We start from the raw sequence: 144,179 nt of genomic DNA on the forward strand, positions 1-144,179 counted from the left end.
AACTGGTTTTAAAACTGGCTGATCATCTAATTCCTCGTAGTTAGTTTTATCGTATTCATAATCAAAATCGCAGATATTAATTTTCCGAGCATTATGGAGATGTGCGGAATGTTGCTCACTTAAAAACTTGGGTGTATATATATATATATATATATATATATATATATATATATATATATATATATATATATGGATGGATAAACATAAGCTAATTTAAGATGGTATTTTAGAAAATTTAGATGACCAACTTTAACGTGTAAGTAATATATACTGTACAGGTTTCCTAGCAATATTGCGGTTCAAGATTATTCCTAGTTTAATACCATTGTATCATTTGAGATTAATCTTCAAGGTACAACGAGATAGCGGAAGTAAACCGTAAAGTAACATAGTAGAACACGTGACCACCAGTGGTTTACCTTAATCACCGGTAGTTGTTGCGTGTCAGTTTACATTGACGGTAGCAGTTTACCAGTTTCCTAATCTGTCATTTTTATAATCAAAGTACTTTTCTGCTTTTTATGTCAAGCGGTTATCCTTAAACTTTACTCTGTTTCATACACTATTCTCAAACTGCAGGGAAATCTATTACCGTTTTCTTTGATTATTTTGGTTATAACCATTTTCTTCAATGGAAGGGTGTGGTAATGCAGCAGGCCAAAGTTTTGTGGCGGGATAACACACATTCACCCACGTGTGGATAGGAAAATAATATAGAATTTAACATCCATTCCTGAAATACCTATACTTATTATTGATAAATTATAGGTAAATATTACAAATTGTTAAGCACATAGAAAAAGTTGTATGGGGGAATGGGTTTGTAGTAAGATAAGTATTAAAAATGTTTCCAGTTTGTGTTCTCGATACAGTAATGTGAAGCCGAGAGACGCCGAGCGCGGGCGACCCCGTCCGAGTGTGTGACGTCATCATTCCGCCACGGGGACTCCTCTACTGTGTGCACGGGCTGTACCCCACCTTTGCAAAATCATAATTAGAAAAGACAATATTCCTCAAAATTACAACTCAAATTCCACCGTGGAAAGCACAGAAACTTTGGATATATGTGTCCCTGACTAGTGTTGCACCCTGTGGATTTTCCTAGCGTAAGTAAAGTGAGATTGGTGGGTAAAATAAGAGCGTCTCCCCTCGGCTGGCACGAAGATCGATCGAAAACACAGGAGTGGTTTGGTGGAGTTGATGTTTTGATAGTGGTGGTGTGTTCGGCTGAGATCGTGGGCCGTATTAGAGTAGGTATGCTCGTAGATTCTGTCTCGTGTAAGCTTGTAGTCCAGTAATGTCCGTAGAAGGGTGTGAGGGTGTGTAGAAGGGCGACAGTGTTAGGTGAGGCGGGGGATGGCTGCCAGCAGAGGTTTGTTGTGTTGGTGGCGGGTGATCCAGCGGCCATGTTTCTACCCCAACTAGTGTCAAGTACCGCTGTAATTAAGGGTTTTGCGGCTTCCCGAGGCGCCCTAGTTCTCTCTCTCTCCTCGTAGAGGATATATATTGTGGCAGGTGTGTGTGTGGAAACGGCATTACAGTGCTGGAGAGTGATAGAAGGTGAAAAAATCTTGGTTGATGTGTGGCAGGTAGTGTGGGAGGGGCGGAGGTGAGCCTTCCACCTCATATACCTACTAAATACACTAATTACCCGTGACCTGTACATCAGGACACACTCCCAGCAGGGTCACCACGTTTATATCCTCATATTGTGCATATATAGTGATAGTTAGGTTGTGTACAACTGTGATTGACATTGATAGAAGCACTTCCCACAATTTAATAGATTTTTTTCTTCAATTTTGCAGTGTCAGTAATGTGGGCCTTGGTATACATATATTGGACATGTTATAATATTTAGGATATTTTTTAGTAAACTGAGAGTAAGTAATGTTGTTACACTTGCCTGGAATATTGATTTGAGTACATTGAAATGGGTCATATGCAAGTGTGGTTAGGCAAGTGACGATGAAAATAACTCAAATACTTGGACTTTCTGAATTATGAAGGAATATCTATGAAGTGAGACTAATATTTAAGTATATAAAGAGTAATAATGGTGGTGTGAGTATCCAGACAAATGTTAATTGAGGATGTTGGTCAAGAATTTGGTATCATCAGCCCTACTGACATATGCTTTTGAAACTGGACTGTATTTTGTCCTTGTTTTTGTGTTGATGTATTTTATGCCAAACAAGAGTTATTGTTTCATAAGAACAACATAGTGCGGCCTGAGAACAAAGTGCTTGCCTATGCTGTTGTGGACGGGGCTTATCGTAAGGCGTTGTATCACAGTTTTGGTCAAGACAACGGAATTGATTCATGATGTACACGATAATCAGATATACCGGCGGGATTAGGAAATGTTATGATACAGTACATGGGGTGTTGAGTCATTTGTTGTTACATGATAGTGTCAAAGGCTAATGAAGTGTCCTGCATTTAGGATTATTTTCAGCTTAAATTATAGTTTCAGGATGCCTCGATACCCAAAATCTTCATGGACTCTTTTCAAGGCTGACCTGGCTGGATCCAATCTAACTCGGCCAATGCTTTGCCTTTTGATTGGCCGTGTTAACAACAATTTTGAAATGTCTGTTAAACAAAAACCTAAAATGGGACAGAGTCTGGCATTATTCATTCCATAAAGTATTAGAAAAGTACCGGTATTTAGAACTGACCATTGGCTCTCGGTGTACTTTTATTAGGAGTCGGGTATGTATAGCCTGTGTGTAAATGAACCAAATGGTCTGAGTAATAATTTACCATACATTGACATGCAAACATGTGATTTAGAATATTAATTGTGCGATTATTAGGTTAATATGATTGTTATATATGATTGTGTTAGTAGTATTTATTGTCATTAAAGTTTTGTACAGATGCTGTATGGGTTGAGTATCAAATTAATTTACATAGGAACAGCCAGAAATTTTTTGTCAAAATTTGAAAGGTTAGGCTCTCAAAGGGTGCAATTAAATACTGTACTGTATCTGAGTTAGGAATACTGTAATCATCTTCCCTTTGATAACTTTAGTCTAACTTAACTTAAATATCTTGTAGACTGCATGCTATAGTAGCACTGTTAATTTAATATTTTGAGATCTGGCCTTTTTCCAAGTTTACGTTCGTTTCTCCGTATTTTTCATTAAAACGTCAAGGTGCACAGTCTCCTCCAAAAGTATAGTTAGATTTTCCGTCGCTACAATTTAAAACGTGAGACGAAATGCTTCGCTATGATCCCCAGTGCATCAATATAAGTTGTTATTCCTGCTTGCTAAATTTATGTGTACTGCACTGTTCGAAAACGTATACTGTATACTCGTTCAAGCTCACAGGTCGTGGATATAGAACTACCAGCCATTCAGAAACCGGTCGAGTAACATTGCCTCGAGTCACATTGACCCTATGGCTAACAATACTTTTTGGGGGACTGTACACATACTAGATACCACTAAAGAAAAACCCCTTGTGTCTGGACATGAACAAATAACCATTCCAACTTAAGCATCATTTGTCTTATGTTCTTTGTTTTTGTATTAAAACGTGTGTAACTTATATCAGCTGTCATTTTCTGCTAGATAGAAGAAATAGGGTGTATTATTTTACTTAAACTTATTATTAACTATTAGTTGGTCTTTTTATGAATATAAGGGTAAGGATGTAGTTGCTGGATGCACCATTAATGATGGCAGACAGGATGAACCACTCAAACCTAACCAAAGGATTTGATGGCAATTTGGTATGGTTGGTTAATTGTTTTTGTATTTATTGTTGCATCCAAAAACTACTGTCTTGTCTAAAACAGGACTAATATCAGAAATATCAATATCTTTAATCCTAGTTTTGAAGAAGGTAAAAATTAAGGAAATTTATTCTGCCAACACCAGCATACAACATTTGTAATGCAGTTCTTCATGCTGAATACAGTGATGATACTGAAAGTTTGGAGAAATGTATAATTATTGAGGTATGACCCTTTTCTACCTTGTCAATCTTGACTCCACCAAAGGTGGCCTAGAAGCAGAGGAAAAATGAGATTAAGAATAGACCTAAAATAACCTAATCTGGTCGTTGTACTAGAAAATCACTGTCCTAGTTATGGGCTCGTAAATTGGTGTTTGCGAAATAATTGCTAAATTAAATTTATATTTATAACGACCACATAAATTCTTTTAACGGGAATTTTTCATTTAGGCATATGTTTATTATTTTCATGAATTTTGAGTGGTTTAATTTCTCTTATGTTTTGGGGAAAAAATTTTCTTTGCTGTACTTTTGAATGTTTGGACACTTACCAGAGTGGGCCTTGTTTTTAAAAATAGAAAATTAGTTATTTAAAGTAAAAAAAAAAAAACAAGGAAAGGACAGATTGGACAGTGTTAGGTAACGAATGTGTTTTGGATTAGACAATAATGTGAATGCTGCTTGTGATACTAAATAAGATAAAACTTACCCAGTTAATACAGGTATGTATAGTACAATATACAGCAGCTCGATTACGATAGGGTTATGTTCCTGAAAACCATATCGTAAATTGATTTGTTTTTATCCAGTCTTTATCATTATAAATTGGGAGCTCTGTACCTCAGCAAAAAAAAACAGCACCGCTCCAGGACATTATAATGACACTTTGCAACACAACCTAGATATTTACTGTACTTGCATAAAAAGTGAAAATGCAGATTGTATATATGCAGACGACAAAAATTATTAACAAATGAAATTGCAATTTGTTTTTAATAATTGTCAAGTCTGTTGAGGTTGTCTTAAAACCATACTTGATGGCTGTTGTCTTTTCACCAGCCTCAGTTCACGTTAATATCTGAGGTGATGGCTTTGCGGAATCTTTAACCACTAGGGGCACAGTACAGTATTGCTACTGCTCATTTCACATGCTGGTTGCTTTCTTCACATCTCTCAATAGAATAAATTGCTTGGAGAATGGAAGAGATTGCCGGGATTGTTCTGTTGAAATGTGGAACCGGATTTCAAAGATGAGGTAGAGTTATAAAATATTTTGTTACAATATGCTGTAGCTGCTATAGCTAGTTAAACTGCTTGGAGCATAAGGTAACTTATCATATCTATATGTAAGGGGTAATTACATCCTTCGCTCCTCCTGTATAGTTTACCTACTGTAAACTACGTATTTCTTATTTATTTATTTATTTATTTATTTTTTATTTTTTTTTGCTTTTACTGTACTTCAGTATATACTGTACATTCCTATTGTCTTTGTCTTTGAAAGGGTTTGAATTATATGGAAACAAGAAGATATTAGTGTTCTAGAAAAGGATTTTGGGCGTTTTGAAACTGTACAAATTAATCTAGTGGTAAAAAGGTACAGTTTCGTTCAAGATTCTTCGAACACTGCTGGAGACAGCTGGCATCTCGAGGCCGTTTGTTTACTGTAGTACGTAGTATAATATACGAAACAACGAAGCCCAACCATTAATTAAGCAACGGGGAACTAAGTGTAACCAATCACCGATCACTTTACATTCATTCATAATTTTTTTTATACAACGGACTATAGTAAACAAATGGCCTTGAGTTGCCAGCTGTCTCCAGCAGTGTTCAAAGAATCTTGAACAAGACTTCCTTTAGCTAAAAATTATACTTTAATTTCAGTGTATTGTTTGTAAAAGGGGATATAGGTGACGGTCTTTTTGTTTTGAGGTACCATGTTGTTCAATGAGGAAAGTGACTTGTAACTTTAAAATATTTATCTTAAATGTATGGGTAGTAAAAAGTTATTGTACAAACTATTCGGTGCTTGGGACTACATCCCTAAGTGTGCGGGCTACATGTTGCTTTTAGTCAGTCAGAGATCACTTACTCAAGCTTTGATAATCCTTTTCTTCTTTTATCATTTTGATAAGGTTAACAAGATAAAGTAGATTACTCTGTGGGCGGGCAGCCAGGATAGCTAGCAGTTAGCGAGGGAAAGCCACCAAACCTCACACCCGCCTCCTCAACCTTCTTTCCTTCCCACACTCCTCTGCTCTCCCTCCATCTATGTAAGAAATAATTATGGAAGAAGGAATTAAATAGATAATAAAGTGATAAAACAACCTTATTTGTTAGAGGGAGGAGGATGGCTACATCTGCCTTTGTGTTTACATTGACCGCTGTAATGATGCATTACTTAACTGTTATCAGAAGGTAATTGTTATAGAGGAAAGAGTAAAGGAATAAAAGATAGAGCACAATGGGGAAATTTGGGGATTACGAGATGGCAAGTAACTGGGACAGGATTTGGCAGCCATATGTCTGAGACGCACTGTAGGAAAAAAGGAGTATATTATTAATGTTGTTTAAAAATGATATTCCTGAAATTGAAAATGGAATCATTTTTGTGCACGATTACTTCATATTATTGTTGGGGTATAGAGGGTGTTTTAGCTGTGAGTGTTCATTATATCTTGATATGGAGTGATAAGAAAAGATAACTTGGCACAGCTGTCACCGGTGTTGATAAGACAACTTTGTTCAGAACCAAATATAACATAAACTAACTCTAGTGAAAGTTGTTTAGTGAGTGGGCAGCCTTCAATATATCCTGTGTGTTGGGACTTTGTTTTTAGTGAAATTATTAATTTATGATGTACTTGTTTGATTTGTACTGACAGTCTTATCTTTCTCTTTCAGGTGAGTATAATTGTGGAGAGTCGAGGAACACGTGTGTTAGATAACTTGAGTCTGGTCTGTTTTCTCCTGGATGCCACCCTTGTTCCGGGAACCAGTCACCAGTGTTAAGTAATGTACAAGGATTCACTAAGTTTGTATTGGTACCTGGTAGTACTGTGTATAGTACTTATGTCTCAAGTTTGATTTTTTCTTCAAGAGTTCTCACATGTTGTATAAGGTATTAAATGGCCTTAAAAGAGGTGCATACTTGAAGAAAATATTTCCTAGATGCTTTGTAGTTAAAATATTGCAACTACAGTACTTGATGGTTTTGTAGGTGATGGGATTTGAATTTTATTTTTATTTTATTTTATTTTCTTTCCTTTCTTTAAACCATTGTACTATGCGGCTAACCCACGCTAGTGTGGAACGTGGCCAGAAAATGTTGTTGATGATTGAACCTTTATTCATGTTATTCTGACAGAAGGACAAGCTGCATTCACCATTTAAAAATCAACGTATTTGACCTACAAGTAGATGCTACACGTTGCCAATTACTATAGAGGGAATTTCAGCTGCTACTGTACTGTATAGCACCTCGTACGCTCTGCAGAAAATTTATTTCCTCATCTGATTTTGCTGTTGTCTTTTATTTCTTTAATCGGTTTCCATAACCTGAAATGAGATACAGAAAATTCTACTCCTACAACTTAAGGAAGCTTAATGATAATTTTAGGTGCCTTACATCTCGTGTGTTTTGGCATCCAGTTTATTATTTATCTTTAGAAAGTCACTGTTTTATCACCAGTCAAGACACACTTGGGGTGAGTATTAAAATTAGTAATAAATCAACATTACCTGCATAACTGATGCTGATTTTTATCATAAACATTGAAGATTTTACCAATACCTGTACCAGTGTTATGGGATTATGCTGTTTGTATAATTTGACAAGCTGTTTGCAAGTAATTATTTTACCCACAGCATATTTTCCTTGCTTTAACCTTTTCGCTGTGAGAGCCCAGTAGAGTGGTTCACAGTTGTGGCTGCTGTAATCCAGCAGACAGCCAAGGTTTTGGCATAAACTTTGAAAATTGTGAGACAAGTGATGCGGTTATTGACTGTGTCCCATAGGCTTCTAGGACCCCCACATCACCCCCATACTCCTAGCTGGAGGAAGTAATGTATGTTTGTGTTCATCTCCTAGTAACCCAGGACCATCCCCTTTGTGTGGTACAGGAGCTCTTTACCACATCTAAACCAAACTAGATACTGTACCTGTACATAATTTATTCTTTCATTTCCTTAAGCCTGCATGCTTACCTGTACTTCTGTAAGATGAAAATATGTTTTTTAAAAACTTTAATTTATTGTGAAAATTGTGCATTCGGTGCACAACAAATTTAGCACAATAAAAGCTGAGGGTTAGGAACATTCTCTGACTGTGAGTACAGTACAATATTGTGTACAGCTTAGTAAACCCAGTGATTCGAGGAATGAAAATTTTGAATGCTAGAACATTTAAGAAAAAACTTCGGGGAACTGTGTATGTAGTTATAATATTCCTAATTTTAAAATTTGTACATTAAACCTTTATGGTAATATTATTACTGTATTGTGATTACATAATGTTTTGACAGTTGTTAAAATGCTAGTACAAGTCCTGTATTTGGCTCATTTTTTCCCAATAACATTGCATATACGTAATGTATTACAGTACTGTTGCTGTAGTTGTCTTCAATAATTTTATTAGTGCCAGAATTTGTATTGACAACAGCATCTGCATCAACACCTAGGGTCAGTTTTACATCATGGAGGAGGTCCCTTTTGCTTGGTTATTACTTATATACTGTACCGTGTTCTTTGTCTGTCAATTTTTATAATACTGGTATCTGTATTAAATTGCAGTCTATATCATCATAAAAGAACTGAGTAGTATGTTAAAGAGGTATTAAGTGCTTATCTATGATACTGAAATTGGTATGATCTTGAAAAATTTCAGTACAGGTATGTAATTATCTGACTGTGTAGACCTTTATGGTCCAGTAATCTCAGACATTGTACAGTAATTCTTCATCAACTGTGGGTTTACCAACCACGGGTTTTGATTCCACGTTTTGTGTTTTATGCCATTTTACCAACTGAAGTATATCTTGTTTAAATAATTAGCGAGTTTTCACAGCCACCGCAGGAGATATCTAGGTGGCTCAAGTGACACCTTATCGCACTACTACATCCACGTTATCGTCCCTCTAACATTTTGAAATCAATTTGAATTTTTTTTTTCATCCTTCATATTATCCTGGCAATTATTATCACTTAACCCCTTCACTAAGGGGAAACCACTTTTGGTATTTTATTTGGCTAACACCTGACAGTTTTGTTCAGCAGAGAGGGGGCCTGTATGCACAAATCATTTGTACTCGGGTAGAAGCAACACCCCTTGTCACCATTACTCAAGGTATTATACCTATGCTGTGTATTATACCTATGCTGTATTGATAGAATACATTTTATATACCGTAAGTTGTGGCGTATGAGTCGACATTTTAAGCTTGAAAAAATCTCTCCAAAACCAGAGGTCGACTTATATGCCGAGTATACAATGTGAAGCTTTACCAGAGTGGTAAACAGGTGGAACAGCATTGCCTAACACTTTCTGTGCATCACTTAGCGTAACTCCCGTGGCCTGCCGCTAATATTTCCTACTGAAATTCATGTTTGGTAAACTTATTTAACATTGAGATTATAATAAAATGGTAAATTCCAGTATAATTAAACGAACACAACGCCACACGCCATTTCCAACAGCTGATGCACAGTAAACAATCGATCAGAACGTCACTAAACCCAGGCGGCCGGCCAGACAACTACCCAGTACTACGATATGGTGCCATCTGCACAATTTTATGATAATGCTATAGATTGTGAATTCACATACACTACAGGGGTAATGACAGTTTAATGATACATAATGGCAGTTTATTGAATATACACAATGAAATTATTACTGTATCTATATGGTTTAGTAAATTGCCATGTAGGCTTGTTCAGTATATGGGGGGGGTCAATGAGCGGATGACAGTCTAAGTCTAAGCTGTGTGCCGACAGTGTAACGGACCCATAGTTTCGCAACTGGCTGCGGCACCACTGGCAGTTTGTTTACACCAGCTGATGCAAATGGCGGATCGTAAGCCAGGTGTACCATAATGTTTTACTATCATACCGTATATAGCGGTACTTTCAAGGTACTATACTGGTATGCTGTGCAAACAATTAATGTTTTATTGGAGGTGCTGATTTTGGCTTGGTGTTTACCAGAGTTCTTATGAAGATAATTTACTGAAGATTTTTAGCTGTTGCTTGCTGTCCTATGTAGATCCTGTTGCCCACTTCCCTTTTTGTATGAACTATATAATAAATATACAGTACTGTATATCAAATATTGAAAGGTATTACGGTAAGTGTCGATGAAAGTGGCGTGGCCTTATTGCACACTTTTGCCAATGTTGGGGACGGGGGTTAATTTATACGACGAGTATAGGCCTAAACCTGAATTTTGAACTAAAAATCTTGAGGTCGACTTATACGACGCAATTTAAGGTAATATAAATACTTGTATAATAATAAATTGAAGAAAATTAATTCATTTGTGATGTTATAATGGTTTTGTATATGATGAATTATTTAAACATATTTGATGAGTAATGACTGTGTTGTACAGTACATATTCTGTGTTCTGAAGATTTTACATTTACTGGGGTATTTATTTTAATATAAAGTTAGATTAAAGTATGAGAAGAAATCAGTAATGAAAAAAAAAACTAAGACTAGAGTTACAACCACACGTGCACGTGTTTTCAGATAAATGAGGATAAAATTTTTTATGCATATTTGCATTGCTGGGAGGACCCCCAAGCTCTTTACAGTAATTGCCGTTAGACCTGCTCTTGCAAACTTTGGGAGAATTCTAGAACACATCAGTAATCTTCCAGTTAGTGAGATTGCTGTACTGTACAGTACTACAGCACTTGCAATTATATCAACTTCCTCCAGTGCTCATTAACCCTCTCACACACAAAAAAAGTTTTTAAGTTTCCATGACTGCTACAAGAGTCAAAGGGTCACTCGTGTGAGGTTTGGTCATCTTGTTCTGCGGCCAGTTTATCATGCAAGATGTAGTTTTTTGCACGATTTATTCATCCTTGGCTTCTTTATTCTATTGGCTTTAAGAAGGCATGTAACATTTAATAATATATATAAAAAATTATAGTGATACACTGTACAGTATTGTATTGTGCAAGAATTACCGGCTGAATTTAAAATACGCTGTACTAGTGGGATATACGGTAGTTCCTCCAAGTTGAGCTATACCCCACAAATAAGATTATCATTATACCTGTACAGTATCTGTATAACTACTGATTGCCATCAGTGAAATTGTATTCAAGGATAGTGGACAGAGAACACTAGGCAAATACTTTGCTATTTGTTGTTTCCTTTATGTAGTCACTGTATACAATAGACATAGTATTGTAATACTGTAGTGACTAAAAAGTTATGATGTTTTTTACGTAATTATATTTACATTTAAATATTTTCTTACTGGAAGGTGTGTTCTCAATAATATAAATCCCCTCCAGTCTCAAGCAGCTCAGCTTCTCAATGTTCTAGTGTATACTGTAGTATACTATATGAAATACTGTACCCTGTATAATATAGAGGTGTGTTTGGTCTCACTCTCATTGTTTGATAACATCTAATTTTACCTTGAGCATGACACTCCTTTGCTGTTTCTTGATACAGTGTGTTTGGCAAAGCATTGGAGAATCTTTTTGCACTCATTTTACATGATTTGGGGATTTTACGAAAAAATAACTACAGTACATACCCTGTTCAAAGTGTGTGCCAATAACAGTCTGCCATCTTACACACTGTACAGTATAGCACATAAAGAAGGTTCTTGTTGTTTCCTGCTCTACTGGAAGTAAATCACACGGTGGTTTAAATATTTACTTACAGTAGCATTGTGGTAAGATGGATCACTTTCCGATAATGGAATATTTTGGTCATAAAAATGATTTCTGGTACAGTAAATTAAAAATGTGGTTTTCAAATTTATATTATATGAGGACTACTGTAATATACTGTATTCATATTATCCCTTTCTGTGACTCCTTTAATTTGTCTTTTTCTGTATTAGTTGTATCACCTTAATCAGCTTTCCATTATGGTACTTTTTTTATTATTATTATTCATTTATTTCTCATTCAGTTCACTCTCATAATTCTCATTTACCCAATAAGAAATCCATCACATACATTGTCAGATATTTATAGACAGTTGCCTGACTTTAGGGCGTTATCGTTACTCGCCAGAGAGCTCGTCCCAGGCTTAGTGGCTCCTTATTGTTAGCTGAACTATATTTAAAGGGAAACAAATACGTAGCTACTGTACTGTCAACGCCCGGTTATTGTTGTCTGGTTATGTTGTTGTGCGTCACTCGGCAACCTTAACAGACTCGCCTTTCCGTCTTGTCAATTCAATCTGCGAGCTGTTGTTGTTGCCAGCCATTTGATGTTTGGTAACGTAGCCGGGGCGGGGACCTTTCTTGATGCTGTACATCTTAAGGTCAGTCCCCATCATTTTCCCCTCCTGATAATTTGCACACACACTCACACATTTTTATTTATTTTATGTAATAATTGTTTGAATATATTTGGGCCCGGGGCAAAGGTTATACTGATTGTAATGGTGACTAAGAATGACGGGTACAGTTGTAACAGTATCCCATCTTCACATAGTCCTGTGTTATCCATGATTTAGCTGCTATATTTCAAGAGGTGAATGTAAAATGTATAATTTAGGTGGGGGAAACTAGAGTCCTTATGAAATTGGTCAGATGTTTACTAACACAGACTGTACAGTATATTGAGATTGGTGGATGGAACAATGTTTTCAAAGTACTGTACTGTAGAATGGCAATACAAGGGTGTGCAGACCTCTAGATTCCCTCAGCAAAATGAAGAATGCACTTAAAAGTCTAGTAAATATGATAGGCATTGGGTATTTTATTAGTTCATCTGCTTTGGAAGAAAACAAAGAGCTATTGTCATCACCCTGGCTAGTATTGGTATCATTGTTGTCCCGTTAAGTTTTTGCATTTTACTCAATGGCCTTAAACAGACAAACCATTGCATCTACTTGTGTTGCCCCTGTACTGTACTTGCTCTCACACTGATCAACATAGAAATGGACTTAAAGAAGATTGATATATTCTTCACATTCATGGTTCAATTAATAATTAATTTGAAAGTGAGTATATTTTGGGGTGATTGGAATACTGGATGTATATGGCTCAGAAAAGTTAGAAATATTAGGGTGTTTGATACATTATAGTTTTATAAATCTTTGCTTGGCTTTCTTAGATCTAAATCTGTAAATATTTGTGTTCATTTTACTCGTATAGATTCACTTTATTTGTATTGTAGTTTCACTTTACTCGTATTATAGATTCACTTTACTCGTATAATTGATTCACTTTACTCGTATAATAGATTCACTTTATTTGTATTATAGTTTCACTTTACTCGTATTGTAGATTCACTTTACCCGTATAGATTCACTTTACTCGTATTATAAATTCACTTAACTCGTATAGATTCACTTTATTAGTATTATAGATTCACTTTATTTGTATTATAGTTTCACTTTACTCGTATTGTAGATTCACTTTACCCGTATAGATTCACTTTACTCGTATTATAAATTCACTTAACTCGTATAGATTCACTTTATTAGTATTATAGATTCACTTTATTTGTATTATAGTTTCACTTTACTCGTATTGTAGATTCACTTTACTTATATAGATTCACTTTACTCGTATTATAAATTCACTTAACTCGTATAGATTCACTTTATTAGTATTATAGATTCACTTTATTTGTATTATAGATTCACTTTACCCGTATTATAGATTCACTTTACCCGTATAGATTCACTTTACTTGTATTATAAATTCACTTAACTCGTATAGATTCACTTTATTCATATAGATTCACTTTACTCGTATTATAGATTCACTTTATTCATATAGATTCACTTTATTCATATAGATTCACTTTACTCGTATTATTGATTCACTTTACTCGTATAGATTCACTTTATTCATGTAGATTCACTTTACTCGTATTATAGATTCACTTTACTCGTATAGATTCACTTTATTAGTATTATAGATTCACTTTACTCATATAGATTCACTTTATTCATATTATAGATTCACTTTACTCGTATTATAAATTCACTTTACTCGTATAGATTCACTTTATTTGTATTATAGATTCACTTTACTCGTATAGATTCACTTTATTCTGTACATAATAACTGTCTTGGGTGTTCATAATTACACAAGTTAGGTTGAGAAGTCATCAGTGTGTGTGTGTACTGTGTGATGCCTGTAGCTGCTGCTGTTTTGTATTTATTATTGAATTGTGTCTCATAAGAATAACTACAGGGCTAAGATTCATCAGTAATGTTTAACTGTTTTAGAAGTGGTTTTTAGGTACAGTACTTTCATCTTATGTAGCATTGTTCCCTACTCATTGGGTTAGCATTAATTATTTGCCATGAAAATTTGTGTTTTGTGTGCTTGAATGACTGAAGAGCTTATTATTGATTTGTTTTTGAGAGAGGGTGTGTTACAAATAGAAAATTTTGACATGTGAAGTTATGTGTGAACCAGATTAGGGGCATTTTGCAAAGGGATGATCATAGGTGAATATACTTGGTAAAGTAACAAGAATGACTGAAGAGAGAGTGCACAGTACTATGTTAGCTCTTGGATTAAGGCCACCCAGCATTTAGTGAAAGTGTTGAATAAATTATCCCGTGTTCTGTTACAAAATATACCTCTGTCATAGCCTGTGGCAGAGCTACATAGGGTTACCTCCCATGTATGTGTGGTGGTACCATACAGTGGTGATACTCTGTGTGATAAAATGAACTTCAACTTACTATTTTGTGTGAGTATAGTTTTCAACCTAACCTAACGGCTGTGACTTGTGGTAAATTCGTTGTGCATCGTATACGCAAATATGAAAAAGGTTCTTAGACATATTTTCATCTTACAGAAGTACAGGTAAGCATGCAGGCTAAAGGTAAATGAAAATAAATTATATACAGGTACAGTATCTAGTTTGGTTTAGATGTGGTAAAGAGCTCCTGTACCACACAAAGGGGATGGTCCTGGGTTACTAGGAGATGAACACAAACATACATTACTTCCTCCATGACGTGTGTGTGCTAGGCCTATGGGACACAGTCTACAAATGTATTAATTATGCAAAAAATTAAAAATTGACACCAAAGTCATGGCAGTCTGCTGGTGTGATTATAACAGACTAGATGGTGCACCACTGTATTGGCTTTATGTAGTTATAGGGATACAGCACCATCAGAGGTGTCAACCTTGTACACCTCTTCCCTGTACTGCTCACTAGGTGTACTCCCTACTGGGTGTTGGGTTAGGTTAGGGAAAGATAAGATGTGTAATGACTCCCCACAATGGATTGATTTATGTGGCTGTATGCAATGATAGCTGTAGCAGGTAATGTATGGGTAGGAGGGGCTGTAAGCAGGTAATGTATGGGTAGGGGTGATGTATGAGGAAGTGGTAGGGGCAGTGTATGAGGCAGCAGGTTAAATATGGGTCTCACAAGGTAAACAAAAACACCCAGGGTCAAATTAGTCTCCCAGGCTGGAAATGGGGAAAGTTATGCTATGTTCTACCTATTGCTTTCACATTTGTTTTTACTTGGTTTTCCTTAGGCCATTATTATTCTTGAGCCCGAGGTCGAAATTCCGCGCCAGGGAGAGGTGTTGTGGGGGGCTGGTATGTAGGTAGTTACGACGTGAGCGCTACCGTGGAGAGGGAGGATTGGGGTGGCCGTCACTAGTATCCCTAGATCCTGAGGGCTGGCTTGTTAACCGCATTCCAGGAGGTAGAGGTGGTGGAGGTACCTGCCTTTCCTCCACCAGCCCAAACCCTCTATTGTTGAGACTGCTTGGTCTTCCTGCTGGCGTAAAGGCGTCAGCTGTTCACCTGTTATCTTGATTAATCAGGATTTAAGGTGGGTATTGATGGTCGCCGTTATGTGGTCAGGTTACACCCGTGAGCGTCATTATTATAGCAGGAGGGAGAAAGCTTGGGATATGGTGGTTGGTAGTGGCAACACTGGCAAGTCCCCCGGGCGGTGCCAAGCCCCGAAAATGGTGTAATTGGTCTATCTCTGAGAGAATGCTACTCTTCTCCTGTCAGTCCTGTCTACTCTCTTCATTCATACCGCGACTTTTGTTTAGAAACTGTATTTGGCTAACCAGACCTCGTCACACTACTTGGAGACAACAATGGCTGACAATATAATCATATACTTCTACATAGAACAACCTGTAGTGAGTGGATAAGTCTGTAGTTGAGGTCAGCTGGAGACCAGGTACAGCTGGTCAGGAAGTGAACACATTCTTGCCATGCTTCATACACTTGGGAGTCTCAAGTTTGTTGTGTATAATACTTCACCTTGAACCTCATGATGCCCAATACATTACTGTGGGTGATATTATAATGGTGTAAGCGTCGTGTGACAACTGTAAGTCAATATTTACCCTCCGTTTCTCGGGACCTTAGCTGACACTCGCCTTCCTTGTGGTGTCTGTCCCTCCCTCATACACCTGTTCCTGCAGCTCCTGGTCATTCACCGTTTCTAACCATCTTCCATTCTCTCACAAACTTCCCTACGGTACACATTTAGTTCCTTTAGGCGTCTTCCTCACCCTGCCATAGCACTGATAGACTCATGAACCGAGGTGAGGCGAGAAAGTGAGGGTGGCTAATTATGAAACAGGTAGTTGCTGAGGAATGTTGACCAACAGGTTGACTGCTTCAGTTAATTCATACCTTCTTCAGTGTGAGGGGAAAGCTTGTTGACGCGGGTGTGTTTTTGTTACTACCTCAGCCGTCTTCACCGTGGCTGAATTATGTTTCTCGGAAGCTTGATACATCATTGTGACACCCCTCTGTGCTCTCTGCTAACTTTAGGTTCGCTATCATTCTTCTGGTTAAACTATCCTCAAATGTCCACTCACTCAGTTTTCGAGGAATAACAACAGTATATTGTAAAACCGATTTATAGTGATTTTTTTATATATAAATACTGTAGTTAAATGTGATTTTTTTGCCATATATAAAACAGTTAATGCTATTCGTCATTGAAGGTCATTACGTCAGTGTGCTCTTAAGTTTCGTAGTGAGGGAGGCTGGCTGAATCTGGTAAGGGGATACTGAAATAGAAATGCTTCAAAAACTTCAATATTGACTTTTGAAGTGTTGAACATTTGTTGACTGCGACGCTGTGGGTATGACACTCTTTTCTACTCGGTGCCAGCAACCTAAAAATGATAGCATGGTTTCTCTGGATTCTCTGGCATACATTCCTGTTTTCCGGGAACAATGGTCGTTTTGATTCTCGCTGGAATGTTGAGAAGCGTCTCGCCCTTCACCCCCCACAGTGAAGGGGCTCTCATGCCTTGACACATCCCCCCTCCCCACCCTATCCTACCTATCCTTAGAGGACTACCCCCTACCCTATCCTGTTTTATCTCGCCCATCATGCCGCTCCTCAGTTCCTCACTCCTTTTAAGGTGATAAAAACATTGGTGATTGTTATTTTTTTGGGGTGGGTGGTTCACTATGCGGAAGTTGGATATTAGGGACCCCTGGGGGTGTCTGTCCATGATGTTCTTGGTTTGGTTTTTGTGAACAAACCCGAATTACTGGCAAGATGGAGGCTGTGTTAAGAGTATGGTATTGTCTGCTTCATTGGAATGTTTTCTTTTCACGTGGTTAATGTGAATAATTGGTTTTCTCTCCTCCTTCCTCCCTCTCGCTTATGTGTACATTGTTCACAGCTTGTTATACGTGTTTTAACTGTACAAGTGATGTGTAACGTGTCACTTTGGTCAGTATTATTGTAGTTTCCTGCTTGAAGGAGGAAGGTGTTTTTGTCTCGACGTGAAACAATGAAACCACGCGGCGGGAATGTGTCCGGCGTCGTTCTTGTGGGCCTGGGTGTGTTCTTGAAGCAGAATAAGGCCTCTTTTAAATTCAATTATAATGAAACTTATCTGGAATGTTCTTAGAAGGTCTCGGGTATATTAGATTGCCCACGAGGGGGCTAGTTCGTTTGTACGTACGTCATTACGTGTGTCAGTCAGTCGCGGAGGTGAGATGAGAGGTGAAAAATTTGCCTCAAGATAGCACACACATGATGTTCCTTTGTTTTAATAATCATGATATTTGGTGTAATATAAGTTATGGTGGAGACTTCTAAGCTGCACTGTAGTATTTAAAGTGATGCTTTCTTTATAAACTGGCACAACATGTACAGTATTGTTATCTCCGCCCTGTTACATAACGGGAAGTCGCCCTTCACCCTAAAACGTTGTACAGTACAGTACACTTGGCTCGCTCTCACGGTGTGTACTTCCTCCCGTTAGGATGTTTTCTAATTATAAAACGTCTAGTCCCCTCCCCCCGTTTAGGATAGTATCATAGGATAAGACCTGGGGTTTCTTCTCTGTGGAAGGATGGTGTCATAAGGTGGGGCGTCGTCAGCTCCACTGTGCTCACCCCAGGTGCTCTCGAGTATCCAGCGTAAGTAGTGACCCTTCCCCTCCATAAATACCAGCTCCTTCACCGCCCTCCTCTTGCTGCCCGCCACCACCCTCATGCACTACGGCTGCCACTGCCACACCAACAAGGCCGCATCCTTTTACCTTTAAGATATCCCCAGATCGACGCCATGATCGTAGCTAGTAACTCATGCTGAAACGAGATGCGTCACACGGCACCGGAGACGCTCCCTCAACACACTTGTTTCACACTTGAGTGATAAAGGTGTATCATGTTGCCCCCCCCCCCTTCCTCCTCGGTTACACCTCCTCCTTGACCCGTCCATCACGTGTTACTCCCTCCCTTCCACCCATCCTTAGCTCTCCCTCACACCCTTGATTTACCGTTAGTTTGTTCTCAGTTTTATAATATGTATTAAAAAAATGTTTGCGGCGCTTGGCTGACGTCGTAATGTAAAACACGAACAATTAAATGAGGAAGGAAAACACCCAGCGCGTGTTTAGTGCCCGTGTGGCAAACTGTAGGGGGGTGGGGGATATGCAGGCAGGGTAAGGTGATGTTTTGGGTGGGAAAGAATGCACACTGCAACACAACACTGAATTCGCGCAAGAGACCACACCCCGCGTTTGGTGTTAGACATCTTGTTAACGTGGGCAAGGACACCGAACACCAAGGAAACTAGATAAAGGTCAGCTAAGGTCAAGGGGGTACGGAATTGGTCTTACAGGGGAAGGGTGGGTAGAAGGTCACGCGGGACTATGACCTTTTTTTGTAGGATGTAGCGTGTGGGGGCAGATCTCGGTATACCGGGGGTCGTTATCTGTTTTTAGTCATATCCTACCCAGCATCTCGCCGAGTTTTAACATAATACGCCATGCATTTTAAAGTCTGTTGTCCCTCCTCTAACCTAACCCGACTTAAAACACAACTCTGCTAATATTATTTTTTGATGCGTAATCTATCTGTTTCCTAACTTAACTTTACTTAATGTATTCAATCTTTAGCTTCCTTTACTTCACCTACTCTAACCACACTAGACTTTACCCTACCTAACCTAGCCATCTGTTATCATAGTAGAACCTAACCTTACATCTGACCTCTTCATAGTAGTTAAAGTGCCTTGTGTCTTGTGCTTAACAGTTGTTCATTACTGTATTTAAAACTGGTGTGGATACATAAACGTTTTAAACACACACACACAGACAACCATCATTAGACCATTATAACTTGGAACACCTTTGGCCGGAGTGGATTGAAACTTAACATGTGGACGAACACCAGATCTCTCGAGTCTAATATCAAGTCGTCTTATTTCTCATCATATGTTAAGGAGTTAGAGGAAGTTTATGTCACCTGTAGGGAGACTGGGGGGACTCTTGTGGCTAGTTTCTTAATGCCTTGGTGGGGGTTTGTGTATGTTTGTGGTCTAGTCGACGTATGTGTTTGGTTTTTCCTTGTGATTTTTTTAATGGTGTTTGCTTGGGTTTTTGCGGCGCTAAAAGTGTGTATGGGGAATGTTTTTTTTTGTTTTGTATGTGTGTTTTTGTATGTTATGCATGTGTATTTCTGTACGTGTGTGATTTAAGTGTATTTGTGTACTTGCATGCGTTTGTACGGGTTTTGTATTTTAAGTGCATTTGTGTGTGCGCGCTCTCACTTGCATTTTGTATGTGTGTCCTTTGTAAGTGTGTGTGTGTGTATGTATGTATACTGTACTATACGCTTGCATTTGTGGGTATAGCACTGTATATCTGTTTATGTACAGTATTTTATTTTATTAAGCTCATTTGTATGTGTTTGTATCTTGTATTTAAGTACACATATCTGCGTTTGAGAGAGAGAGATTGAGATTCTCCAGAGTGAGAAGGGTGAGTGGTCCACCATGATGGGTGTGTGTGAGGTACCAGCAGGAGGGAGGGAGGGCCGGGCAGGAGTAGGGTGGTTGTGGTGCCACAGGCTGTCGTGGCCTGCCTACTGTGTCTGGCGTTTTCTCGTGTGATCTCTTGGTGAGGATGGGCGTGCGGGCGGGCGTGAGTGCGTGTGGTGGCTGTGGCAGGTGTGTATGGGTCGATGCGTGCGTGGTGTTGCGTGCGTTTGTGCGTGGTGCGGGCGTGGCGGGGAAGTGCGGCTGCGCGAGGGGTAGCTGCGCGACGGGCCACGCGCCTCACTCAGTCGCTTTCTGGACTTGGTGCTGAGTGGGTGGTCTGCGCCGCACTACCTGCCAGGTCAAGTCGGGACCGGAGCGCGCAGTGCTAGTGTTGGTGCCGCAGTGCACAGTGTCAGTGCTTGCACGCCCACAACGCCTTCTTGCCTTCTACCCCAGCCCTCACACTCGCCACGCAGCAGCAGAAGCAGCCGCAGGAGCGCAGCCGCCGCCCCTCAAACAAGCCGCCCTGCACCATCGCCATCTTGAGCCGCCGCACACCCCTCCACCACCATCACCTCCCTCGCTGCTGCTGCTACTGCTGCTGCTGCTGCTGCCAGTGTGGGCACCGTGCCTTGCTGCTGCAGCCCTGCCTGCTGTGGCCACCTAGAATCGCTGTTGATCTGCTGGTTGTTTAGGTGGTGGCCCAATATGGCCCTGCAGTAGGTGGGTGGTTGGCCACAGTGTGCCCGTGGTGTCGCGCCCCCAGCACGGCTCACGCCCGCCCCCGAGTGTGTGTGCCGCCCGCGGCCGCCCGCGCCCCGGGATCCTGGGGGACCAGCATGAGAGCGCCTCCCCTGCTGCCCCTGTGACCTCACTCATCAGCTACCACTGCCTTCACTCCCTTGGGTAAGCCTCAGCTGCAACACCCGCCACCTCGCCCCGGTACCCTGTCATCACCCACCCATCCACCCACCGCCCGCCGCTCCTGCCGCCGCCCTCATGTTGTCTGCTACACAGACCCTCCCCGCCCTCCCTCACTCCCGCCAGCCCTGTCTGGGTCCCTGGCTGGCTACCTGTCTTCTTCCTACTCCTCTCGCCTCATTATATATGGCTGCCTCCTTGGCTGCTCTACAGTACTATAAATCAAGTATTTGGCTATACCTGTACAGTAGCAGACATTATTGACTGGCTGGCTGTCTGTCTGTCTGTCTGGTATTCAACTGACTGGCTGTTTCATAATTGATTGGCCTGTTTTTTGGTACTTGACAGTTTGGTACTTTTGTCAGATGATTGACGGGGTTGATAATGAAATGTTTGTCTGATAATGGACTGGTTGACTCTCTAGTGATTGATTCACTGGCATGACTGGTAATAGATTGGTTGGTTGTTTTGTGATGGACTGACTGGCTGTCTAATGGTGATATTTCCGGGTATCTAACAGTACAGTTGACTGGATATAACTAAGTTGACTGTACGGTAGCTATCTGTTTTATTAGTTGACAGGAAGCTTGACCATACTACTTACTGTCAGATCTTTGTGACTGTCTGTCTGTCTGGTTGGCTTCCTGACAGGTTGATTAACTGGTTCTTGGCTGGCTAATGAGTGACTGTTGGATTGATGGACCGTGTCTTGACTGGTTGGATAATTGATTGGATACCTGCCTGTCTAGGTGGTAATCTGACTGGTTGACTACTATACATTGATTGATTGTCTATTTGGTCGAAATAACTGGTTGCCTATCTGTTCTGATTCTCAACAAGTCAACATGATTGGTTGGCTACCTGGCTGTCTGGGTTGGCTACCTGGCTGTCTGGTTTGGCTACCTGGCATATCTGAGCTTTTGGTTAAATGGTTGTTTGGTTGATTGCAATAAGCTTCATTAACTGGTTGCTTGAGTGTTAAAGAAGTGGCTTGTTTTGCTTATTTTAGGTTGATTGGGAGTTTGTAGGATTTGTGGTCCGCTTGATTGGATTTCTTTGTTTACCTCTTCGTTGTCAGGTTGATTGATGTCTGGTTGCTGGCCATTCCGTCTATGGTTGCTTCTGGGATCACCCGAAAATCCCCTCCCCGGTCTTATTTCACCTTAAGGTTAACCCCTCCTAACCTTACCTAGGGAGGGGCTTAGGTTTGGGTGGTTAATTTTAAGGTGAAATAAGCTGGGAATGACTCTTGGGGTGAAGTAAGCTTGGGTGAATTTTAAGCTGAGTTGTTAATTGGCTCCGTATAGACGGTTTCTGGGTTGATTGGGAGGTACCTGCGTAAATCCGATTGGTTGATTGGTTGCTGGGATACATGGGACAGGTGATTGGGTTGTGTAATACTTTTTTGTTTGGGGGGATTGGTTGACTGGCATCGTTTATCTGGTAGTCGAGGTTGTTTTCTGTATTTTTGGGGTGGGGGTATGGGGGGGAGGGGGCAGCAGCACGTAATTCATAGAGATTTGGAATCCATATATGGGTGTGGAGTTGTTTGTCTTTGTGTGTCCCTCCCTGTGGCAGTCGAGGTCATCAATACGGCCCCAAGTACTCCACATCTCCTTCCTTCCACTCCCTTCCTCACTCGTTCCTCTCCCTCCCTCACACAAAGGTCAGAGAGAGAGAGAGACCAGTAATACAGTCATCTTCTGGCTGTGTGTGTCAGTCATATCAGTCTTAAGTCAACTCGGTCTTACCATTTTTTTTAACATAATGTCACTCACGGCTGTTCCTCGGTACAGTACGGTGACGCTGCGCATGTGCCAAGGGTTACGCCACACTGAGAGCACTTGGCGTGGCCCACCTTACGGAGACCAGGAGGGGTAGGGTGGGGGGTACTCTACATAACTTGACACCTATCCTCACTTAATGGGTGTTTAGCAAGATGTAATTAAGGAAGATTTGACCATACTTGGGTGGGGGGGGGGTATCTAAATGTCTATTGGTTTTTGTTTTGACTAGTAATTTATAACCTTACACTCAGGAATATGATGGTGATAATTGATTGCTAGTTTAACCCTAAATTTGTGAAGGATGATCAAACTAACTCCTTTTTTCTTCTCTTTTCAGATTTTTTAGTTTTGTAATTTTTAGAAATGAATGATTTGGATAGTTTACGACAAGAAGCAGAAAGACTTAAGAACACAATACGAGTAAGTACCCAGTCTTGTTTTGTTGTTTAGTGAGTGTGTGTGTGTGTGTGTCTGTGGGCGGGCGTGGCAGGTGTCGGGAGAGCATCCACCGGCGCGTGTGTACTGTACGGTTGTCATGTGTGAACTAAAGTGTAGGTATAGTTGACACTTCCTTATACATAGATTTTAATATGTATGTATCCTTTGATCACTTATGTGTATGTATCATTATTTACCGTTTCTTTTATTCTTTTGTCATCATGTCCTTTGTAGACATTATTTACTGCGTATGGTTTCGTTAGGGAGAACTATGTGTAACTCTCATCTCCTTATGTCTTCCTCTGAGGTTATCAGTGTGTGTGTGTGTGTCGGGGTTATTGTCTCGTCGGATGTGTATTGGTGTTATCGGTGTGTGTGTGTGGAGCCCAAGTGGTTTATAGCGAGAGGCTGGTGTGTACGCGCGTGTGTAGCAGCATCACTAGACGGAAGTGAACAGCTCTACCCAGCATCGAGGGTTGTGGTGAAGCTCAAGGTCTCAGATGAAGGTCAGAGGTCTAGGGTCAAATGGTCGTATTTCTGTGAAGTATGTGATACAGTTTGGTGTGGTGACGTGGGTGTTGCCTGTTAGTCCCATTTTCTAGTGTTTTTTTTATTATTAGAAAATGATGAAAAAAAAATTAATGATTACTTAAGGATTAATCTGTGGCTGTATTTTTTAGGGTCTTTGAGAAAACCTCTGTACTTCAAGAGCGAATCCATTATTAGTTAGGTCAGTTGATGCGGACTTCGATGCGATGGCTTGTGTAATTTTTTTTTAGTGATGTTTACATGTTGTGTTTAGCGAACCTCTGTAAAGAAAACAAGATATACATTGTAAATTAAGGGAATAGATCTGGATGTACTGTAGGTTCATCGTAAAATAAATGTCAGCTGGTGTTGACAGTGTGGGGTAGTAGACAGGTCATTGTGGATCAGATTGAAGTTTATCCTCAAGTTGTGTGACGTGGATGGTAAGAGATTAGGTTAGGCTGGGCGTCCATATACTACCCGGGCTCTGTGTTCTTTCACCTCAGGTTATGTTGAGACTGTACAGAATAATACACGATCTAGTACCAATATTACTAATGTCAAAAAATGGTTAGGTTAGTGTTGACGTGATTTCATGGTAGTCTGGACGCAGTCATTGTAATCATAGCTGAAGTGAAGGTGTGGTTGATACAGTCCTTGGGAGAAACACTGAATGGTCTGGGTGTGGTCAGTGGGAGTGTAGTCCTCATAGTTTACTTTCCTCTTACACGTGTCTCCTTAAGTGCAGTTGGTTTGTGTTGCTATCTGTGTACTTCCTGCCTCTCACACACACACACAAAAGAAAAAATCTTATCGCCTACACCGAGGTATTTCCTTCTCCTGACGTCACTTTTCTCTTCATATCAACAAACTCATTGATATGGTTATCTTGAGCCACGACTTCACTATATTTAAAAGTCGTAACCACTTGGAGAACCTTTGTCAGAATCACGCGAGTAACCAGAAGCTTTGGCAGAGGGAGAGAATCGTGTGTGTGGGGGTAGGTCTCGAGAAGCGGTTTGGTGGTTGTGCTGTTGGCCAAGTGTTGTCGGTGGGCTGAACTGATTTGTCTGATTTGTTGTTTCTGATGAGCAGATTAGGTATGTAAAGCTGGTAAGTTGGTGGTGTGTGGGTTTTATTGTCTGCCTGTCTGGTGGTCTTAACTAACTTGTAAATATTCGTTATTCTCTCGTCTTTATCTTCCTTCTCATGTTCTTACTTTTATTCTTACCCTTTTCTATTGTTTCTTTAATCCTATTCCTCCTCGCTTCACATTTCCCCACTTCTTTACTTCATCTTTGTTCCCTTCCTCCTTATCCACCCGTGTAAGAGAGTCGTAGGATAAACACTTAAACCTAACCTACCAAACTTAACACTCGTGGCCGTTGCTGCACCTGTCGTGGTCACATTTAGCTTGAGGCATATCACGTATCATTGGCGTGCATGTGAGCGGCGGTGACATGCTGGTAACACAACTCCCTGGGGTGGTGACGTCTCTCTCTCTCTCTCGTGTAATATAAACAGTCGCTACACAGGCTTCGTTGGGTTTTGTTATCGTGTGTGTTTTTCTGTAGTCATGTCTGTCTGTAATCTTAAAAGTTATAAATTAACTTGTCCCTCTCCCTCCCTCCCCAGGCTTTGAAGGATGACCACTGACTCGTTCATACTTCCTTGTGTTCCCCCAGTTAGCGATCTTTAATTTGACTTCCACTATCCTTTAATCCCCTTCCACCTCCCCCCACCTTTTAATCTCCAGTCCCAGCCTAAATTCTTCTCTAATCCCCCCCCTTCACTGGACCTCTTAATTATGCCCCCAATTACAGGTAGTAGTTCCCGTCTTGTTGGTCTGTTTGTCTGACTGTTGACGTTTTACTAGGTGGAGTGTTGTGGTTTTCTTGGGAGTTGTGGTTTTGAAGTTATTATTTTCCCTCGCCTTCATGTGTTGTTGGCTAGCGAGACCTCCACAATCTTCCAAGCAATATGATACTTTCACTTACTCCTTGTGTGTTGTGGCTCCGGTTGTGATTTGTTTTTCGTGGAGGTCATGTATCGTGGTGCGTGGAAGTGAGGTATGTGGGGATGGGAGGGGGTTTGAGTGGTGTAGACGTGTCAGGGAAGTAGGAGAGGGGCGATTGTGGTGGTGGTATGTTGTAGGTTTAGAGGTGCAGTGCTAAAGTTGGGTATTTGTGTGGGTATGTAGTATGGTGGGTTTGTGGAGGTGGTATGAGGATTGGTATGTTGTAGTTATTTGGGATAGTTGAAACTGATTTACGAGGTGGGGAGGGGAGGTGGGCCGGCGAGTTTACGTAAACAAGCGGTAACTGGATCCTTGGCAGTTGGATGATTCATCACTTCCACTAGGAATTAGAAACTTGGACTCAAATATCGTCATGTCAGAGTTACCGTGACTTCAAGAGGTGATTCCCGTGCACGTGACGTTGGTGGCTGCCTCGTGACGTTCGCACCCTGTCAGAAGATCCTAATGTTTCCCTCTTTTCTCTGTCACCTTTACTTACAAGTGACTATACCCGGCAGGTGACGTGACGAGGTCCCCATAATCGCCGTCACCAGCCCTTGTAGTGTAGTGTGTGGCTCCAGAGTACAGTAATGGGAATAGGAAGCTGGTGATGCCCTCAGTTCAGGCTTACAACCAGCTGCCGAGCCCTCACACCCTGAACGTTTGACGGCTGTTACTGTGTCATCATTGTACACAACGGATCATTATTTTTATGTACTTTTAATGTCTTGACTGAAGTACTATTTTGATTTGTAAATGAATATTGTTTACTGTTAACATTCGGTGAGACACCTCTCTAACTATCATGGTTTTGTGTAAGAAATAGTTATATGTAGGCAGGGGCATAACTAAGTCACTTGGCATAGTGTTTTTAGGTTAGGTTAGTTTCTTGATTTGGAATTCTGGGTTGGTGGAAGTTCTCGTGTTGGGAGTGACGAGGTCGAAGGCGAGGAAATTTTATGGGTAGTGATTTAGACGCACGCTGGCTCAGTTTATGGGGAGTCGTGTTTTATTTATGTTTTGACCTCCATTTGTAAGTAACTGGTAATCTTTTGTAGCGTCGGTGGTTATGGTGGTAAAGACACGAGGGTTTTGTTTTATGTTGACTATTATACCAGGTATGTTTTACTTCTGTTGAGGGTGTTGTGTTGTCACTAATGAAGTAATAATACCCTTATGTGGATTACTGTACTGCTGCCACTGGGGGTGATAAGGCCACCTTTTAATATGTGATGTAGTAGATTAAAAAATTAGATATTAGAAATTAGGTCACGTTAATTATACTTATTGTGAGTGTTATTGTTTTTATTAGGTGAGATGTGGTAACCGGGTGGTGGTGTGGTCGGGTGGGGGTGTGGTCACGTTATAGAGTATGGTATTAGTGTTGTCTTGGCTGGCATTTGAGTGTCCTGATTTCATCCTTCGTCTTCCCTTGCTGACATCCTACTGTATCCCTTCACCCCCCTTCCTCCTCCCCCCATACCTCTGCCTGGGTGTATGAACCTCGTAATTCGAAGTGAAGAGCTCTAAAACACCAGGGACCAACACCCCCCAGTCCCCACCTCTTGAAAAAAAAAATTAGTTTCCAGGAACAGTGTGTGATGGGGGAGAACACATCGTGGCTAGTTGACCCGGCGCGGCGTACACCCTAAACTGCACCTGGAGTTGTTCCAAATCCGCAGTGGGTATCATGTGGCGGATGCGGTAGTGGATGATGATAAAAAAAATGGTTGGGTTGAGTAAAATGGCGTTCCTTAGAAAAGTAGGATTTCCAGGAACAGGTGTGGTGTGGGAGAGGGGTGGGGGGGTGGGTCGTGGCGTGTTGACCCAGCGCACACCAGAAACCACAATAATACCTAAAAAAAAAAAAAACTTTCGATCATAACATCTCACGTCTGCTGTTGCCGTAGTGGAGAGCTGGTCTGGGTAACTAGTATAGTCTTTACCTCAGACGACAACTTCTGTACGTATGGGCGATTGGTCATTTAAGCTGGACGTTCACACACCCTCCTAGAGTCGGACACACCACGCATAGATACATCTTATTCGCCCTTGTGTACCTTTTTCTTAGGCATATTGTGATAACCCGTGTGTGTCTCCTCCCCCGCGGGTTTATTGTGGTGATCGATGAGTTAATTATGGAAACTCCGTCGTGCGACATCCCCCCCCCTCCCCCCTCTGGTATTGATTCATTCCCAGAACACTCAGCAGCCTGGCTTCATCCCCCTACCCCCCTTCCCTTTCTCCTCCCCACCACCACCACCACCACTCCCGTTCGCCTCCCCACCACCACTCCCTTCCCCCCTCCAACACTCCCTTTCTTCCCCTCTACTCCCCATTATTTCAACAAGAGCAACTCCCCTTTTCATTTTATTCTTGTTTCTTTTCCTCTCGTTTATCTTCCACCTTTATTTTTGTTTACATCTGCTCTTGTTGGTTCCTCTTTACGCTTCTTTCATCCCCCTTGTTATCTTATGTTTGTAGTTCTGTCGTTTTCCATATCTCTCTCTCTCGGTTCCTTCTGAGAACACCCCCCTTACCTTAATATCTCCTGTCGCTACCTGGAGCCGTCTCCGTCTGTGTTTTGCCTTTCCTTGGAGTGAGAGTTTTTGTTCGTCAAAGTTTTTTTTTTTTTACCAGTCGTAGTCTGGATTTGAGGCATTGATATCTCATCTCTTTCATGGGCATTGTATTATCTCCACTATTGCTTGTTAATACAGTCACGTTGTGTGTGTGTCAGTCAGTCAGTCAGTCAAGCGATTTAAGGAGACTGTTTAGACTTTAGAGGTTCAAAGTTGGCACGACACTTATTGAAGTGTGTGTGTGTGTGTTTGTTTGTCTATGGGTCCCCTCAAGAAATCAATTCTCTGTGAGGCCAACTTTGTGTGGTTTTTGAAATGGCGGCACAAACACCACCTCCTCCACTACACCTGTTCTTTAATAGTTTGTCACACCTGTCCCCACCTGTTGACCATCTGGCTTGCACCTGCTTCTACTCGTTACATATGCTGTCATAGTTACCAGATTCCGGGTTCAAGTCTTGTACGTTAAGTCCCTTTCATTTTGTTTTGAAAGTCTTTGTACAAATCCAATGCCAGCGTGCACGCGCGTGTGTTTGTTTGTGTCTGTCTGTATCTTAATTGAGCCAGTTATCCTTTTTCACATTACCAATAAGGGAAGTATTTATAAGGCCAGCTTTCGAGAAGGGTGATGGTAGGAGGGAGGTGAGTGGTGGACGCAAGTAAACATCCAGCAGCCAGGTAGAACACAGGCGCCAGGGTTTCCCATAATTTGGTTAAATATATCACTCCGGTATAAGGGTTGCTTGTCACCTTGTGCGTCATTCATTGCCTATGGTTTTATCTTGCTTCCACTTATTAATCTATGTTATAGTTTTTCTTGACTATATCTACCCCTTTAGTTTATTTTGCTGGTTTGTGTTCTCTCGCTATTTTTACTGCAGGAGGAAGGGTCGTTTATAGTGCTGAACGTGTTGGTGAGTGTGAGGCAGGATTAGTGTTATGGAAGTGCATTAACCTTGTCAGAAAACATGATTCGCTGACTGAACGAGAGAGACCCTCACTTACCTGAAGCATCGTCTTCCATACCAAACTATCCCTCAACCTCCTCCTGACGGGTCACTCATCCCCACGTCTTAACCTCTACCTTTCACACATTAAACTCATAATTTATAAATCTTCCAGGATAAATAGGGAATTTATGAACCGTTTTTATCGATACTTAATATTCATAATTCCGTGTTTGGTGTCTGGATGCCACAGTGACTTCGGGTCAGAGTGTGGGAGGAGAGGAGCACCAGGCATGATGAACGTGCCTGTGCGTCTTCTACAGTGTTGGTGTGATGTTCCCGCATTAAGCAGAGGTTTTATTGGATCGGTTTTCAATTCAAAGTCACCCCAGTCCTCACGTTATACCTCGTACCCTTTACTAAACTGCTGTAATTCTGAACCTCGCTGTACTGTTAGGTTGTAATTTTTTGTCTGTTTTCCTCACTCGCGGGTTCATCTCTGGTCTGTTTATAAGCTATGGTACCGTATGATTTTGTGCTGGCCTGTGCACTAGACTGTACTATCTTTTCTGCTGAACCCTACGAGAATAAAACGTCTTATTGCTTGTGTTTTATCATAATACTTCAGGTTTCTATTGATATATGCTAACAGCTGTGTTGGAGGCTGTTCATGGCTCGTCCTTGTGATGGTCGTGTGTAGTGGCCCTGGGTGTCTTGTCCTTGTGATGGTCGTGTGTAGTGGCCCTGGGTGTCTTGTCATTACGGGTTCTCTTACATTGGTGGGATGCCCCGACGCCTACCATGTGACACTTGTGGATACTGACACTACTCCACCCTCCCGTCCCATCCCTTCCCATCTTCGTCTCGTCACCATTTGGCAGTAATTACCTCCGTTGATATTAATGCTGCATAAGTTGGTGCTGGATTTAGCTATAGAGTGGTTGTTTACAGCATTACTTCCCTAGTCTGGACAGTAGTTGGGTGAGGCTCGACAATGGCTTGATTTTGGACAATATATTTCCTGGCAAGATCATAAACCGTCTTTAGTTATCCTTGTCAAAATCTCCTTGGCTTTGATTATTTTCAACTGGTTACTCCACTATTTAATTAATCTGTAAACATAATCCCTACGACAGGCTATTTATTATTAGCTTTTTATTTACGACCAGCAGCAGAAATTCGCCCCAGGGATATTTATTTATTCAGTGCTTAATTCTGGGTGTGTCTCTCGGGTTGGGAAAGACCAAGAGCGGCTCGTAGCTGGACGGTGATGAAAGGTTGAGGAGTGTAGCGTCTCCACCAAAATATTTACGACTGGAAGTTTGGGGGGTCACCGATGCCCTAGCCGGAAATACTGGGTGACGCGTGAGGCCAGGTAATGGTGAGAGTCGCCTCATGCAGCACGTCGTTTTTTGGAAACGTGTAAACTAACAGCTGACGATTTTTTTTTTGCTTTCTCAAGTAAATATCCGCTGACAGCTCCTGGAGAAATTGGCTGATAGGTATGTATGAACAGCTCATGTGTGAGTGTACTCAGACGTACGTGTGAGCGCGCGCGCCCCCTCGCTTGCGTGGCGTGAGAGGGAAGGTGGAGGTTCACGAAGACTTTTGTCAGTGGCTATTTTTATCCTGATGACATTAAGTTTAGGAGTGAAGGAGCAGCAACGCTGGCCCATTTTAGCCTAAAGTTAGTGAGACAGAGAGAGAAAGAGTTTTACCAGTGACTTCCTCCATGCAGTGCAGTGACTGGGAAGATGTGATCATACCAGCCGCCTCTTGTTATTGTAGGTGTTGTAAGGTAATGGTCAGTAATTCAGGAAAGGTTATTGTGAGAATGTTAACGACTACCACGGTACACACTTCCACCAACACCCGCTCGCAGGTGAACAAGAAAGGTTGTAAATTGTATCTTTTAAGTCATGAGCATCCCGGTGATGCTATCTATAAAGGCATCGTGTAAGAGCAGCAGGTATAGTTGTGGTGGGCGACACGTGGGGCTGTCACCGTGTGCCAGGAGACGTCACGGAGTTGACTTTTCGTGACGTCATGGCGTCAGTCAGGCGAGTATAACGGGATAGAGCTTGTTGACCTTGACGCTAGAAAGGCAGAGACAAGCTTGGGGTCGGTGTCTCTGTGTTCGTCGGTCGGTACGGTGAATCATCCTGTTAACGAGATAAAGAGTGCACTTAACTGGTTGACTTAAGAACTAAAACAAGTCCCAGCGTTATCATCAAACATAGGCCGAGTTTCTACCATTAGATACATTCACTTTTAACACCGATGTGGAGGTCATTGTGAGTCGAGAAACTGTGTAGTGTGTTAAAGGTTGGTGTTATTTTAGGCGTTATCTTGGTTCAGCCAGTTCGGTGTAGTCTTAGTTCTTCAGTTATGAGAAAGCTTTAACGTCACGAACTTCTGGGGTTCTTGGAGTGATAAGCTTAATGTCGTAAAAAGCTTAGTTGGTGTGGTGGGAAGGCAGCTGTACTCGCTCGCTATTATCATATCGCTTGTCGTATTTTTCTGTCTGAAGAAGCTCTCCCTTTGCCCAAGGTCTGAGAAACCTCGCAACTTGCACTGTGGTTAAACTCGATACCCCAAGTCTTGTGTGTGTGTCCGTCCCCGTCCCCCCTGAAACACGGCTTATATTAACTCAGATCTGTGACTGACTTTGTAGATAATAATGTATTGAAACAAAATTGTGCCATACATTTCGATGCGCCTTTTGTGGAGGAAATAATAAGTAATGTTGCTAAGTTGTTGCACTATCCGTATCAAAGTTTCGACGTTCAGCGAAAGTTTATAGTGTGGTGGTAACTGGAATATATTGAGGAAGCTACTTGAAACCTGCACGTAGTTCATTGTAAAATTTTCCCAGTTGACTAAATTACAGAAAACAGTAGAACACGTTTACCAATTTATTATATTTGAGTTGTCACAATAGTGTAATGGTGGTTTGTGTGTGAGAGGTTAGGTTAGGGTTCTCGTCTATCGTTACTCTCGTGTTGGTGGTGGGCGACACAGGCCTACCGGGCACCGGGAAAGAGAAATCGATACTCAGTCATTTGTCACGGTCATGTGTGGGATTTGCCCAAGGATTTGCTGGCCTATATTCACTCTGGGTCACATGAACAGTCATGAGTGGTCCTCGCCACAACCATTACCACAAAATTCGTCTGGATTTTTTTTGGTCGAGATGTCGGGAAATTATAATTGTTGTTGAAATGCTCGAATCATTCATGCCAAAAGTTTGTGTTCTGGCAGCGGTTGTACTTAGGACATCTAGGTGATGGTGACCTTATTCTAGGCAAACGTACGTACGTGTGGGTGGGTGTGTGCGCGCGGGTCTATATCGGCTGCTTTGCTGACGTCAGTGCTAAACCTCTGTGCTCTGAGATACAACCCGAATTTCTCTGTTGTTTAACGGCGCTCCATCATTGAACTTTTCAGGCCCTGGAATGGATTACATGAGCCCTTAATAAACCTGAAGGAGCGGAGTTGTTGATAAGGATGTGGGCGAGGCACCAAGGCCAGGGTGAAGGGTTGGCGAGGCACTAGGGCCAGGGTGAAGGGTTGGCGAGGCGCTAGGGCCAGGGCGAGGCAGCCAGGTTTGGAAGAAGTATCAGGGGTTGTGTGAACCAGCTAGGGAGGGGGGAGGTGTCTGGGTGTGTGTTGTGGGCGGGTGGGGAGGAGGACCGGTGGGCCGGTATTTGCCTGGGTTAGGAAAGCCGTTATCGATCGTGGGTTGTGGCCGCCAGACGGTGGGTGGATGGCCGGCCGGCCGGCTGGCTGGTTGGTCGGGGCCCTGGTTGGTGCCGGTAATGGTCGGGGAGGGGACGGGGGGTGACATAGCCGCCGTCTTGACTAATAACTGCTTAGAGTAAGCTGGTGGATAGATTATGTGAATTTGTTATTTAGAAAGTTGTAGGTCGTGTTTCGTGAGAACGTCGTGAAACTCAGTCTCGTGGTCTGGGAAGAAGCTCTATAGTTGGGCTTTTTGAACTGGTGTGGAGAGGTTGTAAACTGCTCCAGGTAGAGGCGCTTTAGTGAGTTTAACTTGCTAATAAACGGCAATGATGACAAATTGTTCATTTTCACGCGTCCCTGGCCTGGAGAGCGAGTCTTACTATATTATGTCCTATGTAAGGTGAAGCTACACGCGATATTCTAACATTACAAAATTAATCCTCCTCTCGTGCATGGTGGTGGATTATTTTGTAGTGTTAAAATCTTGTGTTCATCATAATGGTTACGTGTATGACTGCTTAGAAATATGATAGGTGGTCCTGTAGTAAATGACAGATAACGTTGGTTGACTTCTTGGTTATGTTGCGAAGAGCCTCAGACGTGGGTGTTGGTGTCCGGACGTATTGACCAGGAGTGGGGTAGGTCAGGGAACGTGTCAAGCTTCCCCTAGATCGCTCAGGCTCACACGGTTGCAGGGTCAAGTTAGCCACAGGTATTAGGCTCCAACTGTAATCAGTAATTTTAGTTTGAGGGCTACTGAGGACTGGGACTAGTTACGAGGCCCTTTACCGTTCTGCCCAGCAATAACTGTTCCTTTGTCTTCAATGCGTGTGTGGATGATCACTAAATATTGGTGTCGGTATTAGCCCCCCTCCGCCCACACACCTGTCTGGTATACTTGTTCGTTCTTCCCTTGATCATCCCAACGTGTTCAGACAAGAAGTTGATGAGTGTAATTATGCTTTATGTTGTATTGGTTATGGGGTGATGGTCTATGAGAGGCTTGGAGTAATATAGTGAGTCAGTGATATTCTCTCGTATGGGTTTTGAGACTCGACCAGTATTCATGACGATCGACCAATATTCCATGACTCGACCCTCTCATGGTATTGAACAGTTCCGTGACTCAGGGAGGGAGTTATCGGGTGGGTTTACATCACACGCACTCCACCGGATTTTTCTGCGACTGTAAGGCACTTGGGTGGAGTATCAGTCCAGCTCCCACGCTATTTTGGGCATTATGAGTGTCGTAAGAAGTCAATAAAGTACGTATTTATGTAACACTCAGAAGAGGGGAATAAATAATAGTGCGTTTTTTTACATTATCTCTTCACTTTTCCATCCCAAGGTAGAAACAAGATTCTCTTTGTATTATGACAGGTGAAAATATCGTCAGTAGTTACAATTTGTTATGTTTTCTTCTGTTACAAGCGTTAATGTGTGTTTCTGTCTCGAGCTTCACAACATGTCTGATGGTGACGATGTTATACTGTGAGCGACAAGTGTTGTACTGATAGGAATAACTGTTTGGTAGGTAAACTTGTCGTGTATTTAGAGAAAAACCTTACCTTACCTAATGTATACTTAAACAACCCCCCCTCTCTCCCCAGTTAATGATAGGGTGGTTAAAATTCAGGTGAAATAAACAGACTGTGATGATACAGTAAACCTTATGCATTCGTATAGTTATGAAAAGTTAATCTACTTTTAGTTGTAAATTCCTTATTTTAAATGTTAGTTGATATTTAGGTGTGTAAAAAAATATTGAAAAAATGCATTAATATAAGCTTTTAAACATTAATGATGTTAGGGCACTTGTGAAGGTTATAACTGTGGATGTTGCTTTTGGTACGAGTATAAGCCTGTAATGGCCAGCATTTTGTGATATACTGTAGTATAGTGACACGGCCTATACGTCTGTAGTCTTGTAAGGAGCAACCTCTTGTTTTTGTATCTAGTACTTCCTGTAGAGCTGGGTAGATAGAGTACCGGGCAGCCTTGTAGCAGAGACTGGGTGTTGGAGAAGGGGGGGGGGGTGGAGCGTGGAACACCTTGCCGGCAGCAGTGGTGGTGCAACATGTGTGTCTGGCGTATATGGTAGAGGGCGTGTTGTGTGGTGGGCAGTGGCTTCCTCGGCTCGAAAACAGTGTTGAGATTTAGCTTCTCTTGGTATAGTTGTGGTGTGTTTACTGGGTTGACTGTAGGTAAGTGTTGAGGGTGTGGAGAGAGGAACAAGTGGAGGATGTTGGCTGGTGTGAGTGAGGTTTAGGGCGGGGTGGAGCACCACACTGACTCACGGGAGCCCAACAAATGGCGAATGCCGCTTGGGCAACACCAGCGCGCAGTATCGATCCACTTGGACCTTCATCAGGAGCAGCTGTGTCCTCGCTCGCTAGAACCACCACCAGCACCACCAAAAGCAGTGCCCATAACACTACCAGTACCTGCAAGAACAGTGCTAGCAGCATCGAACCGATCACAACAGCAATGGCAACAACACTTATAAGAATAGTGCCAGCATCAACTGCACCCACACTATCCTGAGCCACCACGGCAGCAGGGGGACATCGACACCGGGGTATGGGCTCTCGCACCACTTGGGCACTTAAAATAAATGTTGAGAGGCCTCAGCTGGTGATGGTGTGCGTGGTGGTAGTGTGGGTAGGTGGGCAGCCTGGTGACAAGTGGTGGGCCACTGTCAGCTGACTGTCACACTAGGTTGGGAGACACTCACCTGCAATTCAGCCGGGAGATTCTGCTGGTGCACCACCCTAGACATACGCAAGGACACTGAAAGTCTCCAAATCTGTCTCGTATACATCCTTTCAGATTGGGAAAAGAACCATTTTTGTTCACTACACGACTGGGTGTGGCTGTTACGGTAACGACAAGTTGAAGCTGCGGCACGGATGGATGGGGCGAGTAGTTAAGGGGGAAGGGATTATGAGGGGGTGGTGGTGTTTGGGGCAGTAAGCCACACTGTTGTGAAGTGACCACCTGTCGCTTGTCTTAGTCATCATGCACCACCACCAGTCATGGCGAGGTTGACCACATCTGTGGCCAGCTGTTACGTCTAGGTTTGTGGCGGATGTTGATGTTGGGGAAAGACTAATATTGTCTGGCTGGGTCTTGTTCACAATACTCCATTACTGCTAAAGTACATATTGGAAGTTCTTTAAGACAGCCAAAACAGTAGAAAGTCAGTTGTTTCGCGGTAACATTAGTTGTGGTTCTGTAAGATTCTGAATGGTCTAAACCAGCCAACATTTACACTAGAACGGTGCAGTGTAAGCATTGTGAATTTTTATTAATTTTAGTGTCGCTCTGGATGATTTCGTGGTGATAAATCTATTTAAATCCTGCACTTAAAAGGGTAGATTTATCTACCAAGAAATAGAAATCCTCCCTGGAGATGTTTTCGTGAGATTGGTTGTGAAAGATGAGATGTGGCGCACACACACACACACAGACAGACTGCTGATGAAGTAAGGTATTGCCCCTTGGAGATTTACTAAAGGGATTCACGAGGCATGACAGATACAATAACATGGTAACAGTGTCACAGTAGTGGCTTGTTGAGTATTAAGTGTCATGTAGGGTGTAGGGAAGGGGACGAGAAGGTCCAGGAGGGGGAAGAACTACATGGCGCTCCCAACCCTCACACCCACTTCCTCTCCCATACCCCCCCCCCCCTACACTCTGCTCCCAGTTATATTTTCTCACTCCCTGGCTTATCACCACTATTTCTCTTGTTTCATCAATTCTTGCACCGGGTAGTGTGGTGTTTGATGGTGGGAGGGGTGTTGTAGAGCGGTGATAAAGAGGGAGAGGAGGAGGGTGGGGCACACCACACTGCCACCACCATTTCCGCCGCCCAGGGGGAGGATACGTACCCAATTGTGGCTCCTCGGCCCTACACCGCAGACCCACACTCCTCCACCTCCCTCACACACCACAGTCACCGTCAGCCTCCTGCCTAACAAATATTAGGAGCAGTAACATAGGTTGTATCAGTAGACATAACTGGCATAAAGGACAATAAATTCGTTACATCGAGGGCAATAACAAGTATCAGGAGCAATAACTCGGCTTTTTCAAGAGTCGTAATAAGTATTAGTAGTAACTTTGTATTAGGAACCGTAACAACAGTGAAGGATCTGTAATGTCCTGGAGTATATGTACTGGAGTCGTACTTTAGGATGATGACAGGTTACTGGAGGATCATTAAGATTGGTTTATGTAGGTTGGCCTGCCTGCCACCCTCAACTGTGTTTCAGGGAAGACTACCCTGGTGTGGGGTACACGGGGGAATACTACCCTGGTGGGGGCTACATGACTTCAATTCAATCGGTCACGTACTGGGTCATGTGTGAGTGGACAGCTTTCATCGCCAGGGTCTTAGCAGCCTCCTGCCTCGCAGGCCTCATCCATTTAACCACATTTGTATTTATATATTGTACCAAGATGATGTCACTATAACCAAGATGGAAGAGACTTTAGATTTGCAAGATGGTGTATGTGAATACCTTAACCTCGGTACAGTATTTGGTTACCTTCCGCAATGCTATACAAGACAGCTGGAGTACTCACAGTAAGCTCTAGGCGACATGAGTTCCTTTGGTACCGAATGAATGAAGTATGTTTTGTGGACACTGTTGCCATGTACACACCATCTTGGTGCTTTGACACACGTACCGGTAAAGGTGTTGTGAGAACCAAGCCTGATGTAAGCTGCTTCACTCGCCAATGGCTGATGTGCAAAGTTGGCATAGACTTGGCCCCGACATCCGCTTCATTGTACGTGGTGATTGTTTTTATCGGCTCCTACTATTCACCTTATATACTGTAGTCAGTGTGTTAAAAAGTGAAGCTCAGTGTTGCATCTGCTGTTGGTACGAAAGGTTGTTACTGGTGAGGGGATTTGATCTGTCTGTTGGCTTAACCTCAGTCCCTTTAATACTTCAACAGTTTGATTTAGAGGAGATTTTTAATCCTTATAGACATTCTGACTGGAACTGATGTGTTCACGAGGAAATCCAATAAGGAACTACATGTTATTGCTGCGTAATATTAAAAACGCTTCAAGATTTGTTTAAGAGGGAAAGAAAAACCTACTGGGTGGCCATTTCGACATAGAAGTTACTGATGGTTATTATTAATCTGGTGTAATGGTTCCTCTCAGTTCTGGGTAAATTGATATCTTGCGGAAAGAGGCTACTAGGCAAGGAATTCAAAGATGACAATCGTTAACTGTTGCGGCCAGAAATTAGCCCTCGAGTTACGCCCCTGTGTTGTGTTTGCTAGTTAAGCGAATGTCAACAAGTTCAGCTGGGGTAAGAGGAAGCTGGGAAGGGATAAGATGAGGTTCCCACTTCTGATAACAACACAGTACTGTAACCTGACTCATGGCGTCTTTTAGCTTGCATTAATATTGTCTTCTCGTGACTGTACTGGGTTAAGGTTGTTATCATCAAACCACTTCTAGTAACGAAGTACGAAACTGGTTCATTGTAACTCCAGCTTAGTCATGGATTAGTTTAGTAAACAAAGGAAGTACACACATTAGTGACCAGCGTACATATGTGCCTGAGTTTGTTTACCGCGAAGTGTAATGGTTGGTTGTGCATAACTAAGTTGGTTTGCTGGCGTCATCTGCTTCACTTGCGCTAAACCTACTGTAGTTCAGTTTGGCGCTCAGGAGTTTTATACAACCTCGTGTAGGAATATTATAAAACAATATGGCGCTGATATTGGTGTTTTTCGCCTATCTTTGAACACGTTATATCCGCTTCGTTTGTGGGTAAATGCTGAGGTGAGCGTCCACTCTTCTTAAACACCGCAAGGGTGAAAGATTACCACCAAATTAGTGTCCTCAACACCTGGCTAACCGTGTTCACCCGAGTCCCGTGTTATCATTTTAGATCTTAATGACGTGTGAAGTCCTGGATCATGGCTCTTAACATACAGATGATGTTATTTTTATATATATGTGTGGATATTATTTTCGAGTAGTGACGACTTGTGGGTTAAGTGGCACTTAGTGGTGTGATCATATGGTGTGCCGGGCGGGCGGGTTTGTGGCTCACTGCCTCATATTCGCCCTCTGCTCATCTTTCTGGCCGAACAAAGATTAAGATTCTTTCAAGTGGTTGGTCCAGCAGCAGCGTTGTCCCTCCCTCCTTTACCCCACATCCTTCCGCACCCCATTCTTCTCCACCCCCCCATCCTTCTCTCCCTTCCCCCCATCCTTCTCTCCCTTCTCCTCATCCTTCTCTCCCTTCCCCCATCCTTCTCTCCCTTCCCCCATCCTTCTCTCCCTTCCCCCTCCCTCCTTCCCACCATCAGTGATACACAGACCTAACCCGTCAACCTCCGTACCTTACTCTTGATAATATTTGTATATACAGATTCCTCTAACCATTCCGTCACCCATTACTCCGTTGGTTAGTTTGACTTCACTTTTACCTCATTTGATAATATATTAGGTTAAATGTTCTCTCACTTAGTGACTTAACTTTTAGGGGTGTTTACAATCAAGGGCGGTAATTAGACCTTTGGATACTTGGCTGCCAAACAAACCACTTGTGGGTCACACACTCGGTGGATGATTAATAGCGTCTCGTGTTTAAGGTCGAGTTGTGGATCTTGTAGGATTAATTCACATCATTAGAGTACTGTAGAAACTGTTGTATTTGGGGCAGTACTGTAGAACTCTTGTATCTGGGTTATGACACCATGTTAAGTGGAAGTGGTTGCGGACGTGGTCAACCAGTGGAGAAAGGGTGTGGTAGATCACATAGTGTGTGTATCGCTGTTGCGGTGCGTGTTGTTACAGCTGCTCTCCCCAGTGTACGATACGTGATGCTTCTCTAACTGGTCTTGTATTGATAACTATAGTAAACTCGCCCACCACCTCCCCATCACCGAGTGAACTAATTAATTTTTTTACTACAATTTACACATGGTTTTAAACTGCTTTGAACCACACCGCCTGCATCATAACACAGTATGTGGTAAGGGTGATTGGAATATATACTGCTATGGCCTGTGAATCTCACACACACACACACACACACACACACACACACACACACACACACCATGTACGTATGTTCCTCTTCCAGTCAGTCAGTCAGTAGTTAGTTGGTTAGTGTCGGGTGGTTCAATATCCCTGCAGTAGAGTTTATTGGTGGACATTATCGGGGTGTAGTCTTTATTGTCGGGTCACAGAGATAGATATAGAGACTTGTATATTGTTAGGCACCTCATGAAGCACAGACTCGCCTCACACTAGCTGCTCCGTAAATGGATGTGGTGTGTGTGCTGTTTGATAGCGTGTAATCGTTAAGACATGAGGTGGTTATGTCTTAACTCTTGTGTCAGACATATTTTAGATAGTGTTCAGACATTCGGTTCTTGTACAGTTGTTTTAAATTCCCCAAGATGAGGCTTTGAATACGATCAGATTAGTGTGTTTGTCGCACCTTTTCTCAATACTATACAGTAGTTACCGTGCATCACCTTGGACTGTTTGTGACTCAGTGCAGGTTAGATTTGTGTGCGTATGTGGGTGTGTACGTGCCTCGTGTGTGTATAGGGGTTGGGAGTGATTTGTGTGCGTATATGCGTGTATACGTGCCTCGTGTGTGTGTGGGGGGGGGCATCTGCGTGACGTGATTTTCGACAGCCGACATTGGGGTTTGGATATGCGAGGAGCGGTGTTAGCAAGAGGTGACCTTAGCCGAACTTCCTAAATACCCTCTCTGTATAGACTGTACACGAGACACGCCCTTTATTGTTGACGTACATGTGTGCGTGCTTTATGGCTCGAGAGACACTGGTAGGGAAGTGCAGTACCAGGAAAATATTAAGAGATATTGGTCCTGGTAAAGCATTTCGGTGAGGGTTAATATAATTTTTTTAGGTGGTGTGGCTGGTTGGAGTGGACATATGCAGGTTGTGTTGGCTGGGTGTAGTGTATAAGGAGGAGGGTGTAGCGTGTGGAGTGGGTGGAGGGTCTAGTAGTGGTGTAGAGAGGGTGTCGCGTGCATATCGACCCGGGCAAGGCAGAGACCGGCTGGCTGGCTGGCTGCTGGCTAGTAGTGGCTGCCACGCCCGTCATGACCGTAATCTCTCCTTCACTTCTCTTCCTCCCTTATCTCTACCTTACCTCACTCACTCAACAGTGGGAGGTGGATTAGTGTGCGTGGGAGAGAGGGAGGAGGATGATTACACTCGCCCCAGGCAGACTGTCACCCACACTACTCCTGAAGGTTCTTGTTGGACTGGGTGTAAAGGAAGGGTTTGGGGGGAATATTTGTGACGTCAGCCGTGTGTGTGTGTGTGTAACCTGCAGTATGACACGAACTGGCGGCCGTTTTACCTCCCTCCTGCCCGTTGTGTACGAAGGAGGACGAGAAGGAGGAGGACAACGAAGTTGAGTCATACCAACAAAAGGCCGAGATGTGGATTTCCCCACCGATTAATCGTCATGTTTCTAAGTGCAGCACGTGTGAGGTACGGCCGGGGCTTTCTCTTCCCCCCTCCTTCACCCCCCTTTCCTGGCCATATCCTCTCGTCTTCTCTACCATTTCCCTCACCATCTCGCTTCTCTCCCTTCTCTTGACGAGTCTTCTACTTAGGGATCCTGTGTACACACACTTGTCGACACGCCCACACTTGTCGACACGCCCACACGAGTCGACACGCCCAACATGGAACTAAAATTTATTACTCTTGTTGACATACTCTCATACACCAAAAATAGTTATAATACCGCTTATCGTCTTAACAAAAGAGAGGGAGTTGGGTGTCGCCTTAAAGTTTATCAAGAGTGAAGGGTAGGGGACTGAGCCCACCCACCCTACACACACGTCCATAAAAGTTTCAAGAACTTCATCCATATATACGCAGCATATGATTTTGTCAATTATATGTCAAGGTTTCGTGTGTGTGATGGTTGAGTAGGGTGACTGATTACTGTGTTGGGATCTGGGGAGTGAGTTAGGTCTTCTCCACGCGGTCTCTCTCATCTCAGCCACCCACCCAGGTCTTGCAGGGTGGTGACCAACCTACTCCTGTGTGGTCATTCATCAGCTGGCGGGTCCACTTGGGTCACATTTTTATCACAACCATCTCAGTGGCCCTTGAGTCGTCCTCCTCCCGCCGCCGCCACAATTTTCTCTTATTTATCAATATTCCATCTCTGACTTTCTCCTCTGTTCCTTAATCTATTTTACATATCTATCTATTTCAATCTCCATCTCTCCCGTCTCTGCCTTGCCCATCCCCCACCGGGTGCGACAGTGGCTGGTTGTGCGTTAATATGTAGGGATTCATTATGTGACGATCCTGTATCCCTTGAAGGATGCCGCCGTCCCTTGTGATGGATTTTGAAAGAGTTTGTTGTACTCTGTATCCTCCTCCTCTAGTTTACTCTTGTCAGGCATATTCTTGACAGTTTTGTGTATTCTTCATATGACAGGAGTGTATATCGTTGACAGATACGAGATATATTCTTTTATTTCCACTAGTGTTGTATGGAGACAATACATAAAGTAGTCGCATATCAAATGAAAGAAAGAACTCAAGGTACTTTTACCATGTAGTGCCAACTGGTGGAGAGAAGCGAGCAGAACAGTTTAAGAGAACAGTAATGTTGCCAGAAAGATGAAATTGTCATGGACTTGTAGTGGAGCTTCAGGCATAAGAATGGGACCAGGGTCAGGATGCACAAACATTCTGTAGGTCAAATTTCTCCCCCAAACTGGCGCGCGCGCACACACACACACACACACACACACACACACACACACACACACACACACAGACAGACAGAGCATCAAGTCAAGGTAAAATCTCTAATTTTTATGAAATTTTATTTGTGATTTTGGTGTTGTAGGTCAACTCTGACAGTTAGGTGCGGCCTCCCGTCTCTGGTTACCAAGAAAATTCCATTGCCACGAAGCTTTGATAATCTGAGAAGTGATCATGATGAGATGATTCAGGATAATGTTTGGTAGTGGCAGGTGAGGTGTGAAGGATGTCTCACTCCTCTGGGGGATACAAATAGGTTTAGAGAAGTGATTATGGAATGTGAAGCAACATAACCTTGGGTGTGGGAGACATACAACCCTCACCTCTAGTCAGGTTAAGGATAGTTGGTAGTGTTTTGCTGTGAGACGTTATTAGCTGAGCATAACACACACACACACACACGACTCCTCTTTACTCGTAGTTTTGTCCGTCCTTCAGTTCATTCCGCGTTTCGTGTCACCATCTTGAGGGTGAAGGTCACGCCACTGGCAAGCTTCCACATTTCATGAAAACAAATCGTCAGTTTTTATCAGATTTCAACACCTTTTAATGGGTTTAGATTAAATCCCGCAAAATCCCACGTGAATGTGTATTGAATCTCCCTTAACTAAAGGTTTTTGAGGCCCCTAGACTCAAGGTTGAATCATAAAGTTACTATATACCCAGTCCCGAGTCCGGCTTGAGGTGGTCTTACATACCAGACCAAGGTTGACTCAAGTGTGTGTGTGTGTGTGTCTCAGTCACTGATGATTAGTGGTATTTTTAATCACACCTCAAGGCCTGACTCGGGTCGTAGACGATAAATCTGTGCAAACGTTCAACGTCTTCATGAAAGTCAACCCAGAGCTCAGTGGAAATGGCGCCTCTCGTCTCTAGTTCCCGGAAGAATCATATCCTGGAACTTATGAAGGACAATCTAGTTGTTGTGTGCAATAAAAACAGATTGTGTAATAGGTGTAGATAAGTGTCACTAACTTTTTGCCAACAAGACATGATCTCTGCAGCTCAAAATTATTTACCAAAGCGGATGGAGAGTTGTGAAAGCCTATCATCCGAACTGGTGAGGTGTCAACAGCGTCCTGGAGGCTGGGAAAAGTGTCTAACTAGACCAAGAAATTTCGATGATGACTCACACCAACACTACCAAACTAACCCAGGATATTCTTAACTAAACCAACTTACCTAATCAGACCAGTCTTGCCTAATCGAACCTAATAAGAACACCTGAGCTTACATGGGCCGAGTGTATGTTGCGCTCACCTTCTGTCCAAAGTGTCGTTGCCTCAATCCCAGGTCACTCCCAGTCGAATCAGCTGTAAATGGGTACCTAACCTAACCCACGTTGTCTCTGCGTACTGAAGGCCTTGGCATACTGTACAGTGTGATGTATCTAACGGGTCAATCAGGTCTGTGTGCCCAACTTTCACTTTCCTGGCTTACTCACCAACTACCTTTGCTTGTTCTCAGACCCATTGTTTATCTTTAAATCGGAGAGTAGTAGTTCTCTTTTGACGAAGGTTTTTGAGAGTTATATGAAGATCCCTGTTGAAAGTCTTCAATATTGTTCCTGTTTTGGCAGCAACCATCGAACAAACTTGATTTCTGTATTGTACTGTACTTCATTATGCTGTAGATCTTATTTACTGTAAGACGTAAATTAGTGAGGCGACAGCAGCACTTGTTTGGCGTTTTAGGACACCTGTTTGTGGAGTGCACATGGGGGTCGACATCTCCACCGTCTTGCTGCATCCTGCCTAGAATCCTGCAGTTTTTCTATGTCAGTTGAATCTGCTTGCTCTGTACACGTAAATCGACGAACACACACATCTGCGAGAGAAAAATAGTGAGGTTGAGAGAGATAAGAGTGGATTTAAGGACCACCTATAAGTTGTAAATTAGCGTAACGTGAGAGTATTGCTTTGTGTTACACTTGGGGGGTGTTGAATAGTGGGCGTTGTGTGTGGGCGGGGAGGGAGGGGGCGGGGGTTGCCTGGTGTGGGCGTACGTCTTGTGGTCTGGTGAAACTCAGTCTTGGAGGATTAGCACGCACGCACGCCCACAATGTCAAAAGTGTTGTTGGCATTGCTGTGACGACTCCCTACACCCGTGAGTACTTCAACACCAGTATATAAAGTGAGTGTTAGTTTTTGTCTGGGTAACGGGAGAATGATTCACACTGTTTCGACTCCCTTGATTTTCGTTACCAGTGTCAAGGGGTTTAAAATGTTATTGTTAATCTGGAAGTTGTAAATATAAATTGCTTAAGATACGGGGTTAGTGTGGGCGCCTAATATCGTTGATAGCTCTCAGGACAGCATTAATGGGATCAAAGATAGTTTAGACTCGTAAACTTGACCTTAGACTGACGTGGGTGAAGCAACTTAAAAATTTTGCTGTGTCCCTTGTTATGGGTGAAAGATATGATGATGGATTGCTGAAAATAACTACGTAGAAATAAGAGAACATACATTTTTATATTTTTTTATTTTTTACTACACGAGGTATGTGAATGTTGTGCACGTAAGCCCATGCATAAAGGCGCGCGCGCGCGCGCGCACACACACACACACACACACACACACACACACTCTTATCACCCCTAATATGATCATGAGTGGTGTTGGTCTTCTCTCTCATTATCGTGAATATTTGTTTTAGCTGCCTCACTGATAATAAACCATCGTGGCTGAGAGTAAGGCAGCCGTGTCCAGTCGTGCGTGTAGGAGAATCACCAACACGTAGTGGTCAAGTTTTGACCAGAGCAACTTCATCGGGTCTTGCTGCTTCCGTAAACTTTTGACTTCAAGCAAGCAACTCTTATATGCACAGGTTATAGTACTGCGTTGGTTATATTGGAGGCTGTTACTACTGGGTGATGTCTATTTTACTACTGTTATGGTTATCATCTATTAAGGGCAGGTGTTGATGAATACTCGTTCGGTTGGATGAAGCGCCCGTTGTTTGGAAGATGAATTCTGCTTTGATGATCAGGTGTGGTTTGCTTGTGTGGCGCTTATTTTCCTTGTGTTGTGGCGTTATGGTTCTTGGCTTACCTTACGGTAACGCCCTGCTGCTTTTTCTGTTCTAAACGTTGCTTACTATGGGAGAATTATCAATCCACGCTCACAAACTTTGTATATAGGCACATACTTGAATACTTTTGCAATCACAACCAACGTAGATGTAAGTGTGTTTGTGTGTGTGTTAGGCCGCCATCTCAGGGATTGATATATTGGTATAGTGGGAGCATTAGTATGTATCATGATGTAGGCTAAGTGGTTGTGTTTGTCGAGGCTCAGGTGTTGGATGCACTGGCCTGGCACACTGGGTAACACTCACCTCAGCCCCTGCATCGCTCCCCTATTAAATACTCCCTCTTATACATGCAACAGTGCTACTGCCGCAGGGTTAAGCATCTACACCGCACCTAGTTAAAGGAACACCAAAAAAATATCTACATTTCTTCATGGCACACAAGAAGCTAGTCATCAGCACTTGTATTACTGAAATGTATGAGCAGGGTGAATATTAGTTACACTGTATAGACTCGGCCTAATGTTACCACACACTCCTCGAGAATAATGGTTTGATCTGCCAACTTGGGTGACAACCTTGATGAAGTGAGTTTTATGTATAGTTTCTTACCAGAGGGCTGTGATGACGGGTTTCTTCCTCGGCGTTACTTTAATGGGTGGGCAGAGTGGTTATGTGGGTGAGTGAGCAGATGAGGCGGGTTAGTTTTAAGTGTGGTGGTGGAAGGGAGAAGAATCCAGTGGTGGAGCAGCAGCATGATAAACATAGAGCGTTTCCTGCCTGCCACACCCCGCTCTGCGCACTGGTTTTGTTTACCCCAGGGCTGCCCCGTCTCCAGGTGCCGCCGCTACCCACCACCCCTCGCCTCGCTTCACCTTCCTCACCTCGCTTCACCTTCCTCACCTCACTCACTCCCTACCCAAGGCTTCCTCCCCCCATTCCTCCTTTCTTACCAACAAAAAGAAACCTTTAAACACTTACAAGTAGCGAGTAGCAACAGTGGAGTGGATCATATTTGCAAACTTAAAGTAGAATGTTTAGTGTGGATGGGATGGAAGTATGATGAGTGGGAGAAGGAAAATAATATTGCGGTGAGGGAGGAGGAGAGCGGTGAGGGGAGGCGAGCACCGCCATCCTGCAGGTCGTGACGTAAGTGTGACGTCATTGAGCCATCCTCCCCCCTCTCCCTCTCTCCGGCCTCCCTGCGAGCGGGTCGAGCTAAGCATCAGCAGACCACTGCTGTTGCCACTACAGCCGCTTCCTCTGTTCCTTGTTCCTTCCTGTTGTTTCTGATCTTAATATACAGTATATGGTTATTTGAACGTGGTGCTTTTGCCTCTGACGGTGATGCCAATACTGGGGATAGTGGTGCAGTGGTGTATTGAGGCCAGGCCACTGCAACAGCCCTCATCATCATCCTCGCCCTATACCTCTCCGTAAATTATTAAAACATCTTATCACTCTACCGTCCTGGCTACACTCACTAAACTTACTCTCGTCTTGATTATACAGTACTGTACAGTACTTTACTCACAATGAAGACTGTTAACAGGAGGAAGTGTGTTAGGTGTTCAGTGGGAGGTAAATCGTTATAACAAATCCATATTATCGTTTGGTATTCTTTGTCCAAGGAGAAAATCGTCAGTTGAAGAAGTGCAGGGATAGGTAGTTGTGTAGAGAGAGAGAGAGAGAGAGAGACCCTGCTGATACCTTAACCTTTGACCTCTGAGACGCCCAGCACACACACACACTGACTCGTGTGGTAGTGAGTAGTGTTGTATTAGGGAAGTACTGTACTAGAATATTGAGGAAAATTAAGATTACAGTACAGCATAGGAGGTAGTGGTGACGGTGGTAGTTAGTGAGGTTAGTAGCACTGTGGGTGGGTTAGTGGTGCCGTAGTTCTGGCATGGTTAAGTGGCTATTGGGGTGGGTGTTAGTGGTCCACTGTGGTAGGGATGGTGGTGACGGTTTGTGGAGAGAGTGAAGATGATAAACAGTAGACATGGACAAAAAATGAGGATAAATAAAAAGTTAAAAATAGCAAAGGTGCAGACAGAAAGAAATTAGGAGAACAAAGAATTAAATTATAATGAATTGAAATGGAGAGATGGCATGGCTGAAGAAAATGTAGATGATAAAAGTGGATAATCACAAAAAGGTTAATGTTGTATTATTTTGTATTTATTCTTCTTGTATTATTTTATTATAGATAGTGAACGGTGTGTGGATGGCCTTGGAAATTGTACGGTGTAGTTTGGTTTAGGTGTTTTTTTTATGGAGTGTTCATGTAGGTCAGCAAGTTGTGTCTGGACCTTAATGTACAATACGTGATAAACTGTGAAATGTGTGCAAAAATGAGATGTCCTTGACAGTCGTGATTGTGCTTGGCAAGGTCGTGTTGGTATTTTTGGGGTGCGAGTGATGGCACGAGTCTTTACATCAAGTTTATTATTACCTCATAATGATCATGGTGATAGTTGTTGATGATAATGATGGATCACAGTTGTGGCTACCTGTGTGAGGTCAGTCGCCAGGTTGGTTGGAGGAGTGGGTAATAGTACGAGGTTTGTTACCATGGGTCTTGGTGGGGCATGGTAACTAATAATTCGGCACACAGCAGGTATAAGAGATATGTGGTGTTGGGACAGGTGTGTGGGGAGTTAATCTAAGGGAAAACAAGTGAAGTTAGGAAGTGCCATAATGATGATATGCTTGTTTCTGATACCCTGTAACTGCACGTACACAATCACTGCTAAGCTCAACATACTGTACTGTACTTCATGTCACCCATGTATACACTCCACTCATGTTTGCTTGTCATTTAATCCATTTGTACACACCACATCAAGATATTTTGTGCTCATGTTCATACAAAAATGTATACTGTACACACAGCTACACTTATGGTAATGCGTGCATAAATGTACACGTACATGTGTACTGACATGCTCATTTTTATAACAATATTTTAACCTCCGACTGGATTTATGACCTTTTGATTTATCATAATGGTTACACTGATTAATACTGTACAGTATTCAGAATATGTACTTACAAGTCAACCAGCCGATCAATGTATGCTATCCTTCTCTTGTATTGAATTGTTCGGGTTAAAATGTTTGTCAGTTTCTTGAGTGTTCAGGGCTTAGGTTGGTTCTACAAGTACTGTAATGTTAATTGTTGTGTAACCTGGTGAAGATCTCGGGCATCTTGCTATATACTGTATAGTGATGTGCTGGTTAAGGAGTGGTAATGACAGAATAATTATTAATATATTTTCTTAATATCCAAAAGTAAATATGTTAGATGCCTCATAAGTAATGTTGTAATTTAGTGTCTTGTGTGTATTGTCATGTTCCTGGCACAGAACATGGAGGTGTTGAGCCAGAATGGCAATTTATGTATCTCACTGAGCATGGGCAATGCACTCCCAGTATGCAGACATAACGCTTGGTGCCTTTCAATACATCTTGTTCCTTGGTTACCCAACTCTCATCATAATAATCATAAATATAGACTTAGCGACTGTCCTAAAAGGTGGAAATTCCAATCCTCCGTAAGTGTCTTTAGTCCCAGGATTATGGACTCCTTTTAAGTACTGTATCTTTACATTGAGGGACATGACCACCTAGTAAGTGCTCTTAGACACTACAACATGGCATACAGTACAGTAAGCTCTCAGTCCAGGAAACATATATTCCAAGTACAGTACACAGTAGGTATTGTACTGTACTCCTGAGCATGCTTATTCTGAATCTATGGTCAACGATTCGATTGTGGGGTAATTAGTGGTCATAATGACCCTTGGAAAATTTTTTGAAAATTTTTCAGTGTCAATTGCTCACCATCTATGGGTTTTTGAGGGACAATTTTTGTATTTTTGTTATTCTTGAAATATTTAATTGGTTACACCCCTTAGAAAAGAAAAATTCGGTCAGAAAATTACCAAAGCTTACATTTAAGGCAGTTTTGGCCCAAAATTTGATTTTTGTTTTGTTTTTTTAATCTCTGCACTACTGTACCTGTGAAAGGGATTCCCAGCAAATGTCAGAGGACATAGGGTACAGTACTGGGGATTCCCAGTGGCTGTGTGTGAGGCCTAGGGACAAGTATTTCCAGCTACTGTCACAGAGGCCCACAGGTTTTACAGGGTATGTGATTCTTATCATGTAGTGAGTGGGAATTTTGTGGTGAATTAACAGCAGCAGATTACTAGTGTGAAAGCTTGAGGTACAGGTAGTGTCATTACTGCATGTACATCTTCATATACGTTCTTATTGCCATAAGGGTTGACCTAAGCAGCGTCATGCCTTGATTTTAAATTGCTTCTTGATGGAACATTGCCAATGGTGTTTATATTTTAATTCCTTTTAGTTTTAATACCACTACTATATTGTTTATGTATAAATGTTAATCTGGCCGGTGAGAGGGTAGCTTCTTGGCCAGGAATTAGTTGTTTTATGTTCCACCTGGATATCATGGACAGGAGAAGCTTGTATCATAGTTCCTCCTAGATCTCATGGCCAGGAAGTGTCTGTCATTGTTTATCTTGGATCTCCATGGTCAGGAGTTTCTTGTCATTGTTCACTTTGGGGTCTTCATGACAAGGAAATACAGTACAGTACAGTACTGTATATATGTACAGTAGTTCTTCCTGCATCTTGATGGCCAAGATGTGTTTGTGTCATTCTTCCTCCTTCATATCTATGGCTGGGAGGTGTTTGTGTCATGGAGTCAGATGAGTGGAGGGGGGGGGTAATAACTGTTTTGACTTGAACATGTGCTGGAGTTAAACTTATTTTTAGTATGCTCTACATGTGTTGGTTATTATATGAATAAGTACTTAAAACATTTTATAAGTTGAATGAATGTGAGTCATGGGTATGGCTTTGCTATACAGCCTGTACAGTACTTTATTCACCTGTAATGTTGTATTTGTACAAAATTGTCTTATTAGTGTGAATATTTGAATATTATCCGTGTTGTGATATTAATGAAATGTTTCTCGTCTTTACAGGATGCACGTAAAAATGCACTTGACACGACACTGGTCCAGGCCACAGCCGGCATGGACCCTATTGGCCGAATTCAGATGCGAACCCGGAGAACGCTTAGGGGACACTTAGCCAAAATATACGCCATGCACTGGGGGTCCGACTCTAGGTGAGTGCTGTTGTCTCCACTACCCTTACCTCTACAGCCACTTAACACTCCTATCTCTGTCTTCTCTTCATCACCTGTCTTTGGGTTTACATGTGTTACATTACACTGGGGCGGGAGGTGTGGGAAGGTATGTGACAGCAGTAGTGACCAGCTAAATGAAATGCTGATGATCATTGTGCATGCAAGGAACTGCTTCCCTGGTGGTGGGTGTTTACAGTAGTCAGGTGGTGAGACTATAAATAAGCCAGGTTATCTTGGCTCTTCTTGCACCATAAGCACCAGCAGGTGAGTGACAAGGGGGCAGACTGCATGTGCCCCCTACCCTTCACTCATCTCCTGAAGTGTGCACTGCAGAATGAGTTATACCTAAATTGGGGATACAGTTTTTAAGAGATTGGTTGCCCTTGTAAACAAGTCGATTGGGCAAGCCCAGTGTTCATTGAAGCCTTGATAGTGGATGGCTAAATGGGGATTGAGTTATTTTCAGCAGTCATAACCACAAGGGATGCATGCTTGGGTTTTCCTTGACAACCCATAACTTCTTTACTGTTCCATTAAAAAAGTATCCACAGTTATTAACTGCAGACAGCAGTTGTGACAACACCTTAATATCCCATATACCTGGACTATGTCTGCCTTCCTTCCTCACTGGTTGTCAAGGTGTTTATGACATGACCTTGACAGACCTGGTAAAGTTTTCATGAATTGTTTTCAGTGTTGTTACATCCTTTTAAAAATGCCTGTACTGTATGTATCAGGTTATACTATGTCAGTTGAATTGCCAAATTTTTAAGCTTTCCGCTTTTGCCAATGGATATGTGTAATAGGGGTTGGGTGTAAATGGGACTGCTCAGTATGGACCAATATGCCCATTGCAGTCACCTCCATTCTTATGTTATTAAATGTGTAACTGGAAATGAGTATACAGTATTTTTTATTTCTTTTTATGCAAAATTTATTTTTCGTTCATTTTTCCTTCGTCTTTTTCTTGTCTTATCATCTTCGTGCTTTGTACCTTTGATGACTTTGGGTTATTAGTCAACCTATATCCCTTTTCAGCATTGTTTTGTAATTCTTTAATTCAAGTACAGCAACTTTGTCTCTTACTACCTTTTTCAAGTTTGCTGTCTTGCCTCCTTGTTCTTCTCTCACTATTTTTCCTTTTACTCGGCTCTCATTTCATCTATTCTGTTCTTATTGTTCCTTCACATCTCCTGATGTCTGATCTTTCCTATGCTGTCAATTTCCCAGTTTTCTAACCATTGCTTCCATTCTTGTTCCTTGATGTGTATAAAGATTAATGCCTTAGAACTTTGAATTACATGATCTAGGAATAGGTGATTGAATTCAAGTTAAATGTGGCTGGTGATTGTAATTTATATTGTATGTGTGTGTGTGTGTGTGTTCATGTATACAAATTTGTTAATGTTATATCTATAAGTGGAAAAAATTTACATAAATATTTTCACCTTTACATCTCAGTAAATTACCAGTGTGATCAGTCAGCAGCCACAAATAATGAAAATACAGTTATCAGGAAATTGACTTTGATATTATGTCTTTGCAAAGATTACTTCATGAAATGAGCAGATTGATGATAGTGAAACTTGGCTGGAGGGTAGGATGTTAACCAAGGAAAAGCCAATGTTAATTGGAGAAAGTAGATCAAAGATCACATTCACAGTTCATAGTCAGTCAGACGAACCCATTTTAATGAAACTTAGCCAGTGATTCAGATGAGCAACACCCAAGTCATTTCTTGTATTTGATGAAAATTTGTATTAAAACCTTTACATGTGCCTAGGACATTTGACAGATTTACTCTTTAAAACATAAACCAGTTTGTTGGTTGCCACTTAACCCATCAGCTGTCCTCCATCAAAATAGGAAAAATATCTTAAGATGTTTTTAAGAAACTTTAAGGCACAGACAGTGAATGCTGTACCAGGGTAAATAAAATAGTAATAATAAGAATACTGTAAATTGACACGAGAATGGCTATTAAAAAATATATATATACAGGGAATATACAATACTGTATATGGTGCACGATGCTGTCAGATAAAAGGGTTTTGCTCAATCCAAACCTGTAATCTTTCTCCTTAGTTGAGATCCATACTGTTTATTTGGTCATTTGAATTCTTATGGAGAGTTCTCTGAGGAAGTGAAGCATCAGACTTTATAAATAAATGTTTTATAGGAAGAGTACAGTACCAGCACTTAACAGCCAAAAGACGATGTTCCTAAGGCATAATTAGGTTCAGTGAAAGACTTAATAGACTCTGGTATATAGGGTATGTCCTTTGATCTAATGAGAATTTTATAGCCTTACTTTAGTTATAAACACACGATGTTCGTTGTGATTTAAACTTAAATATTTCATATTCAGAAATCCTTCTTTTGGGACAGGAGGACAATTGGCTTAATGTCTACCTGCTTTTTTTCATAATGAAACACTGGCAGGTATCTGAATACAGTGTACAGTAATGAGGTGCCTGTAAAATTTAATTTATTTGAGGTAATACTTAACAGTTTTTGCTTTTCTTTTACCTGTTGACTGTTTTTAACAAGTGTACATGCTAAAAAAAATGATTTGACTCATTATAATGCCTGTCCAATGATTATTAGTTTGATATTATAACTACTTGGTATGGTAATATCAGGTCTCTGGCCAGTGAGAGTAAATTTTGTGTTGTCAAATCGTGTATCTGTGTGCATGTGTTTGCAAAAATTGTAATGTTAGGGAAGGGGGGTATTATTTAGTTAACAGGCTTTATAGACTAAATGTAGTGTGTGTGCGTGCAGTATTTAGTACACAGGTGTCAAAAAGCAAGTGGGGGAGAATAACTTAATAAAGATGTCATAATTTGTTGTGAAAGGGGAGGATTTTTAAGTACCGGGTATTTTAGAGTGGGTAAAGAAGGATATGCTCTGGCATGAGAAACCAAAAGCACATGTGTGGGAGAGGGTTGGTAAACTGAGGTTTGGCTTCATTACCAATTGGGGAGGTGTGACTAATACCCAGGTGCCAATAACTGAGTGTGTGTGTATGTGTTTGGGGATTATTGCTATAGTAAAAGGTGTTAGAAGCTTTGTGTGTGTGTGCAGAATGGGATTATAAAGGTTGAGCTGTAGAGAACTTGAAAAAAAGATGTGCTCAAGTAAATCGAGATGTGTTTGAGGGATATATACTGTACTTGGGTGTTAAGAGTTGTATGTGGGTTTTGTGAGTTAGATTTTTCAATATTAAAGTGTTTGGTTAACTGTTTGGGGATTTCTAAATATTAAGGTGTAATTGAGTGTTTGGGACAGATTTGTAAATTCTTAGGTTGGTGTGTGGAAGGGAGATTATGTACTAATACTGAGTGTTGTAGTGTTTGTTTAAAAACCAATTGTGTGTGTGTGTGTGGGTGGGTGGAAGGTCTATTAATTCTAAATTCTTAAACCCCAGAATTTTGTAAATAGTGTGATGCTATAAAGTAAAAAGTGTATAATGGGATTGTTTGACCTTGTTCATCATGTAGTTGAGGTTTTGTTTATTTATATGTTTATTCATTTTTGTTTTTTTTTGTTTCATGTGGACCAAAAGGCAGAGGTAATATACTGAAATAATTGATATATTTTTATTTATTCAGTAATTTGTGTAATTCTGGACTAAAATTTTTTTTGTGTTTGCTTGTGCTAGCTGTGTAAATTAGCATTTATTTGTTTTTATTTTTGCACCCATAGACCATCAGTTTACAAATCATCTGCAAAGCTAATTGAATGTACAGTACCTAGTCAGTTGTTCTATTTGAAGTTCTTTCTCTTTGTTGACTGTACTGTATACACCAGTTGTGTTGGACGTACTCAAGGGTTTCATTGTGGTTTCAGGAATTTGGTGTCGGCATCTCAAGACGGCAAGCTTATAGTTTGGGACAGTTACACAACAAACAAGGTGCATGCCATCCCCCTCCGGTCCAGTTGGGTCATGACCTGTGCCTATGCTCCCTCGGGCAGTTATGTTGCCTGTGGTGGCCTTGATAATATCTGTTCCATATACAGGTGAGCTCATTATCAACCATGTGTTATTGCTTTGCCACTAGAATTTGCTAAAGGGTTTAGAAGAGGCTCTACAGGAGTATTAATCTTTACCTTAATTACTTTTTGACCTTTAGTTTAAAGAGATTATTAACAATGACTGTGTAATTAGAAAGGCCATTAAAAAGACTACATCTGCGGGTTAGAAATATCATCAGTATTACAGGTACTGTACTGTATTGTTCACCTTGATCCAAGTTAGAAGGAAGTCACCTTAAATATTTTATTCTTAAGTTTAGATAAAAGATTAGTCCTACATTGATCTATTGTTATCGAAAGAATCATTTACATCTCAATCCAATGTTTTGTAGGTGTAAATGGTTTTCTTATATTTTCAGGGTAGAACATTGAAGTAAGTATTCAGAAAAGTGCTCTTGCTTCACCGCCTTTAGGTTGGAAAAATTTTCATATAATACTGTATACAAGCTAGGAAGAGCAGTTGGAGCTTTGTGATTTCTAGATGTACATAAGTTTCATAATTTTTTTCTCCTTAAATCAGGAAACGCAACAGTACTTGGTGATATCTAGGTACAAGAAGTTGTCGTTTACTGACTTAATTCTGAAGGAAGGACACTTGTTTTATTTTGTCCCTAGGTTTGTAAAGGTGTCATTTATTACTGCAATCTCTAGATTGGGATACCGTAGTCATTACTGTACTCTACATAGTATTGGTAGCTGACATTGATAAAGGTATCATCTTGACGTCTTAAGTAAATAAAAAACATGAGCCATAGTTCTGTAAGTTGTAATAGTTGTTGTATATTTGTTACTGAAACTTCTTGGTCTCGCAGTATATTTAGAATGCAGTGTATGCCCGAGTATCTAGAGTAGGAAAGGTATTGTACGGAGTAAAAATCCCTGTTTTGAAAGGGAGAACAGCTCTTTATGTTGGGAAGGGCACCATGTTGCAGCTTAAGATCTAGTTTTTTGAAGCATACAAAGATGCCAGTAATAGAATCCTCTAAAATTACTGTATATTGTATTATGCTGTAATAGCTATGGTTGTGCAAGACATTAAGGATACTTAATTGCTGTCCAACACTAATTTGTGTATATTAGGGGTCCCCGACTTACGAACGGGGTTAAACTTGAAATTTAGTTTTATTTGCCTCATGACTTATTTTTTTTATTCATTTACTGTATGTCATCTTAAATTAAGTGATTTTAGATGTATATAAGGACTTAGGCTATGATATAGTGGGATTTTAAACATTGTTCTATAAGTACAGTATGCACATAGTGTGTCCGACTTAAAGAACATCCTCAGGAACAGAATCCGTTTGTAATCCAGGGACCCTCTGTATATTAAAAGTGTCCCTGCAGCTTAGGTGATATTTTACTACATTTTCAACTAAGTTGTTCAGAACCTAATTTTCCTTACAGATTTACTTTGGGTCACTTGTACAGTAATGATGTAAGCAGTTAGTCTCACTTAGGTTCATGAGTAACAAAAAGGCTTAAACTTAGGAAAGCTAACACCTGTAAGGAATTCCATTTTATATATATATATATATATATATATATATATATATATATATATATATATATATATATATATATATATATATATATATATATATATATATATATATATATATATATATATATATATACCGTATATATATATATAAATTTATTTTTCCTTTTCAAAAAATTAGATTACAGTACATATCAAATACTTATGCTAAAGTCTTGTTTCCTTACAATGAACTGAATTTTGTCGTCATTACTACAGTACATTATATGACTTAACCTCCATATATCATTGTCAAATGATATTTGATGCTAATACTCAACATTTCCACAGTCTAAAGACCAGAGAAGGAAATGTGAGAGTGAGTAGGGAGTTGCCTGGTCACACTGGTTACCTAAGTTGCTGTCGGTTCGTAGACGACAACCAAATAGTTACAAGCTCGGGAGATATGACCTGGTGAGTACTAATTTTAATTTTGCTTTCACCTGTTTGTAAATATAATCATACAACGGGGGTCTTATGAAAGGTGACCTACATGTGTATAAATACTGTACCTATAAAGTTATTGGTTCCAACCCAAGCTATTCTTCATCATTGGTTACTGGCACTAATTAAAGTACTGAACAACTTTCCCATCATGACCATATTCTTCAAGGAAAAGAAGTATGGGGTGACAGCTGTCACTGAAGGAAAAGAGGTGATCAGGCCTTGGTGCTACAGTAGTCTGCAGTTCCTTGTTTTACGGTTGGCAATATTAGATTTTCTAGTAACAATCTTAGTCCAGCCATCTCCTTAGTTAACAAAGGTCAATGGGTGGGTATTTCAGCTTCACAGTCATTGTCAGAGCCAAGTAATGCATTTACTTATTGCTGTAAGCATTCTGGGAATTTTTGGTTCTACCACATGATTCCATCTCCATCAGAGTTGTAAGGCATCTTCCAGCGTTGAGTTAATTCTTTTTGCAAAAGTAGTTGAGTTTTGCTGATGATTTGGTTTATTCAGAACATACAGAAGCAGGTATGATATCCTTCCAGCCGTACATGATATCCCCAGTGGACTTAAGGATTAAATGTATACTGGTAGTTTTCTTCCTGAAATGGGTTGCAAACTTGTGATGCTAGCACATGGAAGTTGAATATGATTAACAAAATTTAAAGTTAATGTCTCAGGATGGTATGAATTTTCAACTAAGGAGATAGTCTTCTGGTATATACAGTGCTACTATTTTAGTTATAGTTTTACTATAAGGTAAAGTATTTGTTTAAAATCTCCTCAAACTTTTCCTCCCCAAATTTATAGTTCTTCATTACCTGTCCTTGACTTGTTGAGAGTACTGTATCATTTAAAAAGAAGAGAAAGTGGGATACTTTACATCAGTTCTCCCAGGTTTATATTTGAATACAGTTCTTAATATTGCCACCATATGTAACGATGTAATATTTGGCAGAATGGATATTGAAAGAATATTTTTTATTTCAGTGCTCTGTGGGATATTGAGACAGGTCAGCAGTGCACACAATTTACAGGACATACTGGGGATGTGATGTCCCTGTCTTTGTCACCAAACATGAGGACCTTCACATCAGGTGCCTGTGATGCCTCGGCCAAGTTGTGGGATATTCGCGATGGCATGTGCCGCCAGACTTTCCCCGGACATGAATCTGACATCAACGCAGTAACAGTAAGTTATCCATTTATGTTGTTTTCTTTGTTGATTTAGTGATGAGGCTGTAAAAACCTTAAACTTCATAAAGGTTGATTATCTTTGCTAAACTAATAAGTCGAATCTCCAGATGACTCATGATCTGCACCTATGATATATAGTATCTGTACAGTATCTTTGTCCAAGTGAGGGAAAGTGTTGTGTAGATAGTGTAACTCCAAAATGTTGAGGGATTATCCTTCATATGCCCTGTATATACTTGAACATCTTTTGTAATTTCTGCTTGAGTTGGCCAGATAAACATTTGAGGATTCATTTCTTGTAATCAAAATATGAGAATTTACCTGAAAGTTGGTTTGAGTTTTTGCAAAGGAAAGGAATAATGGCTTGAACCATTTTTTACTTTTTGGCTGATTTTTCAGTTTTTTTGTAATAGGGGAGATAAAATTATTTCAGTTTGAATTCTCTAAAGCTCATCTCGTAGAATAACAGTCTTTAGCTCATCTTTTACTTATTCAACTCTCTTTACAGTTCTTCCCTAACGGTCATGCATTTGCTACGGGCTCTGATGATGCCACCTGCCGCCTATTTGACATCCGTGCTGACCAAGAACTGGCCATGTACTCTCATGATAACATTATTTGTGGCATCACATCTGTGGCATTCAGCAAGTCTGGCAGACTTTTGTTGGCTGGTTATGATGATTTTAACTGCAATGTATGGGACTCCATGAGGACAGAAAGAGCTGGTAAGACTTAGTTGTAGCATTAGTATCAAATTCTCATAGGCTTGAGCTAGTCAAAAAATGTGTGGTCACTTGGTCAGGATTGTTATTCAGAGCTAGTTGACCGAACCCAAAAAAAAATTTCAACTTGGGTATATATTGTAGATGGTAACTGGAACTAACGTCTTCAAAATAACTACAGTATTGTAAAATGTATATATATATATATGTATATATATATATATATATATATATATATATATATATATTAAGAAAAACACAAGTTCCCAGAGCTTTTCGTGTAATTCACATCTTGGGTGAGTTCAGTCAGTCTGTATTCACCCCTGAAGATGTAGTTGGCATTCAACATACTAGATCGCACCTACAGTGATTTACTTGCATATATATGTGTGTGTGTGTGTGTGTGTATATATATATATATATATATATATATATATATATATATATATATATATATATATATATATATATATATATATATATATATATATATATATATATATATATATATATGTATATATATATATATATATATAATTTTTTTTTTTTTTTTTTCTGGGATAAGCTCACCCGGGCACAGGTCACTGACCCACATTGGGGTCTAGGGGGTGAAAATTTAATAATAATGACAATTCATAATAAAAATGAATAAATAAAAATTAGAATAATGAAATAATAATGATAATAATAATCATAAAATATATGTGCGTATGGTAACATTTTTGTGTTTCCCCTCCCCCCCCTTTCAGGTGTTTTGGCGGGCCATGACAACCGCGTCAGTTGCCTGGGTGTCACAGAAGATGGTATGGCAGTGGCCACTGGCTCGTGGGACAGCTTCCTCAAGATCTGGAACTAAGCTAGTCCCAACACCACCACCACTCCAGTATCAACATCAGTATCTTCTGAAGGAACCAAATTCCCTCTCTAGGATACACAGTCAAGAAGCTTGGTGTTTGCATGCCTGCGTGTGTGTCTGTGCAGCCCACGCTTATGGTAACACCACTCATTGCTTCATAGCCACCGTTGGTATGGGTCACTCAAGTAGTTGTATACCGAGTTAAGCATGCTTGGTGGACTCGAGTGGATCTTTCTTTTTCATTTTTTGATATGGAAAAAAAATTAGATGAGTCAGTGTAAATGAGTTAGTGAGAGTGGTAAATATATTGGGTAAAACATTAGTGTTGACAAATGAAGAGGCCCATGGGATAGTGGACACAGGTGCATCTGGCACAACACTAAGACAAGTCTGTTCAACAAGAAAAGAAATGGGGTAATTCCTTCAGTGCACGATGTCCTCCAGCCCACGGGCCCTATTGGCTGTGACCCAACGATGGTGGCGACAGCACACACGCAGAAGCCAAGGTGGCGCTGGCTCTTGTGCAGCCAGCTTGAAGATATGGTGAAGATGATCACAAGCATCACACACCAGTGGTGGGGGCTGCTGGATCAACCTGGTTTCAGCTCTCCCATCATTCTCTTCCTTTGATGTCTAGTCAGCCTGATGGAGTTGCTGCATGACTTTGATGCTGAGTGTTTCAGTGGAAGCGGCGGTGGCCGGCGCATTATCTCCACCCCTCCCGAATTGTGCGGGCGAGCAGGCACCGACAGACCTCCCAGCTGGAGCTTGGCAGGTCCCTGTGGTGGCAGTGGCAGTCTGCCAGGACACCACGCCTGGTACTGTCACTCCTCCCTCCCCTCACCCCTCTGCTCCTGCCGCTGCTGCTGCTTGCCACGTGGATGAGTGAAGACTGCACCTGTATCGGCCACGCCTGATGCTCAGGTCAGGGCTGAGGGGTAAGCCCAGGTGAACGCTATGGTAATGTGTTCATAATGCCTTAAGGCAACCTCTACACTCCCTCGTGTCAGTGTGGAGAAAAGTGAGGTGCTTGAGTAAGACAAAATTTTGTCATGTTCCCTGCTCCACTGCTGCTTCTTGCGCGCATGTTCTGCTCTTGTCAGGCCAAGCACCCATTGATGGATTCATCTAACAGGGGAATGCTATTATCCTTATTGGGACCACGTGGTGATAGTGTAAAATTGGAATCGTTCAGAGAAGCTGAAATCTTTGATACAGTTACCCTTCCTGCATATGATTATGAGCGTGCACTTAGATTTTGATTTAAGTGCCATTTTCATGGTGACCTCAACTGCCAATGTAGTTTTAATTTGGGCAATTCTTAGTTAGATAACAAACATTTGTACTCCCTCAAGTTAATCCAAATCTGAAAATCAATCATATTGCTTTATTCAGTCTTCTTAAGATGGTAATCAGTGAAATATTTCCATGATAGCTTGTTGCATTAGTGTAGCCCCAGAGCTAAAGTTATCTCTTTGATAAAAAGAAACATTGCATTGGACTCCTCAAGCCGGAGCACATCACATAACTATCACTGTTTGTTGGTATCTGTATTGACTTTTGTTGGGTTATATTACTGCATTTATTTCTCTTGTAGTAAACATCTGTGATGCCAAATGTGCTGAAGGGCAGTCAAAAGTCTAGATGGATTGTGTGTTGATAAGATTACTGAAAAGAAATTCTGAATGACTTTACAGTAATTGAGTTCAGTGACAAATTGCTCAGATTGCATTATAAGTAGAAAGTGATACAGGTTCATAGATAAACTTCCCCTAAAAAGGCACTGCTCTGAAATACGGAAAAGATTAGAATACAATGTAGTTCTATTTTGTACCCCATTGGAATAAACATTTATGTTAAATGGTTTAAAGGTAGAGGGGAACTGCTCCTAGGTATGTCCACCTACTTAAAGAGCGTAAAATATTTTCAAGTTACGCACAAGTATTAGTAAGGAGAAAGCACAAAAGGGTAATTTTCCTGGTTGAATCTGTGACATTGGTGGACACGAAGAACAATCCTAGCTCAATTCTACTGCTGTAATTATTTTTGGCCCATACCTCCTGTGTGTCAGAACCCAATCAGCTGCAGCTTTCTCTGTATCCCATACAACCTTTTTCATTTTGCCCTCCTCCCAGTTTCCTTCTGTGGCTGCCCAATTTCCCCCCCCCCTCCCATAAATGTCACAAGAAAGCCAAGCTTTGTTGTGCGTATGTTCAGTGATTGCTGAACCAAACAATTTGAACACAATATCAGCATTTCAGGTTACCTTAAGAAAGTTTCATGAATTATTTATCCCTTCAATTTATGTTGATTAATTGTGTATGATTATTTTGCCAAGCGGTGAGTGTCTGGCCTCTGCCCTCTTGGCATTACCGAACAAGACCAGATAAACAGGTGCTTCTGCCTGGATCTGTCCCTGCTCTCTCCGCCACCCGGAAGCTCATAGAACAGCCAAACAATTTCTTAGTGAACATCTTTAAGAAATGCAAGGGCTCAGGGCTGTTCTATGGCCCTCTGGCTGTAGGTGGGAGCCTGCCTGGGATGGGTTTGTTTGGTCATTCGGTGACGGGGTGCCAGTCAGGGTCCACCGTGCACCCCTGGGGTGCCTTCTTCTTCAGTTGCTGCTTCCCGTGCCCCTGTGTTTGTGTGCAGGGTGGTGGTGAATATTCACTAACCACCCGTAATTCCCGGCCCAGTGCCCTGGGAGCACGGCCCAGAACTCTTGCTGGCACCCAGCCCCGCGGTTGTGCCTCAAGGGACTTTTAAGTGAGGCCAAACACTCACTTGGATGTCCAAGTTTCTAATAAAGAATAATGGTAGTAGTTTTTTCTCAGCCAAAAACATGTGTAAAGATAAAATGGTATAAATAGTAGTCAGATTTTAAAACCCTTTTCCGGGAGTGTGAAGTGTCAATTGTAGCATTATAATTCCATAACTGTAATGATACTAAGCCAAATGGAACCCTCTCTCCAGCGCCCTAGCCAGGAGATTTCCAGATGGCGGGCGCGGTGGTGCTGGGCGGGGTGGGGCGGGCCAGTAGTAGAAGCAGCGTGGCAGGGGCAGGGCAGTCGCTCTCCACCACGACCAGCAGCGCCCAGCCCCTGCCTCAGTCCCCGTCTGGGGGCCGCCCGCCATGCCCCTCCCCCACTACCAACAACACTCACAGACAAGTGTGCAGCAAAGTCACTCCTGCTACAAAATTGTTATTTTACATGCAAACAATGAATTTATGTAACTTAAGCAAGGTATGATTTTTATTTCGACATGAGGTTTCTAATACCCAGTGAGTTGTAGAAGAGTAGTCCACCGCAGAGGCATTACTTTTACACGAGGCGGGCTCCAAGGCGGGTCAGCGGTAACCACCAGACTAGTGAGTGCCAGTGAGATGGGTAGCAGGAGCTGTTGGGGTGTAAAGGTGTAATGATCAACTCCTCCCCTATCCCGCCACTGCCAGGTGGACGACGCATGACCAACGATGCGTTGCAGCCACCGTCTATGGGACCCGCACACTGTTATATGAGGGATTTTTCAATTGATTCCAACTCCGGTTGTAGCTTATGAAGTCTCGTTTGTGAATTTGTCATGTAAGTAACTATCTGACTTGTCCAATAAAGCTATTTGTCTTTACATTTGTTGTGTCAAATATCTCCTTAATGTATATTCAATTTCATTTTATACTGAAAGCTAAATGACTTATAAGTCTGTACATCCCACAATGTTTAAAATTTTGTGGAGAAATTATTAATGAAGGAAATGGATGTGAATAGAAACATAGTGCTATTAGAATATTACTATTGACTGTGTAACATAGAGTACTTGACACTTGGAAGATGAACACCCGACATGGCAAATGGAACCACTTCTGGATTGAGGTTAAATAGATGGGCCACTAAAATACATGTATGTCTGTATGTTTGCCATTAATAAGTACCGTACCATTTATTGAAAAGTGCTTATTTAGAAGTTTTTTGCTTTCTCAAATATGAATTCACTCGATTAAAAAGAAAACCTTTTTTCATATGCAGGGTACTGTACAGTACTTTGTATGGGAATTAATTTAATTTCAAGGTAAATATTCAGTCATATGTATATAATTTGTTAATACTGTACCATGTTTTATGGCATATAAGATGCACTTTTTTTTTTGTCTGAGAAATGGATAAAAAAAAATCTGCAGGTGTCCTATACGTAAAGTTGCAGTCTCCCCTCAAGCTAATGAATCCCCCTATTGCTGTCTCTTGTAGGCTAAATTCTACCTAACCCAACTCCATAATTAAAAATGTTACTGCTTACTTAAACATTATAATTATTATTTTTAATAAATTTAAAAATAATTGTTGTAAATACAAAAAAGTCGATCTGCAATTACTGTACTGTACTGATGCGGTAACCCGAGACGATTAACATCCATTCGGCAGACATCCAACTCTTCGAAGCACTATAATTTATTACTGCCAGACTTGAAACATTTATTTTTCAATCTACAAATACCTGATACAAATGAAGACTTAAGATAACTTTCTTTTCACATACACTGTACATGTTAACATCACTGGCAGCATTGTAGCCAGGTTAAACTCATCTCTGTAACCACCAGGCTGCTACTGTTTTTCAACTCGTATTTTTGGGTAGATATATGTATTTTTCTCATTTATTTTTACTGATACTGTATTCAGGCACACACCATCCTACATGCATACAAATTAGCTGGCTTAGTTGGGGGAGGAGAATTGCTAGGGAATCAGCAGAGGTAGCGTCACCGATGCTATGGTGAACGGAGTACAGTTGTACAGTACTATATAGCTCCTCCCCGACTTACGACCTGCCTCAGTCGTACCAAAATTTTGTTAAATTACGTATTTTCAAGTCCCAACGTCAGTACACAGAAAATTTTCGTTTGTAATTCACTTTAAAATGGCTGGCAAGCTTAGAAGTGAGAGTTTTGTGGTGCTGAGAAGAAAAAGAGACCCATTTTAGATTTTCTATGTATTAAGCATTTACCACTTACGACCATTTCGACTTAGGACCTGGATTTGGGTCCCTAACCCCGTCGTAAGTCGGGGAGGAGCTATATATGCAAATGGCGACTGTTAACTTTAATTTTGGCTTTTATTCACTGGTTTGGCAATAGTAGCTTTTTTTTCTTTTTTTTACTATTTTATAGGTTTTTTATTTATTCCTCACATTTACTGGTACTGTATAAATTGTTTAAAGAAAGTTACGGCTACAGGAGGAAATTACACAAGTTTTATCCCAAATACTCCCTGCTAAAATGGTGGGTGCATCTTGTGCCATAAAATACGGCATTTTTATTTTATTTTTTCCAACCTATGTGCACCTGCTTCACTCATCCCACAGGGGACTGAGGTTAGGTTGCTATGATTTTTTTCGAGATGGATTTTATCACCTCAACAGTTTGTATTTTTATCTCTAACGTGTTGTAGATATTGAAAAATCAAGCATGTTCCTCAAGGTATGAAGTAATGTTGTGTGAATGGACTTGAAGCACTGCCGCCCCCCCCCCCCCTTAAACAAAAGAAAAAAATAATTTTGGCCTTTACTCTCATTTCATTTTGACATTTAATGTTAAACTTTTTTTTTCGTTTATCCCCTTTAAGTATTAATGCAGGCGTGAAAGAGTGTTGATTCTTCATTGTTAATGTACCACATGAGGAATGTACTGCCTTTGTTTTTATTATAATTTTTTAACATGGATACATATTTAAAAAAATAGAAATTGCTCGTATGTTTAAGATAACAATAATGCTTGTGCAAAACTTATTGTTAGGTACATTTACACCACCATGAGGGTGGAAGGATGCTTTATCATTGTGAGCATGGTTTGTAAATCTTTTTACTGTGGTTTTTCATAATGTAATTGCAATTGGTAATGGTTGAAATGATAAATTATCCTGCTATTTGTAACTAAATAGGACTTAGTGCCAGTGTTTGATTAGTGAACAGGTGTGAAAGGGGAAATATTACATTTATTACTTTAATTAAAAAAATACATATACCCTGAATATCAAACTTCAGTAACAGGGTGTCAGTTACATAATCATCTGGTGATAGAGTACAGTAGGTGTATATTGTAAATACAGTACTCCCCTACACAGCTGCTGTCGTTTATCAGTGATGCTGTAAGGGGAAGCCAACAGCGAGAGGAAGTTTCCAATTTACATCATCAAACCAATTTTATGTAATAGACCTAAGTCTTATATGCAGTACAGGTAGTTTACTTTCTCCCTAATTGGAGTCTGGGTGCACGTTTTTCCCACCTTTCACCACTTGTAAGTGTTTCAGTACCTGGGTCTTGCGTGGTGCCTTGCTAAATCCCTCATAATTTTGGATAAATTTCAGTTCAGAATTATAAATATGATTTGGTTATTACCTGCCGACGGTCGCTTGGGCACCATTAACCCCGCCACCCCTTTACTGCCTCGCCCACCCTCTATCTCTTCAATTTTTTTTATTTTTTTTATTGCTCTCCTGTTTATTATCACGACGGGGAACTTGTCACATCTATTCTTACTGTTTATGATTTTACGGGAAGATGAAATAGATGGCAGACTATTGCATAATGGTAAAAAAATAGAAGGGTGTTTGTGTGTTTGTCACTGTACACCCACACAGCAGCTACTCATTCTAAAGTACATAGGGGGCAGTCAATTATCCCATGTCCTATGTAGACTGTCTAATTCACATAGCACTCATATGCACACATGGAGTAAATTTAACTTAGAGTATACAGTCTGACCTCACACCCAACTCATAATCTAACCTCCCATCCCACCTACCACGACACCCTTTTAATTGGGTGACTGCAAGATATAGCGAGTTTATCAACTATGAAACGTTTTTGCTAAGTTTGGTTTTAGTTTACATTTAAGGTAACCTCTATTATAACACTGCTTTATTCACCTATGTTCCTTATGTCTGTCCTGGACAAAACTAGGCAGTGAATAAGACTGACTTGGTGGTGCTATTTCAGGCTCTGGTATCGTCGTACAAAAGTGCCAATTGCTTCCTCAGTCGTTTCTCAAATGGATTTTTTTTACAGTTAATTATGCATTGTAAATCCGGGTGGCTGGAATTGTTTTTTATCGGTGTGCTGTGTGTGTGTGTGTAGCTGGAAGAGTGGGTAGTGCTCTTGGTACAGTTATTGTTAGGGTGTTATGAATGTTATCTGTTACTATCATGCAGCCTAACCACAATTGTTGTTGTTATTTTTTGGTATATTTATATCATTTATGGATCGATTTTGAAAACAAGACTATTATTATCAGAGAGGCAGAGAGCGCAAAGACAATGGTCACCAGTCTACACAATTAAAACAAAAAGTCATGGGTGTTTACGTGTGGTTAAGTCCTTATGAATTATGCATCTGTCAAACGCTAGAGGAAGTATTTCCGGGTGCTTTATACAGTCAAGGCCGGGTTACGGTGGGGGTACAGGCAGAAGCTACTGTATCAACCCCTGAATATGGTTTTGTAATATTTTTCATTGCTAGAATTCACGGGTGTTTAAGAAAATGGAAATATATGCAATTACTACTACTACTATTTTTACTAGTGCAAATACCAACACTACTACTATTATTACCATTGTTACTATTAGCTACGGTACTATTATTACGATTGCCATTACTCCAACTACTATTACTGCTCTTACTACTATAATTAATGGCACTACTACAACTACTACTGTTAATAATAATACCAATAATTTCACACCAAGCATTATAAGGCACAAAGAGTCTAATTGGTAGTTTGAAAGTACAATAAGCGAGGAGGAAGCGTAGACCTGCTCACCCACCGAGGAACTGATTTTGGTTAGGTTAAGGTTACACCATTAACAGGGTACCCTGTACACTAAATTCCACACGTAGGTACTTCATCGTCAGGAGATGTAGGAAGTATTTCGTTTGTTATGTTGTGTGTAATGTTTCAATCTTGGGATCACCTGAACGAATCTCTACCCCAGTTTATTTCATGAAAGATTAACAACCTTAACACTAATTAGGGGGGGGTGGAGTGAGGTTAGGTTAAGTCCAGTTACAGAAACTAAATTAACCAGACTTACATTAACCTAACTTAATTTAACCTATTCTACACTTAAATTAACCTAATCTTTTAATCAAACTTAAATTAACTTAACCAATGCCTGAAAAAAATTACGTTAACTTATTGAAACGAGAAATTAACTACATGAACGATACAGGTCGTGGAGCACGCGCAGAAAATTCCCCGAGGCAGTCAGTCATTCCTGGAGGTGAGAAGGGGGGGGGCTTACGTGCTGGTACCCCTGGGCAACACCTTGGGCGCTCTGATACTGTATGACCCAACAAGGGCACTGTAATTTGGTGCAGGTACAGTGACACAGCAACTACAGCACATGCAGAAGTATTAGCAACTACAACACCTACAGAAGTATTACAGCAACTACATCACCTACAGAAGCATTACAGCAACTACAACACCTACAGAAGTATTACAGCAACTACAACACCTACAGAAGTTTTACAGCAGATTTTTTTCATTCAAACTTCACCATAAAGTACACAATAACCTTCTAAATGAGTTAAGTCATACTCGAGGAGTTATGTCGTACTCAAGATGAAGTCGTACTTACGGGAGCTAAACAGTAATCACAGTAGTCAAGAGTTTAAGTACTCGGGGGTTAAGTTATTCTCAAATCAAGTGGTTAAACAGTACTCAAGTTTTTTAAGTCGGTTTCAAGGGGTTAGATCGTACTCAAGGGATTAAGTAGTACGTAGGCCATAAGTCGAACTCAAGGGCTTAAGTCATACTCAGGGGCTTAAGTCGAACTCAAGGGCATAAGTCGTACTCGGGGGCATAAGTCGTACTCATGGGTTAAAAATCGTACTCAAGAGGTTAATTTACCTTTCCCCAAACACTCAAGACCCATTATGTGGATCACTACATGCAACTCATTCAAATTTATTGTTTATGTTAATGAGATTCGGGCTGTTAATATTTTTTTATGAGTTCGTGAGACGTGAAGTCGGATTTATGAGGCAGCAGACGATGGTAAACAAACGCGAGGGAAATGACGATGGTAGTGGCTGTAAAATGATAATGACGATGATGATTGTAAAAAGAAATGACAATGGTGGTATAACAAATAAAAAAATTTAAATAAATAACAGTAAATGAAAGACACGTTAAAGAAAGCAATACAAGTGTCGATATATTCCGACCTCAATGTTTGCCCTAACAACACAAGTAAGGAAGGCAACACTTGTGGTTAGACTCGCCAAGTATGTAACACACTTAAAACACCTATGACTGTCTGGGATTATACTCAATACAACTCTCATATGTTTTGTGGGACTTTGATGTGGTCTAACATACAGTACTCTAACACAGACATACAAACACACACACACACAAACACCTAAACTCCACTGGTCTTATACGTACTAACCTCCAAAACAAAAATTTACATACACACATACACGGCACAATACAGTTCCTCACGGCATCCTTAACTAGAAGTCCTTATCAAGAAGGTTATGAGCTGAGCCAGAGGAAAACACGATAACACTGGTGGAGGGGGACTTTCACCACCAAGCAGTGGAAGCTTTTCATACGTCAACAAAAAACCCACATGCAGTCAGAAAGCCAAAAATAAACCCTTGCTTGTTTTCATTCATCCTCAGTGACTAAAAAAACCCCATCCGTGATAACGCATTTCCTTATATGTATTATAATATAAGATGGGACTTTGTTTTTATCTAGGACTGAGAATAATAGTCGATTCTTCAAGTCTTATCAAAAGTCAAGGACAGTAACAACATTTCTGGGACATTTGAATGGATTCCAGACGAGGTAACGAGGTACAGCTTTGATTTCCTGCAGGTAACGTCACTCACCTCAACCCAATGCCAGTGCATCTCGTCTTATCTCCGGTACTACACACACACACACAGACTACTGGCCTCAACCCCATTGCGAAAAACACTAACTTAAACCAAATGTCAACAGGAATATAGTCCTATCCCCAGTACCAATGTAAACAAATCAATGTCAACAAGCCAATATAAACAAGCCACTGCCAACACACCGCCAAAGACAACCACTGCCAACACACCGCCAAAGACAACCACTGCCAACACACCGCCAAAGACAACCACTGCCAACACACCGCCAAAGACAACCACTGCCAACACACCGCCAAAGACAACCACTGCCAAACACACCGCCAAAGACAACCCACTGCCAACACACACCGCCAAAGACAACCACTTCAAGCAACAACACACCGCCAAAGACAACCACTGCCAACACACTGCCAAAGACAACACTGCCAACACACCGCCAAAGACAACCACATCACAACACACCGCCAAAGACAAACCACTGCCAACACACCGCCAAAGACAACCACTGCCAACACACCGCCAAAGACAACCACTGCCAACACACCGCCAAAGACAACCACTGCCAACATTAACACCGCCAAAAGTTGACAAACCACCGGGCAATACACCAACTCAACACTACCATCATAACACCGCCAAGACAACCACTGCCAACACACCGCCAAAGACAACCACTGTCAACACACCGCCAAAGACACAACCACTGCCAAACACACCGCCAAAGACAACCACCAACACACCGCCAAAGACAACCACTGCCAACACACCGCCAAAGACAACCACTGCTTAACACACCAACTCAACACCACCACTGTCAACACACCGCCAGCATTTAACCACTGCCAACACACCGCCAAAGACAACCACTGCCAACACACCGCCAGCACAACCACCGCCAACACACCGCCAAAGACAACCACCGCTAACACACCAACCTTCAACACCACCACCGTCAACACACCGCCAGACAACCACTGCCAACACCGCCAAAGACAACTACTGCCAACACACCGCCAAAGACAACCACTGCCAACACACCAACTCAACACCACCACCGTCAACACACCGCCAAAGACAAACCACTGCCAACACACCGCCAAAGACAACTGCCAACACACCGCCAAAGACAACCACTGCCAACACACCGCCAAAGACAACCACTGCCAACACACCACCACTGCCACACACACCACTGCCAACACACCGCCAAAGACAACCACTGCCAACACACCGCCAAAGACAACCACTGCCAACACACCGCCAAAGACAACCACTGCCAACACACCGCCAAAGACAACCACTGCCAACACACCGCCAAACTGCCAACACACCGCCAAAGACAACCTGCCAACACACCGCCAAAGACAACCACTGCCAACACACCGCCAAAGACAACCACTGCCAACACACCGCCAAAGACAACCACTGCCAACACACCAACTCAACACCACCACTGTCAAAACCACCCCATAAATCACTCTCAACACAACCACTGCCAACACAAGGCATCAAGTCACAGTTCATCCCTTACCCTTCATCATTATCTCCCCTCAAAGTATTCCATAATAACTTTTGGCCCCAGTACACAGTCTATTCAGTCCATTCAAAGGGCCATAAAGTAGATCTTCGTCTCATCTGAAAATAAACTCCACCAACTTCACCTAAAACACTAAATTAGTATTAAAAAAATCTCACAAAACGCATCAGCCATTGCATCAGGTATTAGTGTAAGCGACTGTACATTAATAACGTGTTCTAAATGTAGCTAGTTAAGGTAATCTGAGTACACAGTAATGTTTGACGCAAGCTTCCAATGTTGTTATAGGGTTTAGGCTGAAATCAAGCATTAAAGTGCTTATTTTTAACTTACAGTAGGTGGGATAGTCATGGTATCAACCTCTTAAACAATGAAGCCAGGCAGAGTATAGCAGCTTCCCTTGTAAGTCCTCAGCGCCGGGCCCCGTTATGGAGTATCCTCACAATGCTCCTCACTATTCACCCTTCCTGGTGTGAGGAAAAAACAATGTCAAATTCTCACTCTTCTCTACTTTCACTATTATTTTAAGAGCGAAAACTAGTAAAAACAAACAAAAAAACAGGCAATATTTAGGAAGTAAGGAATTTATAATAACTGGTAATCCTTCAGGGTAAAATCAGGAACCCAGGGTGCGGGATGTGTGGGGGGGGTGCTAAATAGGCAGTGTGCCCTGATAACTCCCATTCTTTCACTGCCTGGACAGGAATTAATAAGATAACGTCGATCTTGCCCTATTAAATCAGGAGAAGTCTTCGCGTTAAATGCCAACAGTGAACAGTGTATATACCTGGCTATTGTGTCGTGTCCTATTAGAGTACTTCCTGTATTGTTCCCTCGACGCACGACATCCCGCTGCCAGCCAGTCTCCCTCCTCCCTTACCATCCCCATTTTTCCATTCCCTCATGCCATGTACAACAAAAAGGTGTCCACAGTGTTGCATCATTGGGTGTGTTTGTGTTGAGGAAGCTGACTGGTTACCTGTGATGGTGTAGGGTGGGAGGTGTGGGCTGGGGATGGATAGGCTTGCTCCACTAGTCTGCTCCTAACACTACATATCCTGGCTGCTTCCACCAAATATCCTAGTCATAGTGTTGCGGAACGGTGAATCCATTATGAAATATTACCTCTTCAAAGAATTTCCTGTCCAGAAACAATGAGTAAGATTAGATCGACAATTGCGTTAATCCGGTGTGCATGGACGGGTGTTTATAAAAACTGGGACGGGTTGTGAGGAGCGGCATTCGGGGCGAGTCAGCAGTAGCGTTGACAGCGTGTTAGTGTGCGGCGGGCAGTGTTCAAGTCTACATATTGGCTACCCCACTACCTCTTCCCTCTTCTAAAACCAGCCTTCCCTCACGCTCCCATTAAGACCCTGCACCTCGCACCGTTCACAGTGCATCATACTAGCTATACGCAGGACCAGTAAACAGTTGTGTGATAAAACAAAGTGGCTGTAAATCCTCTGGCAAGCTCGGGTGATTGGAGAGCTTGTTTACGAAAGTTTAACTGTGCGAGAGGTTACCGAGACGTCATCCTTGGAGACCAATCAAAGGTAGGTAAATAAACATTGCTGGTGAGGTGGAGGTAAGAGAGAGATGTGTGTGTTAGACGGTAGTGAGAGAGAGGAAGGGTTATGATGCCCTGCAGGTGTGACGGTCGCCAGTCTTACCCAGCAGTCAGCCGCGCACAACACCACCGACTCCACCCGGTATTTCAAGGTCCTTTAAACAAACAAAAAAATATCATAAACTCAAATCAGATATAAATTGTAATTGAGGGGGACTTTGTGTTACAGGCGATAATTAATATAGAGTGGTGTTAAGATATAATTTATATAGTTAAGAGTTTAAAGTTGTTACGACATTGTTGGTCAAGAGCGGTGATGAAAGACAGATTGAATACCGGAGAACCTTAGTGTTGTACAAGTATATGAAGACTTAGAATAACCTTTCGTGTATATCCTCACTATCCAGTATCATGTTCTTACCACAACAGTACAACGTAAATCTTACTTTCTCCACACACACAGTTGATGTTACGGTACTGAGCTTAACACAGCCTAGTTCCCTCTACCCTCTCCACCCCCCAGCGGCCATTCTCACCATTGTATCAGTTACCGCTTAAATGGCATTAGATATCTTTTATCATCGTTGACTTTACTTCGGGTGCCCGCTACATCGGTACAAACAATTGCCTCCTTAAATGTCAACAACCCTCACCAGCGGCAAATACGTCTACAATAAACCTCCTTTTTTTGTATCCCTTTGCTTAGTTTCTGTTTCCGCAACGTGTTTGGCACCCAGTCAATATTTAACTCCCTAAAGATCATGTTTGCACGACTCGAGCGAAGGTTCGTTTTCTTGTTTTCTCGGTAACGATTCGTGTGTTTAAGTTTCCAGTTTTGAAACCTTGTCTTGTTTGTACACCTATCCAGTGTACAAAGTCCGCGTGTACACCTGTCTCGTTAGTACCTTCTGGCTAGTGTACAGTAGTTATGTGTGCCAGTCATGTGTACCGTAGTTATGTGTACCAGTCACGTGTACCGTAGTTGCGTGTACTAGTCACGTGTACCAGTCACGTGTACCGTAGTTAGGTGTACCAGTCACGTGTACCATAGTTGCGTGTACCGTCGTTGTATGTAAGTCATGTGTACCGTAGTTGTGTGTACCAGTCATGTGTACCGAAATTGTGTGTACCAGTCACGTGTATATACCTTACCTTTGTGCATGTTATGTGTACGTCATTCCGTGTACCTTAGTTATGTATAGCATCGTACTCAAGAGGTTAAGATATCGTACTCAATGGTCTGATTCACTGTACTCACGAAGTTGACTTCGTACTCAAGGGGCCAAACTATCGTACTCAATGGTTTAATTATCTGTACTCATTTTATTGGAATCGTACTCAAGGGATTAAGCTATCTTACGCAATGGTCTGATTCACTGTACTCGCAAGGTCGACTTCGTACTCAAGGGGCCAAACTATCGTACTCAAGGGGTCACGCTATCGTACTCAATGGTCTGATTCACTGCACTCACAAGGTTGACATCGTACTCAAGGGGTCAAACCATCGTACTCAAGAGGCCAAACTATCATAATCAAGGGGTTAAGCTATCGTACTCAATGATCTGATTCACTGTACTCACGGGGGTCGACATCTTGCTCAGAGAGCTAAATGTCACAATCTCTTTTCTACGAGTCATGCTGTCCACCTCTTGGTCCTGGAAATGTTTACAAACAGTTCCCAGGAAGAGAAAAATCCACTTACATCACTAGAGTTTCTACATTTAATTCCTTCGATATAATTTTTGAATGTTTTAAGTTTATACAAATTCTCTCTCACTTCAAAATTAATTCACACCCTTTACTCGCGTTTCTGGATAGTGTTTAAAGTTGATATAAGTGTTTAGTTGGGATATTATGCGTAAGTCATCTATCGCCTCTCGTGAAGATTAGGAACCCTTGCTTGGTGGGGTTGGGTTTAGATTTAGGTTAGGATGGGTTTAGGTTAGGTTAGATTAGCACTGGGTTAGGTTAGGTTACCATTAGGGTATTTGATCATCAGTTCCTATTTTTCACATCCTAAGGTTACAAATTTACATCTCCTACAAAATTGCTTCCCATCTTGAATGTCACCAACTCTTCAGCCATCTCTAGTTTGGCTTTCCAATGGCAGGGACGACAGGTGATCTTCTCTCTCTCTCTCTCCCTCTCTCACTTCTGGTCATCCTCTAAGTGACACCGATTCGTTCCCCACAATTTGCCCTTGACATTTCCGTTGACTTTGACAGAATATAACAAAACTCGACTCTCTAAACAACCTTCCAGTGGCATCCTTTCTGCAACTCTATAACCTAATATAACCTAACCCAACCTAGTCTAATCTAACCTAACTCTACCTAATCTAACCTTACCTAATCTAACCTAACCCAACCTAGCCTAATCTAACCTAACTCTACCTAATCTAACCTAACCCAACCTAGCCTAATCTAACCTAATCTCGTGTTTTTTGCTTGACTAATCCGTCTTTGTTATTGACGGTTCTGAATCGATTTTCCCGTCCAAAATGGTGTTCCACAGGGTTCAGTTCTGTCCCCTTTACTCTTTTTATTACCAGCTATTGACAGGGTTTTATCTACTGCCAACTCTATTTGTTATCACAATCTATCTCTTATTTTTACCACCGCTAACATCAACATCTGTAAACACCTTATCTCTTATATTATCAACAACATTAATACAAATCCGTCTCTAAACATTCTTAGTGTTAAAAATCCACGAAATCCACGAACCATCACAACACCCATATAGTTAATAATAATCCGGGTTCCTAGCACACGTTCGTAACACTGAAATAAACATCCTAACACCCAAGATCACTACTAATTGACAACAAGCTTCACTTACTGCCCTGCTAAATAGAAAACACACTACACCGATTACACTGTTAAATTAACCTGTTAGCATCACTTTTTATTTGTTTACGTAATTTATCCCATAACAACCTCTACTATAATGTATCTATCATTTCTCAGTATACAATATTACTACAGTGTATTAATCAAAGTCTCCCGGTCTCTCGGGGTTGTATAAGGTTCAGTTAATATTTTTTTTAAGCATAAGACTTGTTTTGATGTAACAGGTAAGATCCTTCCACTTTCTCTCTTTGACTTTCTAGACCTACTTTATACAGTCTCCCTCGTAAGTATAGTGTTGTGTACTATAACTTCTACGCACAGACACACACACAAAAGCTCCTCAAAGTCCCCCCTCTCTCTCTCTCTACTCATTAAATTATATACGACTCTCATGGGACACACCATAACTCACAGGCCTCGATAACCTATGTCTTATCTACTTTCCCTTCTAATGTCTAAAGAGAAAGTTGACTCTAATCGTAGTTCATAGACTCATTGAGACTCCTGTACAAAAACTAACAAAAAAAACACGTAAAATACAGGATCCAGATGAACTAAACAAAATCGGTCAAATTCTATGTATACATTGCCAATTCTCTATACGTGTCTAGAATTAGCTAATAATTTCCTGGTCACCGAACACCCCCCCCCAAGATTATTTTACCTGATGACTAAACACCCTAGCACAGTGGTTCTCAACCTTGTTTGCCCCATGCACCCCTTTCACCATATGTCAGAATGTCATTCCCCCCTCCTTTCCAAGATTGTCTGCCTCAAAAAGTGCATTCCAAATAATATGCATATAATACTGAAAATCCTTTATTTTTTCCATATTAGTATCAGTTTCCCCCCCCCCCCTGAAAACCTGAGGGGGGAAATTCCCCCCTGGTTGAGAACCCCTGCCCTAGCATGTCTTTATGGGTTAGGTTAGGTAAGATTAGGTTAAGTTAAGTTAGGGTGGTTAATCTTAAGGTGAACAAGCTAGGGTGACTAATTTTCAGTCGATTCTAATTTTTCTAGATGTTAACTTCATGGTCAGGTCTTAATGCCTTTGGTAACAATAAATTAACTGTTTCTTGATTGGTTAAGGACACGGGTGTTGGGAAAACTGACCAGTCATGACGGAGCATTGATATCACGACAGAATGTAAAACCCAAATGACCAATCACAACGAAGCTTCAACAGAATAGAATGGAAGAATAAAATGACCAATCACAATGACGCTTTGTTAAGGGAACAACATGTAAGGAAAACTAGCCAATCACAACGAAGCTTTCACACGACCCAGGGCTTTCAGGTGGTGCGCACATGAAAGAACTGGAGTGTTTGACCTCTCACCTGAAAAGAAACCAGAAATACCCTTCCTCCCTCCCCCCCCCCTTGTCTCCTTCACTGAACACCTGTATTCTTTTGTTTTTTTCGTTCGTCTGGCCAGGTAGAATCAGAACCAGAATTGTTATTAGTACATTAAAGTTTTTGCACCAGTCGTTCATGACCATTGGGTGTGTTTAAGTTTACCGTGTATGGCTAACAGGTTCAAGATTACAGGTGCATCTTCTTACGTGTGAAATAAATGCTTTCCTTCTTGTTATTCTTCCTTAGTCATATAAAACAACAGTAAATACAAAAATAAGAACGATTTTATTCACCGCTTTTTGCCCGCCTGTCCTGCTTATATACAGTTGCTCAATTCAGAACATCTTATTCAATGGAAGACTTCAAGCGAAACATTACGTAATCATGCCTTAAATAAAACCCCGTCCGTGTCATGTATTCACGAGGATAATGTCAAGGGTCAAGCTCAAGGACAGTAAAGATCAACACTCGAAAAAAAAATAATAATAAATAAAAATTCTTGTCATGATGTGGTCAAATTCTCCTTTCTGGGAATAGTAATCCTGCTTGGTCACCTCTCATTGGCTATAATTTGAACGGTGGGATTTTGTCTGGTGAGATAATTGGAATATGGGGATTAGGTTCACTCTCCCACACCCACACAACTGTCCTCTGCTGGTGTGTACTATAACAGTGGCTGGTACTCGTCTATAGCTGGGCCTTCACACTAGTCACTGTTGGTAGTTTGAAGTATGTATGTATGTATGTATGTATGTATGTATGTATGTATACACTCAAGAGTAGTGTAGAGGGAATGAATCATGCCTTAAGCTTTATGAGGAAGAGGGGAACTGGTTCTTAGTGAAAGGAAGACTGTGTCAAGGATGCCACCCTGGCTGATTAATACTGTTATGGATGGATGGAGTATAGTCAAGAGTGAAGAAGAAAATGTTTACAAGTCAGATGGATAAACGATACAGGAAGGTAATAAGAGAGGCGAGTGTGTTGAGTGCGATGCTGCTTGTAGATGACACTGTCCTAGTTGACGATAAGGAAGACAATTTAAACCTACAAATGGAAAAATTAGGTGAAGGATTATAGTCCGTTAAGGAAGAAGGATGGACGTCTAGGATTCAACAGTATGAGTGAATGAAGAGAGAAGAATGTCTAGTAATCAACAGTATGAGTGAATGACGAGAAATGAACGTATCTGTACTTGTTTTCTTGTTTCCCCACTATATAAATAATACCCCCCCCCCAACCCTACAGATGGTAGATATTTTTTTCTAGGGTTAAGATATTCAAAGGTTAAGGTCATTTCTTTTAAGTAAGGCAGGACTCTGCTGAAGTGGTCTAGTTCTCTTTCTATACACTGGGGTATCAAGTGTCACAAGGCAGCTCTCTTTCTCCTCTCCTCTTTCTGTCCTGCCTCTCTTTTCCTCTTATCTCTCTCTCTCTTTGCTTTTATCCTCCCCCTCCTCTCCTTTTCTCTCCTATCCCCTCTTTCTCTTCCTTATCTTTGCCTATCTGTCTCCTCCTCCTCTAATATCTCTTTCTCTTCTCCTCCTCTCTTTCCTGCCCCTCTCTCTCTCTTCTCTTTGTCTCCTCTTCTCTCTATCCCCCCTCCCTCTTCTTATCCTGTCCACCTCTCTTTTGATTCTCGTTTCCTCTCACCGACTTAACTTTACATAAACCCCATACTAGGAAAACTTAAGACAAGGATGGGGGACGTTTGCGTGACCTGTACCTGTGGATGTAGTCATCAATATATTAAACCGTAGATAGTTGATCCCAGGTGTAAAAGCGCTGACGTATAGCAATAATAATGATGAAGACGACGACGATGATGATGGTAATAATAATAAATAATAATAATAAATAATGTTAGTAATGATGACGATGATAGTAATAATAATGAAAATAATTATAATATCAATAACAACAATAATAACAATATCAATAACAACAATAACAACGTAAAGGAAGCCGAGGTGTAGGCTATGGTAGAGAGGTAGGAGAGGTTAGGTAGTGTTCCATAAAATCAGAGGTCAAATGAGGCAGCAAATACTGAAAGTGTTATATCGGATTTGGGTATAAAAACAACACAGGAGCGAATACCTAAGGTGGTTGGTCAGGCAAGTGGGTGACACAGCGATCTATCAGGCTGGTTTGTGGTGTGTGAGAGGGAGGGAGAGGTGTGAGAGAGTGGGGAAGGGAGAAACGGGTGAGAGGGAGGGGGGGCTGTGTGTGTATGTTTGAGAGAGAGGAGGAAGGTGTGTGTGGGACAGAGGAGGACGGTGTGTGTGTCTGTCCAAGGTGTTGTTGTTGTGTTGTTTAAGGTGCCCCAACTAGTACTAAGGTTATATGCACCGTTAAGGGTGTTGGTGGGCCGCTATTTATATGTGAAGGTTACAGAGCGTCGACTTTCTTCCTCCCTCCCCCCCTCTCTCTCTCTCTCTCTCACGAACACTTATCTCTCTCTTACAAACACATCTCTCTCTCTCTCTCTTACCTAACCCCCCACTCTCTCTCTCTCTCTCACGAACACTTATCTCTCTCTTACAAACACATCTCTCTCTCTCTCTCACGAACACTTATCTCTCTCTTACAAACACATCTCTCTCTCTCTCTCTTACCTAACCCCCCTCTCTCTCTCTCGCTCTCCTGGACCGTCGACTTCCCCACCAAGGTCGTTTGCGATAAGTAGCATCATGTCAGGTTCGCCTTCAGAATAGCACCACTATATGCTGTCCACTGCATCTTTATTTTACGCATTATTCTCTCCACCGAGATGACGTAGTGCGTTTTAGTGAGGAAAGGATAAACAGCCTTATGGATAGTGATATTTTAGTGACATGGTTCTGTTAACTTTGATCGATGATACGAATTTTATTGACGAGTTGGCTATTGTAATCGTGGGATAGTTATTGTACTTAAGGGATAGGTATCGTACTCAGGGGGTAGGTATTGTACTCAAGGGGTAGGTATTGTTCTCGAGAGGCGGTTATCGTGTTCGAGATAGGAATGAGGGAGATGGGGAGGAAAGGGACATACAGAAATAAGACAGGAAAGAGACGGAGAGGAAAGGGACAGACATAAATAAGAGAGGAAAGCGAGAGAGAGACGGGAAGAGATTACCAAAGCGAGACACAGGCAAAAAGTATGAGGGATCAAGTGATGATTCACCCCCAAGCTTATTTCACCTGGAGGTTAACCGCCCGAACTGAAGGGGTAAGTTGACATAAGGTTAAGTCACACTATACTGTAGTTAATCCACAGGTGAAATAAGATGTGGCGAGGTGTGGTGTCTAATCTTCATGTGGTGCTTATTGTTTTTTTTTCCCTTTAATTCACCGAAGCCGCGACACAAAGAGGGCGACCAAGTTAGTGTCGTAATTACAAGAGACTGAACCACAAGAGAAATGAAAAAATGACTTAAGTGTTTGAGAGTCAGGGTACGTCTGTGAACTGGCATCCTGTTGGGTGTCCTCTCGCGGTACGATCTGTTTGAACAATAGTATTAAAACACCTGTAATCCTATCAACCATAAACAGATTCAATAATGTAGTGTTAACAGCAAAAATTAACCGGATAAAGGGATTTCAATCGTGGACGCCTGGTAACCGGCAAGTGTCGTGATTGGTCGATACATTGACCAATGATTTCGTACACGTTTTAAGTGGAACACACACACACAAGCTGTATGTGGGCAGTGAGCCGTGATGTCAGGGAGGAGGGTGTGGTGGGTGCTCAAACTCTTCTTACTTAATGTTTCCCCCTAACTAGAGAGAAATTACAGAGAAGAACTGGGGATTAGTTAAACCTTTCTCCCTCATCCCTCCTCCTGTCTAAACGTTGCTGGGTAGTTTTGCATCACTCGTTATGTTTCATTGTGTTAATATCGTCCTTCAGCGTCTGTGATTCCGGCTGCTTGGGGGGATGGGTGGGGTGGAGGGAGGGGAAGGAGGAGATCAATTACTGCGACTGACGGCACTTTAAGCCTTTTTTTCCCACAGGAGGAAGACGTTTTTCCTGTTATTCTTCCTCTTCTTCTGATAAATATTTAAAAATTAAGCGTCACTCTGTGTCGTTTAAGGTGAAACACGAAGTAGTTAAATGCGTTCTATCACTAACAGTTATGGGACACAATAAACGTTCATACTAGCACTCATGGACGCCAATAAACGTTATCTAACAGTTATGGGCACAATAAAAGTTCCCACACTAGCAGTTAAGGGACTCAATAAACGTTCTCTCTATCAGTTATGCAGGCACAATACACTTATACTAGCAGTTTTGGGGCACAAACTTTCTCTCACTAGCAGTTATGGGACACAAACTTTCTCTCACTAGCAGTTATGGGGTACAAACTTTCTCTCACTAGCAGTTTTGGGACACAAACTTTCTCTCACTAGCAGTTATGGGGCACAAACTTTCTCTCACTAGCAGTTTTGGGGTACAAACTTTCTCATTAGCAGTTACAGGAGACATTTAACGTGAGAATCTGGCTCCCTGGCCCAGTTAACGCGCCTTAGCGGGTCTCGGGTCTCAGTCAGCTGGTGGTGGGGGTCAGAGGGTACATGCTTGCGCCCTGGGTGTTTTAAAGGGTCTGTTTTTGTTAACCTCGACCTGCTTCAGCGCACGTCCCATAGTTTCGTAAATTATTGCTATTATTCCTCCTGGTACAACTAGGGTATACTATAGATTCGCAGTGATTCGTAATATAAACTTTAAAGTATAGGAGTACTAGTACATAATTATACTTTAATATGGTATAAAATTACGGTACAGGAATAACATCATTATGCTGACTCTCCCTGCACTTAACTCACTACGTTCACTTAGCATCAGTTACGAGAGAAAATTAAGGTGTTTTTATTTAAGATTTTTTTTATGGTAATGTTCTGTTACTTTAAAATACATATATTAAGTCATTTGGTGTAGTAACATATTTACATCTTCATATCGGGGAATAATAAGCGCTTGAATCTTTATGAAACAGGACTTAGGATTCTTTAGATTCATACGACAATTCTTAGAGGGGTACCTAGTGACAGCACTAGGATCCCGCTTCCTCTATCAAGGAATAAACAATTGAAATTGAATTGAAGTTGACAATTCTTACGTGTTCATTACAACCTTACTAGCTACTGCGCGCTAGGGATGCTCAACGTTTATCAACAGTTTTTGTCTGTAAGGGAATAAGGAAATCTATCCAGTTACGGTAAATTTCCATGCCAACCTACGTTTTGGTATTTAACTTCCACGGTTATTTTTGTATTTTTTTTTTACATCATATAAATTGTTAGTTTCAAGGCTAAACTCTCACGACCAGAGCCAACAGGAAAGTTTTTCAGACATCTTCACTACCTACATTCCTGTTAAGTATATGATATACAGTATTTCCTAACGTATAATGGCATAGTTGTACAAGGAAACATTAATTGATATGCTTTCGTATCTCTAAATATTCATGCTAATTAGTACTGTGGCAAACATATTAATTTCTTTATTAAGCTGCCCATTATATACTATTTACAGTTTGTTGTACTTTGTTACTTTAGGTATAATATTGTGGCCTAAATATCAGTGAGTTCGTTTGTTGTTGGTTTTCTGCACGCCTACTGTTAGTCAGGTTTACTCGTACCTTTAGATCAAGGTTATTGGTGTTTTCCTTACTGAAGCTGTTAAGGTTATCTTCACCGTTTTTGTATGCGAGGACGAGTTGCGGTGCTTACAAGCATTCCTTCCAGATCTAGTAGTTCATGTGGACAGCGACAGTGGCGGCTGTAAGCGTTAAGATCACCTCGACAGTGACTTTACTTAAAATAGCCACTCCCTTTAACTTTTTAGCAAGTTGATGGTTAATGTGCGGTGGCCGTGTACAAAGCTCTCACCTCCAGTTCTAAGAATTGGTGGTTGGTGCCCAGGCCACTCCCAGCTGTAACTGAGTACTTAACTTTACAACTGGCCTGGGGGATGTGGAGTCAGTCACGTGAAATGGCGGCCACGTTGCCTCCTTCCCACCAAAAGGCTTACTGTAGTACGGTGATGTAGCCTCACTGCCGGCCCAGGGACCCGCCTTCACTGATTAATGTAACTACAGCATTTTGTGTTGCCCGTGACGGTTTAAGATAATTGGTACAGTACTACAAATAATGGATACAACTATAGTAATAATTATCACCATAACTATTATTAGCATTATTATTATTATTTGTTGTTCTATAGTTTCTCACAATTCAAAATGTTTGATGGATTAGTGTATTTACTAACCTAGTTACGTGCGTTAAGACCATAGTTGTTGAAATGTAGCAATAACATAACTTCAATATTATTATTGTTTTTATTATTAGTTATATTTTTTCTAGTTCTAAATTATGCAATACGAATTACGACAATTGTTAGTGTGTCTGGTAGTATGGAGTGTTATACTTGGTGCCCGTGTTTGGACTGTATGAGAGAGAGAGAGAGAGAGAGAGGGAGCTCACAGTCATGAACTATTACTCAGCTGTTCCTCAAGGAGAGCCCATTCAGGAAAACAAACACACAAAAACTCTTCCTTCGGTGATAACTGGCGGCGCACACCTTCAGCATTTACTCACTGGTTACATCAGATTCAGGAAGCAGCCGGTGGTGAGTAAATAGAAGATGTATAATTAAGGTGTGGTGTGCCGTTAGGGAAGGTGGCAGGCACCCCCATTGACTGAGGAAGGTTAGCTGCATGGTAACGGAGGAATATTACACAACCGCTATAGTGTAAGATGCTTCAGATAATATTAAAAATACTGGGAATTATTTTGTTTTGCGCTAGAAATAAATATGACGAGGTACAGTGTTTCCGCTTGTGTCCCACCTACAGTAAGTCCATCCGCCTGTCCGTACATCACTCGCAAGGTTTGTGATCTTTCACTAGATAACAGATACCGTATATAGCTCAAACTGAAAGTGGTTAGTCAGCTTTTAATCATTACTACCAACGCTTAATGTATACTTCCATAAGTATTTTTCAGTTAAGGAAGTTCATCGCCTCCAGTGTGACTCTCGAGGGGTTAAATCATCGTCCTCGAGGGGTTGTCATCGTCCTCGAGGGGTTAAGTCATCGTCCTCGAGGGGTTAAGTCATCGTCCTCGAGGGGTTGTCATCGTCCTCGAGGGGTTAAGTCATCGTCCTCGAGGGGTTAAATCGTCCTCGAGGGGTTAAACCATCGTCCTCGAGGGGTTAAATCATCGTCCTCGAGGGGTTAAGTCATCGTCCTCGAGGGGTTAAGTCATCGTCCTCGAGGGGTTAAGTCATCGTCCTCGAGGGGTTAAGTCATCGTCCTCGAGGGGTTAAATCATCGTCCTCGAGGGGTTAAGCCTACTGTGATATCTCAGTTACAGATATATTCCCCAACACAATCCAACCGTTTTCCATCTTCCACAAATCTTAAGGGAATTTTATATTTTTTCATGTATAAAGGCTAAATAAAAAAAATAAAAAAATAAAATATTACTCTATCGACAATTTCATAATCCCATTTTTTTCTCAATTTCCTCAAGATTATTATCAGAGGAAGGGAGGTACAGTATCCCTCTCCCCACCCAGTAATATCCTCGACTGTAACGGACCCATTACCGTAATTATTTATCTTGCTGTATTAAAATCTCAAGGGTCACTGTCGCTAATGATAACTAAAAACGACACGTGGCAATGACGGTAAATTTTAAACGACTAAATAATACTACAAAAAATAACATGAGCTACAGAACGCTGGTCATTTCATTGTTTACTATTTCACAAGTGTGCGAGGAAGAATTTCATTTTCTCAAGGTTGACCAACTGTTCAATTTTCTAAACTGGAATGTTTCCCAACTTTATGTGATTAAAACCTTTGCCATTCTTTATGAGACAGTTATGTTAAGTGTGGATATATATAGCATAATGCACTCGATCCACCTTCATTTCCCCATCTGTTAAATTAGGTACCCATTTACAAACGGGTTACCTGTCGATGGCCTGAGCGCGAAACATTGTCCCTTTGATCTGGAAGCGAATATTGTATCCATTCGTCCACCCCGCCCTGCCCCGCCCTTACCCTACCACTAACACTAATAACTCAAATATTCTTAGCTTAGGTGTTAATAGTTCGCGCATCATCCATAACAAATAAACGATATATAATATGTTTGCAGGCATCGTTCATCACTAAATTCATGAAGTGATTTTGCATCGCACTCCATCCATAACTAAGCAGTCTACGGTAAATTATGTTTTTATTGTGGTTGCAGAGAGAGAGAGAGAGAGAGAGAGTAAAAACAATGAGTGAGATGAGAAAACAAAGCTAGAACCAAGCAGAGGAGTGGTAGGCTACAAGGTTGCTGGTTCGGTAAATGCATTTCCTTCATGGCTGAGCGAGGTGTGTTTTAGTGACTAGGCGACAATATTACTGACATAATTTACGTATTCTGATGCCAATGATTGTTATAAACTTGACTTAAACACATAAACATCATCTATGCTAAATACAAATCTTAATGCAATCATCTAAATTATTAACCAATGCTTCTTCAAAATTCGTCATTGGAAATTCTTGGGAGCTTAAGGTATAAAATGTGGATTATTGTTTAGTTAAAAGTGAGCCTAAATATGATAATTATCTGTGTACCGCGGAAACAAAGGTATGATCTGCTTACTGCGCCGCAACATACTGCATTCAACCTTGTGTGTGCATTCAGTGATCATGGGCGAGGCGAGCCAGCCAATATTGACCATGTTATACCCAGAATGACAAAGATTTCAATGCAGTTTAAGTCGAGCAAATTGTAAATATATAATTCCGGTGCTTGCTGAGAATAATGATACGATTTGTTGAATAAATTATTCTATTCATTGATTCTAAAATATCAGTCAAATTTTAAGTTATTTGCATAACTAGTTTTTACGTAATATTTCATTATTTGTGTTTACAGATGTCAAATGTATTTGATCGTACTGGGATGAAAGAATGAGAGTGGACGAGGGTGAGGGTGGCGTGTAAGGCTAGCTGACCTAGACAGACATGGGCGGGCGGATGCGGCTAAAAGGGTAACCTTTGGTGATTTCCTGTCGGGCCCGCTGCATTCCTCCGCTGTCAGGACACACAGCTGACATTATGCAGTCCCCAGGGCCGGACGGTGCTGTCAGGCAGCTTCACACCTTGTATGCAATGCATATTACGTATTACTTATATAAGGGAATAAAAAGAAACTACCGCTATACCCAGACGCGTGTAGCTCATACTGCCAAGCTTCTTTATGAGACTCGCCTCGTCATATTTCATACATGAGTAGTTTACCTAACAAAAAAAATATACTCAAATATAAGCCTACACAATACAGTACTGTAAACATCTGAGTCTGATTACATTTACATACCGAATTCCTTTAAAAAAAAATTACATCATCAGATATCAAGTGTAATTATTATTATACAGAAGACTAAAAAGTTGATAACACTAATAAAATAATATGACTCGTGATTAATAGTAGTAATAATAGTGTTACAAGAAATGTAAACCTCTCTTTCTGCACTATTAAGTATGGCGTGCATAAAAAAAGGACATACTTTAATAAAAACTTGATATTTCATGACAGCATTTGGCGAACTAATCCAGTATAGCTATATAATGACTTCCGGTGTGAGAAAATGACAAGTTTCCGGGTTGATATAAAGGTTAAATGTCAGTGTGGCGAGCAGCGAGGAAGAAGTAGCTACACCGTATAGTTGTAACACTCTTTGCCCTTCCAAATTGCCACTTTAGCTGCTGACAAACGTTCAGGGTCTGGATTCATTAAGATTTATGGGTTATTTTATCACCCTTAACAAAGTGATGAGAGTATTTGGTTCCAGGTTCTGTGTACATAATTTACTTCCTAGTCAGAAAATAGTGTGAAAAAACTATTATCTGAACCCACCGACCTTTCACGTGAGGGATGAGTCGATCCAGTTCTATACATGCAGGTGTTCGTGCATTTTAAAATGATTTCCCAAGATATTTTGATCTCGTGTTTACAATGTTCAGTGTTAACGTACGGGTAAAGAGCTGACCACATGGTCACGAAACTTCAATGCTAAAAAGTTCGTTTTGTTTCTTATGTGACTACCAACTGCACATCCATCATGGAAGCACAACATACGGCATTGCGTTAAAGAAGCTACTTTGCTAAGGCTGCTAATTTGTCTTATCACTGTTGGCATAAACTGACTAACCACCATAACTCTAACCTAACCCCACAGATAGCATAATAGGGGATGAATCTCCAGGTGATCCTTCATAAGACAGTATTACACAGTTTTCATATACTTATGGGATCATTATCTAAGGCTCATGTATTTTGGTTACTCCGTTCTTAGACCCCAATGGATAACACAAAGATTATACTTTTCTAATCAACACTTGAAATTTGGATGGTGGTTCCCGTAGATTTATATGTATTTAAATACAGACCTTTTTAGAATCTATCCAAATCGTTCTAGCATTGTGTTCACTTTCGTGTGATATTGAGCTTGTCGAGTTAATGTTCTTTTTGTCATGCCATTTATATTACAATAATCGGTACTAAAAAAAATCTTATAAATTTGTCAGGTCATCACATTATGGTCCTTGTATTTACGAGTTCTTCATAATAACATGAGTGAAACAAAGCGAGGATTGAAGCGCGCACCATTCTGTAAACACTGTACAGTATATTTCTTCACGCCTTACAGGCTGGATGAAAACTTACAATCATCTGGCCTGTAGGTCAATGTTTCGACAAATTGAGGTTTGCAGTGAAATACTTATTTGAGCCATAACATCGGTGTTATTTGCCGTTCTACCACCAAAATCATGCGCACACACACACACATGCAGTATATGCTGTAAATAAATATTGGCCACCCACACATATACCACTTACTATTAATAGATGTAGTAGAATTTAACTCAGACAAATAGACATTACGAAGTTCCATAATATATAATACGGTATAGCCAGACAAAACACTGGGATTTTATGAATTCAATATCAATTCATGAAACTACGAAAACTTTATAGCTTATGTTGCAATTATCAGTTCTTTGGTTAAATTAACTCAAAAGGAACTAGTCTCAACAGCATGGCCTCACCATATGAAGAATACAATGTTTTCAAGTCTCGATCGATCTCCAAGGCATTCAGGCCATGGTAAAAAATTAACTTTACCAAAAAAAATAATAATTTAATAAGATACATAATCAACAAGATCTTGTAAACAAAACAAGTGGTATATACCTAAAGTTAACAGCATATCTAGAGTCGTTTTTTTTAATCGCCCAAAATGGCAACTATCGCCACTTACGCCCAACTTTTAAAGGTCTCGGGGTGTCAGGGACCTGTCAGTTTTTTAATATCGTAAACCAAGGGTAAATGTTGTTGTAGCAAGAACAACTGAGCCAAGATATAAACTACATGATGCCACGCCACGACTGTACAGTTTCCCACTATTGAGGTCAGATAAGGTTAGGTTAGGCTTGGTTAGGTTAGGTTACTTCACTTCACCATTTGAATTTCCCAACGCTTACTGTTGAGTTATTCCACAATCTCTCTTAATGCTGTAAATTCTGATATTGTTATGTATATTATCTCTCATTCCGATAATACTTCACAATTCTTACTTTTTTTTAAACAAGTTGCTCCTTTCCTTGAGAATGACTCACATCACCCTAGGAATTCATTTGCATGTTTTGTTTTTCCGTGGTTTTCTTCCTGATTAATTTTAAGTCGACTTCGTTTAAAACAGGCAAAACGAACCCAAAAAATTAACCTAACATTCTTAACTTAGGTAAATAATGATCTAAATTCGTTAGGTTAGGTTGGATAAGTACACGCTAACAACCGCTTATTGAATTATAACACCAGTTGGCTCTTTATTTCTTATATATATATATATATATATATATATATATATATATATATATATATATATATATATATATATATATATATATATATATATATATATATATATATATACTCAGATAACAGTACTGTATGTGTAAAATGTAATAGAGAATATTGTAAGTAATTAAATTTATAAAAACAACGGGGACTATACAATTAAAACATTCAGTAAAGTCATCTCTGGCAACTGTGCTTCAAGTCAAACACGGTAGCACTTGACCTTCAGATCTGAAGAAAACCGCGATAAACATAAAATATGTAAATTACACTTCCTGTGCAGACCATTAACTTTTTTTTTTTTTTAGTTAGAAGCAACTTTTTTTCTCAGTACAAATGTCTAAAATAACCAGTTGAGGTGTACAAGGATGGTGGACTATTACCAACACGTCTTAAGTAATTGTGTCAGCTGAAGTGTTTTACCTAAATAAGACGTCGTATGATGGTCTGGCATCAATAACAAGTACATGAAGAAACTTTGATGCACAATAATTCATACTTTTCAAAATATAATCATTTAGCATTTACAGTATATCAGATACAGTACTAAATATTTGGTCACTTACCTCCAGTGAAATGATCCTCATAAACTGTGTTGGCGAATGTCGGGAATTATCTCCGGTTGATGTTGGTAACTTCTATTTCTTCACCATCATTGAATACCACTTGTAGCTTCATAAAAAAAGACAAGCTCTTCAATACTTGTCCTACGTGGTGTCCAAAACAACTTAATAATTCACCACCAGTAGTTACCACAGACTTTTTATTCGTGTCAGCTTCCGTCGTACGTGCGTCCTTCACCCTGTGCTCGGCTCAAGTGACGATGCCGTGTGCCGTCAAATCAACTTTTTAATGAATAATGATTTGATTGTCCATTTTAAAACTTGGTGTAATTCTGCTTTTATAAGCAGAATTTCATTCAATTATTCTTTCGGTTTGTATCAATTAAGTAAAAGAAGTTTTATAGGGCTTTAATTTAGAAAAAAATTACAAAAGTCGAATTCATATTTACAAAAAAAATATGATCTCAGGAGCTCATAGATAAAATAATATGTGTGCTTAACACTTTCTCTTTGTACAAACAGAGAGAAATATACATGTTATGTGTTTATATACACATTATACATACATACGTACAATACTGTATAATTATGATATTCATTTCTTTTATTTGTTACACGAACGCCAAATTCTCTCGTTTTGTCAACAAAACATTGTCGAAATGTTGGTCAGTCTCTAGCTGCTTGCAAGTGTTTATCAGGAAGGTTACTGTGTGCATCTCTCACCTCTTCGTTCATCCTAACAACTTCTAAATATAGTGATGGAAAGTTTAGAATTTCAGGTGATGTATTTACAGGACTTGTTTGAGACAGTGAGTCACATTAGCCTTGAGTTACTTGATACAGTTCTATGTAAACACCACACCCGATCTCGGGCACGTGCAAGACGCCGCGGTAATTTACATGTGCGAAGACGTCAGCCTCTTACTTGAGATATGTACAAAATTTAATATGACCTTATATGTTAAGTACTTATTGGTCTAATGCAAGTTTGTTATATACAGATTAGAATACAGGTGATCATAACTATCTGGCTGCTCTTATACTGTACTTGTTTTTGTTTTTACTTGTGACTATCTGTGTACATTTAGCTTAAGCAAGCCAGCAGTGGGGACAGTGTGGGAGGTGGAGCGAGGATTGAACGAGGCACACCCAACCAGTTACTTGTCTCTGTGGTCGTAACAATTATGTGTCGGTGTCAGCACCACCACACACACTAACAGAAAGCCTTCCACACTCCACAGATTAGGGTACATGTGCCTCATCAGAAATATAAGTATTGATACAGATACAAGTACAATAATTCCAATCTGATGCCACGTTATTAAATGTGTTTAGGTTAAGATCGGTTACATGTGTAAAAAGATTTTAAAAATATCCATAAAATTAATACTATAATAATGACAGCATCTTATCACACACTTATGTTTGTTTTTTAACGTCGAGTTTGATCTGTGTTTTAGATCTTAAATGTAGTGATATTGGCAATATTAAAACAACACCCGGGGCTGAGCCATCCTGATCACCTTCACAGCAACACGTACACATTTGTCGATATATTTCGACACTTTTGAGAAGAAGAATTAAAAAAAGGTGAACATTTATAAACAATGATGTGATAGTTATTACGAGAATCTTATGTGAATGTTTTTTGTTTTAGGTACGAAGACGTGTTGGACTGTGGCTGGCCTGCTCTCTGCTGTCATTCTCTACAAGCACTTTCGATGTCAACTGAAACTACTAGAACTTCACTGAAACTACTAGAACTTCACTGAAACTAATAGAACTTCACTGAAACTAATAGAACTTCACTGAAACTAATAGAACTTCACTGAAACTAATAGAACTTCACTAAAACTAATAGAACTTATCTGAAACGACTAGAACTTCACTATAACGACTAGAACTTCACTGAAACTAATAGAACTTCACTGAAACTAATAGAACTTCACTGGGACGACTAGAACTTCACTAAAACTAATAGAACTTCACTGAAACGCACTAGATCTTAATGAGAAGCTTGTAAAAGAACACGTTTGATGAATTTATCACCCTGATTGTAAGTGACTCGCCCCGTGGTACTCATCGTTCCAGCTAGCGGTACCCACAACCACCCAGCGACGATCCTTCTTAGACCTCCCCCCTGACGCCAAGGAACTACGTCATCACACTCGCTCACCTTGTGATCCCCGGCTCAGGCATGGGCGGCCTTGGGGTTGTGGGCGGCAGGGGGTTGCTCCTGCTGACCCTCGCGACATTCTGGGCGGCCACCTTAGCCAAGCTTGTCTACGTCGAGGAGAACCTTCCACTGCCGGTGAGTGTTACAAGGGGAGTTAGGTTAGATTTGGTTAGGTTAAGCATAAATTTCAGAGGTTTATTTGAAACATAAGGCTGGTGTCGGGCATCAGAGACACATCAGAAGTTTTGGGAAGATCAAGACACCTAAAGGGGAGGTTAGTTTTTTGGAGGAGAAATATCCGTGTTTTACCGAGTCTGTAGTCATAAGGGAACCGAGACCTCTGCCTACTTCCGGGCTGAGACGGGTTAGGTGGAGTGAGGCGGCGTGTGCGTATGTTAAGTCAAGGAATATCCATACGTTCAGTTACACACGGATACACACACACCAATTACGACGTTGGTGTGTGTGTATCCGTGTGTCTGTTTTATATTGCTGCGTATGTTTAAGGAAATGTGGGATGTATGTGGAATGTTGAAGTGTTTACCAAGATGAACAATGTTGAAAGTCACCACGAACAGGACCGTAGTGTGGAGAGGTTGAGGTAATGAGGTAGGAAGGATGAGGTAGTGTGGTAGGAATGTAGCAGGTGTGGTAGGAAGGATGAGGTAGTGTGGTAGGAATGTAGCAGGTGTGGTAGGAAGGATGAGGTAGTGTGGTAGGAATGTAGCAGGTGTGGTAGGAAGGATGAGGTAGTGTGGTAGGAATGTAGCAGGTGTGGTGGGAAGGATGAGGTAGTGTGGTAGGAATGTAGCAGGTGTGGTGGGAAGGATGAGGTAGTGTGGTAGGAATGTAGCAGGTGTGGTAGATGTGTGGTGAAGGATGGGGTAGTGTGGTAGGAATGTAGCAGGTGTGGTAATGTGTGGTGGGAAGGATGGGGAGTGTGTGGTAGGAATGTGGCAGGTGTGGTAGATGTGGTGGGAAGGATGGGAAGGATGGGTGGTGTGGTAGGAATGTAGCAGGTGTGGTAGATGTGGTGGGAAGGATGGGGTAGTGTGGTAGGAATGTGGCAGGTGTGGTAGATGTGTGGGAAGGATGGGGTAGTGTGGTGGAATGTAGCAGGTGTGGTAGCATGTGTGGTGGGAAGGATGAGGTGGTGTGGTAGGAATGTAGCAGGTGTGTAGATGTGTGGTAGGAAGAGATGAGGGTAATGGGATGAGGGTGGAGTAGTTGGGACAGCTAGGGAAATTATGAGCTAGGCGTCTGGGATGGACCTGTCACTCCAGGGAGGTGGTGATGGAGGGAAGGGAGGGTGGTGATGGAGGGAAGGGAGGGTGGTGATGGAGGGAAGGGAGGGGTGGTGATGGAGAGGAAGGGAGGGTGGTGATAGAGGAAGGGAGGTGGTGATGGAGGGAAGGGAGGGTGGATGATGGAGGAAGGGAGGGTGGTGATGATGGAGGGAAGGGGTGGTGATGATGGAGGGTGTGATGGAGGAGGGTGGTGATGGTGGGGAGGGAGGGTGGTGATGGAGGGAAGGGAGGGTGGTGATGGAGGGAAGGGAGGGTGGTGATGGAGGGAAGGGAAGGTGTTGATGGAGGGAAGGGAAGGTGGTGGAGGAGAGAATAGAGGGAGGGGCAGAAAGGAAAGGAAGAGAGTGGCCAAGAAGATTGAGGGAGGAGAGAGAGGGAAGGATAGAAAGAGACAGAGGAAGAATAAAAGAATGTGAAATAAAGGTGAGTGAGTGAGTAAGGAACAGAGGAGGACAGAGGTGAAAGGTCAGGAAGAAGAGAGAGGAGGGAGTGAGTGGTGAGAGAGAGAGAAGAAAGGAGACGAGACAGAAAGGAAAGAAGATAGAGGAGACGAGAAATGAAAGAATAGGATAAGGGAGGAGAGGGAGAGAAAAGGGAAGGGTTAGGAAGGAGAGGAAGTAAATAAGGGGTGAGGTGGAACACACTGAGTGAGGGCTAGTGTGATCCCCTGGCCACTCATGAGTGTCGGGAGGAGTTCCTGTGAGGGATGAGTGACGCATACCACAGCCAAACTGGCGCGCCGGACTAAAACCTACCAAACAAAACCACACAAAAAATCGCATCAGGTTTTTGGCTAGACAAGCTAATTTAGGTTTGGCTAGGTTAGGTTAAGTTAGGTTACATGAGGTTGTGTTACGTTAGATAAGGTTAGGTTAGGTTACGTTACGTTAGGTTACGTTACGTTTAGGTTAGTTTGTGCTAGATTAGGGTTGGTTATGTAATGGTTAGGTTAGATTAGTATTAGGATGTTGGACCATCAGGTGAGTTCATCTTTGGGGCTAAACTTCATTTTCTTTAATTTAAATTGTTGTCTGTTTCACCCAGGTAAAGGTATGTCTAGTGTAGGAACACTGTGTAATGGGGCTTTGTCTAAGTATAGTATGCAGTCTCACTATGACTTAACCCTGATTTAATGTGTACACTTGTGTGACAGGGGGAAGAGTCACCGCCAGGGTCACCATGGCCGCTGCCCCGCAAGTGGACAGACTCCCCAGACCAGCTCGCCATCGACCCCGCCACCTTTATCATCTCCTCTGATCTCACCGGATGTGATGTCATAGATGCCGCTTTACACAGGTACTCTACAACCATTGTTAAGGTGTTTTGTGTGTGTGTATACATTATTTTTTTCGTGTATGATAGCCTTGATGACTCTTACTGTATTTATTCAACTCCATTGTTCTCTTGGTTGAGTTGATAGAAGACCAGTCTCTCGGTATCAAGGTCTTGGATTCGAGCCTTACTTCATTCACTAAGACATCCCTTTATTCACTTTAACCTGTACCTTTAACAAACAACAAATATAACATCAAATATTATATCCAGTTGAATAAATACAAGACATTAGTTGCTCAAACTTCTACGCTATGTGAATAAATGTGCATTAAAATACTACTCCACAGGGCAGCACGTTCACACCCCACCTGTGTTGTTTAAAATATTCAAAGTTATCATCAGGTCTCCCCCCTTACAGGTATCAGAACCTGGTGCTGATTGATCCTGAGGCAACGGCTGACCCTGGGCTGACTCTCCTGCCCTTCCTAAACGTGTCAGTAACCTCTGGCTGTGACCACACACCTCACCTCAAGCTCCACCCAGACTACGAATCATGTTAGTAAAGCTTTAGTTTTTGTTTTGACATAGAGTGAATGTAATAATAATATGGTTATTAAGAGTAAATATACAACAAGAAATTTTAAATATGACATAATACAACATTTTCTCTTATATTTCAACATTCAGTAATATGCAGATGGTTTCATAGCTACAGTATGATTACCTGTACAGTTGTTGACATTATGAGTTGTTGCTGTCTGGTTAGGTTTGGTTACTTACAAAATATATATCACCAAAAATTATCTTACATTCGGGGTTAATTTTTCTTGAATGGGAATACTGTACTCCGTTAGACCTTGTAGATGAAGTAAAATAAGAGGAAGTGAAGGAGAATAGAGGTTATTTTAGTCAGGGGGATGTGGGGTTGTGCAGTGTGGAGGAGGGGGTGTGAGGTTGTGCAGTGTGGAGGAGGGGGTGTGAGGTTGTGCAGTGTGGAGGATGGGGTGTGAGGTTGTGCAGTGTGGAGGAGGGGTGTGAGGTTGTGCAGTGTGGAAGGAGGGGGGATGTCTGGAAGAGTTAAATAATGTGTACTGTGTATCTATACTGGAGAACTCTATTAGGAAAGAAATACTTGCCATGTTTGATAGAGTGGCACTGGACAACACCCTCACATCTGTCCCAGGATTGAACCCGGGACAGAGTGGTGGCAAGCATGATATACCTCTGTCTCTGTCAACCCCCCAAGAGTGAACAGAACAGAGACCCTCCGTGAACGACAATACTGGACGAGTAGATATGAAATATTTCTAGTGGATATATACATTGTATACCTTCCTCCCTTATACCACAGACACCCTAGAAGTGACGCTGACTGAGGTAGTAGAAACAGAAGGGTCGGAGCCAGTGTCTCATGGGTCCGCTCGTCTGGTGTCCCACACAGTCTGGGGGGCTCTCAGAGGTCTGGAGACCTTCTCACAGCTCGTCCACATTGTTGAACCAGAGAATCATGTGAGTATGCACACATCACAGTGTATAAGTGAAGTTTAATAGTACAACTTCCTATAGATCATCTACATTATTGACCTAATGAATTGATAACGTAGATTACACACAACTTCAACGTATGATTAAATTACATAACGTCTCGTACTTCTTCCATAATGTTAAACCTGAAAAATGAGTGAGATTATGCATAACACTAAACTTAATACAACAGTCCTGTACACGTGTTACCAATGCAAAGTCAAGGTATTAAACTCAAAACCCATGAGTGTTTAAATGCCTTGCACATCCTGGAGTCAGTAAGTTGTTCCTGTTTTCTTGTTCACAAATTCTTTTAATTACTCTTCCAAATATGTCACCATTGTTTTTATACATGAGAGGACCTTTTAAATGATGTTCTTCTTTTTTTATTTCAACATTTTCTTCTTTCCCAAATCCGTAATATTATTCACATGGTCTCACATTCTATTTTGTTTAATCATTGTTCCTGTAGCCTCTCTCACCCCAGATGTTATACTGTACAGGGCTGCCTGCTCTTACAGTGACACACTTTTACTCCATAACATACAGAGGTTGAGGTGGCATGTCCCTAAAGTGCCCTAGAAGTTCATATCTCTGGTGTGTTTACAGTTTCCTTGTGGTCTTTCTACTATTGTTACGTCATGATACATATTTCTCTGTCCACAGTACCGCCTGAACGTGACGTTGGTGGAGGATGCGCCAAGGTTCCCCCATCGTGGACTGCTCCTCGATACCGCCAGGCACTTCTTGCCTAAGGGCACCCTCCTTGAGGTAAGACCCAGCCTCTGCAACTACCATCAAGGACATTAGTTCATTAGTAGATATCTTGAACTACTGTATATCAGTAGGCTGTAGGTAGTTCACTAAATTATGATCAAAGCTAAAGTTTGAGTTTGTAAATGTTGTTCCCAATAAAGGCACAATATATCTACTGTGTTCACTGGTGTGTCTCTCTTAAGTACAGTGTGTCCCATATACATTGATGTAACATTAAGCTACATGGTGAAGTACAGGGCATATCAATAATTTATGTAATTATCGTGTGTTAGACGAGGCTTTGTTATAGACATTAAGATTATTTGGTTGTTTTATTCATGTTACTATGAATGTTTGTGTTATCTGTATCGGTGCAGGTACTGGACTCGATGGCATGGAACAAGTTCAACGTCCTCCACTGGCACATCGTCGACGACCAGAGCTTCCCTTACGAGTCTAGGATCTTCCCTAATCTCACCGAGGTATCAGAGTTTGACACCCCACGACTCTCCATATTTCTCAATTTTATTTTATTTTTATTTGAGGGTGGGGGGTTCTTCCTCAGCCTTATTTCTTAATACCTACTCTTCCTACATCTCACACTCCACTTAGGTGAGAGAAAGGGAGAGAAATCTAAGATGGTTTGCATGTGACTCCCCCCCCCCCCAGGCAAGCAGTAAGGCACATGTGAGTTTTACTTCTAAGTCCCTCCACGTTGATGCTGCTGCCAGACAACAGAAGAGCATAATGTGGTGAATCTCGCTAATCGTAACTGCTTATTGTTGTTTACGGTACAGTATTGTAAGACTTTGTGTGATGGGTGTAAATGATAAAAAATTCATATTTAAAAGAGTGATGTACTGTATATTCACTTGTTGAAAAATGCTACTTGCTCTACATATTTTTTTGTCAAACTTTTAGGAAATTTGAAAACATATATTACCTGAAGATTAGCCCATCAGTTTATTTCACCTACTGATTAAACACTATAATGCTATCTGAGGGATTAGGTTACCAGTGGGGGGCTTAATCTTAAGGTGAAATAAACTAGAGGACTAATCTTCAGGTGATCCAGTACATCTAAATACACTACTAGTTGTTTATGATATTTCTGACCTAATACTTTACCTGGATAATTTAAAATCTTTCATATTGATTTCACTTAATATCCCCTCCTCCCTCCCCCCAGGGCGCCTACACACCACGACATGTATACACCCAGCGGGACGTGATGGATATTGTAGAGTATGCCAGATACCGAGGCATCAGGGTCATCCCAGAGTTTGACACCCCAGGACACACACAGGGCTTCGGCAAGGCCTTCCCACGTTAGTAACTTACATGCTCCTTCTTATCTCATTGTTTTACATAACACCGTGGTCTTTGTACATCTTTTTTATTTCACAGTAAAGAACAATGTTTGCATTACTGACTTTCAAGAGGTAGCAGTTTTTTGTGAATGACTCATCACGCGTGAAAGAAAATTACCACTTTAGAAATAGTTAATATTTTCAACAATCCATTCTCAATCTTTGTATTCAACATCACCACATTGAAAGGTTGAGAGATAAATTAAGATTGAGAGGAACCATTTGTCACCAGACCTGCTGACACCATGTTATGGGGACGATAAGACACCAGGCACTCCCAGCTTCCCCTTCCACGCTGCCTATGAGAATCTCGACCCCACCAACCCTCAGGTGAGTACTGTACGAGGCGTGTCAGGTGACTCACTCAAGGTATAATACAAAGAATAATACTAGTGAATAGATAAAACCATAGATTCCCTCCATCTTCATCCTCAGCCAGATGGAAGTAAGGTTATCAAATGGTCCTCCTGGTTAACATGTGGACTGACTCTACCAATATATGTCTGATGGTTGAATGAAGGTGTATGATCCCACTGTAGTGATGAGAGTGCTATTATTACAACAGATACTTTCAATTTAATCTTAGTCGTCTTTGTATTCTATTTTCACTATGTAAAGTTGTATAATACTGCATTGATATTATAGTTATTTTATATATTCTATAATACATTTATTTTTAGGTCTTGTTTATGGCACCAACTTTTTAATAGTATCACCACATAATGTATTTGTCTCTTTACACCTTAACGTTCACTTGTTCTTATACAGTATTTATCATAAAGGTTCTCTACATAGAATTTCATCATGTGTATCTGCAGGTGTATGACTTCCTTAAGGCCTTCCTGGTGGACCTGAAACACACCTTTGTTGACGGATACATCCACCTGGGCCTGGACGAGGTAAGGTGCCCTCTTACAACTTGTTAATGAGTTTATTCCACAGGACGACCCAAAACTTTTTACCAAAATAAAAAATGGTGAACGTCTATATGCAGTAGAAAATGTATTTGTCTAGGGAGAGTAAAATTCAATAAGTTATGTAATGTGTCAAAGAGATTGTGATCTGACTCTAGAAGTAATGTTATTTCCATCAAATAAACAGTCTGAAAGAGCCAGCCAAGAGTAGACCACCTCACAAAGTAACTTAGAGTTGTCTCAAGAATGTTTTCCTTAAGTCACATTAGCTCAGTGTCTGCTTGTGCCTCTTCACCAATGTGTTTTTCGAGGTCATAAGTGTCTGGTGGTACTTCCAGGTATTCTTGCCTTGCTGGTCGAGCTCACCAGTAGTACGAGCCTTCATGGCCAGACACAACTACACGGAGGTGCGACAGGTGGAGCGGCACTATGTGGAGAAGGTTCTTGAGCTGGCTGACCGCACCCCCATCAACTACATCACCTGGCAGGACCCAGCAGACCGTGGCATACAGGTGAGTTATCCTGAGGTAACCAAGACACGTGTACAGTATCTAATGACCACAACACAACTGATTGCATTACTGTATATAGGTAAGAGACCCTGTGACCCAAGTACCACACTGACGTAGATGTTTAAGTGAATCATTAAAAAATATTACAAATTCGTATTCACAGGTTATACTGTATATGAATAAAATCAGACAGTATACTGACCTCTCGAGAATCCTTATTAAGAGTAACGGATAACCAGATATATGTGATTGTTTAATAGTGAGGCTTACTGTTTACATTCTACATAATGTATCTTTTTTATGCTACAGAATCGTTAATAACATTCTTGTAATAATTTAACTAAGAGATGATCAAAGTCTGCCATTAATATCCTTTACATGTGGATTAAATTAAGTTTCCTGCAGATGTTTTTCCTACACTTCTCACTTCCCAGGTGGCTGAGAGAATGTTGCCTCACACTCGATGATTGTGTGTCGGTTTGTAGTAGTGAATCATATCTTTCAGTCCGTTTATCATTGTCCTACAGTTGGCCAGCACACTTAGTCTCAGGCACTGCATTTGAATTATGTGAATATTAGGCACCCCAGTTTATTTCCACATAAGATTAACAACTCTTACAGTAAGCTGACTTAACACAGCCTAACCTTACTTATTTGCTCAACACAATTTTGTAAAGATAGTTTTTTGAGTGACTACATATTTTCTACTGACTAATTTATGACAAGATTATCTCCTGTATGTCATTTATATTATTCATATCGTAGAAACATGTCACATATACCTCATTTCTTTGTCCACTTCTACAGATGGCCAACACAAGTGTCGTTCAGGTGTGGAAGGACGTGTCTCTCTCACCGTCCAAGATGCGGGGGTGGCGGGATTATGTGCACGACCTGACGGAGGCGGGCCACCAGGTGATCCTCTCCTCCTGCTGGTACATCAACTTTATCACTTATGGTCAAGACTGGAAGAACTTCTACAACTGTGACCCAACTGACTTTCAAGGTTAGAAGATGATACCTGAAGTGTTTTCAGTGATGAAGACTCAGAGGTTGTGTTGTAGAACATTCTTATAGAAAGGAGATACACTGTAGTGACAAATTATGAATAATCAAAGATATTAGTGAGTAGGGAAGAGGATATCTAAGGAGTTTAGAACACCTGAAGATATTAAGTAGGAAAATGTGTACTACCCACTGTCTCACCTTCAGGCACTGATGAACAAAAGAAACTGGTGCTGGGTGGGGAAGCAGCCATGTGGGGAGAATATGTGGATGCCACCAACATCATGCCACGCTTGTGGCCCCGCGCCTCAGCAGCAGCCGAACGCCTCTGGTCCTTGCCACTCAGCGAGGCGCCCTCCGTTGACAATGCCGCCTACAGACTCGATCAACACCGCTGTAGGATGCTCAGGTGAGGGGTGTTGATGGTAGTGTTCTCCTAGGGATGTGCCTTGTTTACTTGGTAGGGGGGGGGAGGCTGGTGACTCCACAACACATACTCTAGGCTCTGTATTTCATCATAACATATTGCCCTCCCAGACTTGACGTCTTTTCTGAAAATGCAACACATTTTGAGACATAACCATCTGTTCAGGTAAGCTGCTCCATACATCTATGGTGAGGTGTTTTGTCTCAGTTTGATGTGAGGATGTGTCTTAAACTGTTTAAAAGTATGACCTCTGGTATGCCGGTATGTGGCCTCAGTGATGGGTATTTTATTTTAAAGTAACTGGTATCATCCATTATCAACAAGTGTACCTGTAATCTATTCTAATTTTCATCCTGTGAGTGAGATAAGAGTAGATATTATTTGTTTGTCTGGAGTTGTAGAGAAAAAAAAATACGTGCAAAATTGAAATTCACCACAAAATATTTAAAAACTAATATTTTCCTTAGAAAAATAAGAATGTGTGTACAAAGATATTGTTATTATCAGTTTAATTGTTAACTTTTCTTAAATTTTAAGTTCTTAAATGTTTCATGTATCATATTTCAGACGAGGAATCCCAGCACAACCCATCCTGAATGGTTACTGTGGTGAGTGGGAGGTCCCTCAAGAAGTTACCATGTCCACTCCTCCACCCACCACAACTACCACCACTACCACAACTACTCCACCTCCGACCACCACCACCACAACACCCTCAACTACTCCACCTACCACTACCACCACAACTTCTACAACAACAGCCCCTACTACAAGTACTACCACCACCACTACTACCACAAGCTCTCCACCAACTTCAGCACCAACGGAGGCGTCTCCTCCACCTCCCACAGCACCAACTGAAGGTCAACAGCAGCCAGCAGAACACCAAGCTAATCTTGCGCCTCAACAGTCGCCTGCTGCTGCCCTCACCACTTCAGCGACCCCAACAGCGACACCTGCTGCTGAGGCCACCGCAAATGAACAACCAGAAGCAGTGAAAGCCGAGGCGTTATGAAAATAAACTATTGACTTTGTGTCTTGTGCATTTTAAGTGTGAAATCATTGTTGTTTTTTGTTTAAAGAATTTATTCCACTATGATTGGTTTCGTGGGACTTCAAGAGCAATAATGTGAGTGTATTCTGTAGCCATACTTTTGTCTATTGTATAAATGTCTCATCATATTTAGCATGTGACGTGAACTACTGTGAATTTTTTTTTCATTTGTTAAATTGTGTTATTTACTTTTTTAACACAAAGTGCGTGTGTAACTTTATTTTATATTAAGGTGGATAATTAATCTTGCCAAATGCATATATCCCTATCCCTGCTGCAGCTCAGCCACAAAGATACTTACACATTCTAGAGACTAAGATCAATGAAGAGAGAGTTTAGGCTCCTTCATATATATATATATATATATATATATATATATATATATATATATATATATATATATATATATATATATATATATATATATATATATATATATATATATATATATATATATATATATATACAAGGATGGGGATTTTGATGTGTTTACATATACGTACTCCACTTCTCTTAAAGAAGTTTACTGTGGCGTTGCTCTATTGAATGAGATTCAGTCTTAATGAAGAGATTCTTGCTGTGATTGACTAGTGTGTATCCATGAGTGCTATGTATACAGACTGAATAAACAAATGACAGTCTGCCTTTATAATATGATAGTGAGAGAAGATGTCTGAATTTATACTTTTTTATGAATATTTTAATCCATGCAATATCTAGTTATCTTTTATATGCAGGACAGTTCATCAACTAACACTTTTAGGCACTGAAAAGCAAGTGTGATATATTTATTCTTTCTTATACTTTAAGGTAAATATTCCTATTGGGTTGTCGTACTGTGTGGTGCATGTTGGTGGATTTATTACAATGTCTCTGTCCTCCCTCACACATAACTTAAGATGCCATATTCCTTCCACACATTACACACTATCCATTCATCACGTAATAATGCCATCTCACTTACATAGACGTCTCTTACACGTCACTTAACACTTATATCATGTTCCTTATAATATGACTTCAGTAAAGAGCTCTGTTGGTCAGTGTTTATGTAGCGTTGAAGTTTTGAACCTCTGCTGTCTCTGTGTTGTTGATAAATAGTAAATGTAGACTGACTGCATTTCTATTTATTTAGGAGATTTTTGTAATGCCCACATATTTTACTGAAATCTTATTAAATATTTCATTTAAAAATCTTGTTTTTATACTTTATTTTCGTTTTGAAAGTACAGATAAAAAAAAAAATCCAATTCCTTACTAACACCCAAAGATGAGGAAGAAATATACTAATTTGACCACCAGACAACATAAACAGAAACTCCCCGGGAAACTTTCAAGAGTGATTCATCTTCCTAGATACAAGGTCACCCACGCCAGCCACTCCACCACACCACCTCACCTGACACACTCGTAGCTGTGTTAGTGTGAAATTATGAACTTAGTGAGCTACTGCACCTGCTTTGACTCTGGCTGAATTATCTTGATATTTCGAACTTCATGTAGTTTTAAATATTTAATATACAGCTCAAATTTATGCTGCCAATAATCTTAATCGAGTGATATAACAAATGTGGCCATATAAGTTCAGCAAAGTTCCTAAGTTCTTTGTGTGGGAAAGTCCAGCTAGTGGTTAACAATGACATTATTTCCCTCCGACCGAAAGTTCGAGGAATAATATAAGTGCTGATTCACTCTGCCGATCCTTCACTAATTTGGTTTAAGCACAATGACTTTCCACACACTCCTCAGTTCAGGTGTGTTATGAGAAGGTCGTGTTTGGGTGTGTTGCCCTGGTAACTGGCCTAAGTAGAAGGGATCAGCCCAAAGTCTAAATATAATTAGACTGGGATCAACCAACCTGATGTCTCGTGTTTATAGATAAGTTTAGAAGCATATTGAATACAACTCGAAAATAAATAATAACGATTCATCAAAGACTTGGTTTTACAGTAAATAGTCGTTTTCATCCCATAAGAATTTAATATTACAAATAACTTGCCCGACATCGACAGCCTTTACTCAAGTTGTACTGAGCATACAGCCAAACCAAAGCTTCCACCTTCTTAATGTTTTTGTTAGATAAAAACAAACGCTAATCTCCTGTTCAAAAGTTTTCCTAAAGTGTTGACTTAAAGGTTAAGGATAAGAAACCCCCAGACGACTGGCAACTGACACAGTTAGCTGCGTCATTTCTGAAAGGTGACATACAGTATAATGTGTTTGTCATTTTGGGTCTTTTGTTGTGTTATCACTCCTTGTTGATACATAAAATTAATCACAGTGTTGGTTCACCCCGTCAATGTGTTCAGAGCAATGATCTACCATAGTGAAGGTTAAGGAGAGGGAGGAAGATTTTTAATAATGTCTCTTTTATTCCGAGGATGATGCTAAGTAAATCTTGAGGGTAGTACCAGTGTGTGTGTGCGTGGGAGCGTAATTGCTTGAGTTGCTGTCTTTTTTTATGCGCAAAGGAGGGAGAATGGAGGAGGAGTCAAAAGGAAAACAGGAGGAAGGGGAGGGGACAAATGGAAAGTAGGTGGGGAAGGGATGAAGAGGCGGAGAGAAAGAAAGAGGGGGAGGAGTCAAGAGAAGCAGGTAGGGAAGGCACAGGGAGGTGGAAAAGGAGGTAAACATGGGTATTTCCCTCATCTACTGCGCAGGGTGTTTGTGTTGATCAGCCAGCTTGTGTCGTCCTCCAGGATCCTCTGACGTCCTGTGTGATTATAAGCCATCCACATCCCGCCATGGCTGACACCCCTAGTGCCTCCCTCCCCCCGTAGTCTGTCCACCGAGCCTAAACCTTCCTTGTTTTATTACACTCAGAATATGAGAAGTATTGTAACAAGTCGCTCCAGGTTGGCCACGTCCGGTCTCGCAGCACACTGAAATCCGCCATCTAACAGTCTCTCCCACTCTCCTATTGGCTGTTCTCACATTCATTAAAAAGGTTTTCCATTGGTTTTCTTTAATATTATGAAATGACGTCAATTTCAAGAGCACTACCATTGGCTAGATTCAAATGATATAATAACACCACTGCCAACACTTCCTCACTTTTTTTTAGGATCATAAACCACAACTTCCGTTCGGAGTAATTTTGATTTGTGAACTTCACTGTACTTTACTTACCTTCATTAATCGCCAATACAATACAGCAAATCAGAATGATAGGTGCAAGCTCGTTCAGCTGCTGGAGTCATCTCATCTTACAAACTCTGCTAGGCAAGCAATACAATAATCATACCATACCCCCCTGCAGGCGGTAGGAGTTGGAAGAACTCCTTTAACATTTTTACTTTTTTATTTATTGTATGAGCTATCTGTGTCTTTAACTTTAAACTTAGCAAACAGTGAAAAAAAAACTACTTACTTCAAGTCTGTGGGATACAGGAGGCTGAGGTGAGTATGAGGAGTTTGCTTGCTTAGACATACAAGGTGAATGTAAATAGCAATTTCCGTGGTGACAAAATTTTAATTTGTTCTTTGGCCATATATGAATAGAAGTGTTTCTTATAAATCAATAAATTAATTAACCTAATTGTAGATATTAACTAAGACATAATCTGGAATTGCGACAAAAAACAAGTACTATACAGCAATACGAAATTTTGAACACTGTGCCTGACTGACGGGCCTGCACTGTGCTGCCGCTGCCGGTCAACTATCAAACTACTCAGTTTGTGGCTTGTGGGCGGTGCATTTAGGCTGACGTCACGGTGAAATCAATATATAAAGGTCGTCACGTTCATTCACGATGTCAGAGTCACCTACAAAGAAGAGCAAGATGGCCACGTCCCTGGACCAGCTGAAGGAGGTGACGGTGGTGGTGGCGGACACCGGAGACTTTGAGAGTAAGTGTTCCTCTCCCTACCACCTGTTGTACCGGCGTCTCACCTTATCTCAGGTGTCAAGCCCCTTTATTTCAACTAAACTGAAATATTGCTTTATACATTTTTATTATCCGTCTAGGTATTTGATATTTAATTGAATCATTGTCATTTATTTATCATAGTTCAACTTGATATTTAGGAAATATGGTAGACACTCGGCACCTGACGTCTGGCAGTCGAACATTATCGTTTGAGATAAAACAAAACTAACAGATCCGGCATTACGCAATTGCCATGACCGTTATAATAATATGGCGTTGAAATAAGTGGTATTTTTCAAATATAATGACGTTACCTAATAAAATTATTGTATAAATAATTGATTGGATTATATGTTTTGCTGGATAGTCGAGTCGTGACAAAACCGGTCTTCCTCGGGGTCCAGTGAGGGCTACAGAGTAATGGTTTACAACAGGGCGCAATTTTAAGTAAAAATTCTGTATAAGAAAATAATTTTTTTACCTCTGGAATATCATTAATAAGTTGGAGGAATTGCAACTTTTAACATGTGTTTGGCACTCGGAGAAAATACTGTATTGGGTTTTATGCCTGAACGGGAATTTTATTACTAACGTAGTTTTTCCTAATGTTTGTCATTGTAATTTGAGAGAATCTGATCTTAATTTTTGGCGCTAATGCTTTTTTATTGAGATATGACCACCCTAGCAACAAAAATGGATTCCTTGAAAGTGGGCAGGGCTTTGAAGAAAAGGGGAAATCTGGGGTTAAAACAAAAAATAATAGAACCTTTGAGAACATGGCCTAACCTATATTATAAAAAAAATACAATATTCTTGCTCTATTTATCTGATGGACGCACATAGTGATTCTCTGAAATTGGTTTCATACACGGCGAATTGTTTACGTTTAGTGGACTTGACCAAGATACTGTACAACAATATTAAAGGATTTTAAGTTTACTAAACACATGTTTGTGGATTATTATGAAGGTATTCAAGTCTCATTCACATAAACTTCACAGAATCTGCTTTGAGCAATCAGAGGACAGTTCAAGTCCTATTTTGAGATTACACATGCAAAAATATCTATTGGTATTCATTTGCTTCATGGCTCCCTCATGACCTAAACACTTGAAACACGCAATAACGAGGAGAATAAATTTTTCTACTGCCATCGATTAAATAAGGCAGTTATTTTTTATAGGGGTAGGACTTTCCTAGAGGCAGTAGTTGGCTTATATTGAACTTGTCAGGTAGTTTTTCAACTCGGGTTGAGGTGTTATGGGGACAATGATTGAGGTGGATGTGGCATGGGGGCATGATTGAGGCGGATATGTGTATTTAGGCATGATTGACATGTGTTTTGAGGGTGTAGCTGTGGTAGGTATGACAGTGGTATGATTAAGACAATTATTACAAAGAAGTATAATATTGATTTGAGCATAATTATGGGTGTGAAAATTATAGTTTATGTGGGAAAGGATACAAGACATTAGACATGTATTGTGCTGCATAGATCGGCTCAAGAACTTTCAACAGTTGGCTAGGACAAAGGAATGTCATGTGTTGCATCATAGCTATATACTGTATAAATACACTACTTTACTGTACATATTTTCTGTATGATTCGTGTTACAGTATTATGTTGTAAGTGAAGAGAAGCTTCCAACTGTACTGTACTATGATTTTTTTTTCGTTTATTTTAGGGGAGGTCATGGAGTTTTTCTTTTTTAATTACCCCTATACCTGTAGTAGTTTTACGTCGTCAGTTTAAGATCTCAAAGATTTTTGTGAAATGTTTTTTAAGTTTTAGTTATCTACATTTAGTCTTCCTGTCTGTACTTGTATAATATATTGTAGAGTACTTACTTAAGCAAAAGAACAGAAATTTGCATGAAGTCATTGTCAACTTTGAAGATTGCTAGCTGGAGGTATGCCAGGAATTCTTTTGTCGCTTTGGCCCAAACATTTTTTTTTTTTTTTTGGTGATGGCTTCTAGGAAGTGATCAATACCTGGCACATTCCTCATCAATTATTTTTACTGACTACATGGTGACATTCTTTTTTGGATATCACTTGTCATATGTTACAGAATGTATTTTGAACCAATTACAAATAATTATGTTACAGTATTGGCAGAATGAAATAGTGTACATGTAATGTGTAATAGAGGTGCTGGTACTTGCCGGAAGCATATCCTGTATAGTTCAGGTATAGATATGTTCGTTAAAAGAATTTATATTTCTCCAAAACCTCAGAAATCTACCATAGGTAAAGAATCTTTTAGTGTACAGATACATGTTCAGGCCCAAGTCACCATCTGTAAGAGGCATTAACCCCTTGAGCACGATGACTTAACTCCGGGGCCTGGGGAGCTGTGATTTTAACTTCAAGCACTTGAGGGGTTATGTGGTGTTCATCTAGGATTCTAGGAGTTTACTCAGTCAGAGGCATAAGTTTTGCAGACTTCCCTAGTTACAGAATTAATAGTGGAGCATTAAGTACAGTACTGTATAGTACATGTATGTCCTGCTCTGGATGACATGGCTGGGTGTTAGTTCCTCACTTGTTACTTAGATGAACGAAATTAGGTATAGTACTTGGACTAATATGGTTGGGAGTAGAGTAGTTTTGTTTTACTTGTTCAGTACTGCATATAATGTGTGAATTTGTAATAAGGAATGGTGTTATGTATCAGTGATTGAATGATTATAAGGCATCATTGTGCTGCTGTGGTTACTGGGCAATATTAACTTTTGTAAAAGTAGTTTGGTGAACTTATGAGTGGTAAAGAGAGAGGCTGAGATTTAAAGGAGTACTGGTGCTGTATATTTAGTATAGAAAATAATTGAAAGCAAAAAGATGGAATACAGCCAGTAAGTGTACAGAACACAATCATCATTAGTTAAGATTGAAAAAAATATACAAACACTGGTTAAAAATACTGGAAATATCTTTTGAAGGTTACTGTAAGAGTTCAGTGAAACATGGCTGTAGAAAAAAAAGAAACTTTTGTAATAAGGCGTTTGCTTTTCATAGCAAGTTTAATGTCATGATGACTCTTGTAAGGTAACCTTGAGAAGATGAACTAAAGTGCAAGAAGGAGGTTGGGTAAAATTTCTCTTCCTTTGTTGTTGTGATAAATTTTTTGTCAAATCAAGGTGTATCAACACAGCTGTCAACAAAGAAGGACTTCCAGATCAACCTAACTCAGATTAATTGAGGCAAATTAAATTGTTGCTTTGGAAGGGGGTTGCATTGATACCTCAGTTGGTATTCAGTCAGTTATGGGATTTTGTATTACAGTGTAAGTTTGCTTGTACTGTACATGCTATAATTTGTGTACAGTAAATGAATATACTTGTCCATGCATGTGTCTTTCTGTGAGAATGTTTGTATCCTAGTGATTTGTGTATATCACTTATGTACGAAGGTTTTGCTATTGTATGCGAAGTAATTTAGTGTACTGTACAGTATTAGTAAGAAGTACTATAGAATGTCCATGGAATAACAAATTTGAATTTTAAAATTTTTATTTATAATGTTCTGTACTTCTTACAGCCATGAAGAAGTACAAGCCAACAGATGCCACCACAAACCCCTCACTCATCCTTCAGGCAGCCAACATGCCCCAGTATGCTTCACTCATTGATGAAGCTGTGGAGTATGGCAAGGGCAAAGGCCAGTAAGTGTTTCTGTGTACTGTACTGTATTGTATTTAAAAAAATTCTTGATGAATCAGTGGCTTGTGTACATTGGCTGACAGTGGGTCAAGGGAAATTTCTTCTGTTGATAATTCCAGTGGGTTTTAGATACTCTATTGCATTTTTTCATTTTGTTGAACGTTGGAAGTTTTAAGCTAAAATGCACAAGCAGTTAGCAGGAAGTCCATGCATTAAAGGTGTAATTAATACTTTATGGCCACTTTCTGGGTTTCAGTGGTGCTTAACCTGAATCCTACAACTATTCAAAAAATAGTAAGAAGAATCCTCAGTAACTAGAGAGGCCTTGCATAAGAGGTGTAGGTGTTCTGAGTTGTCTGCTCTACTGGTCAGTGCTGATGTGTGGAAACTCAGGTGATTGCTGGAGCTTGAGAGAAAGTCTGGCTCAAGGTTACAGCCACCTCTGGTACAGACTGGTGAAACACTCTGCCAGAATTACTTTCTTGTTTGTCCAGTTTCTCCGGATGTTTAGCATGTCTCATGGTAGTTCTGCATGATTATTTTCTACTGTAGAACTTTAATGGCTGTTAATAGAAACCCAGTGGTGGCATGTATAATTAGGTACGGGTATTTATAATTCGTGTTACATTATTTCAATACAGCAGTTCCCTTTTGTTGAGAATGATTGAGTAGTTAGTAAAGTTGTCATAGTGTGGAGTTACAAATATATTCATTGACTTGTTATTGTACAGTATTTCTCTTCATAGGGAATTGTGAAACTATTTTCAATACTATAGAAAATTGCCTGTGTTTTATTGGTGTTGTTCATGGTCCGATTTTTCAAGAATTTATGAAGCAAACAGGGATTAGTAATTAGAAATGTCTCCTAAGCTTGATATTTATTGCCAAGAGTAAGCAGATAACCTTCACAGAACTTCTCGCATTTACTCTTGCTGCACTAGATCGGTGAAATTTATTGAGATTTAATTATGTTACAGATTATGAATTGAAGGATGTATATACCTTAAAGTATTTCATCAACTACTGTAGCTTGTTGGAACCTTGAACATGTTAGGAAATATTGAAACCAGACTATATATACTTTACTGTAGTTTGAAGTGTCTGGCCATAGTTGATTCAATATGCATGTGAGAAATGAAGTTTGGTGGAGAATGTTGCTGTCGGATAACTAATTTGCATGAGTGTTGGTGTCCCCTCCTGATCAGATTTTTAAATTTAGATTAGCTTTTATCTTTTACATATTTAATTAATTAATTGATTTATTTATTTTTAATGGTTGTAAATGGATACAGGTATTTGTGGAGTTCTATTGTATATTGAGGAGAGTTGCCACACAGTACACATACCAGTACTGTGTGGCAACAGTTGGCTTGTTATTGTGGTCAGAGATGGTTGTTTAGGGAAGGGTTGCCATTGTTCACTTTTTGTAGGTTAAGTGTATGCAGGTATAGGCCTTCCCATACTGCCAAGTTTCACAGCAGATAGTATAATTATTATCACCATAGTCTGTGCTGAATTATTACTTAAAATTTAGTACCTGTAGATCCTAAATATTTTGAAGCCTGGCAATACTTATGATAGATAATAATATAAAGTGAGGTTTACATAATTTGGCAAGAGTTTGGTGGTGGTGAGTTGGGGTGTTGCAACTGGCTGAGTGGGAGGGAGTGTTTGGGGGCCTGAGGCTGTTCCCATGGTGTGTGTGTCTCTCTGTCTGTCTGTGTACACTTTTACATATTGAACAGATAAACTTAATAGTCTTGGCTGGCCTGTGGTTTAAGGAATGGATTTAATAACTTTCACTTGGAATTAATGTGAAGCTTAATTGGAAGGCTTGGTAAATTTTCCTTGTTTGCAGCGTAGGTTTTATAGATACTGTACAGTGCAGATATTTTGAATTTTTGTTTTGAATATATATCATTTGATCAGCTCTTTGCTTCAAATTCAAATCTATTAAAGATCAAGGTCATGGCTGAATGTCAAATTTGGGGGAATTTTAATATTTATGTAAAAAAAAATCAGATTTTTTACTTCCTCGTACAGTTTCAGCAACAACCTTCAAACTCACTGGGTTCATTATTTAAAAACTAATATTCACTAATAGGACGTCGGTTTTATAAATTTTATGTACAGTATTTGAATAATGCCACACGATTTTGCTCGGCACAGAGAGGACGGCATACACAAGGGGTTAAAATTTGTATAATAAGAGATTTAGCTTGTAGAGTATTTGTATATTTGATTAGCTTTGAGGTGAACTTGGGGTCCTCAAACTCTTACCATGGAAGAATTTTAATGGCAAATCTTGTATCCATAATAAGTGTGATGCTCCTTACCTTTACACCATCATTTTACCTCTTTAGTTGATGGTTAGGACTTTTTTATCCCTGTAAGGTGTTATTTTCTATTTGGAAACACTCCCACCTTGAGGCCTGTGGAGCATGAAGTGTGACATTGGTGGCCAGCTAGGCATGACTTGTGACTCACACTCAGAAGGTCACTACTTATTGTCACTCTTCAAACATAAGCAAGGCCCAGGTGTGTACTTGAGCTATTGTGTGTTGTGCTGCTATTAATCACCTTTCATTTGGTTGTGAATGATTTTTATTTTTATTTAATTGGTCTATATGCTATAAGATAAGCAGTAAGGGGAGAATGGGAAGTGAAAATGGGGGCAAATATTCATTTGTGATAATTACCTTTTCTCTTTTTTTTTTATACTATGTATTTTTCTTTGTTGTTCAGTTCCATATTGATGTACATACTTTGTGTTTACTTGAATGTAGATACTGTACCTATTATTAAGTCCGTATCAAACGAACTACAGTACGTATTAGTATTGTTAATGTTTTGCCTACAATAATAATTTTGAAATAATTTTTTGTCTTTCAGCAACAAATCTGACAAGCTGACCCACGCAATGGATAAGTTGTTTGTGTTGTTTGGATGTGAGATCCTGAAGATCGTTCCTGGGAGGGTCAGCATTGAGGTGGATGCTCGACTGAGTTTTGATAAGGAAGCCAGCATCACCAAAGCCCGCAAGTTCATCTCCATGTTTGCTGCTGAAGGTATCGACAAGGAGCGTATTCTGATTAAGCTGGCATCGACCTGGGAAGGAATCCAAGCCGCAAAGTGAGTAGTGCAATTTAGGTATTGCAATAGGCATGATGTAAAAAAAAAATGCAGTACCGTATTGTATTTTTGTGGTTAACACCAGACTGTAATTTGTTCTGTATAACTAAGATAAGCAATTATACATTTCTCCATCATTATAATTATGCATGTACTTTAACATTAATTCATCAAGGCTTTAGTAGGAAGAGATAATAGTCTAGATTATTCATAAAGGCTTCAGTTAATAAAGAGATTTCATCATCCTCTAGGGTGTTGGAGGAGGAACATGGCATTCATTGCAACCTGACGCTGTTGTTCGGCTTCGCTCAGGCTGTGGCGTGTGCTGAAGCTGGAGTGACTCTCATATCTCCCTTTGTTGGTCGTATTCTTGATTGGTAAGTACGACCTGAAATATTTTTGGCCCTTGATCATTCATAGTAAATGTCGTGTGTGTTAAGAGAAATTTTGGGCTTATGTTTTACCTGTGTTTATAGAATCATGTGTTTAATTTATACGTTCTTTAGTACCATATTATATTAATGAAGTCCTTAAGGAAAGTTTTCTATTGCCACCTTTGTGAACAGTGAGTTGTTTGGTGACCATTATATTATACTATTCTTGTTTCCCTTCTAAAGTAAGATTTGAATACAGGCAACATTTTGTGATAGTTTTGATGAATCCACAGCTACTATTAGAAATTTTTACTTTGTTCATCAGGTATGTTGCAAACAGTGAGCAGAAGTCATATGAGCCTCAGGATGACCCAGGAGTGAAGAGTGTCACCCGCATCTACAACTACTATAAAAAGTTTGGCTACAACACTGTTGTTATGGGAGCTTCGTTCAGGAATAGTGGTAAGTTTCAGTTTAAGCTTCACTATTTGTAAATTTAATACTTTTTTATTGAATTTATATACCTGTATACCTGGTAATCATTAATGAATTATATTAAGTATAAATCCAATGCTGATAACGTACAGTATACTTCACTGCTTGATGTGATATATATTTCACTCCCTTCATATTTTTCTCCCAGGTGAGATCTGTGAACTTGCTGGTTGTGATCTTCTGACCATTGGCCCCAAATTCCTCGAGGAACTGCAGAATTCTAAAGAACCTATCATAGAACACCTGTCAGAGGCCAGTGGTAAGTTTACTCCCATGTGTAATATATATACTGTAGTTTAAAATTAAGGAGAGAGTCCGTGCCAGTGATCAGACTTGCTAGTTGAATGAAGCTCGAGAATGAAAATGGGTTTGAGATTATATTCAAGATAAGTGGAACAAAGTATAAAATAAATTTTAGGTGTGGGACTGAAGGACATTGAACCTTAAGTGTGTCATGTAATCTTTAAAGGAACTTAATACAGGTACCTTTATTTGATTCTCTTAAATAACGGAGTGGCAAATTGATGGGAAAACGGCCTTTGGGGCAATGGAAGAGTTTTTTACAGTACTAATTTTATTAAACCATGAAAAGAAATTGTGTGGACAGATGTTATTGTATAATAACTTTTCCAATAGCTGGAATCTTTTATCCTCGGGACTCTTCATTGGCCAGAAAAACTTTCGAGTACACTATTCTCAGAAATTCAGGGTACAGTACAGTATTAGGTTTATCAATAACACTATTTTTGAGGAACCTAAGTTGTGTTGGTCAAGATGCTACTATACACTTAAGGGAGAGGCTGATACTTGGATAATCTGAGTGGATGGAGAGGAGATAGAATCATGGATTGAATGACTAAATTTTAAATGTACTTGGTGTTCCCCTTCCCCTTGTCATTTTCAGTTTTCTGTACCATTTGATGCTACTCTACAGAAGTAAGGACGATTGTAGAAGCTTAAAATAATTATTGAAGAATTGTGTTGATATTCAGAGAGCCTTTTCTATGATGGTTTATTATTATTGTTTCATCTTCTATAGCCAAAAAACATGACTTGGAAAAGGTCGAGATGAAAGAAGCCAAGTTCCGTTGGGAAATGAATGAAGATCAGATGGCCACTGACAAACTGTCCGAGGGAATCCGCAAGTTTGCAGTTGATGCAGTAAAGCTGGAGAAAATGCTCCTGGAGAAGCTGAAGTAATAAGTTCATGTACATCATTGTTCCTATGTTGTGTAAACTGTAGAATGCCAAGAGATTTTGTACCTTACAGATAGAATCTGTGACAGGTACTGTACTCTGTTGCCCCGAGATTTTTTGATAAATAATTTGGATATGTTCGTTCTTTTTTTTATAAAATTATCTGTAAAGTACAATTCATAGTTTTTCACATTCTAGAATAAATTATTTATTTGTCTCATTGTGAATTTGTTATTTTTCAGTTGAATTTTTCTTCATTACTACAAACTGATTTGGTAATCCAGAGATATTGAAAATTTAATGCATATGGAAACCTGATAAAGCAAAAGAATGTTTGAACATAGTTATATTTGTACTTTATTTTAGTTTATTTCTGGCCATGATCTCGAGTAGTAAATTTCTGGCCATGATCAGGAGTAGAAGTTGTGAGAGGAAATAAGATATTTTTGTTATAAGTAGATGGTTCTGTCTAGTGCAATTGTCACTCAAAAGGAAATGACTTTAATAATCCAAGTACAGTGTTTGATTTTCAGTATTTATGTGGAAGGCTAAACTTGCATAATTTCTTCACAAAATTAGGTTGCTCCTTCCACTGTGGTAATTTCCTTTTTATTTAGTTTGCCAGACAGAGTAGCTTATAAATGTTGTTAAAGTACAATTGAGTGTTTTATGTATGATGTTGATTTTTATTTTCATGGAAATTTATACTTTATTATAAAGTGAATTACCCCTTACTTCAAAATTATAACCAATTCGTTTTATTTTTTTAATTTTATAGTAATCCATAATTCCAGAAATTGATATAAGCATGATTCTGATCAGTTGCATATGAAGTAATAATATCTGTACCCAACTGTTCCCGGTGAAGGAGGTAACGACTCTCTCTTTCCCTTTCTTCCTGCACACTTATACTGAACAACATGCACAAGCTGTTACTGGAGCACATTTCTTGATGTAGCAGTGTAAACTACCAGGAACATATTGCCATGTGTAATTGCATTCTTCTCATCTGTTTAATAAATAAATTGTAGAAGTAAAAACTTTATTTACAAACTTATCCCAGTAGCTACCTTGTGAATATTAAAGTTTTGTACTGTATTTATAGGTTACTGCAGTCGGCTGTATTCAAGGAAAATTGACTGATAGAAGAAATTTTGCCAATGATGCTGCCAGTAGATCACTACTGTGCTTGATTTGGTGGAAAATTAAATCAGGGTATTTATAGACTGTGAATCATGTTAAAAGTGCAGGAAAATCTTGTGTAGCTAAAGATTTATTTTCAATTTAATTAGTCGAGAAACAATTGCACATGCAGCATAACAACCAACATTCTCGGTATATATACATTAACTTTCTCTTACAGTATGATATCTTAAATACAAGTACTGAGAAACTATGGATTTGCAGCTTCAAAACTTGGGGCACTGAAGTGGTGGTGGTCAAATTGTACTACATCGCTCGTTTGTTTGCTTTTTATTTAAAACTTAGGAGTTCTGTTTTGATTCCTGCTTAGGCAATATTGAAAAGCTTCTTCAGATGGGCAGTGGACTAGACTGGAGGAAACTTGCACAGCTTGATAATGTGAGGAAAGGAACATTGACCAGGTATGTAGACGACACAGTACAAAAGTGGAGTTTGTGATCCTGTTGGAACTTACGTAGATGTGTGCGAGACCATTACACTGCCAAGGAAATGTAATTTTACTGAAATTCTTGGCTTTTTCTCTTAAACAGTGTACATGAAGCATTTCTTGTTATAGTATTGAAAATAATGGCCTTGTTGGTGATATCTTGGTGGTAAGGAGATTTTAGATTCCTTGTAATGCAAGTGATGTGATTACTTATACTGCATAAACTAAAACTTCTTAGTAGCAATTTCCATACAGTGCAGAGCAATCTCCACTTGTGATATTCCTGCATGTCATTTGTGTTTTTGACCTATTATGATATAAATTCATATTTAAATTATGAAAAGCACTGTTTGAGGAATAATTTTGATTCCTGACTAGAGCAATGAGCAATCTTATTCAACAATTGGCATTGTCTCCAAACAGCTTTTGTCTTTTTTAGCTCCTTTCACTGCACTACAGTGCCAGGGGAAAAACACCAAAGACTTCTTTTTGAGGCAGCAGTTGCTGCACATGAAGCCTTTGTGTATTTACAAGGTCACATTAAATTTTAAAGAAGCTCAAACTAACATTTTTGTAATTTGTTCTTGAAGTAAGAATTCTGCATTCAGAGGGACAGTGTTGAGAGGTCTTAGCATACACCAGATTGTTCCACAGTATTTAATTGTATTTCATAGATTTATAACGTCTTGCATGTAAGGTGCTCCTATTTTTATCTCGTCAATTCACTTACTAGCATACACAATTATCTATTCATATTTAACCTGAACACTAGTTTTTAATAGTTCCTAAAGTTTTGGCTGTTCTTGCTCCGTTTACCTGTTTATTTTTCTCCACCACAACTACTGTATATGGAGGTTTAGTTGTAGTTTACCTATTTGGAACTCATAAGTATTTTCAACCAATCGCCTTCTGGAGCCTCGTAATAAATCTTTAGAAATTTCCTTAGCATGAAAGTGAAATGTGTATCATTGATACTTTACCTGGTTTATCAAACCTGTTATCCTTTCTTAAAATTTTCTTGCCTCTGCATTGTAACATTCTGTTACATCTTATGCTTGGACATTAATAAGGCACTAAAAATTTTTCTGGCAACTCTAAAGACATCTATACACCCTTTTGCCTCAACACCATCATTGACTGTCACCAGTTATGGTTGACTCACTTTACCAAGCTTCTTACACTTGGTGGCCTTGTACTTCCTGTAGCATAATGCTGTCCTCAGAGCATTTTGTGTATTTTTCTGCTATTGGTCAGTTTCACTAACCTTTTGCATTTAATAGCTTATGGTTTACAGTATGTGCATGGGAGGAAGAATATTATTTACAGTGGTCTCCCCATTAGTTGGAATCACCAGAACTCTTCAATGGCTGGAATTTTCCGGAAAGGTTTAATCAATTCCAGGTTTGAGAAGCAGTCATCTCGTAACCCGGAAATCTCTCAAACCCAGGAGAGCTCTGCCCCAATTATTCCAGCTAATGTGGAGATTACTTGTGAAAATGTTGGAAAGAGAAAATAATACAAGCACTCGCATACTATTCCTGTGGTTTTGGGTCATTCATATTAATTTTGTACTGTATTTACATGTTCAATTTATATTTAACCCCAAAGGGGTATAGGTACTTGCTGACAAACTCTATACAACAAATCATTTAAAATTTGTATTATTTGTTAACTCGAAGAGGGTCACTGGTCAAAGTCAAGAAAATTCGTTTTTTCGCTTGTCATTGCTTTTTATCCTGACCATTCCAGACAACACTACAGTTTTTCAGAGGTTTGGTTAAAAATATTTCCTTAACTAGATCTACTTTTCAGGGCTGCTACAGGACGGTCCCTCCTCTGCTGCTACAAGGCATAGAAAGCTTACATATGAACTGAAAAGTTTTTATTATATATACCTACATCAGCTGAATTGCATAAAATTCATGTACAGTACTATTTACAATATCATAAATTACCTATGTTAATATTTTCAAATTTAACTATCAATAAATGTAGATTTTTGTTTTGACATTAACTTGGATTGTATTCATTAACACTACCTATGGTTTATATAAAAAGAAAGGTCACAAATGCCATATGATGCAACACATTCTATTTACATTAAGGAGTAACAAAAGTCATTTATCAACTACCACGAGTTAAGTCTTAAAAGTGAAAAAATCCTTCAGTTTGCTACAATGTATTTTGGAGGTTTTGGGGGTTCAAATTCACCAAGTTCTTCATCATAGGAGCTGCCGGCTCTGAATGGTCTAAGTTCCCAGTCTATACGATCCTCCATCTTTGTAAGTGTGACTCCCAGGTCCTCTAGAGTGGGAAGACCCGTTGTTACATCAGATACTCCTTCCTGGGGGGACCAAGCAGAAAGTATTAAATGAGTTTCACACAATTTTAAAGCCAATACTTTGCCCAAATTTGCATAAAAAATGTCATAGCTGTGTTGAAAGCGTGTACTACAGTTATGAAATTTTACTCCCCATATAGTTGAAGTGGTCTCGACCTGACAGAAAATGCAAATAAGATTATTACCGAGGTATAAAAAAAATTTATATAGTACCAACATACATGGATGCAAAAAGCCAAACATGTGCAAACACACACACAGTAAGTCAAAATATTCATTAGAAAGAAATGCATTCTTACCCTCTCTACTTTATCCCTGGTGAGGGTATTGACTGGCCACGATGGAAGGAACTCTGTCATGCGTGCCTTCACTTGAAAGACTAAGTCCCACTTCATGTCGTAGGTCATGTAGCCAAAGTCTTTTCGCATGACACGGTGGAACCAGTCGACCAGCTCAACAAGTTCGTATCTACGAGGTCTGCAAAATTTTCACATTACCAATTTAGTCGCTATAATGGCAACAGATTTCTCAAGCAATATATTTACATACACACTAATACTACATCTACAAGCCTCTTAACATTAATCCAAGGGTCTTAATAGTCTCTTCCATGACAATTTATTACAACACAAGTAACTGCGAGTGTTAACACCCAAGAGTGTGCACCCCACCAGAGGTGCTGTCAACACAAATGTTAATAGGGAATTTGCCAAGTGGGGTCTCGTCCCAGAAACTCTTTGCATGTAGTAACAATCAGTTTGAGGGAAGACATTAGATGAATGCATTCTGCTCAATATATTGCAGAACTACCCATATATCCACTCACCCAACAGCCTCGTAAATTTTGCCAGCAGTTTCAGGATCATTCACGGCATTGATGATACCCTGTGCAATATCCCCAACATAAACTGGCTGCTTCCAAACATCCTTGCCAGCCTTGGGCAGTGGCATGATACGGCCTTGATGTCGCCATAATCCAGCATAATACCTTTATAAAAGTAGAGGTTGACACATTTTAATATGTGTACAGTATATACAGTACTGTAATAATAAAATATAAATTTGGTACAATATTTTTGTAAGTTAAGCTCTAAATTATAATACAGTAGTTAGGTACTACATAGCAGTATTTCTAACCTTAAGAACCGATCTTCTTGGCCATACACATCACTAGGGCGGAAAACAGTAGCTTCTGGGAAAGCATCCAACACAGCCTGCTCGCCGAGACCTTTAGTTTTCAAGAACTTTGAGCCACCTTTCATCAAGAAACCCTGGTGAAGAAAATTCATATTTTGTCAATACAGCAACAATCGTTCACCAGATGTGTACATATAATATAATTAACTAAATCTATAAGAAACAAATTGTGTAAAATATGTTTGCAGGAATAGTTTTCTTTGATTTAAAACTTCTCTAGAAAGTGAATTCTGGGCTCCTGATTACAACTGGTTTGGACAAAGACCTTGATGTGTTAAAATTTTCCTCCAGGTAATAAAACAGCTGTCACTTCCATGAGGACCATGTTGTATCAGTGCTGGTTGTTTCTCAGTGTTCACCTCACAGTTGCCTGCCTGCCACACCATAAAGCTTCCCACAGGTAATTCAAACAATGTTATTTTGTCCCGTTTAACCTCATTGTTTCATTAATTTAAATTTTGTGATCTCTTCTTACCCTCCTCCCACTTCCATTCTCTCCATCTAGTTACCTTGTCCCTCTTATCTTCTTCAATCCTCCCCCCTCATCACTTTATTCTCTGCTTCCCACCCACGTCTTTTTCCTTCCTTCTTTAATCCTGCTCTCCTTGTGTGATCAAAATTCAGTCTTTCCACAGTTGATTATTTCCTAATCCCAATAGCAATATGAATAATCTTATACATGAAATTACAGTAAATAGATCTCTAAAATACTTGAAAAATATTTAAATTTTTACACTATCACAGAATAAAAAAACAAAACAATGAAGACAGTGATTATGATGACTGAATATAAAGCTACTTCAGACAATGACACTTGTTTTTTAATCCTTACCTCATGCTCAACATTGGAGTTTAGTGCAGACAAGTGGATGAACCTCTCGACCCCCATCTCCTTACTGATTTGGGCTAAGCGTTGAGCACCTTCCACATTAACCTATTCAATAAAATTCTTTAATATACATACCAGTAATCACACAGGTTTTAGCTTACTGAAAAAAGACGATGTTCTGGTCTTGAAATTCTTAGACTGCATTTGTTGATAGGGAGTTATACCCGAGCTAAATAATAGACACTGATTAGCCTTCCCAGCTCCCCAATAATCCTTCCATGTACTGTTCTCTCCCTAATTTAATTCTGCATCATATCACTTTTTTAGTTTTATGCAATGCCATAGATTAGACTAAGTATTTCAAAGATAACAAGGTTTAATTGTTTAAAATATACCATACAGTGATGAAATTTTTTTTGTGAACTTTGAGACATCACACGACTTACTTGTTCAAAGGAAAAATTCATGGTTTCCCAATCTCGTCCAACTAAATTTATGACAATATTGGAATGCTTGACGGCCTTTCGTATGGCATCTTCATCACACAGGTGGTAAGGCATGAAGAGCACCTGGCCCAAGTCCCCCACCAGCTTCAGCCGCAGCACATCATAGTGGTCGCCACGGTAGGGGATAATAATCTTGGGAGAAACGAGAGTAAAATTTAGACAACCTAAGCCACAGAAACCACCTGTTTTTACCCGACGTCTCTGAGCTTTTTAAGGCTAAACTATGGTGGCTTATAAATGCATCTAAGCAGAGAGCATCATATATCAATTATGAGCCTGAAAGCATAAGCGATCTGAGAGTTGATGCACACAATAAATGTGAACGTTTTTTAAGATGTTTATTTAATTTTTCCCACAAAATAACCAGAGCAAGCAAATTATTTAAAAAATTTGTCGGGGCAAGTAAATTATAAGTCACTTGTCCAGGACATGTAAATTGTTCCACACACTTTACAAAGCCTGACACAGAAACATTCCACAAGACTGAGGATGTGGCATATGGGAGTCTTACCTGTGTTCCAGTCTTCCCAAGGCGGTTGCACACATAGCGTCCTAGAAAGCCTGAAGCACCAAATACAGTTGCCACATTACCAGAGAAGGAAGAACGTCCTCCACGCCCTCTCTTAACAGCAGAGAGGTTGGGATTGGTCAAGAATCTTGCATCAGATGATGAGTAGCGCTGCTGTACTGCAGATAAAGCTCCGGCCCGCACACCAAGACCACATCCTAGAAGAATATTAATTACGGCTCAGCTTCGCCTCCAATAACTGGAAACATTCTAACAGTTTCTTGTGATATAACTGGATGTATTGCCTTTATCTGGGTATTACTCAACATACACCAGCTTATGAGCCTAAATGGTAACCCAGCGTCTGCAGAATAAATACATAATAGATGAGAAAAATGACCCGATTGTTAGGAATTTTATTCCACATTTCCCCTCTGCTTCGAAGTCCTTGCCTACCTTTGGTGTGACCAAAATTGACAGGAAAGGAAGTGTCATACCTACTTAATTAAAAATTTCCCCAAACTCAGTAATCACCAATGTAATAAGCATGAAAAACTGCATTATTTTTCATGCCGAAATTGTTTGCCGGTGTTTCCAGAATAACTTTACCGTTTATTCATCACCACTGATATAAATGTTGTTACACGGTTACTAATAATGAAAGCCGGGATTGTGTACCAAAATCAGCTGATGAGACAAAATTTGTAAACAATGATGGTTTAAAGAGGACAAGTGATCATATCACATATTTCACACATTATATAAATCTAGTTAATATAACAATGAAAGCAAATGATCTATATGAGTACTAAGGGAACAGCATAGTGTTAATCCTACCCATCCATATAATGTTTTTCTGCAGAGCCATCACGACCGTCCTGCAGCCTCCTGGCGGCCTTCCTTGAACCAAGAAACATTTACATCAAATACAACTTTATATGAAGCTGTTTGACGTATGTTTAAATATATAACTTTACTGCTTAATTTAAAATATTACATATGGGTGGAATTTTAATATATTTATGTAGAAATTAACTGGTAGATAGAAAATTCGGATCTAATTCAGAATTCGGCTTTAGATTTAAGATATTTCCTAAGATTTTCCTCTTTTTTTCTCAGTAAATAGTTTTGCTTTTTTTTTAGTAAAGTTTTGAGGTCACCATGATAAGAAGGATATGTTTAAAACTGCCTGAGGATACATTCCTTTAATAAATTAAGCCTGGATTTAACTTTTTTGCTCCTAAACATTGTGTTTGTTTATAGACATTAAAATATTAACTAAGATAAAGAAAACTAGTATTCAAAGACCTTCAAGGTTAATGATAATATTTTTTTAAATATTAGGATAATATGTCGGCTGTATGTGTCCGGAATAATTGTAATATTAAAAATCAGAAAAAATCAGTTTAATCTGAATTTAGATGTTTTATCTGAGTGAGCTGCACAACACACCTTACTTCACGTTATCAGGAAATTGGAACTCAAGATACATAATACTTATGTTTTATCATCAATGCGCATTAAATAATGTATTAAACTCACTGAAAGTGTATTGTATTTAAATTAAATTCAAAAGGTAAATAGCATATAATGTTACATGTTATACAAGATTTACGAGTGCAGCTGTTGTGATGGGAGTATTAGTATTTTTTCACCCATTGACCATTAGACTAACAATTTAGAATGAATTTAATGCTACCATTATATTGTTATACAACTTTAAAACGTACTGATATATTTTGTGATGAAATTTCGAATTAGAAAGTGAACAAAATTACATATTATGAGGTCTTGAAAAGAAATAAAAATATTCATCCACTCTATTTAACTATGTAACACGAGTAATTGTATTTGTCTATATGTTGTTATTTTACGAGTAAGAAATTTATAGATGGAGCTGAAGGAATGTTGAGTGAGGTAAACAGTGCGAGTGTGAGCACCCCGAGACGGATAAATGCGCAGGGTGGGGAAGGCATCATGAAGACACCTAAAACACCGGATAAACTAAGCTCTTCTCAATTTTCAAAGGTAACTTACTAATAGTTCTCTGTACGAAGGCAGCATACATGTCGTAGATAATTAATTAGCATCTAAAGACTGTGTGTTGTAGTTGTGTGTACATCTCCACCCGTTACTCCGCATGGCCAGAGAAACTTACACCAAACAATGAAATAAACACATCCTTGGGTTGTTTGGGGTAGGTTATACACTAATGTCAAAGAATTTTAGTATATTTATGTCTTATGTATGTTAGAATGAGCAATTGTATGGTAACTCTCTGTTTGGTGATCATCTGCATGTAGAAGACTTACATAAGGTATTGCTGACTGTGATGGTAATGTAGGACTTCTTTTTATCAGTTTAAGTCATTATTGTAGTATGAAGGTTATTTAGCACTTCTGAGACTCAATTTACAGTATTGTATTAATTATATTCAGTGTAGCACATAACACGACAGGTACAGTATAAAAAACCAGTACAGGTTGTGAAAGACTACAAGACGATGTACAGTAATGAAACCTTAATTCATACTTGTGGACTATGATGCCAATGAGAAACAGTTGAGTAATTAAAAAAAAACGAAAATAATAAAATAAAATTATAAATGTGAGGCTCATTTTTATTATCTTAAATTTTATTATGAAATTGCCTAAATATTCTTACTACTGTTTGTATTACAATTGACACACAAACTGTATTAGTCTGTCCTAGAATATTTGGTAATATTGCAGTTTACAGCAACCACAGAATTCCGGAAATTCACAACACTCAATCGATAGAACTATTTTTTCTATGATCATTTTCTTATGTTACACTAATGTCACAAATTGATACTAAGGAAGTTATTGAATTTTAAAAAGAGTAAAATCAGAGCACCTGTTGCCCCTAGGCTGTTGCTCAAATTGTGTGTTCGTACGTTTGCTTACCTTCCGCGTATGTGCCGGGGCCGGCTGCCAATCAAATTGGGGGGGGGGAACAGCCAGTCAAATCTAGGTGGGGGGGGGCGCAGCCAATCAAATCCAATAAAAAATCTCAACATTTGATTCAACCAATTAGCATTCAATATTTGGCGGGGGTGCTAGGGTGTGGGAGCGGGACATTTTTAATCAGTTGCAACATGGAGCCATTATGTGCTGGGTGCGATTTTGATTATTGGAAGTTTATTGTATTATTTCATTCTAAAAAGAAGGAAATTTTAGAGAACAGGAACCCACGATGCATTGTTTCCTGACTCGGAGTAAGGCAAGAAATACTGTAACGGCTATTTATATTCTCGTGGAGGCTGACCACACAACTCTAGGGTTATTACAGGGTCGGAGCCCCTGGCTAGGGATTTAAGTAAGATTTAGTTTGGTTATATGGTATAAGTTAGCAAGCACAGAGTACCGGGAATTCAGAACACGCAATCGATAGAACTATTATGGAGGGGGGGGGGCTAATTTCAAAACGAGTGATTTGTGATAAAAACGAATGTCAGATTTGTGCCAGTTGCATAAAAAAACATCAGAATTTTTTTTATCAGATTCTTTGGTTGCCTTAATCTGCAATTTTACCGAATATTTATTCAAACTTGTGTTTTCAGTGGACAGTAATACAGTACTGTAGTTTGATTTCTTTTGCACCATAACTACTGTATTGTAATTATTTTTTCTATAATAGATAAGCTGATTGTTACATTGATTATTTTATATTATGTTAAATTGTTTATTTTCAAATGAAATGCTGTTGTGGTCACGGCCGAGACGCATTAGTGTTGTCTTGCTCCAAATTATGTCAAGGATTATACTTAGTATTTCTCAAAAGCTTGGGTTGAATTATAGGTTAATTTAACAATGAGTATTGTTGTGATGATGGCTGGGCTGGCAGGACCATATGGTCCAGGCTGTATCTCACAACAACAATAACACTGACCTGCAAGACCAAGAAAGTTTTTTGAATTTTTAATATTTTTTACAAGATTTGTGTTGTTATTCGGACGTGTTGTTACCCAGGTGTCCAGAACTCAGGGTGTTTACTGTACTTGCTATAATCCTCAACAAAATTTGTAGCAAGACAACAGATTCACACCAATGTATTGTGGCCATGACCTCCACTACAAGAGCTGATGCTATGAACGGTGTTGCCAACTCTGAACGGAATTCTTGCTAGTTACCAACTCCTTTGAGGAATAAGATGAAATAATATATACTGTACTAATATATGTGAGGTATAAAACAATTCTAAGCCGCACTTACCCAGTTGAATTTTTTACTTTTGTCTCTTGGTCATAAAATGTGTCGTAACAGATGTGTTTACAGTTTAGTATAGACTAGAATATCACCTCAATCCTCAGTCAGTTATCAGAATATATTTACAGTGGCTTATTAAAATTACAGTACAATACCCCATTTCTTATTTGATAATATAATTTTCATCGGTCCTCATATTTTCCAAGTACGGTGCAGTATAGTGTTCCACAGCCTCACAGTCAGGTATTACCCCTCACTAGTGCTGGTGTTGTTGATGTGTTATCACATTTCCTGTCCCAAATACAGTACATCCTGTCTTACAGTGTGACAAGTGGACCAAAAAGTTGGATTTTAAAGCTTGTGTTCATGGTGTGTTGAACAGCTGTCATTGGTTGTAAAGATGAATATTAAATTGTGTCTAAGATTACACAACATTATTTACGCTCATATTTATTGTCACTTTTCACAGTTCCTGCCAGAGTATGTGGAATATGCGGAGCGCATCCGTAAATCACTCTACTATGGCCGACTACCAGCAACAGACCGTCCCTCATTGCCCTTCACAAGTTAGTATATTTGGCTTTTTTGTTTCACAGAATCATTTGTTGGTTTAATGATCTCATAGATTCCTTATTGTTATCTTTCAAAAAAGGTAATTTCTTTTTCATATTTTTCATCATTTATAGTACCGGGTACGTAAACAACTTTAACCAGAATACTTCATGAATTTGTGTAGTGCATTACTGTGCTGGACTCATTATCAGTTGAAGCTTTAAGTTGTGATGTACAGTATATATTACATAACTAACAGGGTTTGGATTTTTACATGTACAGGGGGGAGTACAGCACAGTTTTGCAACAATCCATAAAGTGTTTTAAATTTCAGGACAAAGAAATTTACACTATCTTGTGGTTAGGTACAGTATTTAGTGACATACTGTACATTGTGTCTTTGGAGTCAAGTTATGGTACAATATTAAGTTTTGATAACTACTCTAATATGTACAATTTGTCCATACCAGGCTTGTCTGTCGAAAGGTTCAGTGAACTGTGCCGTCAAGATGGGCTGGAAAAACTGGACTTACGATATGCTTCCTCCATGTGTTATGATGCTTGTGTGACTCCATGCTCGCTCATTCTTGCGTTGATGTACCTGGACCGCCTGCGCTCTCACAACCCGGAGTATTTAGCCAATACCTCGCCATCTCAAGTCTTCCTGGTCGCTATGGTAAGTCACAGGGCTTTAAGTTCTCCCGAGTCGCCATATAAGTCAAAGGCTCAGTAAGCTTTTTTATGTCTATGTTACAATGGTCAGTCTCTAGTCGTACAAAATCTCAGTCTTCATGATTTTAAGTAAAATATTAGTCTCAGAAAATTTAATAGCTTGTTAGTACAGTTTAATTCTATACTGTACATCTAAAGCAATCAACACACTATTACTGTACCAATGTTGATATTGATCATTTGTCAACGTTTGCCACTCTTGCTTCATTTTTTGGAAGTAACTGTACTGTATAGAGTAAAAGAATATAAAGATGGTGTTTTGCTTTCAACACTGCAGGATGTGGAGATAGTCAGTACCAAATACTGTATGTGAGTATTATTTGTGTTCCTCCTCAAATTATTGGAAAGGCCGATGTGAGGAGCTTGAATAGAATGTATGCTGTCAAAACTACCAATCATCTCAAGTGTTCAGTAGAAAATAATGACTTTTTTAGGTGGTGGCAAGCAAATACCTGTATGATGATGGAGAGGAAGATGAGGTGTTTAACGATGAATGGGCCACGTCTGCTGCGATCTCTCTTAGTGACCTCAACCAAGCAGAGAAAGAGTTCCTAGTTGCCATTGTAAGTATTTCTCTTCAGATAGCAAACACTTCCAGAAGCATTTACGGTAATACAGATTTTTTATGACCATTAACTTTTACAGTTCCTACCTCTCTTGCTTGTTATGTACTGCATAATGATCAGCTTCCTCCAACATCATGAACAATTTGTGCTTTCTGTTAATATTCAGTATAGACTTTTTCTCGAAGGTTTGTTTTATTAATCATTGTTTTCTTATTTAACACTAAAAATCCAAGGTGGGGTGTTTTAATGTTTAGCTAAAGTACCTATCATCACCTGGACTGGCTAACCTTGAGGACACTAAGAAAATCCCTAACTGTTGCACTTTTGTTTGTCAATGAAGTATCTTAATCCACATATTAACTTGAGTAACTGATATTGAATTTTCTGTGATTGTTTTGTTGCTTACAAAGATTGGATACAAATATACTTATTTGAAATATAAGTTCGTTACCTTTATCACACGGGTAGAATTTTTTTTGCATGTTTCATATTACACTGTACATGTATGTATATAATGATTTTGGATTTTTTATTCACCTATGTAAAACACTGAATTAATTAGAGAAATTATACTGTTTTCATTGCTCCTGCTTGATCATTGATAACTTGACTTGCATTTCTCTTCAGGATTGGAACCTTTTTGTTGATGCAGATTCATTCCTGTGTGCATTTAAACGTGTTGAGGGTGAGGTAGCATGGCGTGAGGGAGAAAGACGAGGTTACTTCACATATTCGGATCTGCTGTCACTGACCCAGTCGCTTCCTGCCTCCTGCACTCCTCTTTTGAACTTGGTTAGTGCTCTCAAAGTGTACCAGTCTCTTACTTAATCCAGGCTAAATAAATAACTGTCTTATGACTCACCAAGGAGATTATGATAATTGTGTATCACTGCATAGAATTTCCCTTCACTTCCTAACATTCAATGTGTTGTATACCTGTACTTGATAAATGATGATTTAATAAATTCCATTAATTTGACTAACACTGTACAGTACATTTGAGAAGGAAGTGGATTGTGTAGTCCAATGTTTTTTTTTTAGTATGTGAGGAGCTATTTACGGGGATTCTTAGAGCAGTATAACACCCACCCACCTCCTGAATGTATTTGCAGATGAGTCACGTGTTTGCTGTTTGCATGGTTGGATACACTGCTGCTGTTGTGAGTATTGTTGCAGGTACAATTTTGGCCCAAGAATGTAGTCAGCACATGGCAACAATGATGAATCACTTGACATATGATGTATCGTCATCCAATGAGACTGTGACTCCATACCTGAAGGATGTGACAGAGTTGGGTCATTCAGTTCAAGTGGCAGACTCCCTAAGCTTCATGACAGGTTGGTTGATTTCATATATATTAAATTGTACTGAAAATAATGGGCATTTTTCCTTTACCCGGTCTCCTTTTTCTCACCGTTTTCCTTTCACTTTTGTTTAGGGAAATAGTTTGAGAAGCATTGCTGGAGATGGAATAATTGATATCAGTTGAGAATGAGAGTTCAAGACAGTCTCTGAGGGTATAAAAAACACACTGTCTCTCTTTTCAAGAATAATACATTGATTAGCTTATCCCTTTTAACCTTTAAACTCTTTAATAATGAATGTAATATTCTTACAGGGGATATAGTATTTTTATTCTCAATTGCAGGAAATATGGAAACTAGTTTGGATGATGATGAAGAGAGGAATATGAGCCTGTCAGGTCTCCCCTCCCGGGCTATTACAACACTGACCACATCCATCTTACTGGCCATGTCTTCACCGAGTACACAACAACAACATCAGCAGCAGCAGCATCGGCAACACAGTAGTGGACACAAGAATTGTCGGTCTTGTCAGTCATCTAGGGTAGACCAGAACTGTCGTCCGCGAACAAAGGATCCCAATGTTTGTTGTGAACCGGATGACTCGGACTTGGATCCTTCGGATGTACGCTTGAGCTTTACAACGGGACCTTATTGGCCACCTTCAAGCCACGGTCGAAGGATTGGTCAGGTTGACGTAAATTTCATTCCCTTACATCTTCCTAACCTGGACCTGACTTCCATGGAATCTCATGCAAGTGATCAAAAGGAGGACTGGGTGTACTCCAACCCTTGGAAGATCCCTTGGCTCTCTTGGCACAGTGCCCCAATTTACAGTATGATTCAGAACTTTTCAGGCATTGGAGCTCCAAACATGGCTAGTTTCAGGAGAAGTGAACATGGCTGGGTGGATTGGCTGGACAGGATGTACGAATTGATGCAAGGAATAGTAATTGACATAGTACCTCACGCTCATTCTGTGACACTGTCCCCGGCACCCATGCTCAGCCGAGTTGCTGTGGCCCACTCTGGCCCAGATCCTGTGCCTTGGTTACTGTAAACTACCCTGGTGGATTATTAGGATCCTTTTCATTGAAGAAAGGATTTTTCATCTTTGGTAACACTAAATGTTTTCTGTATGAAAAGATAGCCTCAATAATCCTCATCAGGAAAATTTTACCGAAGAAAGAAACTTTCTGATTGGCTTAATTCACCACAGAGTTGATTAATCAACAAAAGTACATTTTCTTATATAATCTCATGTGAAACATGTATGTAAGCTTATCCAAGTTTGTAGACACCATGATGAGTTGATGAATGGTTTTTAGACACCAAGCTGTTACCCAGTTTTGTGGACACCAAGATGAATTGATGAAGAAGTTATTCGGATTATATGTTTTAAGTTACATTGCTTCATCTGGATTCATTGAGATAATTAGTTGCATAATAAGAGGAGAGTTAGGTGTATAGCTCCCCCTTTAAGGGAAGTTCCATCGACAGTAGAATGCTTAGAACTTGAAGAACACCATGGAACAGATAGTAAATAGCTGATTGGTAAGTGGGAAGGAGCATTTTGGTTAGTTTCTTAGTTACTTATTTATTTTGTTTCAGTTCTGTTCATTTGTTATCTTGTCCTTGTCTCCTCCTTTAGTTTCCTGTAAATCTATTTATTTGACTTTGATTACATTTTGTTATTCTTTGTGTAACTAGGAATTGGATTAGGTTGATGATTAAATGAGGAATATGATATCCCAAGCTTGTATTTGATGACCTATAAGCCAATGGGCAAGGAGTAAAAATATCCAGTAAGTGTAATGAAGGTTTCTCTTGTTTTATGTGTTATCTTATTATTTGATTCATTAATCTTCACCTAACATGTATTATTGTTGCTGTTCCTTTATTTCATGAACAAAGAAGAAATTAATACTTAAAAACATCATCAGTGTCCCTAAGATCATACTAACATTGTGTAGCCCACCATCAGTAATGCAGTATCTTAGGAAACATGTGTAAGATCATAACTTGTATTAAGTAATTCATGTTTGGTAAATACGGAAGTTTTGATTAAAAGTTTTAGATTTCCTTAAGAAATTTAACAAACCTTTTTCCCTTCTGTGTGAGTAAATAGATTTTAGAGAAGCGGGTACAGTAGTCATATTTATTTTGTATTAAAAGATTGATTAATACGAGGATATTTTAACTCGGGAAAATTATTCTCTGAAACAAACTGTCAGGGGCCAGCTGTATCTGCACTGAAGTGTGTGGGTGGTGGTGTCCTGTGTGCCTGTACAAACTAATGTGTCCAAGCTAACTTTTGGTGCTCTGAAACAATAAAATGGGAGAAGTGGTTGTGCCTTCATACGTTAGCAATTGGTTAGTCTCAAACCAATATATTTAGTTTAGTGAAAGTGTGTTGTGACAGTTAAAGCTTTTGGTCGTCTTCCTGCTGTAGGGAGGGTGATACAGTATAAGTTAGAGGTGGAAATATTGTACATTATCTTGAGAATTGTGAGCCTTCTCGACCTTGAAAGTTACTTCCACTCTAATGAGACAGTTCTACATTTGTGGCAAGAACCATCTGCCCATGTAAAGGATAAGCTGTTGAACTACAACTTTAAAAGTCATTCAATCTTGGGAGCTTACAAGTAGGATTTAGCTAGACTGGTTAAAGCATCTTTTGTCTTTGACTTGGCAATGCTTTTCAAGGATATAAGTATTATAGATCCTTTATATTTGAGATGAGGTCATTACTTGTTAACTGCTGCTTTGATCATTTACTACTGGCCTGGATGAGTTGGATAGATCCTTAGTGAGGGTGTGAACTCTGCCTTAAGGGGATTTGAGGGCTTCATGCTCTGTGGAAAGGTTGTAGTTTTGTCTCATTTGGTCCTTATGTTAACAAGGCAAGTCTTTTGCAGAGTGTTTTCTACCCTGAAATCGGAATGGAACTGGTAATTACCGTAGTGCTCAAGTATATAGAACACTTACATAGCAAGTATTACAGTAAATTAATGAACTGTAGAATGAAGCTTTCAGGCTTACATTTTGGATGATTTACTGAACTTTGCTAAATACTAAGATTCATCAACATAAGTCTTCACAAACACCTGTGATGGAGGTTAACCTTGGAGTTTGAGCTTCTTTCTTTAAAATTACACCAATGCCCTCTTGTCTATCAGACAGGTTCAATAATTATCACTCGATCAGTTGTTATTTGTATTAATTTCACATACTTATCTATCACGAGAGGAAAAAAATATAGGCACAAGAACGCTGTAGTACACATGTTATTGTGATAAATGAAGCTCTGTTTGTCGGCACGAGTGTGTGAAGCACAAAAAAAATGGCTGGCGCAGTTCACCATTACCAGCCGTGTGGAGACGAGTGTCAAAATAAAACTGGCGTATTATACCAAAGTTGTAGTCATTTTTATATTGAACCCCAGTAGGAATCAGCCTCTGTCGTAAAGATGAACTGTATCGTAATTAATAATGTCATTAATATGTAATTAAAATATCGAGGAAGTTAAGTTGTAATATCTGGCGTCAACCTTGAGTGGTGTAAGATGGCGTGTTTTTATCAGTTGTCTACAGCGTTTACTTTTTTATCTCGTGTGACCTTGATTGCCAGCATTTATATATTGATACCTCTTAACTAGACTTTAACTTTTAGTCATCAGTACACAATACATACTTTAAATACCAACAGAAAGAGCCAAATACAAAAAAAAATAACTAAAGATCAACAAAATAAATATTTTGCCTCCGAACCATTTTGACCCTGCTGATGCTAGTACGAAATTTAATAAAATATTGATATTGATATATTATCATTGACGCATAAGGAGATTCACAGTATTTAAGATAGCTATTAAGATTGATTCTCAGTATTCCTATTAGTTAATTTCATTGTTGTATAATATTTATTATTTCACCCTGAAAAGACGATGATTTAACTCCTTAATAATTATAGCTTAGACCATCAACAATAACAGATTTTAGATTAAAACGTCCTCTTCGCCACTAAACCGTCCGTGCGATCGGTCACGTTTCTGAATCTGTTACTCACTGTTGGCAAATACTGGACATGTACTGGCTCCAGAATTTATCTGCCTGCGGCAGTGTTAGTCAAGTCTGGTCGAATGAGTTCACACTCGGTACCGCCACAACGCTCTTGCAGATTGTTCCAAGAGTTCACAACTCCCCATAAAAGTTTGCTCAGTTTTCTGAACCCGTGGCTTCTTCGACCTAAAGCTGTGACCCCCGGACCCGGTGGGGCCAAGGTACACATACCTTGGGTGGGGCGGGCATCTACTAGCTCCAGGTATGAACACTCGACTGAGTAATGACTTCTGAGATATTTATAAACTAATGTTAAGCCACCTCTTGCCAATGTATAAGTTAGACACCGCCCTTAAAAGTTTCCAGCTTGTTTATATCTTAAACCAGCGTCCTTAAAGTGTATAGCTTCAACCATCGTCATTAAAATATCATAGTTTTAATCGTCATTAAAAGACTATAACTAAAACCTCTATCGTGAAACATGAGTTTAAACCAACGTCCTTTGAAGAATGTACAGACTTAAACCATCGCCCTTGAAAATATTTTTACTTAATGTAAACCACCCCTTAAAATTATCAAAACATTTTGAAAGATTCTGCACGCTATGATCACTTCAAGTTAAAATACGCACTGTAAGTGTAATGTGCAAATGTATTTGTCAGTGTCCATTTGAAGACAAACTTAAGGAATATATAGCGTAGTTGTACTGTATATTAAGAGTCGCTGTAGACGTAATTGGGGATTACCTGAAGATTAGCCCTCCTCCAGCTTATTTCATCAGAGGATTGAACACCCTAATGCTATACGTATGAGGTTAGGTCAGGTTTTGTTATATTAGGTTATAGTTGGTTAGTGTTAGGGTGTTTACTTATCAGGTGAAATAAGCTGGGAGCTAATCTTCAGTTAATTCGAAGAGTACAAATTCCAACTTACTCTGAGTCTGAACTATGAGTGTATTTGTGTTGATATAATACGTGTCAAAATAATAACTCTCCCCTCCCTCTTTCTCCTCCCCCCTTAACCTAAAATCGTGGATTCGCCGCCGACGCCAAAGGTGGAGTTCGAGAGCGATAGGCTTGCAGAAAAGGCACACGATCGCGATTTTTGGAAATACAGGAAAAAGACAAATAATTACAAGAAAGACTGAAAAACAAATCCTAACAGCTTCTCTTAAATATGAACTCTTCGCCACCCATCAGTTTAACTGATGATAAAAGAGATCGTTTATATAGTTTTAGCTACAGTAGAAAATGAACTAAACTTTGACGTCGGTTTGGTAGTAATCTTTGTATAGTGTTGATTATGATACATATATCTCATATCACCAGTTGAGGGATAATTTAACATACACTCATTTAAAGGTCCTGATTGAGCTCTCGAAAGTATTATCACCTGCCGGTACTATCAGTATACAGAAGGTCAGCCAGCAATCCTTAACGTTGATATGGTAATTCATTATTGTACACACCGTATATATTAAGTGATTATTTACTTAATGTGAGGTTTTCCCCGAACGATTCCTATTTAATTCACGAAACGAACACAAGCTTAAGTGTGAGAGCAATATAGGGGAGATATTTTATTTATAACAGACCGAGGAATTTCAATGAAACCCCTAGTTAGCAACATAACTACAGGACGTTCACCTCGCACTTGGACGTCTTCACCGAGTTGTCTTTAGTTTGATCGTCTGATAATACAAAATAAATATACTGGGTGTAAACTAGGTGGTATAAAGAGCAGTAATACGCGCTACTCGTTTATATAACCACCAGAGGTTTTCTAGTATAGATATATGAGGGCGATGAATCGTTGAATTGCTTAAATTATTTCAATAAAGTTTCATGAGCGTAATTACAATCTATACGATTATTTTATTCATTATGGACGAATATATTTTCGCTGTCCCTTTCCCATGGCATTATGTTTAAGAGGAACGAAGGGGTTAATGTACTCGTAGGTGTACTGTACACATGCACCTGTTGGCTTCACTTCGGCTGCGGGCTTCTTCGTCATTACTTCAATTATTTTAAAGGCTTGAATTTTTTCATTGTCTTTTGAGCTTTAATATGTTTTATCGCTGGGAATTATATTTCACACTGCACAAAACTACACACTAAAACATTGATAGCAGAAGAAGCTGACTAGAAGATAATCGCGCCAATCGTTAAATTTTATAAATGCAGTGAGAACCTGGAAGTAACACCCAGCCCCCAAGCTTCAAGTAAAATACATAAAATAGGAATTATATGTTTCAGTCATGGTGATACAGCCTGTTTACTGACCGCCTAACAGACTACACTTGGCTACTAGATGTGCACAACTACATTCACTAAGCAAGTGCCATCCGAGTTATTTATAGAAAAAACCGCACGTTGTTTTCTGGATATAGGGTATGACTTGCCTCCTGTACTGCACCCACGCAAGTGTACAGTGACTCACGGATATAGTAGCTTGTAATCTTATAACTAAGTCATTTAACATCCTTGGTTAGAAGCAAGTGTATCTTATCAGGCTGGCTGGCCTTGATATTAGTGGATCTCTTGCCGTCCAAATAGTACTCGGTATACAATGAAGGTTCTTTAAAGCAGTTGGAAAAGTAGCTTCAAAGTAAACTCCACTACTATTGGTTTATGACAGAGGGTATTAGAGGTCAAAATAAATACTTTTGGAATAAAATGTGAATCGAAACTGCGGCGGTCCAGCAGGGCGACGCATTCCTCACGATGACTCGTGGCCAATTTTGCAATGAATATAATTTTTATTTACTTTGTCACTTCTCCCAAGTTCTGATAGCCTATGAGTATTGTTATCAACTAAATGAACTGAAATGAAATTTCCGAGATAAATATTGCTCGTAAACGTAGATAATTAGAAGTTGCAGGAAAGAGCGAGGTTTCCGAACCGGATCGACCGCGCCTTTCCCATAATGCATCGGGAGCCGCAGCCACATAATATGGCGGATACTCTTGAAAGCGAATTGGGTAATTTTGGTGATAATCGTGTGTTCCAAATTCTCCCGTAGTTGGTAACTAGTGTAGCGAGTTGGCCAGAGTACCGTGGTGCCGTGGGAAGACAGCATAGTGTGGTGTATAGTGTGTAGGAGACATAAGGTAGTCAAAGTAGCTATGTGTCCTGCTGATTGTTTACATTTCGCTCTCCTCCACGAATGGCGTAATACTCAAATGCAAAAATTTTCACCGCCAGCTTGAAACTGTTCCTCGGCAGATCCCCAATATTATCACACGGGTCTAGTGTTTCCTGGGGATATATCAGCCTCAACAGGAACTTCTCGGGTATATACGAAATTTTTAATGGTAAAAATGGAATGTTCTCAAAGTCTGTCTGAAGCTGGATGGAGTGACCTTATTAATTACGTGTTTGATAATTTTAACTAAGAGAGGAGTCTAGTTTTAGGTCGCTAACAGGCTAGTGTTTAACTTCAGGGATAATTGTGTTGAATATATTGGTTCTAGTGGTGGTAGGAATTTTGGGAGTGGTGAATACTGTACCTCAATTGCTAGCTTAGGTCAGTTGTGTCGGTGTATGGGTTAGTGCAGTACATTTAATTCTATTGGTTAGTACTTGGTTGGTGATACTCAGGAACAGTTTAGTGTGACCCAGTAATGTTGTTCCTCCTCTGTTTTTGGCCAAGTTTATTAATTATTCTTATTTCTTGAAGACCAGGTTGTATATTCCTCATAATATTTTTTTTTATAAATGAGAATAAATATACAAGTTAGATTGTTTAAATATGATGAATTTTAAGTCTTTCTCCAAATCTATTTCTTATTTTTTTTATCTATATGTATCTATTAATGTATGTACTGTATTGTGGGGATGAGTAAAAGTGGCCACAAATAGCTTATAACATGAATGAGCTCAACTTAACCTAACTATCCTAAAACCCTAACGATAAGGGTTTTATGTAATATTTGTTCATATGTTTCGAGTTTATGGGACACGCTGAGAATTTCAAATTTATCGCCACGCTTTGTCTGATTGTCAGCGCAATAACAAAACCTAATGAAGCCCTCCCAAAAAAGCTTAATGTTTCAGGATAATGTTGAGTAATAACTGAGGTTTTATTATTATTTTTTTAATTGATCGTTACTAATTTTTTCTTTGTAATTCACAAAATGTAAATGCAGTTGAAGAGCAAAGAAAACAGTATGTAGGCCACTCCTGTATGGTCCATGAGCCCTGATGAATAAAAACAGACCTCACAGAAAAGTGTCAGTTCCAGGTAAAAACATACCTTGTTCTATGACCGTTTGTTATTATTCAGTGGAACATACAAAGCACATGAGGCAATGGACCACTTGCTGCCTCATGAGTAAGTAAATTCAAAGATGATTCTGTGCTCCCACAATTGAAACAATTTATAACAATTGAGGCTATGCGTACCATAACTTTGTAAGCACTACCCCAGCCAAATATGCTCAGTCTATTTTTGCAGCCTCCAATTTTTTATTTTTTTTTAATAGGCAAATATTATCTTGAAAATTAATTTAACATTGTTAAAAGCCAAAACATGTCAACAAAGAAAAGTTAGTGGTTCCAGTCCTGCAAAGTTTCCTTAGCGGTACTGTGTAGGTGAGGAGACTTAATCCTTGCTCACCGACCAGTACTCAACCACACTTGGTGTAAAATAGTATACAGCGAGGCTTAGCTTAATGTTCTTATAAACCTCAACGTTACCAGAATCAAGTTTTCCCATAAGAAATAGATAAAATGCACTACTTATGTTTCCCAGCCTCATTTTCGACCCCCAAAATACATTACATAAATTCAATGGAATTTTTATAGCAGATAAGTAGGATAATTTCTCATCTACTCTAGAATCATAATACTGTACAGTAAACCCTCACACTTGTGGACATTTGGGGGGAGAGGGCATCCAGATGTGGCAAATGTACAAATAAACCAGGTGATGAAGGTGTGTTAACAATAATCATAATATTGTACATGCACTGTATTGATAATAACAATAATAATGGTATTAAATAATAAATGTAATGCAGTAATAATAATACACTAATAACAATAATAATAATTATATTAGTGTAGTACAGTACTACCGGTGTGCTCTATAAACGGCACATGGTGAGTAGTGGCGGGAGATGCTGACAGGGTGCATTTTAGCAGCTGGGGAGTGAGTGTAGCATACGGACACAGAGGGAGATCGGATGTGAATTTGCCACATCCAGTCGTCATCCGGACCAACTGAAATCCAGATCTGAGAGGTCCAGAAGTGCGAGGGTTTACTGTACTGTATTTAGTATAATAGATATTCCGAAGGTTTTTCACATCCCAGAGGCACATAAGCTAAGTTGGGTTAATAGAATATGCACTCAGTGGTTCATATGAGCAAGTGATTCACCACACTATGAAAAGCTGCTAATGTTCCCCTTTTGGTTAATTTAATGTAGAATGTAGTAAGTGGTTCATTACTGTGTCAGTGACATCCAGGTTTGTGGCCTGCATCTAAGGTGGGGTGACTACCTAACAGTACCTATACTTCAGGACTGTATTCAGTATTGGATATTGGGGTCTAACCCTTTGGCTGCGAAAGATTACTCTAAGCTGAATAAAATCGTCTGGAAGTAGCCAGGATAAAATGGCAAGTGTGGGAAATGCAGCGAAGGTGTTAATAAGGTTTTATTTGTGAACTTAAAAAAATTAAGTGTTTTAATGTAATATAAAAACAAACAATGAGAAGTCTCTGGGATGTGTCCTTTTAGAGTTATCTTCCCAGTCAGACTTGTTGGTTTTGTTCACCAAAATTTTTAAAAAATTTGGTCTTTTCCTTTTGTCTTATATCATCACACTGTTCTCCTTTTATACAGTACAGTACTTGGTTACTCTACCCATTACTACAGTACGTCAGTGGCTGTCAGCAGTGCTTTGTCAAAACTAAACCAAACAACTTTATCTTGTAATCCCTTGTAACAAAAGAACACCCGTTCTCTGTTGATGTGTCGACCAAGTTGGATAGGATCGTCACTTTGTATAGTTGTGTAATTGGTAAAAGATGATTTCTTAGAATACTTATAGCGGTCAGAAATATAAATCTTTTTAATACCATTGTAGCTGTGGTTAAGTACCCTTATATCCAAAGTTTGCTTGCACAAAAAAATTTCAGTATAATATTAATACATTTCCTGCATGAAAGCTAATTTATAATAGGTTTTGTGGCAATGTCCAGGCGATCATAAATGTGTCCCTTGCTGTTTTGTGACTGCTTAATTAATCAAGCATCATACCATGTATAATCTCATGAGTGTGTGTTCTCCAGGTCAGTCTGCTGAGCAGCAAGCAGAACTGCTGTTGACCTTCAAAAATGGCGGCTTCTCTTCATCCTCTTCCTCTTCCTCCTCCTCAGCCTTTTCTCAGCCACAGGAATCACAGCAGGTACAAGTACAGGTATGTTATTACTGATCTTTATTTGAACAGTTTGTTTTGTATTATCCTTATCCATCCTGGAGGAGTCATACTGTTTTTGTCAGTATACACCCTAGGTCAAAGGTTCACTCCCTCCCAAATTGAAGCAGTATCAACCCAAAAGATGACAGTCAGGGTAAGTCAGTTCGGAGACTCATTCCTGTGACTCAATTTCACCAAGGGGAGCAAACTTTTGTCCACGACTCTACCTGGACATGTCTTTCCATCTCCAACTTGTGATGGCAATGTTCATGGATTGATTATATATTTGACTTGGATAATTAACTGTCAGCATATTTTATTAATATCTTTCTGTGTAAAATTTTGATAATTATAGCCCCTCAAGACTAAACATTTAAACTAAATTTTCAGTACTGTATTTATCATTTTGTAATGGTAACTTCTCTTACATTTTTCATATAACTTAAAAGAATAATTAAAGACCAATCTACTCCAGTTCCCTCCACTGTCATCATTACCATGTGGTCACCTAAAGCTCATTTCTTTATCATCCGTTGCTAATGAATGGTTGACTTGAAGAACAGAATTTGAATCTTTCATTATTGAAGTTATGTCTTGTATGAAGTATCGGTGAAGTAAAGGAGAACACCTGTCTTATGTCAGAAAGCAAACCTCCAGTGTTTTAAGCATTTATCATTATTTTTTCACTTGTATAGAATATTTTTTTATCATTTTGCAAGACATGAGGAATAAATTTTGATGATTATTTAAGCATGACTCACATTTTTGTACTTTATAGTGTACTGTAGTATGGTTAGTGAAGCTGTTAGTGAGTGTCATAGGCTACATTAACTTATTTTATTATTTGCTGTGGTTGACAAATGCCATGAACCAGCTAATTAGTCTTGTGTTGATTCAGAAAGTTGTGAACATGCCTTTTTTTAACTTGAGACACCCCGGTATTGTTTTAACCATAGTGTCATGTATAAAGAGATGCCACAGTTAGACTTGTAGACTGGTGTTAATTTACATTATGTAGTTTGTTTTAGAGTACCACTAAGAAATTTTACACGAGTCTTTCTCCTCCAGGATTTTTCTCCTCTATCTGCTCTTGGACTACATAGAGTGGGGGAAGACCGACCATCCCCCTCCAAAGAACCAAGCATTCAGTTAAATCGCAGAGGCATGGTAAGGAAGTGTGTGTGTGTGTGTTTGTCATTTTTTCATTTAAATATTGCTATTTGTTGTTAGCTCATAAATGTGGCAATTTGCTTAATTTTAGTGGCTTGCAGATCTTCATGAATGATTTGGAAGTTCTGCCTCCACAAAGTGCTTTAGTCTCCTTATTGTTCTGTTATAATTGAATCTCCTGTAAAATATTTCTTCCAGCCTGCTCGGATGAGAAAGAAGAATCGTTTGTACTTTGACGATGATTTGGTGAGTTCCCCAACACAAGTCAAATCTCCCAAGAAGACTCCCCGAGGCACACCCAAAAAGCAGTCAAACCCACAGCCTCTTCCACTTGCTCCGGTTAAGTTGGTACGTTAACTAGTACAGTACACTCTTGTGCTTGAAAGGTTTCACTCACGTAGGCATCGACCCTTTGTAGTGGGGAACTGCTTTCATGTTCTTAAAAAATATATTGTTTAGGATTAACAAAATCTCGTCATAATCTAAGGTTACCAAATGAAGGAGAACAAGTACATATTTAAAGATAAAAATTAAAAGGCTGGCTGTAAATGTATTGTTTCATGGTGTGATGATACAAGACAGTATATACTGATAGTTGTATTGATCAATCTCATGTAGGGAATATTCTTTAAAGCTTATCCATTTAAGACAATCCTAAACACCACTTCTCATTATTCTATGATAGATCTGGTCATCTGTGTATTAATATTTTAAGTATTGTATATTTAGGGAAACCTTGTATGATTGATGAGGGAGGCAGTTAGTTGAGGTAAAACATAATTAGAGTGGGCAAAATGGTAGTTTGTCTACTGTTTAGGGAAAGTGTTAGTTGTGTGTGTGTGTATGTGGCCATATTTATCATCTTTCAGTTTAGAGTTTCTGTATAATATATAAGTGAGGTTTGGGAGAGGATTCTTGGTCACTTGCCTCGTCCCCTCTCCCATAAGTTGGGACTTATGGCTGTGAGATTACAAAGCAGTGAAGAAATGGATGCAGAAAGGAAGGGTAGGCCAAAACCTTAAAGAAGAGGTAGGATGATATTGAGAGTTGTACAAAACAGTGTGGAAAGTGATGGGAAAGGGCCAAGACAACAAAAGTGAAATATCTGCACATACTTCACTTGCTCTTACAAAGTGAATCTTAGCATCCACGTTGATCCTCAGTGCTGCGTATTGAATTACTATATAAGTTGAATTATCTTGTCTATCTATGTTATCGCCATCATGTAAAAATGACTTTTGTATGTTCCATAATGATTCTTCATGCATTATTCAAGGTAATGCCTCTAGACCTCACTGATTCATTGCATAGTCCTTCCATCTCTGTCTTCCTCTCCATTTCACTCACTTAATGACAAGAACCTTGATGTTAGAAGTGATCATCTCATATATGGAGTATAAAACTACGTATATTGATGAGCTGGAAGTATGTACGTACAGTACAACCCCGGAAGCACTGGAAGGAAGACCCAAGTTAGTCCATCTCCTACCAAAACATAAGGAAATCCAATTACAAGTGAAGAAAACCTTACCTGACATTGTTGAAGCTTAGAAAGAGAAAACAAACTCTTTTAGGATGGAACTCAGAAGAAGAAATCTTGGAATTTAGGGAATGGGCAGTAGCCCTTCTCCTCTAGAGTCATGAGATTGGTTCAAATGGTTGACAGCCAAACCCAAGCTAAGAATAATATCAATCTGACGCACACTTGCCTCCTCACATCTTATGACTTGCACTAATACATCTGCTGTGCTTGTGTTTTTCTTTGACTGCAATATCACTTGTAGCCCTTCTACCATTATCGAAAAGATTTATTTAATAGCAGTTTCCCCCAGAACAGTGAACATTACAATGAAACCGTGTTCTAAGATTGGGGGAGGAGGGGGGGTTAGTTCAGTCCATGATACAAATAGGACCAGATTAAAGGTCTGTTGTATTAGCTGCTGTGGGTCACCAGATGACATCACAGTCTTGCAGGTCACACGATGGCTAGATGTCCAAAAAACACTTTTTTAAAATTAATTATTATCTGTCATGAATTAAGCTGAGCCTCTTAGATAAATATTCTCATAATCTAGGATAATGTTGTAAGAAAGTTACTCATACAGACATTACAGTATTACTGTCAGTGTTCCTGGTGTCCTTCGAACATAACTTGTGCTGGTTAGGGTTGATGTTGGCAGTTAGATATAGGCTTTGGAAAACTACTTTTAATTTGTTGCGTGGGCTGACATTGTTTGAAAACAAATAAAAACAAAATCTATTCTTCAATGAGGAATGAATCGTAAAGATCTCTATGTAATTCACCATTTGTTTTGTAATGGAGGATTCTTGGGTGTGTGATTCTGCACTGACTCTTTTTGTCTCTGTGGTTGGTTTGGGGAAATATATTTATTGTGTTGCATAAAGTGGTTGGCCTGGGTTGTGGTAAAGGAGGTAGAACACTTGTAATCGTGGTTCAGTAAACTTAGTTATGAAAACACCAACATTGAAAGTGGTTTAAATTGTTTATCTGGAAATATACTCAAAGCAGCGTGATGTAGTATGTGAAAAATTTAAAGCTCTGTTGGTAAAACTTTTTAATTATTATTTGGTGAATAGTGTGAATGTTTAAATGATAAATTATGGATCATCGATGAAGAATCTAGAGGTTAAATGGACGTAGGAGCTTGTGGTAATGTTTTATCAGAGAGGAGAAAGAGTACGAACCATGGTAGTGGTAGATGATTTTAAGTGATAGCTGGAGATTATAAGTCAGAGGTTTAGGGGATAATTAAATTTTGTTATTAAGTTTATACATTCAAATTATCTCTTTCACAAGGACTCAAAATTGGCAATAGATACTTACATTTTGTTTACAGGGTGACGGCCTCAGTGGGATCCAGTACCCTCCTGTCTTGACCACGGTAATAATCATGTTGGTTTTGGATTATTCTGTCTTGATAGTTTGTTGGATGGATCTTCATACCAATATCTATTTTTAAATTTCTGTATTGACATGAGTTTGTCTTTTATAGATTTTGGAATTCTAAAGACTCCTTAAATATTTATATCTTGGCCATTTTGTGACCTGGCATTAATGAAAGATGTCCAGGATCTGCCGTTAAGAGTGAATGCTAGCAGTGTGATGCATGTACCCCCCTCACCCCAACTGATTCTTTAAAATTAGCTTATTTCCATTTGTTTAAAATTTGAAGTTGTATGGATGGATTGCCTAGAAATTGCTATAGATTTTTACCCTTTGGCCAACTGTAACCAAAAGGTGTTGTGATTTACTAAAAAGCTGTGTTTGCAATTAGAGGTTAAATTTTGGAATGATTTGAAACTTGGTAAGCACTATGATCATTGCCTAACGATGTGCATGATACTTGTGGGGTAACAGGGTTAAGGGC

At 39.8% G+C, this 144,179-nt stretch overlaps 6 protein-coding genes across 14 annotated transcripts in view; 5 read left to right on the forward strand and 1 right to left on the reverse strand.

Annotated features, from left to right (window-relative positions):
- The first annotated feature begins 929 nt into the window (after positions 1 to 929).
- Positions 930 to 63,616, forward strand: LOC121856797 (guanine nucleotide-binding protein G(I)/G(S)/G(T) subunit beta-1). Of its 6 annotated transcripts, none has more exons than XM_042352506.1 (9): positions 930 to 1,106; positions 23,238 to 23,320; positions 51,026 to 51,171; positions 54,761 to 54,766; positions 55,045 to 55,215; positions 57,059 to 57,181; positions 58,205 to 58,406; positions 58,920 to 59,136; positions 59,883 to 63,616. In XM_042352506.1, the coding sequence occupies exons 2-9, from the start codon at positions 23,264 to 23,266 to the stop codon at positions 59,987 to 59,989; spliced, it is 1,029 nt and encodes a 342-aa protein (XP_042208440.1). In that variant the 5' UTR covers positions 930 to 1,106; positions 23,238 to 23,263; the 3' UTR covers positions 59,990 to 63,616. The 6 variants fall into 6 exon arrangements, with proteins under 6 accessions (XP_042208440.1, XP_042208444.1, XP_042208441.1 ...); XM_042352507.1 differs by lacking the exon at positions 930 to 1,106 and adding an exon at positions 1,114 to 1,254; XM_042352509.1 differs by lacking the exon at positions 930 to 1,106 and adding an exon at positions 1,154 to 1,250.
- A 9,032-nt stretch (positions 63,617 to 72,648) lies between these two features.
- On the forward strand, positions 72,649 to 103,201 carry LOC121856834 (beta-hexosaminidase subunit beta-like). Its single transcript, XM_042352576.1, has 14 exons — positions 72,649 to 72,983; positions 91,345 to 91,998; positions 94,324 to 94,466; positions 94,864 to 95,000; positions 95,797 to 95,954; positions 96,636 to 96,740; positions 97,103 to 97,207; positions 97,915 to 98,053; positions 98,328 to 98,425; positions 98,914 to 98,994; positions 99,348 to 99,521; positions 100,329 to 100,527; positions 100,734 to 100,935; positions 101,521 to 103,201. The coding sequence occupies exons 2-14, from the start codon at positions 91,885 to 91,887 to the stop codon at positions 101,966 to 101,968; spliced, it is 2,103 nt and encodes a 700-aa protein (XP_042208510.1). The 5' UTR covers positions 72,649 to 72,983; positions 91,345 to 91,884; the 3' UTR covers positions 101,969 to 103,201.
- A 2,463-nt stretch (positions 103,202 to 105,664) lies between these two features.
- LOC121856837 (transaldolase-like) lies at positions 105,665 to 118,382 on the forward strand. Of its 3 annotated transcripts, XR_006087065.1 has the most exons (9): positions 105,666 to 105,858; positions 109,419 to 109,542; positions 112,433 to 112,672; positions 112,924 to 113,049; positions 113,372 to 113,508; positions 113,690 to 113,800; positions 114,581 to 114,737; positions 116,252 to 116,342; positions 118,181 to 118,382. XR_006087065.1 is itself a non-coding variant. In XM_042352579.1 (8 exons), the coding sequence occupies exons 1-8, from the start codon at positions 105,762 to 105,764 to the stop codon at positions 118,221 to 118,223; spliced, it is 1,035 nt and encodes a 344-aa protein (XP_042208513.1). In that variant the 5' UTR covers positions 105,665 to 105,761; the 3' UTR covers positions 118,224 to 118,382. The 3 variants fall into 3 exon arrangements, 2 of the variants coding, with proteins under 2 accessions (XP_042208513.1, XP_042208515.1); XM_042352579.1 differs by lacking the exon at positions 116,252 to 116,342 and having other exon boundaries at positions 105,665 to 105,858; XM_042352581.1 differs by having other exon boundaries at positions 116,252 to 118,382.
- LOC121856836 (NADH dehydrogenase [ubiquinone] 1 alpha subcomplex subunit 9, mitochondrial-like) lies at positions 118,236 to 122,689 on the reverse strand. The gene is made up of 8 exons (XM_042352578.1): positions 122,587 to 122,689; positions 121,753 to 121,967; positions 121,182 to 121,373; positions 120,739 to 120,840; positions 119,847 to 119,980; positions 119,536 to 119,697; positions 119,009 to 119,186; positions 118,236 to 118,712 (listed from the first exon to the last, which is right to left on the reverse strand). The coding sequence occupies exons 1-8, from the start codon at positions 122,615 to 122,617 to the stop codon at positions 118,533 to 118,535; spliced, it is 1,194 nt and encodes a 397-aa protein (XP_042208512.1). The 5' UTR covers positions 122,618 to 122,689; the 3' UTR covers positions 118,236 to 118,532.
- A 938-nt stretch (positions 122,690 to 123,627) lies between these two features.
- On the forward strand, positions 123,628 to 131,215 carry LOC121856835. Its single transcript, XM_042352577.1, has 7 exons — positions 123,628 to 123,777; positions 126,448 to 126,544; positions 127,001 to 127,206; positions 127,697 to 127,825; positions 128,456 to 128,620; positions 128,941 to 129,166; positions 129,478 to 131,215. Exons 1-7 carry the CDS (start codon positions 123,655 to 123,657, stop codon positions 130,191 to 130,193), a joined length of 1,662 nt encoding a protein of 553 aa, XP_042208511.1. The 5' UTR covers positions 123,628 to 123,654; the 3' UTR covers positions 130,194 to 131,215.
- A 4,915-nt stretch (positions 131,216 to 136,130) lies between these two features.
- Positions 136,131 to 144,179, forward strand: part of LOC121856831 (protein lin-9 homolog) — a 19,361-nt gene continuing 11,312 nt past the window's right edge. Inside the window, exons 1-5 of one of the 2 annotated variants that reach the window (XM_042352570.1) lie at positions 136,131 to 136,178; positions 139,493 to 139,620; positions 140,689 to 140,787; positions 140,989 to 141,138; positions 143,649 to 143,693. In XM_042352570.1, the coding sequence (XP_042208504.1) occupies positions 136,151 to 136,178; positions 139,493 to 139,620; positions 140,689 to 140,787; positions 140,989 to 141,138; positions 143,649 to 143,693 (450 nt within the window). In that variant the 5' untranslated portion in view covers positions 136,131 to 136,150. The remainder of the gene's footprint in view (positions 136,179 to 139,492; positions 139,621 to 140,688; positions 140,788 to 140,988; positions 141,139 to 143,648; positions 143,694 to 144,179) is intronic. The other variant, XM_042352571.1, reaches the window with a different exon arrangement.

Source organism: Homarus americanus, unplaced genomic scaffold (assembly GCF_018991925.1).
Source record: "Homarus americanus isolate GMGI-L3 unplaced genomic scaffold, GMGI_Hamer_2.0 scaffold43075, whole genome shotgun sequence".
NCBI classification, from domain to species: Eukaryota; Metazoa; Arthropoda; class Malacostraca; order Decapoda; family Nephropidae; genus Homarus; species Homarus americanus.

Bases quoted from the DNA above. Each gene is read 5' to 3' on its own strand.
- LOC121856834 (XM_042352576.1), top strand. From the start codon at position 91,885: ATGGGCGGCCTTGGGGTTGTGGGCGGCAGGGGGTTGCTCCTGCTGACC. The intron at 91,999-94,323 runs GTGAGTGTTACA...CTTGTGTGACAG, and splicing joins AGGAGAACCTTCCACTGCCG to GGGGAAGAGTCACCGCCAGG. The intron at 95,955-96,635 runs GTGAGTATGCAC...CTCTGTCCACAG, and splicing joins TTGTTGAACCAGAGAATCAT to TACCGCCTGAACGTGACGTT.
- LOC121856836 (XM_042352578.1), bottom strand. From the start codon at position 122,617: ATGGCTCTGCAGAAAAACATTATATGGATGG. The intron at 119,698-119,846 runs GTTAGAAATACT...ACTTTTATAAAG, and splicing joins CAAGAAGATCGGTTCTTAAG to GTATTATGCTGGATTATGGC. The intron at 118,713-119,008 runs GTAAGAATGCAT...TGGTCCCCCCAG, and splicing joins CCAGGGATAAAGTAGAGAGG to GAAGGAGTATCTGATGTAAC.
- LOC121856837 (XM_042352579.1), top strand. From the start codon at position 105,762: ATGTCAGAGTCACCTACAAAGAAGAGCAAGATGGCCACGTCCCTGGAC. The intron at 113,509-113,689 runs GTAAGTTTCAGT...TTTTTCTCCCAG, and splicing joins AGCTTCGTTCAGGAATAGTG to GTGAGATCTGTGAACTTGCT. The intron at 113,801-114,580 runs GTAAGTTTACTC...CATCTTCTATAG, and splicing joins ACACCTGTCAGAGGCCAGTG to CCAAAAAACATGACTTGGAA.
- LOC121856835 (XM_042352577.1), top strand. From the start codon at position 123,655: ATGTTGAGTGAGGTAAACAGTGCGAGTGTGAGCACCCCGAGACGGATA. The intron at 126,545-127,000 runs GTTAGTATATTT...TGTCCATACCAG, and splicing joins TCCCTCATTGCCCTTCACAA to GCTTGTCTGTCGAAAGGTTC. The intron at 128,621-128,940 runs GTTAGTGCTCTC...ATGTATTTGCAG, and splicing joins GCACTCCTCTTTTGAACTTG to ATGAGTCACGTGTTTGCTGT.
- LOC121856797 (XM_042352506.1), top strand. From the start codon at position 23,264: ATGAATGATTTGGATAGTTTACGACAAGAAGCAGAAAGACTTAAGAAC. The intron at 23,321-51,025 runs GTAAGTACCCAG...TCGTCTTTACAG, and splicing joins GACTTAAGAACACAATACGA to GATGCACGTAAAAATGCACT. The intron at 57,182-58,204 runs GTGAGTACTAAT...TTTTTATTTCAG, and splicing joins AGCTCGGGAGATATGACCTG to TGCTCTGTGGGATATTGAGA.